Source organism: Bubalus kerabau, chromosome 21, assembly GCF_029407905.1.
Source record: "Bubalus kerabau isolate K-KA32 ecotype Philippines breed swamp buffalo chromosome 21, PCC_UOA_SB_1v2, whole genome shotgun sequence".
In the NCBI taxonomy this organism is placed as follows: Eukaryota; Metazoa; Chordata; class Mammalia; order Artiodactyla; family Bovidae; genus Bubalus; species Bubalus kerabau.
Genome location: NC_073644.1, coordinates 7,930,502 through 8,074,680, shown reverse-complemented (window position 1 = coordinate 8,074,680; position 144,179 = coordinate 7,930,502). Strand labels below are relative to the sequence as shown.

The 144,179-nt window shown below is 38.8% G+C and overlaps 1 protein-coding gene across 1 annotated transcript; it reads right to left on the bottom strand.

The window, feature by feature from the left end:
- Nucleotides 1-33,296: 33,296 nt before the first annotated feature.
- LOC129635728 (uncharacterized) lies at nt 33,297-115,119 on the bottom strand. The gene is made up of 2 exons (XM_055558865.1): nt 115,044-115,119; nt 33,297-33,803 (listed from the first exon to the last, which is right to left on the bottom strand). The coding sequence occupies exons 1-2, from the start codon at nt 115,117-115,119 to the stop codon at nt 33,487-33,489; spliced, it is 393 nt and encodes a 130-aa protein (XP_055414840.1). The 3' UTR covers nt 33,297-33,486.
- Nucleotides 115,120-144,179: the final 29,060 nt, after the last annotated feature.

Here is a 144,179-nt window from a genome sequence, read left to right as displayed (position 1 = left end):
GCTTTGTTCGTAGTGATGCTTCCTAAGGCCCACTTGACTTCACATTTCAGGATGTCTGGCTCTAGGTCAGTGATCACACCATCGCGATTATTTGGATCTGAAGATCTTTTTTGTACAGTTCTTCTGTGTATTCTTGCCACCTCTTCTTAATATGTTCTGCTTCTCTTAAGTCCATACCATTTCTGTCCTTTATTAAAATACTAAAATGTCCTAGAGGAGGGCAAGGCAACCCACTCCAGCATTCTATCTTGAAAAATCCCATGGGCAAAGAAGCCTGGCAGGCTACAGTCCATAGCATTCCACAGAGTTGGCCATGATTGAAGCAACTTAGCACACACACATGTATTAAAATATAACTTCTGTTCTGTGTATCACCCAACATACTTACAGGGAATACCTGCAGGAAAAAATATATAATATTTGGCCAACACCACCTTATGAATCCAAGAGTCTCAGAAAAATTATCATTCATTTTGTAAAATAGGCAATTCACGTGTGTTTTTTCCTCAAATATAAGCAATCATCCTAATTTTTCAAGTAATTAAATTTGCTAATTTTAAGAATCTCCCAGGTTTGCTAGAAAGCTTTATACATATCAGCCATGTGAGAGTTGTTATGATTATGAATATAATATATGAATGAGAATTCAACAGACAAAATATTTATATGACTTATTGTTGGAAGTTTCTATGTTGAAATTGTGAGCCTTGAAAGAAACAGTCAAAGCAGGTGAGCTGAGCAGGTAGGGAAGCCACTTACTCTGCAGGAAAGACAGACTCAGGAGCTGAGCCCTGGGTCCTCCACGCATTGACAAGGCAATGTGGACCCAGGTTAGAAAGCTACTTTAACTTCTCCTGGGGCAACTAGTGCAAGAAAGAGGAGGCAGAATTAGAGATGAGTAAAAACACAAAAGGGCTTCCAAGGTGGCACTAGTGGTAAAGAACCCACCTGCCAATGTAGGAGACATAAGAGATGGGGGTTCAATCCCTGGGTCAGGAAGATCCCCTGGAGGAGGCAACGGCAACCCACTAGTGATAAAGAACCCACCTGCCAATGTAGGAGACATAAGAGATGGGGGTTCAATCCCTGGGTCAGGAAGATCCCCTGGAGGAGGCAACGGCAACCCACTAGTATTCTTGCCTGGAGCATCTCATGGACCGAGGAGTCTGGCAGGTTACGGTCCATAGAGTCCCAAAGAGTCAGACACAACTGAAGCAACTTAGCATGCATGCATGCAAAAATGCAAAAACATAAGCCAACAATATGATACAATTCAGTCATCATGAAGACACAGAAAAAATATGAGTATCATATTACCTAAGTTCATATAAAATTATATTAACAATTAAGAGGCAATGAACCACAAATACAGTCCCGGAATAAAAACATGTCCTATTATATCACATTAGGTATCAGGACATATTTGACTGAAATCTGTCAAATGGTAACATGGGGACAGATTATGACTGTCGATGCAAGGGAAGGTTAGAATGGAAAAAGGCTTAATCTCTCCGTTTGAACTGTTATTTGGGTATATTTCAGCTGAATTTTTTTTAGGCCTGAGTTAATTGTGAATCTATTTTAATTCTCAGCTTCAAATGTAAATACATGGAAGGAATCAGTGTGCTGATTAATAGTTTATAACTAATTGAAAGCTGGGCTTCCCTGGTGGCTCAGATGATAAAGAATCTGCCCAACTTGTGGGAGAGCTGGGTTTAGTCTCTGGGTTGGGAAGATCCCCTGGACAAGGGAATGGCAATCCACTCCAATATTCTTTCCTGGAGAATCCTATGGACAGAGGAGCCTGGCAGGCCACAGTCCTTGTGGCCGCAGAAAGTCAGACCCAAGTAAGCCACTAACACACACACACAACTGAATGCTACATCAGCATTATTTTTAAAGCCCATATTTACGTATTAAGGGATGCTTACCCAGTTGTATGTGATGTTATTCTTTGGAGTTTCATCAATTACTATTTATGAAGGATGTGGAAAACCCTTGGATGTGTCCTTGTCATTTTCATTCAGAATAAATCATGTAACTTCTGTCATGAATCATAATCAGGAGAGAAAAAAATACAGATAACATCTTAGCCAAGCTGAAAGATCCTTCCATCTAAGATTTGAAATGAATGCTATTCCAAAATAAAAGTGAAAAATAAAATGCATGTGTAATCATACATGCTTTTATGATGAGATTCCGTGAATTATACAAACATGATCTCATTTTTAAAATGTTTTCTTATGTGCTGTAAATACATCATATTGTGCCAAAAAATTAAAAATAGTCATTCTTTTTTGCCCTTCATTTGGTCAACTTTAAATTGTGTAACTCCTTCTGATCATGGCCCTTTAAAACTATCCATCCATTTTCATAAGTTCTGAATTGGCCCATAAATATATTGCAAAAGCTTTTGGAAAAATAAATCCACATCTCACTTTTATGAAATTGAGGTTCAGATATTCAGATTTCATTATCACATAATTATCAAACATAAAGCCTCAGTCAAATTAATGGTTTTTTTCTCAGTTCAATTCAGTTCAGTCACCCAGCTGTGTCCCATGGACTGCAGCTTACCAGGACTCCCTGTCCATCACCAACTCCCAGAGTTTACTCAAACTCATATCCATCGGTGATGCCATCCAACCATCTCACCCTCTGTGGTCTCCTTCTCCTCCTGCCTTCAGTCTTTTCCAGCATCAAGGTCTTTTCCAATGAGTCAGCTCTTTGCATCAGGTGGCCAAAGGATTGGAGTTTCAGCTTCAGCATCAGTCATTCTAATGAATATTCAGGACTTCTCTAGTGTATCTGTTTTTCCATTGCTATTTTTCCAAATTGTAATTCTAAGAAAACATATCATGATAAGGGTGACATTCCAAGGTATAATTATGTCTATTTAGTAATGATCCAATTATTCTAGCACATAATTTAAATTTTGTGATATAAATTTTATGTATTAACGTTTATTTAGAATAACTCCTGGTTATTCAAGTCTTTATCCATTTTCAAGCCATATTTCTCCACTGATTACCTTTATTCTAACCAATCATCATGCTTTCACAGCAATACCTGGACTCATTGTATTTATAATTTTACTTCATCATCCATGGTTTTGCTTGGTATAAAACTTAGCATATTTGAGTGTTTACTTAGGGATAAATGCACCCCAGGGCTGACAGTTGCATTGATCAAATGTCTCAATTCAGGGCATATTATCATCTTCCAGGTGCAGAAAGCTTGCCAGGCAGAACTGGCTGACGGTTCATGCAACTCATTTCTCTTCTTTAGTTCAGTTCAGTTGCTCAGTCATGTCCAACGCTTTGTTACCCCATGGACTTGAGCATACCAGGCTTCCCTGTCCATCACTAGCTCCAAGAGCTTGTTCAAACTCATGTCCATTGAGTCGGTGATGCCATCCAACCATCTCATCCTCTGTCATCCCCTTCTTCTCCTGCCTTCTATCTTTCCCAGCATCAGGGTTTTTTCCAGTGAGTTAATTCTTTGCATTGGGTGGCCTAAATATTGGAACTTCAGCTTCAGCATCAGTCCTTCCAATGAACAGTCAGGACTGATTTCCTTCAGGATGGACTGGTTTGATCTCTGTTCAGTCCAAGGGACTCTTAAGAGTCTTCTCCAACACCATAGTTCAAAAGCATTAATTCTTTGGCACTCAGCCTTCTTCATGGTCAAACTCTCACATCCATACAAGACTACTGGAAAAACCATAGCTTTGACTAGATGGACCTTTATCTTCTTGTTGATTCACAATTTGATTGGCCATCACTAGCTTTTCTTGCACTATACAGAATGTGGGAGAAACTGGGATCTAAGCTGAAGCGGGTGCCTTCCATACGTGGCCCATGAAAACACCCCACCCTTCCTCTTGTCCCCCGGCTGTGAGTGATTTCATGAGTCATTGACTGTAGGTGGGTGGAATGCCCAAACCACCTGGTGGGCTGCCTGTCTATAAAAATGCTTATTGAACTGTAATGTGAATCGAAAATAAAGCTTTCATGCGTTAAACCACTGAGATTTCCAGGATTTGTCTTTTACAGAAGACGATGTTAACTGAACCAATTACCAGCTTTTTAAAAAGAGAAAATCCCTTTCTAATCTTTAATAATGACTTCCTCGCTCCCCAGATGCAGCCATACTAATGAATTTACTAGCATACGTTCTTCATATGTTAATTTTATTTATTTATTTATTTTTGGCTGTGCTGGGTCTTCGTTGCTGTGCGGGTTTCTCTCGAGCTGTTTGGAGTCGGAGCTCCTCTCTAGTGGCGGCACGAGGGCTTCTCACCGTGGGGGCTTCTCCTGTTTAGGCCCCGGGGGCTCTAGAGCACAGGCTCAGTAGCTGTCGCACACGTGCTTAGCTGCTCCATGGCACGTGGGATCTTCCCGGACCGTAAGATCAAACCCACGTCTCCTGCATTGGCAGGCGGATTCTTTACCACTGAGCTGCTCGGGAAGCCCTTATGTGTTCTTATAAATGCACGTGTTTGAGACTATTTTAATTTCCTTCAGATCATTATATGCACAAAATTGGGTTGCATAATTGTTTTCACTCGGCACTTGTGTGTGTGTGTGTGTGTGTGTGTATGTCAAATCCACTCCTGGAACTGAAGTGCACAGCTAGAGGATCCTTCTGGAGCATTGCTGAGTCCCCAATAACATGCATCTTCCACGTTTGCTAGTCACTCCCCAGCCAGGCTTCCTGCACCACAAACAACACCGGAAAGAGCGTCTTTTCTATGTCCTGCTGAAAGTGTTAGTCACTCACTCATGCCCGACTCTTTGTGACCCCATAGACTGCAGCCCACTCGGCTCCTCTGTCCATGGAATTCTCCAGGCAAGAATACTGGAGTGGGCTGCCATTTCCTACTCCAGGGGACCTTCCTGACTCAGGGATCGAACCTGAGTGTCTTGCACTGCAAGCAGATTCTTTATCATCTGAGCCACCAGGGATGCCCTGCTACAGAACATGTTAGGTCTTCCCTAGGGGGTTTACACCCTGGAGCAGGATTGCTGGTCATATGGTATGCAACTTGAACTTAATCTAACTGTGTGGTATCAAATTGCTCTTGAGCAGGCTGTAACACGAACTTTCTTACCTCTGTGCAGTTTTGTGCATCCCACGTCTCCTATTGTGTGATGTATTAATCAGTGTACTATTACAAAGCAATATCATATTGTTCTTTTAATTTGCATTTTTCTAAATACTAATGAGTTTGAGCATCTTGGCATATGCTTGCTATTCTTCGGGGGGTTCCCTTATATAAATTGCCTGTTTACATCTTCTTTTGACAATTTCCCCAGTGAGGTTTTGTCTTTTTAGTTTAACATTTTCTGGGATTCTCTTACATAAGATATTTGTTCATAACTAATTTTAGACATTGCAAATATCTCTCTCCAAGTTGTTCAATGATTGCGAACAGACTCAATTTGAAAGTAATATACACATCAAAAATTCTCCTGAGTTGGAAACAAACTAAAGTAATTATAATTATGAAAAAAAGTATTGCCTGGATGCACTTTCTTACCCTGAAGATGTGTTTTCTTTTACATAATAGAGATACTTTTTGTTAAGCAAATTCTTGTGATATCTCATGAAATGATATCCTATTATATCATCTTGCCACAACAAAAGTTAAAAAAAATCCTCATGCCACCAAGATTATGCTTAGTAATATTTTATGCATAAAATATATGATATGGTGATAATTCTACTTATATTCTCTGTCATGGTAAATACGGAAATGAAGAGTAATTTGCTACATAAATGTTATTATATACATTAACTGTACAATAACTATATGATGTTAGGAAAGTAGTATCTTGTAGATCCAAAATTTTAAAGTGTTTAGATATTATTTACATTTAGTACACTAGGAAGTTAACCAGTTTCATTTTGCTTTCTAAATTATCAGTTGGATTAATGATTATTAAAAAACCATGGATCTATGTCCTGCTGAAAGTGTAAGTGCAAGTGTTAAAGTTTTTGTGAAAGTGTTAGTAATCCATGGTTTGGGATTAATGATTATTCCATTTCAGGATTGAAATTTGCCATCACCAAAGTGTTGCTTTAAGTTGTGTACTGAACTGTGGTGTTGGAGAAGACTCTTGAGAGTCCCTTGGGCTGCAAGGAGATCCAACCAGTCCATTCTGAAGGAGATCAGCCCTGGGTGTTCTTTGGAAGGAATGATGCTAAAGCTGAAACTCCAGTACTTTGGCCACCTCATGCGAAGAGTTGACTCATTGGAAAAGACTCTGATGCTGGGAGGGATTGGGGGCAGGAGGAGAAGGGGACGCCAGAGGATGAGATGGCTGGATGGCATCACTGACTCAATGGACGTGAGTTTGAGTGAACTCCGGGAGTTGGTGATGGACAGGGAGGCCTGGCGTGCTGCAATTCATGGGGTCTCAAAGAGTCGGACATGACTGAGCGACTGATCTGATCTGATCTGATTGAGACAATATGGGTGGTTCAGTTCAGCAATCACTATTTCCAGAACACAGGATCTTGGCAATGAGCTAATGCACTCAGCACCAGTGCCCTTCAGCTCATGCTTTTCTTTGTTGAAACTCAAGTAATACAAGGGTAAGAACCCCAGGTGCAGATACACTGTGATCTTACCAGCCACAGAGACTTCCTTCTCTTGGTAAATAGGGACAAGAAAGTTTCACATGATATTTATAAGGAACCAATTTTGGGGCTTCCCCATGGCTCAGTGGTAAAGAATCCTCGTGCCAATGCAGGAAACACGGGCTGGATCCCTCTGTCAGGAAGCTCCCCTGGAGAAGGAAATGGCAGCCCACTCCAGTGTTCTTGCTGCAAGAATCTCATGGACAGAGGAGCCTACAGCCCTCTGTGGAGCTACATGGGTGGGCTACAGTCCATGGGTATCAGAGAGTCAGACACCACTGAACAACTGAGCACCAACAATTATGGGATGGATACAATATGCTTAGAGCACGTGTTAACTATTTGTTAATTGACAATATTTCAAACTTTCTCCAAATGGAAGACCTAGAAGTTTCCCACCTTCCTAATGAATTTCTTCTTGATTATTTTAGTTTATAAAGATCTCTCCTTCCTCAAAAAACTTCTTTGCATAGATATGATTCATAAAGAGTTTAGCATTTGGTTATACTCTATACTGTATTCGTTAAAAAATATTTTATGGGCATTAATTCTATCTCATTAAACACATCACAAGTTGCTAAAGATAGAGATGATTTTTGTACTTCGTCTTGTGTGGACAGTGGAGGTGGAAGTAGTGGCAATATCTGACAAGCTAATTGCTCTTTGCAAAGAGCAGCAATTAAGAAATAATTTAAGGGAGTATGTATATGTGTTTTGTAATAATGATTATTTCACGGAAAGTTTTTAAGAGAATAGTTTGCAATCTTTTATAGGTGTGAATATTAAGTCTCATGCTTGTGATCAAGTCAGTATCTCCAAGGCAGCGTTATAATATCTATCTTGACGTTAAAGACAACTAAAAGTGGAGAGTGTATTGATTCTGACCCTCTCTTCAGTCTGTACGACAGTCTTCTGTGAAGCAGGCATATGTTCACATGCAAATTAAAGATTCAATAGAACACTCAAGGCAGATTGCAGCTCTGATGTACTTAAACAAATGTGGTATTGATTTTATTGAGTTTAAGATCAATTCTATGTACTGTCTCTCAACTGTCTGGTGTAGAAGGCTTCAATTGCCTCAACTGCAAATCAACAAAATTTCCTACAAATCTTCTCTCTTTGGAAAAAGGTGTTTCTTTCAACAGAATCCTTGAGATTGAAGGGCAAGCAATATGGAGAGACAAGAAAAGGGGAAAGGATTAATTGGAAGCAGGGATTGATCTTGAAATGACTCAATGATTTCCCATAATGATGCTTCCTGCTTTAAAACCAATTCTTTTCCCACACGGCTTTTCAAATATTCTCTCTAACAAGCAGAACAGACAATTTGAGTCCTTTGATTAAGATTTTTCAAAAGTGCAAAGTACCTGATCTTAATGCAAACTCCTCAGTATAGTGTCCAAGGTCCTTCTTGAACACTCTGCTCATATAAAAGTCAATTTCCTACATCTCTTGATAACTGAAAAACAAAATATAAAAAGTTGATAAAACTCCATACTTTTTTGGCACTAAATCCATTTAAATGAGGACTGACGAGAAAAAGTAATGCAAAGCTATCGATGAATGATGCTGAAGAGGCTACACACAAAAATAATCAAACTTCCTATGAGATTTAAGGATGAATAATCTACAATATTTATATAAAGAACCAGTACCTGCAAAATTTTTTTAAATAAAAGTTTGAAAAAATAAAGTTAAAAACTCCATGCATAATACTGAGAAGTGGTCAATGGTCATTAAAAGTATATCTATGCAATAAAAAGTTAAAAAAAAAAAGTATAACTGTGCATGTAACATAGTTGGGGAAAAAAACATCAGTTCCCAGGAAATGATCCAAAGTGGAAGCAGGATTGCTTGTCTTTGATGACTGAATGGCAGAATAAGCAAGCAACGGCTACAAGTCTAAGATTTACTGAAATCATTTAGAAATGTGAGTTTTAGTTTTTGTTCATTTGATTTTTAATGATGGCCAATGAAATTTTATCATAAATACCTGATATAATTTACTTGATATAATTCTAATGGCTCTGAAATATACAGCAGCAATAGCAGATTTATTCTGACATCCTTTTCCCCAATTGCTACATTTAGTATTATTAGAACTGTAGTGAATTACAGAAACTAAATTACAAACTGCACTTAGGAACCTATGTGTTCAGCAATGAAATTTAGTTATATCCAGATAAGAATGTATTATAGCAGATTAACTTAATGGTCAAAGGGGTCTATTAATAAAACGCCAAAATAAAGACTTCATGTTTAGCCTAACCTGATTTTCAGCATTTTATTTGGAATTTACCTGGGAGCAGGAAGATCTATGTTCTTTCCTAATCATATTCAAAATAAAATAAATATGCAAATTTTGATGCAATAATAGGCTTCATCTCAAATTCATCTCTTGATATTTTTGAAATTAGAGAATATGGCAAATAGCTGACTGAAAGTGTGAATAGTGAACCTACATACATGAATATTAAACATTCTATTTTTGTCTCTAAAGCCAGCCTAAATTAAATTCAACATACGAGAAAAAAAAAATCGTGCCCAATGAAGGCATTATGTTGGCTGAATCATACACACCTGGGTGAAAGGCAGGGCAATTTATTTAGAAAACTGAAGCATAGACAAAAGATTTGTGTATTTCAAGGTCCACTGTCTCTCATTTAACAGAATTGGTCAAGCTATTCGTTTTTGCCCCACGTCTACTCAACGTTTTCAGTGTCCGCTTGGAGGGTTTTCTTACAACCTGCGACAAGCCCCCAGAACCCTGACACTGACCTATGACTCCTGACACTGACCTTTGACTCCCAGCCCTGCCTGTTGCCAACAACTGTGGTCCTGGTGACACAAGCCCCCTCAGCAGTACATTACTGAGTCCATTTTCTCTTTGCATCACAATTCTCTCCAGGTCATCCTCCTCTCCTTCAAATGCCTGCCCCCTCCCCACACTGGGCTAATCTAACAGTCAAACAGAGTATCCTTGTCTTTCTTTTTTTTAATATTTATTTTTTTTTATTGAAGTATAATTGCTTTACAGAATTTTTTTGTTTTCTGTCAAACCTCAACATGAATCAGCCATAGGTGTACATATATCCCCTCCCTCTTGAATCTCCCTCCCATCCCCCTCCCCATCCCACACTCTAGGTTGATACAGAGGCCCTGTTTGAGTTTCCTGAGCCATAGAGCAAATTCCCATTGGCTATCTATTCTACATGTGGTGATGTAAGTTTCCATGTTACTCTTTCCATACATCTCACCCTCTCCTCCTCTCTCCCCATGTCATAAGTCTGTTCTCTATGTCTGTTTCTCCATTGTTGCCCTGTAAATAAATTCTACAGTACCATTTTTCTAGATGTTGTATATATGTGTTAGAATACAGTATTTATCTTTCTCTTTCTGATTCACTTCACTCTCTATAATAGGCTCTACTTCATCAACCTCATTAGAACAGACTCAAATGTGTTCCTTTTTATGGCTGAGTAATATTCCATTGTGTATCTATACCACAGCTTCTTTATCCATTCATCTGTCAATGGACGTCTAAGTTGCTTCCATGTTCTAGCTATTGTAAATAGTGCTGCAACAAACAATGGGATACATGTGTCTCTCAATTTTGGTTTCCTCAAGGTATATGCCTAGGAGTGTAACTGCAGGGTCATATGGTGGTTTTATTCCTAGTTTTTTAAGGAATCTCCATACTGTCTTCCATAGTGGCTGTATCAATTTACATTCCCACCAACAGTGCAAGAGTGTTCCCTTTTCTCCACACCCTTTCAAGCATTTATTGCTTATAGACTTTTTGATGAGGGCCATGCTCACTGGTGTGAGGTGATATCTCACTGTAGTTTTGATTTGCATTTCTCTAATAATGAGCGATATTGAGCATCTTTTCATGTGTTTGTTAGCCATCTGCATGTATTCTTTGGAGAAATGTCTGTTTAGGTCTTTTTCTCACTTTTTGATTTTTTTTTCTTTCTGGTATTGAGTTGTATGAGATGCTTGTATGTTTTGGAAATTAATCCTTTGTCAGTTGTTTCATTTGCTATTATTTTGTCCTCTCATTCTGAGGGTTGTCTTTTCACCTTGCTTATAGTTTCCTTTGCTGTGCAAAAGCTTTTATGTTTAATCAGGTCCCACTTGTTTACTTTTGTTTTTATTTCCATTACTCTAGGAGGTGGGTCATAGAGGATCTTGCTTTGGTTTATGTCATCGAGTGTTCTGTCTATGTTTTCCTCTAAGAGTTTCTGGTCTTACATTTAGGTCTTTAATCCATTTTGAGTTTATCTTTGTGTATGATGTTAGGAAGTGTTCTAATTTCATTCTTTTACATGTAGCTGTCCAGTTTTCCCAGCACCATTTATTGAAGAGGCTGTCTTTGCCCCTTTGTATATTCTTGCCTCCTTTGTCAAAAATAAGGTACCCATAGGTGCATGGGTTTATCTCTGGGCTTTCTATCTTGTTCCATTGGTCTATATTTCTGTTTTTGTGCCAGTACCATACTGTCTTGATGACTGTAGCTTTGTAGTATAACCTGAAGTCAGGAAGCTTGATTCCTCCAGTTCCATTCTTCTTTCTCAAAAATGTTTGGCTATTTGTGGTCTTTTGTGTTTCCATATTAATTGTGAAATTTTTTGTTCTGTGAAAAATGCCATTGGTAATTTGATAGTTATTGCATTGAATATGTAGATTGCATTTGGTAGTATAGTCATTTTCACAATATTGATTCTTCCTACCTAGGAACATGGGATATCTCTCCATCTGTTTATGTCACCTTTGATTTCTTTCATTAGTGTCATATAATTTTCTGTGTACAGTTCTTTCATCTCCTTAGGTAAATTTATTCCTAGATATTTAATTCTTTTTGTTGCAATGGTGAATGGGATTGCTTCATTAATTTCTCTTTCTGATTTTTCATTGTTCAGTTCAGTTCAGTTCAGTTCAGTCACTCACTCGTGTCCGACTCTTTGCTACCCCATGAATTGCAGCACGCCAGGCCTTGCTGTCCATCACCAACTCCTGGAGTTTACTCAAACTCATGTCCATCAAGTCAGTGATGCCATCCAGCCATTTCATCCTCTGTCATACCCTTCTCCTCCTGCCCCCAATCCCTCCCAGCATCAGGGTCTTTTCCAATGAGTCAACTCTTCGCATGAGGTGGCCAAAGTACTGGAGTTTCAGCTTTAGCATCAGTCCTTCCAATGAACGCCCAGGACTGATCTCCTTTAGAATGGACTGGTTGGATCTCCTTGCAGTCCAAGAGACTCTCAAGAGTCTTCTCCAACACCACAGTTCAAAAGCATCAATTCTTCAGCACTCAGCTTTCTTCACAGTCCAATTATCACATCCATACATGACCACTGGAAAAACCATAGCCTTGACTAGATGGACCTGTGTTGGCAATGTAATGTCTCTGCTTTTTAATATGCTGTCTAGGTTGGTCATAACTTTGCTTCCAAGGAGTAAGCATCTTTTAATTTCATGGCTGCAATCACCATCTGCAGTGATTTTGGAGCCCCCCAAAATAAAGTCAGCCACTGTTTCCACTGTTTCCCCATCTATTTCCCATGAAGTGATGGGACCAGATGCCATGACCTTCGTTTTCTGTTGAGCGTTAAGCCAACTTTTTCACTCTCCTTTTTCACTTTCAACAAGAGGCTTTTTAGTTCCTCTTCACTTTCTGCCATAAGTTGGTGTCATCTGCATATCTGAGGTTATTGATATTTCTCCTGGAAATCTTGATTCCAGCTTGTGCTTTTTCATTGTTAGTGCATAAAAATGCAAGTGATTTCGTATCCTGCAGCTTTGCTAAATACACTGATTAGCTCTAGTAATTTTTGGATACTGTCTTTAGGGTTTTCTATGTACAATATCATACCATCTACAAACAGTGAGAGCTTTACTTCTTATTTTCTGATCTGGATTCTTTTTATTTCTTTTTCTTCTCTGATTGCTGTAGCTAGGACTTCCAGAACTATGTTGAATAATAGTGGTGAAAGTGGACACCCTTGTCTTGTTCCTAATCTTAGGGGAAATGCTTTCAGTTTTTCACCATTGAGAAAAAAGTGTGCTTATCATATATGGCCTTTACTATGTTGAGGTAGCTTCTTTCTATGGCCATTTTTTTGAAGAGTTTTAATTATAAATAGGTGCTAAATTTTGTCAAAGGCTTTTTCTGCATCTATTGAGGTAATCATATGGTTTTTATCTTTCAATTTGTTAATATGGTGTATCACATTGATTGATTTCCATATATTGAAGAATCCTTGCATCCCTGGAATAAACCCAACTTTATCATGGTGTTTGAGCTTTTTGATGTGTTGCTAAATTCTGTTTGGTAAAATTTTGTTGAGGATTTTTGCGTCTATGTTCATCAGTGATATTGGCTTGAAGTTTTCTTTTATTGTGTTGTCTTTTTCTGGTTTTGATATCAGGGTGAAGGTGGCCTCATAGAATGAATTTGGAAGTGTTCCTTCCTCTGCAATTTTTTGAAAGAGTTTTAGAAGGATAGGCATTAGCTCTTCTCTAAATGTTTGATAGAATTCTCCTGTGAAGCCATCTGGTCCTGGGTTTTTGTTTTCTGGGAAATTTTTGATCACAGGTTCCATTTCAGTGCTTGTAACTGGATTGTTCATAATTTCTATTTCTTCTTGGTTCAGTCTTGGAAGACTGAACTTTTTTAAGAATCTGTCCATTTCTTCCTGGTTATCATTTTGTCATTCATAATAGTCTCTTATAATCCTTTGTATTTTTGCATTGTCTGTTGTAACCTCTCCTTTTTCATTTCTAATTTTGTTGATTTGATTCTTCTCTCTTTTTCTTGATGAGTCTAGCTAAGGGTTTGCCAATTTTGTTTATCTTTTCAAAGAACCAGCTTTTAGTTTTATTAATCTTTACTATTGTTTCTTTCACTTCTTTTTCATGTATTTCTGCTCGGATCTTTGTGATTTCTTTCCTTCTACTAATTTTGGGTTTTTTTGTTGTTGTTGTTGTTATTGTTCTTCTTCTTCTTCTTCTTCTAACTGCTTTAGCTGTAAAGTTAGGTTGTCTATTCAATGTTTATCTTGTTTCTTGAGGTAAGATTGTATTGCAATAAACTTCCCTCTTAGAACTGTTTTGCTGCCTCCCATAGGTTTTGAGTTGTCATGTTCTCATTGTCATTTGTTTCTAGAAATTTTTTTATTTCCCTTTTAATTTCTTCAGTAACCTGTTGATTATTTAGAAATAACTTAGAAACCTGTTGTGATGTTTAATCTCCCTGTGTTTGTGCTTCTTACAGTGTTTTTTTTTTTTTCTTGTAATTGATGTCTAGTCTCATAGCATTGTGGCCAGAGAAGATACTTGATCTGATTTCAATTTTCTTAAGTTTACTAAGGTTTGATTTGTTACCCAAGATGTGGTCTATCCTGGAGAATGTTCCATATTTACTTGAGAAGAAGGTGTATTCTTCTGCATTTGGATGGAATGTCCTGAAGATATCAGTGAGATCCATCTCCTCTAATGAATCATTTAAGACTTGTGTTCCCTTATTAATTTTCTGTTTTGATGATCTGTCCATTGCTGTGAGTAGAGTGCTAAAGTCTCCTATTATTATTGTGTTACTGTCAATTTCTCCTTTTATGTCTGTTGGCATTTGTCTTATGTTTTGAGGTGCTCCTATGTTGGATGCATGGATATTTACAATTGTTATGTCTTCTTCTTGGATAGATCCCTTGATCATTATGTAGTGTCCTTCCTTATCTCTTGTAATCTTCTTTATGGTCTATTTTGTCTGATATGAGGATTGCTACTCCAGCTTTCTTTTGTTTCCCATTTGCATGGAATACATTTTTCCATCCTCTCACTTTCAGTCTATATGTGTCTTGAGATCTGAAGTGGGTTTCTTGTAGACAGCATATCTGTGGGTCTTGTTTTTGTATCCATTTAGCCAGTCTGTGTCATTTGGTTGGAGCATTTAATCCATTATATATCAATAATTACTTTAAATATAAATGGATTAAATGCTCCAACCAAAGAAGACATTTTTGACTTTTTCAGTTTTGTGATGCTTCTTTTCGGCTCTAAGATTTCAGTTTCTTCTGATTGGTACATCCTTGCCTGGTTGACTCCTGTGTCATCTGAAATCTTGAAATGTTGAATCAGGGTCATGCGCTCTTTTATTTTCTAATTGTAGCAACATTTCTGATACATAATAAATTCTTAATGTTTCTTTTATTAAGTAAGTGAATGAGGTCCACCTTGAGATCCATTATTCAGGGAAACATACAGCAGCTAGATGAAAACTGGTGAAACCACATCTAAGTGACCTCTTTGCATCTCCAGGATTTTGTGGATGGTGATATATAATTGCTACCCATCACATATTCTCTGAGGCATGATAGAACTGTTTGGAGAAAGAGCAAAGGAAGTCTTAAAGGAAGGGACTATGGAAAGGAGAATGTAAGGAAAAAGAAGATGACATTAGAAGCACTAACACTAATAAAAAGAAAGATAAAGATACTTTTCAGGCAAGTAAAAGTTAAGAGAATTCAGTACCACCCAACCAGCTTTACAACAAATGTTAAATGGACTTCTATAGTCAAGAAATACAACAAAAGAAAAAAGATCTACAAAATCAACCCCAAACAATTAGAAAATGTTTTATATGATAGGAGTTAGTCTAAAAGGGAGAATTGCTGGATGTGAAGCGATTCAGTTTTTTAGTGGAATCTCATGTTGCTGCATGTCTGTGCTTACAGGATACCTTTTTTTCCATATTATCTTTTCAGAGATGCTTGTACAGCAAAGGCCTTGGAAGACAGAGGCAGTGTCTCCCATTGGAGTGAAAGGTAGCTATGTTTACTCTTTAGTATAAAAGGTAAGCGTTCTTGACAAGGAGAGACAGATGCAGCCAACTCACATGGGACTTGAGAAATGCATAAAAGATGTTGCAATTTATTTTAGGATTGGGAAAGCTTCAATATATTTTAATGAAGCATCATAAAACGGTATGTCTTTTAAAGAACATTTTGGTTGAGCAAGTATTGAGAGGAGTTGGGAAAAAGGGAAGTTTGGAGTATTTGTGATCTCCAGGTAGAAAACTGAGTGGGCAGGTGAATGAAAGACTATCAAGCTGATGAGGCTTAAGGAGATTTTAGGAGATACAGATTGAGGGGATTCCCAGGTAAAGAATCCTTGTGGTAAAGAATCTGCCTGCCAATGCAGGAGATGCAAGACACTTGGGTTCATTTCCTGGGTATGAAAGATTCCCCGGAGGAGGAAATGGCAACCCCCTCCAATAATGTTGCTTGGCTATGAATATTTTCTAATAATAAAAAACAAAGATACTGCCTACCTTTATAGATAACATGACTTAAAATAGAAGCCTGGCACCAATCAGGTAATTATATCAATAATAATGTTTCATTTACAGTTAGTGCTAAATAAGAAAGACTCAAATGAAAACAGAGGACATAAGTCAGTATGGGAAGAATAAGCAAGGCCTCCCAGAGAAATTTGTCTCTGAGTTGATAGCTGAAACTTGAGGCAAAGTTAACAGATGCAGAAATGAATGACAGGAGGTTGGCCTAAGGGTGGAGGGAGCACATTCTAAAGAGAGAAAAACATAGACAAAGGCCCTGAAGCATGATGGAGCAAAGACACAAATATTCTCAACCTGAATATTATTGCACCTCTACAAACAGAGTGTTTTTAACTTATGAAAATTGTAGAACAAAATATGTTTGCTCTAAAATGATACATTGGTCTTTAACATGACTGCTTCTTCTCTTTTTTCAGCTATGGCTTGTGATTTGTTGGCTTCCCTGGTGGTTCCGTGTTAAAGAATCCCCCTGTCAATGCAGGAGATGCAGGTTTGATCCCTGGGTTGGGAAGATTCCCTGGAGAAGGAAATGGCAACCCACTCCGGTATTCTTCCTTGAGAAATTCTGTGGGCAGAAGAGCCTGGTGTGCTTTAGTCCATGAGTAGGGCATAATTTACTGACTAAACAACAATTAACAATGCAGCTTGTGGAATCTTTGTTCCCCACCTAGATATTGAACCTGAGCCCTTGGCAGTGAGAACTTGGAGTCCTAACCACTGGGCAACTAGTCAGTTCCCTATATGTTTACTTCTTTAGTTCAAGTTTTCTGCAACCAGTCATCCAGCTAAAATGATGATTCTTATTTACCATATTTCTCAAACACATAAAGCTCTCTGCCCCCTCTATCAAAAATTTTAAAGAAAGAAAGCAGCCTGTTGTGGATAATTGTATTTATAAGATACTACAGCTATTAACATTATACATCTCAATGTTAAGGCCAGAATATTCCTAAGACCCAATTCTGTACCACATGAGCAGCAAAAATGGCATTGGGAAGCCCCTTGTAATTAGTCAACATTGTATTAGGGGCTGGGTCTTCCCAGGTGGTACTAGTGGTAAAGAATTCACCTGCCAGTGCAGGAGACATGAGACATGGGTTGGATTCTTGGGTCGGAAAGATCCCCCGGAGGAGGGCATGGCAACACACTCAAGAATTCTTGCCTAGGAAATTCCATGGGCAGAGGAGCCTGGGGGGCTACAGTCCATGGGGCTACAAAGAGTGGGACAAGACTGAGTGACTGAGCACACATCAGGAGCTAGGTAGCGGTTATTTAGAGTTCTTCAGTTGGAAGTACCATTTAATTCTAATTGTTAATGGCAAAATAGGGGAAAAGACTTGATAGATTTGCCTTTAATGTTAAATAGCAATTGAGAGTTAAACTATTGAATTTTAGAAAGGGTTTTGTCATATCTTTGTATACATTCTAGCAATTACCTTTTTAATGAGACCAGATGTCCTGAACTTTCTTACACAATTGAGTTATCGCGTAAGAGTCAAAGTCAAGTATATTTGTTTTCAGCACAAAATATTATGACCTGTACTAAGGAAAATACTATTTTCTTCTGCCCTTTTATCCTCTCTGCCTACAGGAGATACATGGTTATGATCATATTACATTTACACTGAATATCAACTCCTCTTTCTTTCACTGACTTGTAATCTGTTGACTACAGCATATTTTGAAAGGATATAAGGCTGCACCACCACCATCTGGCTATTTGAATTTTCCAGCAAAGATATTTTGGGCAATGAATTATTTTACTGTTGAGATTCTCCTGGTTCATGAATAAATATCATCAAGGATTTCTGTCTGCAGGGAAGAATGACCTCTATCTATTCTATGAACACAGTGAGAGTGTTTGACCTTCTTAAATCCTTGACACAAAAATACAATATGGATGCAAATGAGTTCTGGATTTCCAAAATAAGTTCCCTCCATGACACCCTCTATTACATTTTACAAATCCAGCCAAAGAGAGACAGTTCAAAGCATTCCATAAAGTGAATTGAATTCCATTCTGTTTCCAGGTGCTCACAAATGCAGAGGCTAAATAGAATCTTTTAGAAAGCACAGGTCAGAGAGAAAGAAAAAGAGAGAAACTGTAATGTAATTGAGGAATGAAACATATAGAGGTGGGCAAAAACATGAAGTGAGATAGTTAACACCATCCATAAAACAATGTGTTTTTTCTATTGCACTGAGAAACCCAAATTCTATGAGGTAGTCTCAGCAATTGGAAATGAAAATCTAGACTGAAGCCTTCATTGACTTCTCTAAGGCCTTTATGTGGACCACAACAAACAGTGGAAAATTCTTGAAGAGATGGATATACCAGACCACCTTACCTGCCTCCTGAGAAACCTGTATGCAGTTCAATAAGCAACAGTTATAACCGGACAGAGAACAATGGATTGGTTCAAAATTGGAAAAGGACTAAGTAAAGGCTGTATATTGACTCCCTGTTCATTAAACCTCTATGTAGAGTGAAAATGAAAGTTGCTCAGTCATGTCCGACTCTTTGCAACCCCATGGACTCTACAGTCCAGGGAATTCTCCAGGCGAGAATACTGGAGTGGGTAGCCTTTCCCTTCTCCAGGGGATCTTCCCAACCCAGGGATCAAACCCAGGTCTCCCGCATTGCTGGCAGATTCTTTACCAGCTGAGTCATAAGGGGAGCCTCATTTCATTAATAGGAAGTGCAAAATTTTATGTAAATCTCATCAACTCAAAATCCATACCTAAATCAGGTACAGGTGTAGATGAGACTCCTGTGCATAATCCATTCATCGCAGCTTCTGGAGGTTGCTTCCTCACCAACTGTGGGATGGTGAGACTAAAAAGACAAATTACCTGCTCCCAAAATCCAGCTGTGGAACAACCAGAGGAGAAACACTACAGACATTCCTGTTCTAAAGGGGGAATGAAAGAAGTAAATGGGGCCTTTCTCTTCTCCTTCCTCCCCTGGAAAAACACTAAGAAAATCATTCTATGTGATCATTTTTGTTATCAATTTTTTTGTTGCAAAAATATTCTGCATTAAATCCATCAAAGTTAAAACTACATGATTATTTAAAATCAAAGTCCTGTGTGTTCCATAAATTTGATAACATGTATTAAAACCTTAAATTAGGAAACTGGCTTTTTAACTTTGTCCCCATCATTCCTTCCCTGGTGTATTAAGTCCAGAAACTCATCCTTCAGTACTGTTTCAGTGAGAGAAGTATCCAGGATTAAAAAAAAGAGTTAGCAAGAATCAAATACACTTCAAAGCTGATCAACCAATGCTTGATCAACCAATTTTATATTCTATTATCTCTACTTCTGGATTTCTGCTAGATTGATTTTCCTAATTATCATTTTGCTTTTCTTTGCTCTTGGGAGCCTTTCTTATTTTTAATTTGCCTAAGGGTTTTGTGACATCTGTTACATTGATTAGTGTGGCAAAATATAAAATTCATTTTAATGTAGTTATCTGATATGAAAATATTACTTAATAGCTATAGAAATTGCATTTCTTCCCAAATTGTATTGCTTTGAACATCTCTGGTGCTGTACAGAACACTCTAAATAGTCTTTGTTTGCATATTTATATGTATATGTTAATTTTAATATTAATAATTTATTAATTTGTTTTTGTTCTCTGTATATAAATATATACACTTATGCATAGTTTATTCTGTAATTCATTAAATTAACCTATATTTTGCATCCTACTTTCAACTAGCACTGTTATATTCTTGATTTACCACAAATTCATTTCTGAATTAAACATCTGATATAAATTCTTACTTAATTATTTTTAACCATGCTAGGCCCTTAGAGCATTTTATTTTCAGTTACTCTATGTTATTATTTTTAAATGCTTTTGTCAATATCCCAAAGATATTATTAATTGCATGTTTAGGTGATTCACTTTTAAGTTGTTTGAAGTAAGACTGAGTAATTACAAATTTCTTACACATGACATTTAACAACAAGCTGCACAATAAAAATGATTAAAGTGTTACAAAACTTTTCTGAAATCATTTTAGGTATAACATTATGCTCAACATTAATCATACAAATATCAATGCAGCTTTTCAACTTTGTGAAGGAAATGCATCTATTTTTCCATTCTTAGGGAACAGATATGCATATAAACACAAAACCCCACTCTCAGAAAACCCAGCTATGTTTTTTAGCAACAAAATTCTAAAAATTCAATATAAATTGGAATATAAATTTCTTCACTTCTTTTAGAAGTCTTACTGATTTTTCTATTCTGATTGCTTTATTTCACTTAAATCTATATAATTTTTTTTGGATTCATGTAACAAAAATCCTAATCTCAATACCATGTTTTATAAAATCTGAAGTACTCAAAAACATCTACATGGAAGTTGATTTTATCTTCAGCAGTACAGTACACTGCAGATTTTATTTCCAGAGTTCTCTTCCAATATTCTTAATAGAACAGTAGATTAATTTGATTATCCAGTGATCTTGGGTCAATTTACCCATTCTCCCTAAAGTTGGTATATTTAGGGAGATGAAATAAAACGGAGCAGGGTAAAAAATACTTTTTAGTATATTCTTCTGACTTCTGTCTTCATCTACTTTCTTTCTGCTCCTGGATAGAAAAATTTTGAATGATGACAAAGTATTTTTTCTTTTTATAAGGACTTCTAATATACATTATAGCTCAAAATCTATACAACAGGTGAAGACAATAAGCAAGAAAATAGTTTCTGTGCTTATACGTTATTCTTTAAAAAGTGTTTATTCTTTAGATTTTCTCATTTCTCCAAAAATAGTTGGAGACTTCCTGTCAACTTCATAGACTAAATAGATCAAGGTGTATATATATATATATATATATATATATATATATAGCTATAGATAACCATAAATTCTGAAAATTATTTACAAGTTTTTACTAAATAAGTTAATATAAGTGTTTCCCTGGTGGCTCAGTGTCAATGCAGGAGACACGGGTTTGATCCCTGTTCAATGGCACCCCACTCCAGTCCTCTTGCCTGGAAAATCCCATGGATGGAGAAGCCTGGTGGGCTGCAGTCCATGGGGTCACTAAGAGTCAGACACGACTGAGTGACTTCACTTTCACTTTCCACTTTCCTGCACTGGAGAAGGCAATGGCAACCCACTCCAGTGTTCTTGCCTGGAGAATCCCAGGGACGGGGGAGCCTGGTGGGCTGCCGTCTATGGGGTCGCACAGAGTCAGACATGACTAAAGCAACTTAGCAGCAGCAGCAGCAGCCAGGAAGATCCCACATGCAGCAGCTAAGCCCGTGTGCTACAGCTGTTGGGCCTGTGCTCAGAGCTCGTGCTTGGCAGCAACAGAAGCAACCACAAGGAGAAGTGTGTGCACCTCAGCTATGGCGTGGCACTCACTTGCTGCAACCTGACAAAAGCCCGTGCAGCAGTGAAGACCCAGCACAGCCAAAAAAGATAAAAATTAATGTTAAGGAAAAATTAACCCGAGAAGCAAATTTCAAAATATTTTTAAAGATCTGTTTCTTTATTTTGGCTGTGCAGGGTCTTAGTTGAGGCACTCCAGATCTTAAGTTGTGGCATGTGGGATCTAGTTCCCTGACTAGGGATTGAACCCCGGCCCCAGCATCGGGAGGTTGGAGTCTTTGCCACTGGACCACCAGGGAAGTCCTCAAAATATTTTTATATTCCTTAACTCCTTCTTGACTTACTGTCTGAAACCAGTATCCCAAAGGGTAGAATTTATTTACCTTTAACTGTAGTTAATACCTTTAACTATAGTATTTACCTTTAAAGTATTTCTCCTTCACTGTATATTAAGATTGGTGTTGAGAAGCATGGCAGTGGGTGCAAAGTGAAGGGCTGATATTTCACAGAGAAACAAAGAAACTCTTCAAGGCCACAGAAGATGACAGTGATCCCAGCTCAGTAGTTTCTAATTTCTATTTTTCACTAGACCGCATGTTAAATGGAAACATGTGGTCACAGAAAAGCCTCTCTAAAGAAAGTTCTCTCCAGAAATTTAAGAGAACATGGCAACGTCAGAAATGGCTTTTCTCCAGGCCGTCACTGTGGAACCCAGCAATCGGAAGTGATGACAAAAGCTCTGAAACGTGTCGTCCTGCTGAGATGTGGTTCGAGCAAGTGTCAGTTGCTCTCAGCATCAGCAATTATTCTGGTCTGGGAGACAGGCTCAAATTCAAACATTTATTTTTATTAAGAAATTTCCAAGCTGCCCTTTAAATTGTGTAAGCTAGTGATATTCAAATTGCTTGTTTAAGGTTCTTTCAGGTTCTCAGGTCTAACATTCTATTTTCATGTGCCTTATTATCCTGATTTCACCTGTAACAAGAATAAGAGTTGAATAAACAATCTAAAAAAACATCAGGGATCAGTTGGGGGGCGGGGGGTGGGAATCAAACACATCACTTTTCCTGCCTGCTTTTGTAGTCCAAGCTCTTTTCAACCAAGTGCATATTTCTCAAGACAGTCCTGCTTCTATCCTCTTTAACTCTATCTTTAAATTGCCTCTTGGATGGTATTGCTGATTTGAACAGAGACTTTTAAGTATTTGAACCAGAAGACTCCTCTTCCTCCAGGATCAATATCCCAGGAGCATGTCTTTGGGCTGAGTTTCCCCTTGGGAGATTTTATTGTGGATGTCTTTATTCTCAGCCCACGCTCTTTCATTCCTGGTGCTGAATCTCAGCACTGCCTGCAGATGGTCCAGGAGTTTCTCCATCTGCCTTGTTTGTGGATGCTGTGGTCCTTCAGGATGTGGCTGTGAACATCTCCCAGGAGTGGGCTTTGCTGGATCCTAATCAAAGTCATCTCTACTGGGATGTAATTTTTGAAAATTCTAGGAACCTGGCACCAAAACCATGTAAGACTCAACTTATAACCAATGAACTGGTTACTCAGCACCATATTCATGGACAAAAAATTCCAAAGAACAGAAAATAGGAAAAAATCACAAATAATAATTCCTAGCCCTCCACTGAAGAGAAACTTGGAATAATATGGCACTGAAGTTCTTCACATGAACAAAAAGGCATCGGAGAGGTCATTTGATGGGTGGCCTCTATGAAAGTAAAGGTCTTCAATGCAGGGCAACTTTCATTCAGATTTTAAATCTTATTATGCTGCAGCCATGAAATTAAAAGACGCTTACTCCTTGGAAGGAAAGTTATGACCAACCTAGATAGCATATTCAAAAGCAGAGACATTACTTTGCCAGCAAAGGTCCATCTAGTCAAGGCTATGGTTTTTCCAGTGGTCAGGTATGGATATGAGAGTTGGACTGTGAAGAAAGCTAGAGTGCCGAAGAATTGATGTGTTGGGGGCCAGAGTGAGGCACTCTGCCCGTGGCAAAGGTCATGAGGAAGGAGGCTTGACATACGCAAAGGCGGGATCGAGCCTCAGGAGTCCCCCTGGAAATCCTCGAGCGTCTACCCCCATAACCAGAGCCTGCCTGCTTTACTACTTTGTGCTCCCACCTACACCTCTGACTTTACGGGGGGCTGTCCCCCACTACCTCTTTTGGAGAAGGAGTTAACCTAGAGCTCCAGTTAATAAAAACTCCTGGGCATGACAAGAGTGTTTTAACCTACAAACTCCTCTGAAGGTTCTCTAGCCTGCCTGACAGGCTTGTCCCGCCACATGTGATTGCTCACAGCCTCCCAACCGTGAGAGGCACAAGATGCTTTAAACCTTCTAAAAACAGGTTCCTTAGAAAAGTTAGAAAACTATTAGAATAAGTATAATGGGCTGATTAGAAATTGTATTGGTGAAGGGTTTTTCATTTGTTGAGCCAATGCTTATTGCTAAGTCTCCATATCCCCTGCCCTTACACACATTAATGAATATATAGAAGAAATAAGTATTAACCTTTGATATTAATCACGTTAGACCTTAGGCTAAGTAAATTCTTTCCTTAACTAAAATCCACTACACCCTCACCCTATAGGAATGTAACTTTATTTGGGTGGCATCTGTTTTAAGAATAATCACCCCTGGAGAAATAAGTGTCCTGGTTGACTGACCGCTGTCACAAGGAGAGGGTCATAAATTGTCAGCAGGCCCTCTGGCCAGAAGATGATGCAACACCCCTAAGACCTCTGTATACATTTGTATGAAGCACCTGACTTTGATAAAAGTCAGGACTGCTGACCCCATGTTACTTTTGCATAACATCTCAGTGTATAAAAGTAGACCATGGAAAATAAAGAATTGGGATCAGTTTCTCGAAATACTGGTCTCCCCATGTCGCTCTCTCTCTCACTCTGGCTGAGTCTCCATCTGGAGCGTGGAACCTGCCATGCTTACTAATTATGCCTGGGCTTCTAAGATCTGACCGGGGAGGCCTCAATGTCTCCTCTCCTTCGGGAGAACGGAAGGACGCCTGCGGCCTCCGTAAGTGGTGCAAACTTCTTGTCTTGAAGTTTTATTGGTCTCCCACGTAAACCAAGCTACTCAGCCTCTTTTCTCCACTGAATTTTCCTACTGAGCTATCCTCATTCTATTACTCTTTATATCTTTGATGAATAAATAATTAAATAGGTCGTCGACGCCGTCCCCGCTTCGAATACCCTGGATCAGCCGGGGCTGGACCCCGGCGTTGATGCTTTTGAACTGTGGTGTTGGAGAAGACTCTTGAGAGTCCCTTGGACTGCAAGGAGATCCAATCAGTCCATTCTGAAGGAGATCAGCCCTGGGATTTCTTTGGAAGGAATGATGCTAAAGCTGAAACTCCAGTACTTTGGCCACCTCATGTGAAGAGTTGACTCATTGGAAAAGACTCTGATGCTGGGACGGATTGGGGGAAGGAGGAGAAGGGGACGACAGAGGGTGAGATGGCTGGATGGCATCACTGACTCGATGGACGTGAGTCTGAGTGAGCTCCGGGAGTTGGTGATGGACAGGGAGGCCTGGCGTGCTGCAATTCATTGGGGTTGCAAAGAGTCAGACATGACTGAGCGACTGAACTGAACTGATGCTGAAAGAAAGTCCTACAGGGATAAAACCATATGAATGTTGTGAAAAATACTCTCATGGATCCTTCATCTCATAGAGATGAAGGTGAGATTGTAGCAGATCCCACCTGGACACAATTTCTTTTGGTATAAGGAATGAGGACAAGCCTACAAGTATCACTCATATTTGAGGACTTTGAGAACCTGGGCTTCCCTGGTAGCTCAGATGGTAAGGAAGCTACCTGCAATGCAGGAAACCTGGGTTCAATCCCTGGGTCAGGAAGATCCCCTGGGAAGTGAATGGCTACACACTCTGATATTCTCACCTGGAGGATTCCATGGACGGAAGAGCCTGACATGCTACCGTCCATGGGGTCACAAAGAGTCAGACATGACTAAATGACTAACACAATCATATCTTGAGAATCCAAGATGGAGATGACCTTACAAATGGGAATAAATGGAGACAACCTTATAAATTGTGGAATATGGTTGTCCATCATCCTTAGGGCACATGTCAGAGGTCACACTGTAAAAGTTCAATATATGTGTTAAAAATATAATGAATGTGTTCATTCCTCATCCATTACCAAACCTGTGGAAACTCCCAGTGGAGAGAAGCCTTATGAAAGTGTGGAAAGTGGGAATGGCTGTTCCTACAGACTTAGAGTGCCCATAAGAACACATACTGGAGAGAAGGCTTACGAAAGCAGGAGCTCTGGGGAAAGTTCTAAATGAACTATCAAACTTGCTATGTGTGTAACAAGAGAGAAACATGATATAAATAAGGTGTGTAAGAAAGTCCTGGCCCACGTTCTTTTGAAAATACGTGAGAAATTCACAACAAAAGAAAACATACAAAGATAAGTTATGTAGAAAAGCTTTCACTAATTATTCAAATTTCACTGTGTGTGTGTCTCACATTAGAGAGGTACCTGAAAAGTATAAGAAATGTGGGAACATCTACACATCTTTAAATTTTACTTTAAAATTCAACTAAGATTACTTGAGCTCACATCCAGCATAATACAGGAATTCAAGGATCATTCTTACATACAACAGCTCTGCCTATTCCCAAGGGGTTTATGTTTTCCTGGGAACCTATTAACCCTTATTTCTTTCTTCCAGGGAACCACCACCTTCTTCATTTTTTGTCTGCCATGGATGTCATTTTCTCTCTGTACTACTTTGAATCATGCTAATCACTGCCTCCCTTCCTGTATTCCACAAAACCAAAACTAACAGATAATAAGGAACAGATGTTTACTGATGGCTAAATTAATAGGGGTATTTTACAGTACAAGCCAGTAGAGAAAAGAAAGTTAAAATAGAAAGCTTCATTGCTGGTGGGTATGCAAAATAGTACCATTTTGGAAGCTACTTTGGAAGGCAGTTTGGCAGTTTCTTTACAAAACTAAACATACTTTTACTATATGATCCAAATAATCATGCTCCTTGGTATTCACCCAAAGGAGCTAAAAATTTATGTTCAAGAAACTGCACACGAATGTTTATAGCAGCTTTATTCATGACAGTCAAAACATGGAAACCATCAAGACGCCCTTCAGTAGGTAAATGGATAAATAAATGGTAGTACATTCAGACAATGGAATATTCAGTTCAGTTCAGTTCAGTCACTCAGTCATGTCCGACTCTTCGCGACCCCATGAATCGCAGCACGCCAGGCCTCCCTGTCCATCACCAACTCCTGGAGCTCACTCAGACTCATGTCCATCAATCAGTGATGCCATCCAGCCATCTCATACTCTGTCATCCCTTTCTCCTCCTGCCCCCAATCCCTCCCAGCATCAGAGTCTTTTCCAGTGAGTCAACTCTTCACATGAGGTGGCCAAAGTACTGGAGTTTCAGCTTTAGCATCATTCCTTCCAAAGAAATCCCAGGGCTGATCTCCTTCAGAATGGACTGGTTGGATCTCAAGAAATAAGTTATCCAGCCATGAAAAGATATGGAGGAACTTTAAATACTTATTACTAAGTAAAAGAAGACAATCTGAAAAGGCTACATTCTGTATGATTCTAACTAGATGACGTTCTGGAAAAAGCAAAACTCTGGTGACAATAAAAATAAGTGTTTTCCAGAAGCTGGAGGGAGAAAATATGAATAGGTATATGACAAAGTAATTTAGGAATAATGAAACTATTCTTAATGTTTCTAATATGGTGGATACATGTCATTATACATTTGCCCAAACCCTTAGAATCTGTAACACCAAGACTGAAATTTAATGAAAACCACAGACTCTGAGTAATAATGATGTGTTGGCATTCAGCAATCATAACAAGTATACATGTCTGGTGGGAGGGGGGGTGCTGATAATGGGGGAGACTGAGGAGAGGGAATATATTGGAAATCTCTGCACTTTCCACTAAATATTTCTGTGGAAAATCTAAAATTTTCCTAAAAAATAAAAATTATGTAAAACAAAGTTGAATGCTACACATCAGATTTACTGAAGTTGCTTGGTCGTGTGACATTCTTTTTACTGCGATCGTCTCCAAGACACCTAGTTGCCACAACTTGATTTGTCTCTCATCTCCTCCTTGTAGCATGATCCCTTAAAATCCAGGTGCACACAGGTAACCTCACATTGTGTAACAGTAAATTATGTCACCAAGCAAAAATCTAACCCGAACCCCAGAAGGGCTTCACCTTCTCAAATTCTGAAAGGTAAGCACTTAGTAAGACATCTTCTTTAGGTAAATTCCCAACTCTATAAGGACTGTGCTCTTGCCTTAGAAAAAATTGCTTCTCTTTTTCTTCAAAACAGCTTTAAGAACTAAATCCCATGACTACCTCTATCAGCAAAGGAATCCAGGTAAGTGCATGCATAAGCCTCCCAATATTTACCTTAAAATGAAGCCAAGCAAGAAAGAAGTCTTAGCTGGCTTTTGTGGGGTCAACCCTTTGGCAAACTTAGTAAAGCATTACATTCAGATTAATGGTTGTTTTTGTTCAGTCAATAAGTCATGTTCAACTTTTTGTGACCCCATGAGTGGGTTATGCTATGTAACCATCTCATCCTCTGCTGCCCCCTTTTATTTTATTTCAATCTTTCCCAGTATCAGGGTCTTTTGCAAATCAACGGGGAACACTGTAAATAATGGAATTTATGCAATTATCTGTTTATAGGCAAAATGTAAGGTTAACGTCACTCATCATGTCATTAAAAAGCATTCCAGATTAATTAAAAGAATCACAGAACAAAAATATGAAGATATAGGTAGTCATACTGAGTGAATAAATCAGGCAGAGAAAGACAAATATCATATGATATCATTTATTTATAGAATCTTAAAAAAAAGGGTACAAATGAATTTATTTACAAAACAGAGTCACAGGTATAGAAAACAAACTTACAGTCACCAGGGAATAAGGGAGGAGGGGGGGATAAATTCAGAGATTGGAGATGATATATACACACTACTACATTTTTATATAAAATAAGTCACTAATAAGGATCTACTGTAAAGCACAGGGAAATACCCAATATGCTGTGATGACCTATATGGGAAAAGGATCTTAAAATAGAGTGTGTATATATATATATGATTCACTTTGCTATACACTTGAAACTAACACAACATTGTTAATCAACTATAGTTGATTATAGTATACTCCAATTAAAATTTTAAAAGATAATAATAATATCACTTAAAATGGGTCAAAATTATTCTATAGGCATATCCATGCTCGCATAACATGTAAATACTATGATCTTCAGTTTTTGTGACAAACAGAAATATTAACAATTATGAGATTAAAAACAAAGGCATCTTTCCAACCGTCTACTTTGTATGATGATTTCTGAAGTATGCTAAAAAGTTTGTTTTTTTTTAAAGGATAAAGGATAAATGTTGCTGAAGCTACTCATTCTCTTCAAATTTTAAGTGAAGTAGAACTGGTTTAACTGAACACAGTTGCACATAATAGTTGGTTACAGTCACTTAAAATATCCACTGGGAATGCCCAGTGCTTATTTTAACACAGAGCGCTTTGGTTAATAGAAGACTGCTGCATCCTTCCCCCTTCATGTTTTTAACCTTTAAGGAAGTGCCATGTGGTTGAGGCTGTTGTGCTGCAGAGCTGGTCCTGTGGTCCCACCTGATGAGCGATCACCGCCATCGTTTGGTGTGGAAAATTCCTCCCACACCGGGACCACATGCCCTCTGTGACTCACAGGATTAAAACACTGCTGCCAAGTAAACTGCCAAAGTCCATATACCAAAATCTATATTATACTGGGTATTATAGCAGTGAACAAAACAGACAAAATTTCACGGAGTGCATATTCCACTGGCGGGGAAGACGATGAAAATGTGTGAGTAAACAACACAAGAACCGTAGACACTGAAAAGGGCTAAGCAGGAAAGTGGAATAGGGGGAATGGTGGTGTTAGTGACTGCATCCCTGTGAGGTCCTGAGAAATGCAGCCAGCCACGCCATAACCTGAGGTAACAATTGGTTGGGTGTTGTTTTCAGAAACTAAGCTAGGGGCTATTTGTCATGCGGAGAAGGCAATGGCACCCCACTCCAATACTCTTGCCTGGAAAATCCCACGGATGGAGGAGCCTGGTGGGCTGCAGTCCATGGGGTCGCTAAGAGTCAGACACGACTGAGCGACTTCACTTTCACTTTTCGCTTTCATGCTTTGGAGAAGGAAATGGCAACCCACTCCAGTGTTCTTGCCTGGAGAATCCCAGGGACGGGGGAGCCTGGTGGGCTGCCGTCTATGGGGTCGCACAGAGTCGGACACGACTGAAGCGACTTAGCGGCAGCAGCAGCAGCTGCTACCTAGTACACACATTCTTTTAGAGGACTTGCATATTCCAACTCCATTTTCCAGTTGAAATGCAGCATGGTTTCCCTTTTTCTTCAACCTGTTTCTCCAAATGACTATGCTTTAGTAAGATGGGAGCACAAGAAACAACAGATTTTCTTAAATGCATAGTTTCATCTATGTGAGGAGACGATAGAGAGATAGATCTCTATATTGTTGTTGTTCACTCAGCTGTGTCCGGCTCTTTGAGACCAACTTTTGTCTGACTCTCTGCTTGGACTGCAGCATGCCAGGCTTCCCTGTCCTTCACTATCTCCCAGAGCTTGTTCAAACTCATGTCCATTGACTTGATGATGCCATCCAACCATCTCATCCTCTGTTGCACCCTTCTCCTGCCTTCAATCTTTCCAGCATCACGGTCTTTTTCAATGAGTCTGAATACATGTATGTTTTTTATTCTCCAGATTTTCTCTTCTAAATGAAAAATTATATGAATTGAATATGGGCTTCTTTCAATAGCCTTGCTTATTTCTCCCCAAAGTTAGTTCACTTGAATTTTACAGCATTTTATCTCCTCCATGCACAATCCCAAATCTACTAGTGTTTTCTGTGCATCAGGCTGAAAATACACTCTTTCCTCGTTGAAGCAGTAGACCAAATCTGGTGAACATGTGTTCCTTTCTTCTGGAATGGTCTGAACACCATCTCATTTGGTACTTATCACATTACATCTTCATTGTGTTTACTGCCCTTATTTCTTTTTCCCCTTCTCAAATTTTACACACTTAAAAAATATTGTCATGACTTGTTGACTGCCTTTATCATGGGAGCCTCACTTTTATTTGGTGATGATGTAACACAACCAGCTATCTTGCATTTCCCAGAAAGTTGGCTCTACTATCCTTTACCATGAACCCTAAAATGCATTGTCTCTTTTTCTAATGTTGCAAGTAACACAAAATTCCAAGAAAGGCTAAATTAAAAAGGCATATGTCCCCTTCTTGTCTTTCGTTTGTTTTGGCTGCACGGCCCGGCATGTGAGATAGTACTCTCTGACTAGGAATCAAACCCACACCCCAACAGTGGGAGCATGGAGTGTTAACTGCTGGACCACCAGGGAAGCCCTAGAAGTGTATATTTTTAATCTATTCTATTTTGTATTGACCAGATCAAACCACAGTGAAATCTCTATTGTTGTTTAGTCGTTAAGTCATGTCAGACTCTTTTGTGACCCCATGGACTATAGTCCACCAGGCCCTTCTGTCCATGGGATTTCTCAGGAAAGAATACTGGTTGCCTTTTCCTCCTCCAGGGGATCTTTCTCACCCAGGGATGGAATCTGCATCTCCTACATTACAGGCCTATTCTTTACCACTGAGCCACCTGGGAAGCCCCTAAATCTTTATGCTGGTGTTGCTGCTAAGTCACTTCAGTCGTGTCTGACTCTGTGTGACCCCATAGATGGCAGCCCACCAGGCTCCCCTGTCCCTGGGATTCTCCAGGCAAGAACACTGGAGTGGGTTGCCATTTCCTTTTCCAATGCATGAAAGTGAAAAGTGAAAGGGAAGTCACTCAGTCGTGTCCGACTCCTCACGACCCCATGGACTGCAGCCCACCAGGCTCCTCTGTCCACGGGATCTTCCATAACAAGGTTGAATATTTCAATATGAGATGAGACTCATCACTGCCAGTTGTCTCAGAATCATTTCACCATCATTAGTCTTTAAGTCCTTAACAATTTTTCCTTTAATATTGATGCTTCTTCTAGATTTGTTGCTTCCACCTAGACTTTTTCTATTTTCTTTTCATGAAGAGTTATTTAAAAGGAAGTCTTATGATGGCATTAATATCATAGACATCAAAAACAATGTCCAGAATTTATTGCCCTGTTTTGTGGTTTGAAGCGCACTGAATGATAACAACTAGAAATAGTGTCTTTTAACTGGCTTTACATTTTGTATTCAAGTATCTCTCAATACCTCTGTCCTCCTGGAGTCCCCACTTTGAAAGCTAGTTTCTTGCACCACCCCTGCCTACTGAGACTGAAGGTGACATTTAAGACAGAGAAAGCCTCCAAGGCCCACACGAGCATAACTAAAGGAAACTGGCTTTCAGGCCCTGAGAGAAGTTGTGCTGAGGGAACTGAAAGCAGGGTGCCTGAACTCTATGAATAATGAGTGCAGCTCTGAGTCTGCTCAGTCAAACCTCCCTGTACCATAAGCCGACTGTGGGAATGAGCAGGTTCATTAACATCTCTGACGTTCAGTTGCTTCATCTACAAGTAAATCTGTGATGTGTATACGTCATTATTATAGATTCAAAACAATTCTTTGAACATTTATTGATTCCCTGACAACTTCCAAAACTTTACATTTGCTTAAAAGAAGCATACAAAACTGAACAAATAGAAGTAAAAGCCCTGAAATAGAAATACGTAAAATGATGGAAAGGAAGGAGGAAACAGTCTTAGGAAACAAAGAGGACAAAAAAATCAGTTTAATTTTGCTTTTCCAAGAAGATAAAACTGAAACATGATTTTAGGTAGATTTCATTCAAAAAAGAAACATGAAAGCCAGACTGTGTGTGAGTATATACATATATGCAACATACTAAGTAGATACACATGGTATTCAATGTTTAAAAAATATATATATGGTATAAAGCCTTAAGAGACACTAACTACTGTACTGGGTAATGGTCGATCTGCACTTTGCTGAAAATAAGATAATTTTCTCCATGTGGCTATTCCTTAAAATAGTCTTTGATAAGAGACAAGGGCACAGCTGTCCATGGCAGTTCAATTAAGGCATTATTGGTGAGGCACCAAGCCAGTGTAGCCCAGACATGAGGTTTAACTGTATGTAGGAAAAGAGTGGCAACCCACTCCAGTGTTCTTGCCTGGAGAATCCCAGGGACGGCGGAGCCTGGTGGGCTGCCATCTATGGGGTCGCACAGAGTCGGACACGACTGAAGCGACTTAGCAGCAGCAGCAGCAGCAGGAAAAGAGTTTAGAGGACCTATGTTATAGAGTGGGCTTTGCAGGTGATGATAGTGGTAAAGAATCTTCCTGTCAAAGCAGGAGACACAAGAGATGCAAGTTTGATCTCTGGGTCGGAAAGATGCCCTATAAGAGGGAAAGGGCAACCCACTTCAGAATCCTTGCCTGAAAAATTCCAAGGACAAGAAGAGCCTGGTGGATTCTAGTCCATGAGGTCACAGAGTTGGACATGACTGAAAGACTGAATACTCACACACACACACTCACACACACACAGACACACACACACATGCATGTCATGGAGTAACGTCCCATGATGTGTCTGCATCTCTTTGACAACAGAGCTTCTCTTTCTTCTCAGTTTCCATCCCAGTGAGCTGAGCAGAAAGAACAATTTCCTACTCCTGCATCTCTTACCAGTAAATGATTCATTTATACCATTTATTTCCTTCATGACAGTAAAAACCTTATTTTTTTTCATTTTCTTATAAATGTTTAAACAATCAACTACAAGATTATGGAATGCCCATACTTAAGACAAATAGTAAAACTTTGTGACTACAATCCTTGCAGATTTGGGGAATCAATAGTTTATATTAATACACCTGTTAACACCAAAACATGAGCAGCTATGTGATACTGACATATAGGTGGACAGGTGGGTACTAGAGTCTGCTGGTGAGGGAGGGGTTTACAGTTCACACTCAAATGGAAAACAAGTTTATGCCCTCTCCCCGCGGATGCGGCGGGCAAGCTGGATGTCCTTGGGCATGATGGTGACTCGCTTGGCGTGGATGGCGCACAGGTTGGTGTCCTCGAAGAGCCCCACCAGGTAGGCCTCACACGCCTCCTGCAGCGTCATCACGGCCGAGCTCTGGAAACGCAAGTCAGTCTTGTACTGTGCCATCTCGCGCACCAGCCGCTGGAACGGTAGCTTGCAGATCAGCAGCTCTGTAGACTTCTGGTAGCAGCGGATCTCGCGCAGGGCCACGGTGTATATGTAAGCACTTTCTGGACCTAACAGTCTCACAGTTCCTGCTGCAAATACCTAGAAAGTTCATGTGTTAGTGACCTTCTTCCCCTGATGCCCCATGCCAAAGGGAACCCCTTTTCATACCATAATACAGAGGCAATTTCTTGATCCCCACCCCAGAATTTTGGAGAAGTAGAAAGAATTTAGGACTTCCCAGGTGGCTCAGTGGTAAAGAATCCACTTTCGAATGCAGGAGATGTGGAGACGTGGGTTTGATCCCTGAGTGGGGAAGATCCCCTGAAAGAGGAAATGGCAACCCACTCTAGTCTTCTTGCCTGAAAAATCCCATGGACAGAGCATGGGCCACAGTCCATGGGGTCACAAAGAGTTGGACACGAATGAGTGAGTGAGCATGCAGAGAGAATTAAAGGAAGAAAGAAAAGTAAGCCCTTTCTTTCCATAGGAAATGAAGATGTCTTTCTTTCAATCCCTGATAGGCTTAATGAAGGCACATTTGAATTGTATACCCACTTAACTAACTTACTCTATGTATATAGAAGTCATCTGAACATATTTCCTTGGAGGCTGCTTGACAGCTTGTTCAAATGGTGACATTTTTCTGACCTTGGCTTTTATTTTTTCCATTTCGGAATCACTGGGGAGACACCATGAGACATTTTAATTTGGGCTATAAGTGTTCTCATTCTGTCACACCCCCGACACACAGCAGATGCACCGCTGAATGACCTAGCTTTTGGTTCAATCTTTTCAAGAAGAAAAAGTAAAAACTCTTACATTCACAGCTAATCTGTCAATAACAGAGAAGTCACATTATATTTTTTAAAGGATATTTTCAAGCAAGAAAGCCAACTTTTTTTTTTCATACACCTGAAATATTTTCTCAGAGAGAGATAGCTCTTTTTAAACTAGTTTAATATATGGTATATTAAAAATGTCATGAAGATATTATTAAGGTTAAAATCAAACAAGGCTTGGATTTCAAAATACTATTTATCTTTTGGAAATTTTTATTTAATAGCTATCATAAAAATTTTCCTCTGTATAATTTAAATTTTTTAAATTATTATGGATGGTGCTAACTACTGAATTCATGAGATTGGGTAAAATTGCTGAGCAGTTGAATCTAGTTTTTAGAGTTATTGCAATATGATAGAATAGTACCTTGACAGCCTTAGCATTTTCTCAATACAAGTAAATTTGGAGAAAGTATTCATGTGGTTTGGGAGCTCGATCTGGGTGGTTTTGAAATGGACCTTACAGGTTGGGTTATTGCTTGGAAATGGGAAGAATTTATTATGTGCTAGCAAGGCACAGAATGGTGTCCTGAAGGGTATCTTGATGATACCCTCTTAGCCTCCAATGTTTTAATATACTTCATACGTGTGTGTTTAGACCTTGTTGTTGTTCAGTTGCTCAGTCGTGTCTGACTCTTTGTGACCCCATGGATTGTAGCATGTTGGAAATTTACTATAGAAATATTAGATAAACCTCGTACCATTTTGGATGTTCAGTTCAGTTCAGTTCAGTTGCTCAGTCGTGTCTGACTCTTTGCAACCCCATGAACTGCAGCACACCAAGCCTCCGTATCCATCACCAACTCCCGGAGTTTACCCAAACTCATGTCCATTGAGTCGATGATGCCATCCAACCATTTCATCCTCTGTCATCCCCTACTCTTCCTGCCCTCAACCTTTCCCAGCATCAGAGTCTTTTCCAGTGAGTTGGCTCTTTGCATCAGGTGGCCGAAGTATTGGAGTTTCAGCTTCAGCATCAGCATCAGTCCTTCCAGTGAATATTCAGGACTGATTTCCTTTAGGATGGACTGGTTGGATCTCGTTGCAGTCCAAGGGACTCTCAACAGTCTTCTCCAGCACCACACTTCAAAAGTATCAATTCTTTGGCACTCAGCCTTCTTTATGGTCTAACTCTCACATCTGTACATGTCTACTGGAGGAACCATAGCTTTGATTATAGTTAAATTATAGCTAATATTTTGAGCTAAAGTTCCAAGTAAAATTCTCATCTAGTAGATTTTTTTATATTATACTTGGGTAGGTTTTTAGACTTTGCATGTTAAATATGAGTGAGGGTCACTGATCTTACTACTTTAACAAATGGTAACAGTTTTTTACCAACCATATTGATTTTCTTGTATACACATTCATAGCATGTAACTGCTATATCTAATATTGTTTTCACCATTAATTTTTTTTTCACCAACTTTAACCAAAGTATGCAACTTTTGTTTATATGGCCACAGAACAAAACTAGAAGGCAAGAAGCAGAAATTGTCTAGCTAATTGCTTTTTTATGAGCATATGTTTTCTATCACTTTAACTAATTTCAAGGCTACAGATAAACATATGTACACATCTCTGTGTGTGAGAAATGGGCTCTTTCCCCAAGCATAAGAGTGTTGACGCTAGTTCATCAGATGATCAAAAGTTTCCTTTGAGAAAAGGAATCTACTAAAAAGAAATGATACAAATGAACCTATTTATAAAAGAGAAACAGACCCACAGAGAACTAACTTATCATTGCCAGAGGGGAAGAATTGGGAGAAGGGTTAGTTAGGGAGATGGGATGGACATGTACACATTGCTATATTTAAAAATGGATGACCACCAAGGACCTACTCTAGAGCACTGGGAACTCCGCTCAATGTTATGTGACAGCCTGGATTGGAGGGGAGTTTGGGGGAGAATGGCTACATGTATATGTATGGCTGAGTCCCTTCACTGTTCACCCGAAACTATCACAATGTTATTAATCAGATATACTCCAATACAGAATAAAAAAAAATTTTTTTAAGACTAAATGAAAGCACTAATGAGGAAACAGGCAGATTTCCTTTGAGCATGTAAATTACAGGCTACTTTCTACCTGTTTAGATTACCCATTTGACCACATATCTTAACAGAAGGCATTCAGTATGCCCAAAGATAGGTGTCAATATGAGCGGAAGTGTAGTTGGCTACAGATACAGAAAGGGAAAAAGAGGCAAAAAGGAGATGCAGGAATATTGTCAAAGCAAACGTTGCACAGAGTAGATTTGAAGAGGCAAGGAAGACTTTATTCATGGTTACTGAAATAGAGAAGAGAGAACTCAGTCTGAGCTCAAATTTACTGCAAAAGGAAAGGGCTGGAGAATTTTTAAGAGCTAGGATTGGGAAGTGGGAATCTTAGGCCATCTGTGTTTCCTGATCAAAGGAGAAGCAAACTTTCCCGTCACCATCACAGAAGATAGGTTTACAAGTTGGCAAGTGAGGCCCATTAGAGGGAGAAGGCAATGGCACCCCACTCCAGTATTCTTGCCTGGAGAATCCCATGGGCAGAGGAGCCTGGTGGGCTGTAGTCCATGGGGTCGCTAAGAGTCGGACAGAACTGAGGGACTTCACTTTCACTTTTCACTTTCATGCATTGGAGAAGGAAATGGCAACCCACTCCAGTGTTCTTGCTTGGAGAATCCCAGGGACAGTGGAGTCTGGTGGGCTGCCATCTATGGGGTCCCACAGAGTCGGACATGACTGAAGCGACTTAGCAGCAGCAGCAGCCCATTAGAGGCCAATGTTCCCCATCCCACAGAGACTGAGATGGAGGTGGGGTCTTCTTTCCTAAGGATCACACCTCCTGGAGTGGATCCCAGGACACTGAGAAAGGCATTCCCTGGGTCTTGAAACTGCCAAAAGATTTTCTTTAATAGATTTATATCTCAAAGAGGCAGAGAAAATTTAAAAGTTATCTGAAGTAAACGCTCTCAGAAAAGGGAGGTCTGGATCTTAGAATAAAGAAAGTGACAGTGAAAATGTGAGTCACTCAGTCGTGTCTGACTCTTTCTGACCCCATGGACTGTAGCCCACCAGGCTCTTTGGACTGTGGCATGTTCCAGGTAAGAATACTGGAGTGGGTTGTCATTTCCTTCTCCAGAAGAAACTTACCTAGTGAAGCTGAAAAAAACATGGAGGCTTGGATGTTGATGGGGAGATGGGAAGTTAAGTATGGGTGTGTTGGCGGGGAGGGGTCAGGAAACTGTGTATATACTTGTTCCAGGACAAACTGAGGATCACATCAACCTACTTCTCAAATTTTGTCCCTGTTGTCAATGATGTTGGAAATAGTCCAGGTTATTAGAATAATTGATGCAAAAGCATTGATGACAGTTATTTCCTTATTTTCATATTTTTCCTTAATTGGTAGTCACACTCCTTGAATTTGTCTTCAAGGACTATCCTGTAATATCTTGTCCAGAGGTAATGTAGTTAAAGATTTTATTTCTTGGCATTAATGGACAAAGTTGCATAAAATTTATGAGATAGTGTGTTAGAAATGTCTTTAAAAATCAATTATAGGAAAATAACATTATAAATTATCTAACAAATATATACAAAACAAATTATTTCATGGATAATAAGACATTATTTTGATTTAAGCTATGATCTCACCAGTTCTAACATCCTAAATGGTTCGAGGTTTATCTAATATTTCCATAGTAAATTTCCAAAGAAAACCCTGGATTCAAGATTCAGGTGGTATTATTGGTTTGTTTACAAATCAAACACACATAAAGAAGCCATGACTTGCTTTCATTTGAAAATATAGGACCTTGTAAAAATTATTCATAGTCTAATTACAATCCCTATCAAACAAGTATGTGAAAAAATACAATATAATTACTACAGGTACTACTGAGATTGTAAAACCAATGTCTAAGCATAGAGAGTGGGGGCATGCACCAGACATGTATAATTTTGTCTAATCTTCATCAAAAATTGCAATAGGTTACTTTTAAGTGCCATGTCATAGCATGAAATAATGATACATGTTAGTCAGTGAGAAAATATAAGTTGTAAACTCATGCCACATAAACAGTGATGCCAGTGGGGTAATTACAGTCATTTATATCACTTTCAGGAAAATGAGTCATTCATATAAACACATGTTTACAAATGTAATTCATCTAATGAACACACAGATTGTGTTATCTCCTCACGCTGTTTTCAGAGACAAAGTATGATTAATTAACAGGAGCCTAAGACGCTATGAAGTCCCTCCATACAGAACAAAAATATGCATCCTTTATATCAATAAATACTTTAATATGATCTTATTGATTTGTCTCTTTTCAATGAAATTGATACAAAGCCAGGTTATCCCATTTGAAAATTATGAAATTAAAAACACTAATGGATGACAGTAAGCTGATGCATTTAGTTAGAATATACAAAGCATTTTTTACTGTAAATTGAACAGCGAAACAACTGCATTGTACCTGATAAATTCTATAACAAGATCTTTAAGAAAATTATAAATAGCAAATGTATTGTTTCTTCAAGTTTCTATGATACATATTAGTTTATACAATCCCACTTAACTGTGGAAATAGCCTTAATAAATTGTAGTTGAAATGTGATTCTACTCCTCTTGTGAAATGACTGAAACCAAATGAAAATTAAAACAAAAAGTTAGCAACTCACAGCTTGCCCAGGTCAGTTAGGAAATGAAAAACAATCTTTCCAAACGAAGGTTAAAAGAAAGATTTGTTTAGTTTTATTTTATTGTATTTTTAAAGTGGAACAGCTTCTATATTATAGCTAAAATATAGAAAAATAAAGTAGATATGGAAATGTATTTAATGATCAAAGTTACACAATAAAAATGAAAACTTGAAGGATGACATAACATTAGAATAATAATCTGGTGAAAATGTTATCAATTTTCTTAGCTTTAAAGGTAATAGCAGTTTGAAATAATTAATTAACTAAATTAATATAAGTAAAAGGGCAAAAATAATGACCATCATATTAAAAGTCAATAATTATTATCCATTATTCTTAACATCATCATTATATTTTTTAACAGTTATAACCTAAACTGAGTATTGTTCATAGAGTTGAATAAATGATAAAAAAAAAAGTCACTTATCAGAATCTGCTGCTGCTGCTGCTAAGTTACTTCAGTCGTGTCCAACTCTGTGCAACCCCACAGACGGCAGCCCACCAGTCTCCCCCGTCCCTGGGATTCTCCAGGCAAGAGTACTGGAGTGGGTTGCCATTGCCTTCTCCAATGCAGGAAAGTGAAAAGTAAAAGTGAAGTTGCTCAGTCGTGTCCGACTCTTAGCGACCCCGTGGACTGCAGCCTACCAGGCTCCTCCATCCATGGGATTTTCCAGGCAAGAGTACTGGAGTGGGGTGCCATCGCCTTCTCCGTATCAGAGTCTACGTACTCTTGCCTGGAAAATCCCATGCTTGGAGGAGCCTGGTAGGCTGCAATCCATGGGGTTGCCAAGAGTCGGACACAACTGAGCAACTTCACTTTGACTTTCCACTTTCATGCATTGGAGAAGGAAATGGCAACCCACTCCAGTGTTCTTGCCTAGAGAATCCCAGGGACGGGGGAGCCTGGTGGGCTGCCGTCTATGGGGTCGCACAGAGTCAGACACGACTGAAGCAACTTAGCAGCAGCAGCAGCAGCTCTAAAATACAGGGAGTAATTAATTTACTTAAATACTTATGTGTTATTGCACCCCAGCCCTGGACATGAGCTCCACTAGGTGACCTGAAAAAGGAACAAACAACAAAAAAATCATCTAAGCAAAACATAAAGTCAACCACACTACTGTGTCACATTAAGATAAATCTTTCTGTGGCAACAAATTTTCCATTTGGATGAGAAAGTTGCAAAATTATAACACTTTTTGTCCTGCTTTCCAATAACTTCTAAACTGCAATCCACACTTAAAAGTCCTACCTTGAGTGTCCACCCCAGCAAACATCCTCTCACAATGATCTAAATCCCTGTAAATGTGTCTCCCACCGGTGCAGGTTTGAAGCACTGTTCCTTGACAACAGTACTATGACTATCCCCTCAACTAAATCACATGTTCCTAAAAAGGCACAGATGACTGTGTTTCTTTATATCCCACATAACACCTGTATTCACATGTTTGATATTTTAATACAGATACAAATTATTTGGAGCTTCCCAGATGGTAATAGTGGCAAAGAATCCATTTGCAAATGCAGGAGACACAAGAGAGAAGGGTTCAATCCCTGGGTGGGGAAGATCCCCTGGAGAAGGAAATGGCACTCCACTCCAGTATCTTGCTTGGAAAACTCCATGAACAGAGGAGCCTGGTAGGCTACAGTCCATGGGGCTGCAAACACATGAGCCAGACACAAACACAGAGCCAGACACAATTAAGTGACTGAGCACACACATACAAATTAATTAATAAAAGTAAATCAATAGTTAAAGAGCAACAGTTATAGATACATTAAATTTTCTTCCAATTTATGCTCTATTTTTATAAGAAGGGGAGGAGGAATATGATATTTGGATGCTAGAGCCTATCAGTAGGTTAAGTTGATATCAATTCTAGGTAAGAAAAGGACGTACGTACACAAAAGAATTCAATGCAGGTGAAGGTGCACAGAGAAGCAGAGATAAAGGCTGTACATCAACAGTGCGCTTAACAGAAAGCTCCCCTCCAAACCCTGACTTCTGAATTCAGTGGATTTTAAGTAGCAGGTATATGTGAATCTTAGTTCTGTGGCTGAGAAAGGAACAAAGATATTTTAAAATAAAAACATCCCAAAAGACAGGCACAAGTAAAATGAGTCATCAATAGGGTATTTTTCCCCCACTAAGTGTATAAAAGACAAGATGCTGTTATGTCACACTTCTGGATCAGGAATGAAGTCACTCTTCACCACCCATGCCACAGCATCATCATTTTGCTTCCTCCAAAACCATTTTGGAAACTCCCTCTCTCCCATTCTGAATCATTGTTTAGATGGGTCTGTTCTCACTCCCAAAGCCCCAAGGCTGAGCTCAGTCACTCCAGTAATTGGATCAGCAGTTGGTGGGTGACACCTTGTAGATCAAAGACAATTTTATAAGGGAATTTTGCAACTGATGTTTAGAAAAAGATGCTTTCTTGATTCTCTATTGCTTAATAAGAAGGCAGTAAGATGAGAACTGCCAGTGGCCGTTTTTCCATCACTCTGAAGGAACCTGTCTGAGAATAAAATGAAGTTCTTATGAGAGTGACAGAGGGAAGGAGGAAGGAGAGGGGAGAAGAGGGAGGAGGGAAGAGGAGGAAGGGGAGGAAGGAGAGGAGGAGGGGAGGAGGAGGGAAGAGGAGGATGGGAGGGAGAAGGAAGGAGAGAGAGAGTGTGTGGGAGAGTGGGTGAGTAGCAGAGAGAGAAGACAGTAGAGAGATGCATGGATGGATGGATAGGTGATGGGTGATACACAGATGATAGAAGATAGATAATAGATGACAGATGTGTGTGTGCATGTGTGCTCGGACATGTCCAACTCTTTGTGACCCACCCCATGGACTGTAGCCCACCAGGCTCCTCTCTCCACGGGGTTTTCTAGGCAAGAATAGCGGCTGCTGCTGCTGCTAAGTCGCTTCAGCCGTGTCTGACTCTGTGGAGCGGGCTGCTTTTCCTACTCCAGGAGATCTTCCTGATCCAGGGATCCAACCCAAGTCTCTTGGGTCCCTTGCATTGGCAGGCAGATTCATTACCACTAGTCCTACCTGGGAAGCCCAGAGTATAGATAGATAGAAAATAGATAATAGACAGATAGATAGATAGGTGACAGGTGGATAAATAGTAAATTTTTATAACATTGTACATTGTTTGCACTGCCTTGTTCAGGTCTTATTGAGTCAACCTTATCTTTGTATTTCTTGGTTTCATGAGTCAGTCGATCCTATTTGAGCAAGACTGGCCATCATTTGCAATTGAAAAGTTTTGGCTTTTATAGCAAGGCTCTATTTATATATGTGTGTATTTATATATATGTGTGCTGGTCTTTTTATTAATGTACAAAGGGGTCAAAATTAATCTCACAAGAAGGGCACAATTTGAAAAGTTTAAATGGGACATCATTTATTTTAATTCTTCTCAGATTATTGGAAATGTTCTCTGCCTTAGAGGTTAAATACACTTGAATCATGCTATCTGCCCTTTACAAGATTGATATCTACAAAATAATGCCTTCAAAAATACGTTGCATTGATCCATTTAATGAGAAATCTTGGTCAAGGGGCTACTGTGTTAAGGCTTCACTAATACAAGTACACTGATAGTCAAATGTTGATAAGTCTTTTACCCTTACAGATTTTATAGTTTGGTAGATGGAATAAAATCATGTAAAGTAGATGAATAAAATCATGATATGTATTAATGAAAACTACAACTATGTTTAGGATATTAGGATTTAATCTAATCAAGAATCTTAGGAAAACTTGACTTTTCCTGACAGGTACATTTAAGCAAAGTGAAGTCCCTCAGTCATGTAGGACTCTCTGTGGTCCCATGGACTGTAGACTGCCAGGCTCCTCTGTTCATGGGATTTTCCAGGCAAGAACACTGGAGTGGGTTGCCATTTCCTTCTCCAAGGATCTTCCTGACCCAGGAATCGAATCCAGGTCTCCCACACTGCAGGCAGACTTTTAACCATCTAAGCCACCAGGGAAGCTCGGGATATGAGGATTTAATCTAATCATGAAAATCAGGAAAACTTGACTTTTCCTGATGGGTATATTTAAGACATAATTATAACTGATCTAAAGAAAGAAACAGTGCAACATTCTCTCCGAGGACATAAAACTGTCAAAATATAAATATTCAATGCAGCAACTAAAGCATTAAGGATATAAAATTAAAACACTTCACTTAGCCATTGGTAAATACGCTCTACAGCAAAATCTATATGCTTGCAAGGCATCTGTGTTTATTTTCTTTACTTTTCTCAGCCTCATTGACCATGGTCAATATAAATAACTGAACTTATTTACATTAAAGCATTTTCACTAAGAAATCAAAACCTTTCTTAACAATGTTTCAGAAAGCATGTGTTGAGATAATTTGTTCAAAAATATGTTCTAGATTCAGAAGGAAAGCAAACTAAGATTCCCTATTAATTCCCCAACTCTTAGAATCTATAGATTAGATACACACATATGCACATGCTTTTAAACACATTACTTACACCTAGAATATATTGTATGAATCTTATCAACCAGGAGTATGCATAAAAGAGGAAAGAATGAAGTTTATGGATTTCAAACTTGAGCAAGAAATAAGTTCTCATTATAAAGGTTCAGATTTTATAAATCACAATATAACCAAACCTATCATAGTATCATGTACCTATGGCTGAAATAATCCTCGTTTGGGTGTCAAAAGTCTAGGCAAATTTGGAATTCATGGAATTAAATATAAGTGGAAAATATGAAAATAAATTAATTGAAAATTGCAAGTATTTTGAAGCTTTAAATAGAGAGCAGTTCGGGGACCTCCCTGGTGGCCAGTGGTTAAGATTCGGCCCTCCAAGGCAGGGAGTGTGGTCTCCATCCCTGGTCAGGGGCCAAGATCACACATGCCCTGGGGCCAAAACAGCCAACACATAAAACAGGAACAACACCGTCACAAATTCAATGCAGACTTTAAAAATGGTCCACATAAAAAAAAAAAAAAACAACAAAAAAAAAACCAATTCTTTTTAAAGTAGAGTGTACCTCCCAGAGTGAATGTTTGCACAATGTGGAGAACATGAGGTTGGAAGAAAGAGACTAAGAAAGCTGATAAGAGACAGGAAATTTGAGTAAAAACCATCTGGATTTCTGTCCTGCTAAGAATTATGTGTCAGAGGGATAGCCAGATGATTTTCTCTAGCAGTTTAGACTTTAAAAGGGTAAGACATTTATCTCACAATGTGGATTTTCTAAACACCTGCAAAGGGATCATCATTAAAGAAGGGATATTAGTCACTCAGTCCTGTCATGGACTGTAGCCCACCAGGTTCCTCTGTTCATGAGATTCTCCAGACAAGAATACTGGAGTGGGCAACCTTGCCTTCTTTGGGGGATCTTCCCAATCCAAGGATCAAAAAATGGGTGTCCTGCATTTAAGGCAGACTCTTTACCATCTGAGTCACCAGGGAAATCCTGAAGAAGGGTTGGAGGGAGGTATAACAGTGAGAGGGAGTATTTAAGAGGAGAGAACTCAGAAAATGGCAGGGAGGAGTCAGTGAGGCAGCAGGTGTGACCTCAGTGCATATCCATGGTCAGTCAGGTTGCAAGTGATATGAGTATGACTGAACAAGCAGCAAGCAAGTCAGTGCAATCAGGGGGACTGAACCCTGACAGTTAGACACGGAAGCTTTGCCCGATCCATCAGCTATCTTCAGGAAACCTCCAAACTGAAGCCCATGCTTCTGATGAAGGAAAACAGCACTCCAGATGAAGCACAAGCACTAAATGCTTTAGGGGGAGGAGGAAAATTAGGTGATCGATGTGCAATTTTCAAGGATGCGGCTACTCTATTTTAACATGGGAGGGAGCTGTAACTGAACATCAACATACTTTTCAGGACAGAAACCGCCCACTCTAGAGTAGCCAATAATCCTTGAAGAAATTGTGGGGATGACAATTCCATCATGTAAAGAATTACAGCCAGGCCATCCTTTTAGAAGCTGTATTCACCTGTGCGTCTAGATCAATCTCACAAGGCAATTGCCTGTCTGGAGATATTTCTTATACAATAGCATGGTGATGCAGTAATCAATCAAAAATGCATAACTGCTGGCAGCCCAACACCTGTGTTTTTAAGGTCTGCATTCAAAATCATGGCACACGGCACAATAAAGATATCTTGAGTGGATTGCTCTTAACTCTTGAATTACTTTACATATATCTATGTTACTAGTCACAGAGTATGGCGTATGGAAATGCTTGCAAGCTATGGCATGGGGAATAAAAATGGAAGTCATCAAACATTCAACTCTATGTCATTTTATGCTTTGAATCTTATATAAATATAGTTTGAGATTTACTTGAAACTCATCATGAATTTTTCAGAACTGAGTAACTTACATAGACTTGTGCCATGGAAATATTTTAATAATATAAGATGACAATTAAAAGAAAGTTCAATTGTGCATGTCTAAGCCTCCTCTTAACAGTTAAAAATCAAGTCCAATTCTTTGTTACAGAAAAAGGATTGAGACTGTCAAAACACAGAAGCAACATTAGAATGAAATAAAACAACTTCCACTAGACATAATCAGGGAAAAAAAAGACAATATAAATGTGATAATTAGAATATGACTTTTCATGGGTGACAGCATTTCTAAATTGCAGCCAAATCTAATTTTGTGCACTTTAAAATCTCTGCTCTAGATTGTCTGTATGAAGCAGACAAAAATATTGGTGATTTGATAGAATTAAATATGAGCTAACCTGGTTTCTGAGAGTGTCAGAATTTACACACTCTATGAAATGACAAATACCTCTGAACATTGGTAATGTTGACTTAGATCTTCCCATTATAGCAAGCAATCATTGTGCTTAAGTAAAACATTTTTGTAAACATACATCTCCCCATCAGTAACAGGGAGCCTGACCCCTTATATTCAGTGAAAGAGTAATTGTGAGAGAGAGAGATACAGAGAAAGAGAAATTCCAAGTGGAACCTAGAGTCTACAGAGTCCAGCTACAGAGAACCTGTAACAGTCAAGGGTTCACATATTTGGACTTCCCCAAGCTTGTTGACTCTGCCTGGGTCTGACTACCCCTGAAGCTAGGAAGAAAGAAGGAAGATGAATTTAGGCTTTTTAGGACAGAATGATGTCAACCACCAGTAATTATTCCAAAACATTGTCTTCAGTGCTAAATAATCAAGTAAGAATTTTAAATCATGCTTTATTGGAAGACAACCAGGATGGGTAATAGAGGCATCTATTAGTAAAAAAAAAATGAGCCAAAATGTCCTTTCTCCCTATAGTAAATATTATTATTCCATTTACTAGACGAGGAATCCAAGGCTCGAATTGTTGATGCAGCATTCTGAAAATCAAAGAATAAACAACAGAATTGCATTCAGACGAAGACCTTTTTAACTCCTGCCTTTTCTGTGATTATGATGATAGATAGATAGAAATCATTAGATAGATATGCTCCTCACACACACACATGCCTGTGGGTGATAAAATTAAACCTGAAATGAACTGTCTTTGGACCAAATAACCGATTTCTTTTCATTCTTTCTGTTAACAGAATTAGCACTTGGAATCAGGAAAAAGATCTAATGAAACCAGGAAAAGAACTAGTGATAAGCAAGGCACCATAGAAGCTTTGCCAATATGAATTTTGTGTTTCCTTTCAGTTCAAAAAGAGAAAAAAATGTAAAAAGAAGAAACCTATTCTTTCTGCCCTCTCTTATTTCTACCAGTAAAGACTGACCCCATTCTTTAAGAAGAGAAATTCAATTTTGCATTTAAAAAATGTCTCAGAAAGGCTGTCACTGAAGGATGAGTGCTGCTACTGCTAAGTCACTTCAGTCGTGTCCGACTCTGTGCAACCCCACAGACAGCAGCCCACCAGGCTCCCCTGTCCCTGAAACTTATCTACAAGTGTCATGTCAGGCTCGCTGGCTTCAGGCCCCTGGTGGCTCAGAATCTGCCTGCAATTCAAGAGAGCAGAGTTCAATCCCTGGGTTGGGAAGATCCCCTGGAGAAGGAAATGGCAACCCACTCTGGTATTCTTGCCTGGGAAATCTGATGGACAGAGGAGCCTGGCCGGCTACAGTCCATGGGGTCTCAAAGAGTCAGACACGATTAAACAACAAACAACAATGACATGAGAAACCACACACAAGCGAGGAGGCGGGGCAGAGCGCTGGTGGATGGAAGGTCCACCCTGTCTAATACCACCTGGCAGGAGGCTTCGCACATTTTGTGAGCAGCTGTTTCGATGGACCAAGAAGAGCTCTGTGGGCAGCTGATGGGTTGGCCCAGGAGTCCACCACACTTGTCCTGGCATCCTGGATCTTGGCAGGCTCCTTCTGTCCCTCCCTGGAGTTTCAGAGCCACTGAAAGCATCACTCCGTCTCACTGTTATTGTAGAGGTTGAGATCCTTGTGGTTGAAGTCCTTGCTAGCAGGACTTCTAGCGAGTCCTGCTGAATGGAATAATCTTCCTGCCTTGCATTACTGCCAAGAGGTTAAGATAGTAATGAGAATAAAAATATTATTGTGGGATAGGAACAGATAATTTTTTAAAAAAATTTTTGGCTGCACCACACAGCATATGCGATCTTAGTTACCCAACCAGAAATGGAACCTGAGTCCCTTGCATTGGAAGCACAGAGTTTTAACCACTAGACCACAAGGAAAGTCCTGATAATTATAATTTTTTAAAATAAAATAGCAACTTATTGGCTTTTATGTCTTCACTGAAGAACTGAAAACCCTAGAGAGCATCAAGTAAAATCTTGAAAATGGAAAGTGAATGTAATGAGGTAATTAGTAATAAAATTAATATGCAAAAATCAATAGTAAAAATGAAACAACCTTTAAAATAGAATTGAATTAAAAATCCCACTTACAACAGTAAAAAAAACACATTGTAAATCAAGATTGTCTTACAAAACGAAAAAATAAAAAACCCACAAAACTACCACATTAGCTAAATTTACTGAGCACTCATTGCCAGGAAATAGTCTATATAGAAACAACTTACACAAATAAAATTTTAAAACCTTTTGTTTGAATCAAAATAAAGATGTAAATAAATTTTAAAACATAGCTTGCTCTTGGAGCTGATGAAATGAAACTAACAATTATCTCCTAATTGTGCTTAACATTTAATAGGATAACAATTTAGCTAAACAGGGTTTGTTTGTTTTGTTGTTGTTCTTTTTTTTCTTGAGGGTATTAAATTAATTTGCTTTTCTGGAAGAAAGAACAAATGAGAAGAGACAGAAAAAGTTCAAGAAATTTTCAGTAACAGAGAAACTTTTTTTCTACCATGTTTTATTTTTAAAAGGTAGAGTAACTTTAAAAAGGGCTTCCTTGTTGGCTCAGCAGTAAAGAATTTGCCTGCAAGGCAGGTTCAATCCCTGGGTGGGGAAAATCCCTGGAGAAGGAAATGGTAACCCACCCCAGTATTCTTGCCTAGGAAATCCCATGGACAGAGGAGCTGGCTGGGGCTACAGTCAGTGGAATCTCAAAAGAGTTGGACAGGACTAAACAACAGCATTTAAAAGCTGATAAGTGTGGAGGGATAAAAGAATAGTGCATTATAGCAGCATAGATAAAATGGGAGCTAAGTGGGAATTATCCTATTTATTTATTGCTGTAAGACACTTCACCTCAAAAGTTCCAGCAACAAATTTGCAATTGGGGCAGGGCTCCAAGGGGCAGCTGCCTTCTCTCTGCTCCTTCTGGTATCCTGGGGATGTTACTAGCCTGGTGGCTGCAGCCACCTAATGGTGTTCCTGCTCAGTGTCTGGCCTCGCACTGGGGAGACTCAGACTGCTGGGGCTGGAACACCTGAGTGCCCTCACACATTTCTCTCTCTTTGTCTATGATCTCACCACTTATCTTCTCCACTGATGGCTGTAGGATGCTTGGGCTGACTTTGGAGTGCGTGACTCCCAGGGTACATTAGCCCAGGAAGAAGCTCTATTGCATATTGCGACTGAACTGCAGAAGCCACTCAGTGCCACTCCTGCCATCTTCTACCAGCCATGCTGGATACACGGGTGTTCCCAGTTTGAAGGGGAGGATACACAGACCCATCTCTCAATGGAGGAGAGTCACTGCCATGTAGAAAGAAGACGTTAGAGAGTGGGATTATATTGGTGTGGTTACCATTGAAACATAAAATCTGTCATGGACATGTGTGAGCAATTTGATCATTTCAGATCAGTGAAGAAAGGTATACAATAACTAGTGTGTCTAGCTACAGAAAAAAAAAAAAAGGAAGAAGAAGCTCCTTGTTCATAAATAAGTGTAAAGACTCACAGCAAAATAATGTTCACATCAAATAGCTAAAATTAAATAAAAGGAAATCTTCAACATACAAGAAGTAATTTAGATACATTTATTTCTAGTTCTGAAGTGCCCATGACTTTTCTAAGAAGACATGAAATCCATAAAAAGACTAAATTGCCTCCATATCAATTAAATCTTATATAAAGAAAGTTAAAATAGCTAAAACAAAATGAAACAAGACACTGAGAGAGGTTTTTAAAAAAGTAAGACAAAGGATTTATATCCTTACTTTACAAAAAAGTTTACAAAAAGATTTTTTTTAAATGTACAAAGTAAAAAGTTTTGTAAGGGATACAAGCAATAGATGGAAAAAAATTGGATGGAAAAAAATTGGAAAATAGATAGGTTTTTATAAATCGCCAGAAAATACAGAGAAAGTACGGAAACCACTCATAATCTAAGAAATGCATATCAAAATCAAAGACTGCATTTTGCTACAAAGACGTTCTCAAGTGTATCCACGTATTTTTTAAAGAGCAGAAGTAATTTCAGGGTGGTTGTATAGTATTTGTTCATCTATTTATAAGACCAAACCTTTGCTTTCTTGCTCTTTTGCCCAGGTGAAATATTATTTCACACTGAAAGGACACTGAATATTGCCACATTTGACATGTGAATTGAAGGCTATTTAGATACTAGGGGAGGAAGTCATGAATATTTACATGGAAAATTCTAGTTTGAATAATCTGAGAATAAAATCTGGGTGCTATAGAAAATGTTCAGGCAGACAGAAAATTCAGGCAGTTTCAAATCTCGAGACTTCAAAGTTTTAGTTCCTGGAACAATCAATGGAAAGCACAGAGAAGAATAAAGCTGAGTTTGTTCGTGAGACTAAAATGCTGTGATAGTAAATGTAGATTACCAATAAGAGAAGCTGAGGTTGAAAACATCTGTTTCATTGTTAACTCTGAGCAGCTGGTATTGAAGAGCTTCTTTTGTTATTCATTTCTGTAGTGTGCACATCCTTAGATTTAAATAACAAAAATAGATTATTATGATGATGCTGCTAAGTCACTTCAGTCGTGTCCGACTCTGTGCGACCCCATAGATGGCAGCCCACCAGGCTCCCCCGTCCCTGGGATTCTCCAGGCAAGAACACTGGAGTGGGTTGCCATTTCCTTCTCCAATGCATGAAAGTGAAAAGTGAAAGTGAAGTCGCTCAGTCGTGTCCGACTCTTAGCGACCCCATGGACTGCAGCCCACCAGGCTCCTCCATCCATGGGATTTTCCAGGCAAGAGTACTGGAGTGGGGTGCCATTGCCTTCTCCGATTATGATGATAGATAGATAAATATGCCCCTCCCATATGCATGCCTGTGGGTGATAAAATTAAACCAGAAATGAACTATCTTTGGATCAAATAATCAATTCCTTTTCATTCTTTCTGTTAACAGAATTAGCACTTGGAATCAGGTAAAGATCTAATGAAACCAGGAAAAGATTTAGTGATAAACAAGGCACCACAGAAGCTTTTGTGTTTTGAATTTTGTGTTTCCTTTCAGTTCAAAAGGAGAAAAAAAAATGTAAAAAGAAGAAACCCATTCTTTCTGCCCTCTCTTATTTCTGCCAGTAAAGACTGACCCAATTCTTTAAGAAGAGAAATTCAATTTTGCATTTTAAAAATATCTTAGAAAGCCTGCCATTGAAGGATGATTAAACTTATCTAAAAGTGTCATACCAGGCTCACTGGCTTCAGCTCCCAGGTGACTCAGATGGTAAAGAATCTGCCTGAGCTGCGGGAGAGCAGGGTTCAATTCCTGAGTTAGGAAGATCCCCTAGAGAAGGAAATGGCTAACCACTCCAGTATTCTTGCCTGGAGAATCCCATGGACAGAGGAGCCTGATGGACTAAAATCCATGGGGTCACAAAGAGTCAGACATGAGTTAGCAACTAATGTTTCCTTGTAAAAGTAAAACTGTCTACTTATAGGGCATTTTTACTTGCATAGGGTCATCTCTTGAACATCTCTATTATATCTTGATTTCTAATGCATTTCTTTTTTGTCATTTACTTCATTTCCTATGAGCATATTCTGTATCTTTTGCATCTTTCCCTGACTTCTTCATTTGGATGTTTGCATAATAATTTTTAAACTTGAGTGATTATTTATTTAACTTATACACCTAAAACTCTAAATTTCCACAGTATCTTAAACTACATCTCTGAAGTTTTGATTGGTAGCATTTTTGTTACCTTTCAGTGCTATCTTGTGGAAGAAAGGTTTGAGCTCCTCGTCTTGTAAGTAAGCAGAAAAATGTTAGCCATGTGGCTCTTATTCAGCCCAATTCAGTGAAAACACAGAAATCCAGCTCTTAGATAATGCTCATCTATTAAGATGCCTTAATGTAATTCCAGAGGAAATGCCTTCTGTCAGATGCTGACTCCCCAGAAGCCTTCAAAAACATGTTAATCAAGAAAAACTGAGCTTATTAGATTTGTTGCAGTAAGGGAGAACACTACTTGACAGAATCTAAATAGTGTCTCATACTGAGGAAATTAAGGAAGAAAATTTGCAAGGATTCAGGATCTAGGCTGGACAATTCTTTACAGACACATCTAGTTGGGTTTGGGCAGAGTTTATAACACCCTGTAACTTCAATGTTATTTCTTACTTATTTTGTGAGACAGTCTGAAGTTTGGTTTTCTTTTGGAGTTCAAGTGTAACCTTAACTTTCAGTTATTGATTTCTGGCCAATTGCACTCTAATCAAAGAAGCTAACTTCTTGTGTGACGCTTATTTTATAAAAACAGCTTAAGATTTGTGGCCTATTGGGTAGGCAATTTCTGTCATTTGATGCTTGGGGAAAATTTACATCCTCTAACTTGGCAATATACAATCAAGTTGCATGTTGTTTAAACAGTCTTTAACCTTAAGTACTTTTTGCCAGTTTAAAAAATTATCTGCAATAATGGTGAATTTGTCAGTCTCTCCTTATGGAGATGATAGCCCTCTGTATTTTGATACAATGATACCTCTATGTATTTTTGTCATTATTTTTTATTTTGTCTTTATTTTCATTAGTTCCTCAATTTCTCATTTTTTCCTCATAATGTTTTATATACTTTTTTATGTTTCCCAACAATGCTTGTAACTTATAAATTCTACCTTGATTATTAATGGACTTAATCTTGAAATTTTGCTATGCATGCTTAAATTATTGAGGACTAAAATGATTCATTATTTCTACTCTCCTTTTTTAAATTTATTTTTTAATTGGAGGAAAATAATTTTACAATATTGTGTTGGTTTCTGCCATATAACACAAATCTGTCATAATTATATATATACATATCCTCTCTCTGTGTATGTATATATATATATATATATACATATAGATAGATAGATAGATAGATATAGATATAGATCCTTTCCTCTTTACTCTCCTTTTAAATAAATCAAGAATATTTAAGTTATCTTACTCTAAATTTCTCATTCCAGTTTACCTACCTTAAAATTAGGATGCTGTTGTTCAGTCGCTAAGTCATGTCCAACTCTTTGCAAACCCATGGACTGCAGCATGCCAGGCTTCCCTGCCCTTCACTATCTCCCAGAATTTGCTCAAACTCATGTTCATTGAGTCAGTGATGCCATCCAATTGTCTCATCCTCTGTCATCCCCTTCTCCTCTTGTCCTCAGTCTTTCCCAGCATCAGGGTCTTTCCAATAAGTGGGCTCTTTGCATCACGTGGTCAAAGCACCAGAACTTCAGCTTCAGCATCAATCCTTCTGATGAATATTCAAGGTTGATTTCCTTTGGGATTGACTGATTTGATCTCCTTGCTGTATGAGGGACTCTTAAGAGTCTTCTCCAGCATCTAAAAAAAATGGGATGAAGTCTTTATAAATTCTATGTCTTATTATTAATGTAATGTTTGATATTATAATGTATTTCCTTCCTTTCATTTTTTTTTTAACATGTATTATAGGAGCCAATTGGGAGAAACCTCATTTGGGAATGTCAACCAGTTCTCATCTTGAAATAAATCACTAATTTAAAATCTTTCTCCTTGTCTCCAACGATGCAGCATCATAAGTGTCTATGTCCCTTGGCGTATCGTAGGTGTGATGTGGTAGGAATTGATACCAAGTCCAGATAAGAACAGGACTTGTTGTCTTTAAGACCTCAAATCTGTATAGCCACATTTTTTCATTTGAGTTTACAATTTTAAAGAGTGTGAAATGTGAGGTGTAATGATTTCTACTTTGTACAAATTATATACAATCTTTGAATATTTTCTAACTTGAAATTTATTTTTCTAGTTTAATTTTGAGTTGCTGTCTTTAAAACAAATTAATGACTCAAAACATAAACATTAATGGACCAATCTATTAGCTGTCAAACGTATAACTTTTGCCAATATTTTGCTTTTAGTATTTGTCTGTTGTTTTTGTCACTAGGTCGTGTCTGACTCTTGGCCACCCCGTGGACTGTAGCCCACCAGGCTTCTCTGTCCACGGGATTTCCCAGGCAAGAATACTGGAGTGGGTTGCCGTTTTCTTCTTCATGGGACCTTCCTGACCCAGGGATCAAACCTGTGTCTCTTATATTTCAGGCAGATTCTTTACCACTGAGCCACCAGGGAAGCTCAAAGACTGGTAACCTGTCCTTTTATTCCTTGATAAAGTAACCCATTCCTATCCAAATGTAAATATTTTGGTTGTTATTTCAGTATGTGCAGTAACCAGAGTTTAATAAAATATAATGTCAAGGCATGAGTTATTCTTCATCAAATATGTACCTCCCCTTCAATCCCTCTGGCTTCATGGGAAACCATAAGGAGTTCAAAAAACAAAACAGACAAGTAGATCAAGGAATAAAAGCCAAGAAAATATGAGGACAGACTGTCATTCAGTCAAGATTCAAGGACAGAACTCAAGTCTAAATAGAAAAGCGATGTTGCCTCAAGAATCAAGGAGTTAGTTGCCATTTAAGTATGTAATCCAATGTAATAGCTCCAAGAAACCAAAGAATCAAAGTTCAAAAGTCTAGGCAGATATAGAACTGTTGGTTAAAAAGGGCATACTTCTTATCCTGCAGGAATTTGGAGAAACTTGCAGTTATCTCAGTGAAAGCAGCCACTAGCTTCTGATTATTCTGAATTCAATAAGAATTTCATGTGAGAGGCCCTTGTCAACATGGAAAATATTGATCTAGTGGAATTTAATTAATTAATAGGGCAAAAGTGGGGATAATTGAAGCGACACCTGTAGCTCTTTGAAATACATGAAAACATTTTATGATCATTACCTAAATAAGTTTGTCATACAGAGCAGAAGATATTCAAAGTAACCTGTTCTTGATGTCAACAGGCTAAGTTTGCTTTTGCTGGGCTTCAAAATAAGACATCTAGTGATTTTATTTTTCCCAAGCATGATTAGCTTCACAAATGTCAGCTGTTAGGAATTATAGAGTTATCTGATATCCAGTTGTAACCTGGCAACACATTCTAGAAATTAACAAAAATTTTCACTTAGATTAAAAAGAAACTTTTGGAACAATGTTTGAAGGCCCAAAGGTTTTAATACAACAGATGGACTGAGAATATGTTTCTGTGTTAGAAGATTATTTACTCATTGTGTGTTGACCTTTTCATTAATTAGTGGTTTAAATGGTTTTACTTCATGAAGTAAATAAACTCAAAGGTGAGTGTTATTTTGTTACAGTAAAGTCTTAAAAATATGTTAACTGTTGGAACTAGTGTTTGAGAATTGAGTATTTCGGACACGACTGAGCGACTTCACTTTACATGCATTGGAGAGGAAATGGCAACCCACTCCAGTGTTCTTGCCTGGAGAATCCCAGGGATGGGGGAGCCTGGTGGGCTGCCGTCTATGGGGTCGCACAGAATCAGACACGACTGAAGCAACTTAGCAGCAGCAGCAGCAATAAGACACGTAACATATTTTTCTCTTAAAATTATCACAATACTAATGAGATAATTTTACTCAGACTGAGCACAGTACTTACATTCATGTTAATGTAAAGCAAAATGCAGATGCTTTATATTTCATCATGGAAATTAATCCATTTTTAACAAATGCTTTAAAAGTCTCCAGAAAATGTGTAGCTACATAACACCTTTGATGTTCTTTGGTCGCTAAGTTGTGTCCGACTCTTCTGCAACCCCACTGACTGGAGCCTGTCAAGCTCCCCTGACTCCGTGGGATTTCCCAGGCAAGAATACTGGAGTGGGTTGTCATTTCCTTCTTCAGGGGATCTTCCCAACCCAAGGAAGGAACCTGAGTCTCCCACACTGGCAGGTAGATTCTTTACCACTGAGCCACCAGGAAAGCCCACAGAACACCTTTAGGTCTTCTCTGCTTGTCATATATAAACACCTGCTGCTGCTCCTGCTGCTACTGCTAAGTCGCTTCAGTCGTGTCCAACTCTGTGTGACCCCATAGACGGAAGCCCACCAGGCTCCCCTGTTCCTGGGATTCTCCAGGCAGGAACACTGGGGTGGGTTTCCATTTCCTTCTCCAGTGCATGAAAGTGAAAAGTGAAAGTGAAGCCACTCAGTCCTGTCCGACTCTTAGCGACCCCATAGACTGCAGCCTACTAGGCTCCTCCATCCATGGGATTTTCCAGGCAAGAGTACTGGAGTGGGGTGCCATTGCCTTCTCCATATAAACACCTACTATTAATGAATTAGGGCTTCCCTGGTGGTTCAGAAGGCAAAGAATCTGCCTACAATGTGGAAGACTTGGGTTTGATCACTGGGTTGGGAAGATTCCCTGGAGGAGGGCAGGGCAACCCATTCCAGTATTCTTGCCTGGAGAATCCCATGGGTGGAGGAGCTTGGTGGGCGGCAGTCCCTGGGGTTGCAGAGAGTCGGACATGACTGAGCAACTAAGCACACAAGCACAATGTATCATATGTGCAGAACACTGAGCCCAGGGCTCAGCACAGTACTCCGTTCATAATTTAGCTGACACAATTATAATTACAGTCAAGACTCTGCCTTCCAGAAAGGATAAAATAAATGTGCCTCATATTATAATACAAATCAGCTTTTAAAAATTTTACAGTAAAGAATTTCAATGATGCAGTCTCTAGAGATCACCATCCTGGGATATAGACTAAGGCACAGAAGGTTAGCTCAATCGAGTTCAGTGCAGTTGCTCGGTCGTGTCTGAGTCTTTGCAACTCCATGGACTGCAGCACACCAGGCTTCCCTGTCGATCACCAACTCCCGGAGTTTACCCAAACTCATGTCCATTGCATCCATGATGCCATCCAACCATCTCATCTTCTGTCATCCCCTTCTCCCAACTTCAGTCTTTCCCAACATCAGGGTCTTTTCCAATGAGTCGATTCTTCACATCAGGTGGCCAAAGTATTGGAGTTTTCAGCTTTTGCATCAGTCCTTCCAATGAATATTCAGGACTGATTTCCTTTAGGATGGACTGGTTGGATCTCCTTGCAGTCTAAGGGACTCTCAAGAGTCTTCTTCAACACCACAGTTCAAAAGCATCGATTCTTTGGCGCTGAGATTTCTTTATATTCCAACTCTCACATGCATATGTGACTACAGGAAAAACCATAGCTTTGACTAGATGGACCTTTGTTGGTAAAGTAATGTCTCTGCTTTTTAAGATGTCTCTCTCTCTTTTTTTTTTAATAGGCAGCTCCCCTGGTGGATCAGATGGTAAACTGTCTGCCTGCAATGCGGGAGACCTGGGTTCAATCCCTAGGTCTGGAAGATCCCCTGGAGAAGGAAATGGCAAGCCATTCCAATATTCTTGCCTGGAAAATTCCATGGACTGAGGAGCCTGGTAGGCTACTATCCATGGGGATGCAAAGAGTCGGACACGACTGAGCAAGTTCACTTTCTGCTTTTTAATATGCTGTCTAGGTTGGTCATACCTTTTCTTCCAAGGATCAAGTGTCTTTTAATTTCATGGCTGCAATCACCATCTGCAGTGATTTTGGAGGTTAAGAAAGCCATAAAGAAATATGAGAAAGCTGAGTGCCAAAGAATTGATGCTTTTGAACTAGGGTGTTGGAGAAGACTCTTGAGAGTCCCTTGGACTGCAAGGAGATTCAACTAGTCCATCCTAAAGGAAATCAGTCCTGAATATTCATTGGAAGAACTGATGCTAAAGCCGAAAAACCAGTACTTTGGCCACCTGATGTGAAGAACTGACTCATTGGAAAATACCCTGATGCTGAGAAAGATTAAAGCAGAAGAAGAGGATGAGAGAGGATAAGATGGTTGGATGGCATCACCAACTTGATTCACATGAGTTTGAGTCTATGAAGGGCAGGGAAGCCTGGTGTGCAGCAGTCCATGGGGTCACAAGAGTCAGACATGACTGAGTGACTGAACTGAACTGAACATTGACTTGATCTAAGATATAATCAATGTTTGTATGCTGAATTTGGTTTTTATGTTTGGCTATTTAGTGAGTCTTAACTACAAAATTCACCCAATGTTTTCCCTGACAATATATTTTGAAAGGCAAGGTTATTCTAAATTGTTAATTTTATTCTAGTGTTCTGGGTGTGTTTGTCTCTCACGACTGGGTTTCAGACCAACAAGAATTCCTCAACAATACTGGGTAATTGTTTGCTGTTTTTAAGTAGTACATAAAGAAGTCTATCATCTGGAAAATGTTGGCCATGCGAAGTTTGCTCACTTGGTTACCATGGTGGTCACAGGCTCTCCCCAAATACAGGTAAATGTTTCCCTTTGTTATTAATGACTAAAACCTTGTAGGTAATTGGGTCCCACTTGAATAACTTTTTCAACCATCTCTCTTCCTGTCTTTTACTATCTGTTGATGGTTTTCACCAGAATCAGTTTTTGTATTGGTGGCCCTGTGATGATTTTTCTAATCTATCTTTACTTCTACATTAAATAGATGAAATTATTTTTATGGATCTGAAATTATTTATATATTTTAAATTATATTTTAAAGGAGAAAAGGAAAGATATACCCATTTGAATGCAGAGTTCCAAAGAATAGCAAGGAGAGATAAGAAAGCCTTCCTCAGTGATCAATGCAAAGAAACAGAGGAAAACAATAGAATGAGAAAGACTAGAGATCTCTTCAAGAAAATTAGAGATACCAAGGGAATATTTCATGCAAAGATGGGCTCAATAAAGGACAGAAATGGTATGGACTTAACAGAAGCAGAAGATATTAAGAAGAGGTGGCAAGAATTCACAGACTAACTGTACAAAGAAGATTTTCATGACCCAGATAATCACAATGGTGTGATCACTCACCTAGAGCCAGACATCCTGGAATGTGAAGTCAAGTGGGCCTTAGAAAGCATCACTATGAACAAAGCTAGTGGAGGTGATGGAATTCCAGTTGAGCTATTTGAAATCCTGAAAGATGATGCTGTGAAAGTGCTGCATTCAATATGCCAGCAAATTTGGAAAACTCAGCAGTGGCCACAGGACTGGAAAAGGTCAGTTTTCATTCCAATCCCAAAGAAAGGCAATGCCAAAGAATGCTCAAACTACTGCACAATTGCACTCATCTCACATACTAGTAATGCTTAAAATTCCCCAAGCCAGGCTTCAGCAATATGTGAACCGTGAACTTCCAGATGTTCAAGCTGGTTTTAGAAAAGGCAGAGGAACCAGAGATCAAATTGCCAACATCTGCTGGATCATGGAAAAAGCAAGAGAGTTCCAGAAAAGCATCTATTTCTGCTTTATTGACTATGCCAAAGCCTTTGACTGTGTGAATCACAACAAACTGTGGAAAATTCTGAAAGAGAGGGGAATACCAGACCACCTGATCTGCCTCTTGAGAAACCTGTATGCCTGTCAGGAAGCAACAGAACTGGACATGGAACAACAGACTGGTTCCAAATAGGAAAATGAATACGTTAAGGCTGTAAATTGTCAGCCTGCTTTTTTAACTTATATGCAGAGTACATCATGAGAAACCCTGGGCTGGAAGAAGCACAAGCTGGAATCAAGATTGCCAGGAGAAATATCAATAACCTCAGATATGCAGATGACACCACCTTTATGGCAAAAAGTGAAGAAGAACTAAAGAGCCTCTTGATGAAAGTGAAAGAGGAGAGTGTTAAAGTTGGCTTAAAGCTCAACATCTGGTCCCATCACTTCATGGCAGATAAATGGTGACACAGTGGAAACAGTGGCTGACTATTTTTTGGGGCTCCAAAATCACTGCAGATGACAATTGCAGCAATGAAATTAAAAGACGTTTACTCCTTGGAGGGAAAGCTATGGCCAACCTAGATAGCATATTGAAAAGCAGAGACATTACTTTGCCAACAAAGGTCTGTCTAGTCAAGGCTGTGGTTTTTCCACTGGTCATGTATGGATGTGAGAGTTGGACTATAAAGAAAGCTGAGCACTGAAGAACTGATGCTTTTGAACTGTGGTGTTGGAGAAGACTCTCAAGAATCCCTCGAACTGCAAGGAAATCCAACCAGTCCATCCTAAAGGAGATCAGTCCTGGGTGTTCATTGGAAGGACTGATGTTGAGGCTGAAACTCCAATACTTTGGCCACCTGATGTGAAGAGCTGACTCATTGGAAAAGAGCCTGATGCTGGGAAAATTGAGGGCAGGAGGAGAACGGGACATCAGAGGATGAGATGGTTGGATGGCATCATTGACTCAATGGACATGGGTTTGGGTGTACTCCGGGAGTTGATGATGGACAGGGATGCCTGGCGTGCTGCGGTTCATGGGGTTGCAAAGAGTTGGACACAACTGAGGGACTGAACTGAACTGAATTTTTATAGAGAATTGTTTTCCTTTTCTCGTCTTCTCTTTTTTTTGTGTGGCATTAATTTCATGAATAATCTAAATTGCATGCTGCTCTGAATAAACATGCTTTTTATTGTTCCAGAACAAAGAGTAAGGTTTTTCAGTACTTAAGTGATTTTACTTGAAATTTCCCCACTGAAGTGACCATGAAGTACTTGACAGTGTGACTCAGGGGAACCAGCTTTTTAAAAAAAAAAATCACAAATTACTGGTTGTGTATAGTAATTTAAGGGAAATTTTTAAACAGACTTACTCAGACAAACAGATCCTTTTAAAGGATTGTGAATCATGAGCTGCTAAAATTCAGACAAACATTACTTAAACTATTCAAAATGTTCAGTTTATTTCTTGTTGTGTTTACATATATTTATAGGGACATCTCACCCACTGAGTTACCTCAGTTGTTTTCAACAATCAACTTCCTGAATTTGAGTTTTCCAAATTAATGGTACAAAGTCCTGATAGTTTCTGAAAGCTTCAAATAGAAAAAGTTGTGAACACTGAAGTGATGTCTATACATTTAGCCACAAAATTGATAGAATAAAAGTACATGAAAACTCTTTATTTCACTGTTTAATTTGTATTTTTGCTCTTGCAATAATTTTAAAATAAATTTTAATTATTTTGATAAAAATAATACATTCTAGTGGCACAAAATTAGATAGGAAATCTCCTTCTCACCTCCTTCCACAGACATTTGACCATTCAGTTATCTTTCCCAGGACCTTGGATATCTTGAGTATTGACTATGTACACAAATCTAAATGTATTTGTATGAATATGTATAAATACATGGACACACATGCTCCTGTTATTTTTCACAAATTATAGCAAACAACTGAGTGACTAACACTGACGCTGATAGCAAACTGTACATAATTATCTGTGTCTCACTTGTTTAGTTATCAGTATATTTTAGAAATTCTATGAGAGAATATGCATGAAGCTGAGAATTTTTAGCAGCTGCATGGCATTTTATCAAAGCATCATAATTCACTTAAGCAGTTTTTATGAGATATTTTGATATTTATAGCACTCCTAATCTTTAATATTTTAAAGAACACTTCAACAAACATTCAAAAAATAAATTCTTAGAAATGGCATTTCTGAGTGAAAGAATTTACATTTAATTGTGCTGAGTCTCTTCAAATTCCCTTCCCATGGAAGCTCTGTCATGTCATCCTTTCACCATTAGCCATGAATCTCCTTGCTAATAGTTTTTATATGTTACACTTCTCTCCTTCAAACAGCTATTAAATTACGATCTGTGTTAACTCATTGTTGTTGCTTAGTCACTCAGTCATGTCCAACTCTTTTGCGACCCCATGGACAGTATCCTGCCAGGCTCCTCTGTCCCTAGTATTTCCCAGGGAAGAATATTGGAGTGAGTTGCCATTTCCTTTTCCAAGGGATCTTCCCAATCCAGGGACCAAACATACATCTCCTGCATTGGCAAGCAGATTTTTTTACCTCTCAGCCATGAGGGAAGCCCTATGCTTACTAAAAGCATACATTAAAGGTTATTCAAATTTTACCAAATATCATTTGACTATTACCTGGTGCCTGGCATTGAGGAAGGTGCTCACAACACTGTTAATTTCCTCCATTAATCAGACACATGTTGGTGTTATGAGAACCCAAAGACCGTGTTAATGTTATGATTGACCCCGTCCGTTTCTATGTCAGAGTGACAGCTGTGAAACTGGGCAACAGTAGTGGGTGGACACGAAAGGGCCTCACTGACAAGCAACTCTAATAGAAGCGCTTGTTGCCATGAGTGCAATGGACACTGCTCAAATCCCCCTATATTAATTTTGTTCCTTTCCAGCCAGAATAGAAGAGCTATGTTTGTGTTCCCCATTATTCTCTGACCCCCGGAGACATCTCTTGGGAAATCATACAAAATTTCATGAAAGGTTTAATGAATCTCTGTCACTACCAAGCAATTTTCCTGTACAAACAAAAACTCTTTGCTCCCTAGAGCCAACCCCACTATTTCGTAGTAAGTTTGCAATATCTCAGTTTTCATTTCTTTGGCAGAATGTCTGCCAGCTGATCTTACAACTGGGCTTACAAGATTTTAAATTCCTCAATGTATGTAATGTTCCCTGATAGCTTGATAATTAGCAAATACTATTTTTTGAATTATTGAACACCATCTCTGAAATAATGTATAATATTAAATACTGCTGTGCTTGCATATAATCTGTAGTGATTGCTAATAAGAAATAATTGTGGAAGATAACAAATTGGTTCAGTTGTAGACTACTGGGAAAAATTCCAAGCATCACACAGTGCATACTATATTCTTTATTTATGTATGATGACCTGAAAAATGGGGGGAAATAACTAAGCAATTAAAAACAAACACATATCCTGTGCTAATCAGTAAATTTTCTTCCACAGAACAGAATGTAAAGTTTATAAGGTCTGTAACAACATCTAAGTACACACGTATCTCCAAATAAAACAAAAATAAAATACATATACATATTTTGAAATTAACTTTTCTGCTTGACCTCAACTCACTTCTTATACTGACAAAAAGAAAAAAATGATACCCATAATTGAGTGGTTTTTTGTTTTTTTTTTTGGTCATTTGAGCTCAAGTCTTTGAAAGTTTCGAAAACTTAAAACTGAATAATAATGCCATGGTTTCTAGAAATTATCGTTTCCTTATTCTGTTTCAGTTTGACTCAGCTCTCAAGTGATGATGGAAAAATATAGACTCAAGTTTGGACCGTTTTATGACCAAAATATTTATCTATTTCTCAAATTTTCAATGTATTGTAAGTCAATTCTGTGCCATGACCACTCTCTCAGGAAGAAGTTAGAAATGCATACAAAAGCTGTGGATTCAAAAGTGCTATTTTAAAGTGGGAATTCTGTGACTGCAATTCAACAGTAGGATAACAGTATGAATGCTTAAGATAACAGAAGATAAAAAATTAAAGTCAATTAGTTCTTTGAAGAATATTTGGAAAGCCAAAGAAAACACACAGAAAATGCATCTGTCTGGACATTTGACTAACAGACTCTGAAATTCAAGGCTGATAGAGATAATCCCCACCTCCCCCGCAAAAAACAACAAGAGAATGCTATCCATTATAACATTCTCCCATCAATAGTTGTCACATTGGTTATATGATTTTTTCACATTGTCTCCCCTCTTAAAGTAAAATACAGAATGGAGACCATACTTGAGAATTCCCTGAGCAGACAAAACCATTCAAGCTATGTAAGCAAAAGTCAATCTAGCTTGATTCATGAACTTAACATTATTTCTTAAATGCCTCTGATCATCAGAAAAGAAATGTAAGTCCTCTTCATAAAATGGTATAAAATAACCACTTTTAACCAATCCCATTCCAGCTGAAAGCCCCCACTGGAATAACCAGTCATGGTAGATATTAAACAGCCTCCTCATTTTCACTTTATAATTCATCTTGTGACATTCTTCCCTTGTGGGCTTCCCTTGTGGCTCAGCTGGTAAAGAATCTGCCCAAAATGTGGGAAACCTGGATTCAATTCCTAGGTTGGGAAGATCCCCTGGAGAAGGGAAAGGCTACCCACTCCAGTATTCTGGCCTGGAGAATTCCATGGACTCTATAGTCCATGGGATCACAAAGAGTCAGACACCAACTTGAGCAACTTTCACTTTCATGACATTCTGCCTCTGAACTTCATAGCAGGTTGGGTTCTAGAGCTCTCAATTCTTTAAACTGTTCTTTTATGCCCAGTACAACAAACCCACTTTTACTGCTCTGGTGATATTAATTTTGCTACTTCTAGATTTTTGGCACACCTATGCAGGCCAATAGTTACGAAGCAGTTTATGGTCAGTTAAACTTTTATATAAAGACACATTTGTGCTTCAAACCTATGAAAATACAGTTATTGTCATTATTCATGGATTCAGTGATTATTTACCAATCTGCCTGTCGACAAAATGCATTTTAGCCTCAAATAATGTATGTGCCACTTTTCAGATCATTTGCAGACATGTGCAGAGGGGTAAGAGATTTGAATAGTCCCACATGATCTTTCCCACTTCACGTTTCAGCTCATACTGTACATGTCCTTTTCTTGGTATCTTTTGTGCCAGTGTTTTTTTTTTTCCCATTTTTGCGGTTTCTGTTGGGGATTCATGATTTTAAATGGCCCATGAGTGTCCTGATGAAGTGTTGTGTGGGATTCCTAACCACAAGAAAAATACGATGAACCTTAGGGAGAAAACACTTGGATTTGGATTAGTTAAGCTCCCTCTGGGCATGAGTTACTGTTCTGCTGTCTGAGAATTCAGTGTTCATGAATCAACAATAAGTACTAAATAAGGTGTCTTTAAACAGAAGCACACATAAAGCAAGGTTATGTATTGAATTGATTTGTTGTCAAAAAATATTGTGATCAGAGGCTGAAGGAAACCTGATTCCTTCTCCTTGAGGAGCAATAGTTCAATATTCACGAATTCAGTGTTTAAGGTGACTTCATAGACCAGAAGAATAGTGGATAACAAGAATCATTATATTTAGATATAGTCAGATTATTTTTCAGGTTTTATACAGAAAGTCCTTACACTCTTTATTCTTTTAAATTTGTTTTCCATCTGAATTTCTCTAGGATTTTAAGCTTTGTCTAGAGGATATTGAAGTCTTTTTTCTCTCCTTTCTCATGTCTACCTTAGTGTCTGACCTGTAGGGCTATGGGCTGAATGATGAATGTCTTAAAAGCACAAAGCTTTAAAAATATTAGCAGCATGCCCACAAAACATACACAGATACCAATAAGGTTGGCTATTTTCACTTGCAATCAATGTAATTCTTAGTTTGAATCAAGGGACAAAGTTGAATCTTATGTAAAATTATGACATACACAAAATGTATACTTCCATCTCAATAAATTGATATGTGTCCCACCTTACTCTTAGAATGTTAATCATTTTGAAAATCCTACTTGAGCTAAAATACTCATGATGAGTACCTCTTTCAAGGTCACATATTTATGATTTAATCATAAGCTCAAATTTTAAAGAAATCATATAGGAATATTTAGTTCAGGAGTTGAAGGCAACTTTGGATATCAACTAGAACCTAGGGCCAAAAGTATTTCTTCATCAGGTATTTCCCAGAAAAGGATGTATAAAGGGCCAGTGATTATAGAACTCTAGGCTCTCTACCAATGGAAGAAATGTCAATAAAATAAAATCATTGGCTATGTTTTATTGATTAATCTGACTGTTTAGAGTATTTTAAAAATAAACATCAGTAAGTACATTAAATACTCTTTTGAATATATGAAATATTTCATAATTAAAACATTAAAGAAATTCAGGAAGAGAAACCATTCTTTAGAAAAAACAACTTCTGTAGGAAGCTTAATTGTTTTGTAACTCCATATTTCACATAAATGAATAGCTATGTGATTTTCCTCCTAATATTCCAAGAAGCTGGAGAATAGAGATGGAAAATCTAATTTTAGTATATAAGTCACACAACTGTATGACAAGAGAGGAAGTGGAAATCGGAGCCTGCTATTTCTAAAAGAAATTAGAAATAAAGCCTAAACATCTCAAGACAATATTTTCTAAACTTCTTACTTGTGCCTTTTTCTTTTCTTTTCTTTGAATGATTCACACCCTATCTCTGTGAATGATAGAGATCTATTATAGATACTTCTTAAATTAAATTAAAATTGCAGAGTGGCATACAGTGACTTACCTGCTGAAGATTACTTAATTTTGTCAATAACATTTAAGAAAGAAAAAAGAAAAGGAAGAGGGTAGAAAGGAAGGAAGCAGGGGAGGAATGAGGGGAGAAAAGGAAAGATGACAGAAGGGGTGGCCATGCCCAGCGAAGGATCGGGCATCTCTCCAGTGAAGGGTTTCCAGTAATAATCCATCAGTGACTCTACTATGAACCATGGACAATAATAGGCAAAGACAAAGGCACTTAGTGGTTCTTGGCCTTGACTAGGCGTTAGCATCTCCTCAGGAGCTTTGAACCTATCTCCACTCAGTTAAATCAGTCTTTGGATGTCAGGCTGAGGAACCAGTGTTTTGGTTACAGCCCTCATTGTGCTAAGTTGCTTCAGTCATGTGTGACTCTTTGAGACCCCATGGACTGTAGCCTAAGAGGCTCCCCTGTCCATGGAATTCTCCAGGCAAGAATACTGGAATGGGTTCCATCTTCCCAACCCAGGGATGGAATTCGCATCTCCTGCATTGCTGGTGGTTTTTTTTTTGTTTTTTTTTTTACCACTAGTACCCCATGGGAAGACCATAAAGCCCTAAAATTGATGCTAATTTGCTAAAAGGCTTGAGAAATGCTTTAGAAGAATAGCTGAAAGAATACACACAATTAAAAATAAAATTAGGGCAGTCCTAAGATGGTGGAGGAATAGGATGGGGAGACCACTTTCTCCCCCAAAAATTCATCAAAAGAACATTTAAACACTGAGTAAATTCCACAAAACAACTTATGAATGCTGGCAGAGGACATCAGGCATCCAGAAAAGCAGCCCAGTGTCTTCGAAAGGAGGTAGGAAAAAATATAAAAGACAAAGGCGAGACAAAAGAGGTAGGGATGGAGCTCCATCCAGGGAAGGGAGTCTTAAAAAGAGAGAAGTTTCCAAACACCAGGAAACACTCTCACTGCTGAGTCTGTGGTGAGCCTTGGAACTACAGGGGGCAACATAACTGGGAGGAAAAATAAATAAATAATTAAAACCCACAGATTACATGCCCAATGGTAACTCTCCTAGCGGAGAAGCAGTGCAGACGCCTGCACCCGCCACTAGCAAGTGGGGGCTGGGCAGGGAGGCTCGGGCTGCATTGCTAAGAGTAAGGACCAGGCCTGAATGCCCCAAGGGCAATCTGAGGGAACTAACTTGGGCTAGCAAACCAGATTGTGAGATAACTACCACACAAAAAGCCCTAACTGAAGACACCGCCAGGCCCGCTCACAGAACAAATGACTGAACAGAGCTAGCCTGAGGCAGACCATCCCCCTCTGGTGACAGGCAGCCAGAGCCGGAAGTGGGCAATTGCAGCCCCAGAGAGACATTATCTACCAAAACGCAAGCAGGCTTCTTTCCTAACTAAGACTTCTTGGGGTTCTGGACGGTCAACATCCGCCTGAGAAGGTGCACTGGTTGTATACCCAGAAAACCGAGAGGCAGGAATGAGGGAGGTGCATGCAGCCCAGGGCCAGCCTTGGACGGTTCCCGGAGCAACCTAGAGCCTGAGCTGTGTGGGCAGGGAGGGTACATGTGTGGTGAGTGGGGGCAGTCCCAGTGTGGCTGAGACATTGCGAGCACACGCCAGTGTTATTTGTTTGCAGCATCCCTGCCTCCCTACAGTGCGACTGAACAAGTGAGCCTAAAAAAGTATCCACCACCGCCCCCTTGTGTCAGGGTAGAAATCAGACACTGAAGAGACCAACAAACAGAAGAAGCTAAAACAGAGGGAACCACCTTGGAAGTGACAGGTGCAACAGATTAAAACCGTGTAGTTAGTACTGACTACATAGGAAGGGGCCTATAGATCCTGAGAAATATAACCCAGACCAAGGAACTATCCAAAAATGAACTGACCCCACACTGCCCACAACAATACCAGAGAAAGTCCTAGATATATTTTTACTATTTTCACTATCATTCTTATTTTTCAATTAAAAAAAATTTTAAGTCCTCTATTACTCCTTTAATTTTCATTTTTAAAACCTACTATTACTTTGCAAAAAAAAAGAGACCCTATTTTTTAAAGCAAACTTCATATATATATATATACACACACACACACACACACATATTTTTTAATAATTTTTGTGACCTTTTTTTCTTTTCTTTAATATTGTAGTTTTGAAAGTCCAACCTCTACTCTAGATTTTTAATCTTTGCTTTTTCGTATTTGTTATCAATTTTGTACCTTTAAGAACCCAATCTTCAGTACCCATTTTTACTTGGGAGTAAGATCACTGGCCTGATTGCTCTCTCCCCCTTTGGACTCTCCTTTTTCTCCACCAGGTCGCCTCTATCTCCTCCCTCCCCCTTCTCTTCTCTACCCAACTCTGTGAATCTCTTTGTGTGTTCCAGAAGGTGGAGAACACTTAAGGAACTGATTACTGGCTGGTTCTGTCTCTCTCCTTTTGACTCCCCCCTTTATCCTCCTGGCCACCTCTGTCCCCTTCCTCCCTCTTCTCTTCTCTGTGTAACTCTGTGAATATCTCTAAGTGGTCCAGACTGTGGAGCACACATAAGGAAGTGATTACTGGCTACCTTGCTCTCTCCTCTTTTGATTCCACCTCATCTCATTCAGGTCACCTCTAACTCCCTCTTCCCTCTTCTCTTCTCCATGTAACTCTGTGAACCTCTCTGGGTGTCCCTCACTGTGGAGAAACTTTTCATCTTTAACCTAGATGTTTTATCAATGGTTGCTGTATAGATGGAGAAGTCTTGAGACTACTGTAAAAATAAGACTGAAAACCAGAAGCAGGAGGCTTAAGTCCAAATCCTGAGAACACCATAGAACTCCTGACTCCAGGGAACTCCTGAGCTCCAGGGAGCTCATCAAACACCTCCATACCTACACTGAAACCAAGCATCACCCAAGGGCCAACAAGTTCCAGAGCAAGACATACCACACAATTTCTCCAGCAACAGAGGAACACGGCCCTGAGCTTCAATATACAGGCTGCCCAAAGTCACTCCAAACCCATTGACATCTCATAACTCATTACTTGACACTTCATTGCAATCCAGAGAGAAGAAATCCAGCTCCACACACAAAAACACCAACACAAACTTCCCTAACCAGGAAACGTTGACAAGCCACCCGTACAACCCCACCCACAGTGAGGAAACTCCACAATAAAGAGAACTCCTCAAACTGCCAGAATACAGAAAGGACACCCCAAATCCAGCAATATAAACAAGATAAAGAGACAGAGGAATACCCAGCAGATAAAGGAACAGGATAAATGCCCACCAAACCAAACAAAAGAGGAAGAGATAGGGAATCTACCTGATAAAGAATTCCGAATAATGATAGTGAAAATGATCCAAAATCTTGAAATCAAAATGGAATCACAGATAATAGCCTGGAGACAAGGATTGAGAAGATGCAAGAAAGGTTTAACAAGGACCTAGAAGAAATAAAAAAGAGTCAATATATAATGAATAATGCAATAAACGAGATCAAAAACACTCTGGAGGCAACAAATAGTAGAATAATGGAGGCAGAAAATAGGATTAATGAAATAGAAGATAGAATGGTAGAAATAAATGAATCAGAGAGGAAAAAAGAAAAACGAATTAAATGAAATGAGGACAATCTCAGAGAACTCCAGGACAATGTTAAATGCCCCAACATTCAAATCATAGGAGTCCCAGAAAAAGAAGACAGAAAGACCATGAGAAAATACTTGAGGAGATAATAGTTGAAAACTTCCCTAAAATGGGGAAGGAAATAATCACCCAAGTTCAAGAAACCCAGAGAATCCCAAACAGGATAAACCCAAGGCGAAACACCCCAAGACACATATTTAATCAAATTAACAAAGATCAAACACAAAGAACAAATATTAAAAGCAGCAAGGGAAAAACAACAAATAACACACAAAGGGATTCCCATAAGGATAACAGCTGATCTTTCAATAGGAACTCTTCAGGCCAGGAGGGAATGGCAGGACATACTTAAAGTGGTGAAAGAAAATAACCTACAGCCCAGATTACTGTACCCAGCAAGGATCTCATTCAAATATGAAGGAGAAATCAAAAGCTTTACAGACAAGCAAAAGCTGAAAGAATTCAGCACCACCAAATCAGGTCTCCAACAAATGCTAAAGGAGACAGGAAACATAAAAAGGGTGTATAAACTCGAAGCCAAAACAATAAAGTAAATGGCAATGGGATCATACTTATCAATAATTACCTTGAATGTAAATGGGTTGAATGCCCCAACCAAAAGACAAAGACTGGCTGAATGGATACAAAAACAAGACCCCTACATATGCTGTCTACAAGAGACCCACCTCAAAACAGGGGACACATACAGAATGAAAGTGAAGGGCTGAAGAAAGATATTCCATGCAAATAGAGACCAAAAGAAAGCAGGAGTAGCAATACTCATATCAGATAAAATAGACTTTAAAACAAAGGCTGTGAAAAGAGACAAAGAAGGACACTACATAATGATCAAAGGATCAGTCCAAGAAGAAGATATAACAATTATATATGCACCCAACATAGGGGCACCACAATATATAAGACAAATGCTAACAAGTATGAAAGGAGAAATTAACAATAACACAATAATAGTGGGAGACTTTAATACCCCACTCACACCTATGGATAGATCAACTAAACAGAAAATTAACAAGGAAACACAAACTTTAAATGATACAATAGACAGTTAGACCTAATTGATATCTATAGGACATTTCACCCAAAAACAATGAATTTCACCTTTTTCTCAAGCGCACACATAACCTTCTCTAGGATAGATCACATCCTGGGCCATAAATCTAGCCTTGGTAAATTCAAAAAAATTGAAATCATTCCAAGCATCTTTTCTGACCACAATGCAGTAAGATTAGATCTCAATTACAGGAGGAAAACTATTAAAAATTCCAACATATGGAGGCTGAACAACACATTGCTGAATAACCAACAAATCACAGAAGAAATCAAAAAAGAAATGAAAATATGCATAGAAATGAATGAAAATGAAAACACAACATCCCCAAACCTGTGGGATACTGTAAAAGCAGTGCTAAGTGGAAAGTTCATAGCAATACAGGCATACCTCAAGAAACAAGAAAAAAGTCAAATAAATAACCTAACTCTATACCTAAAGCAACTAGAAAAGGGATAAATGAAGAACCTCAGGGTTAGTAGAAGGAAAGAAATCTTAAAAATTAGGTTAGAAATAAATGCAAAAGAAAAAAAAGAGACCATCGCAAAAATCAACAAAGCCAAAAGCTGGTTCTTTGAAAGGATAAATAAAATTGACAAACGATTAGCCAGACTCATCAAGAAACTAAGGGAGAAAAATAAATAAAATGAAAATCAATAAAATCAATAAAATTAGAAATGAAAATGGAGAGATCACAACAGACAACACAGAAATACAAAGGATCATAAGAAGACTATTATCAGCAATTATATGGCAATAAAATGGACAATGTGGAAGAAATGGAAAAATTCTTAGAAAAGTACAACTTTCCAAAACTGAACCAGGAAGAAACAGAAAATCTTAACAGACCCATCACAAGTGCTGAAATTGAAACTGTAATCAGAAATCTTTCAGCAAACAAAAGCCCAGGACCAGACAGCTTCACAGCTGAATTCTACCAAAAATTTAGAGAAGAGCTAACACCTATCCTACCCAAAATCTTCCAGAAAATTGCAGAGGAAGGTAAGTTTCCAAACTGATTCTATGAGGCCACCATCACCCTAATACCAAAACCTGACAAAGATCCCACAAAAAAAAGAGAACTACAGGCCAATATCACTGATGAACATAGAGGCAAAAAATCCTTAACAAAATTCTAGCAATCAGAATCCAACAACACATTAAAAATATCATACACCATGACCAAGTGGGCTTTATCCCAGGGATGCAAGGATTCTTCAATATCCACAAATCAATCAACGTAATACATCACATTAACAAATTGAAAAATAAAAGCCATATGATTATCTCAATAGACGTAGAGAAAGCCTTTGACAAAATTCAACATCCATTTATGATTAAAAACTCTCCAGAAAGCAGGACTAGAAGGAACATACCTCAACATAATAAAAGCTATATATGACAAACCTACAGCAAACATTATCCTCAATGGTGAAAAATAGAAAGCATTTCCCCTAAAGTCAAGAACAAGACAATGGTGCCCACTTTCACCACTACTATTCAACATAGTTTTGGAAGTTTTGGCCACAGCAATCAGAACAGAAAAAGAAATAAAAGGAATCCAAATTGGAAAAGAAGAAGTAAAACTCTCACTGTTTGCAGATGACATGATCCTCTACATAGAAAACCATAAAGACTCCACCAGAAAATTACTAGAGCTAATCAATGAATATAAAGTTGCAGGATATAAAATCAACACACAGAAATCACTTGCATTCCTATACACTAATAATGAGAAAACAGAAAGATAAATTAAGGAAACAATTCCATTCACCATTGCAACGGAAAGAATAAAATACTTAGGAATATATCTACCCAAAGAAACAAAGACCTATATATAGAAAACTATAAAACACTGGTGAAAGAAATCAAAGAGGACACTAATAGATGGAGAAATATACCATGTTCATGGATTGGAAGAATCAGTATAGTGAAAATGAGTATACTACCCAAAGCAATCTATAGATTCAATGCAATCCCTATCAAGCTACCAACGATATTTTTCACAGAGCTAGAACAAATAATTTCACAATTTGTATGGAAATACAAAAAACCTCGAATAGCCAAAGCTATCTTGAGAAAGAAGAATGGAACTGGAGGAATCAATCTGCCTGACTTCAGGCTCTACTACAAAGCCACAGTCATCAAGGCAGTATGGTACTGGCACAAAGACAGAAATATAGATCAATGGAACAAAATAGAAAGCCCAGAGATAAATCCAAGCACCTATGGACACCTTATCTTTGACAAAGGAGGCAAGAATATACAATGGAGAAAAGACAATCTCTTTAACAAGTGGTGCTGGGAAAACTGGTCAACCACTTGTAAAAGAATGAAACTAGAACACTTTCTAACACCATACACAAAAATAAACTCAAAATGGATTAAAGATCTAAATGTAGGACCAGAAACTATAAAACTCGTGGAGGAGAACATAGGCAAAACACTCTCTGACATAAATCACAGCAGGATCCTCTATGACCCACTTCCCAGAATATTGGAAATAAAAGCAAAAATAAACAAATGGGACCTAATTAAAATTAAAAGCTTTCGCACAACAAAGGAAACTATACGCAAGGTGAAAAGACAGCCTTCAGAATGGGAGAAAATAATAGCAAATGAAGCAACTGACAAACAACTAATCTCAAAAATATACAAGCAACTCCTGCTGCTCAATTCCAGAAAAATAAATGACCCAATCAAAAAATGGGCCAAAAACTAAACAGACATTTCTCCAAAGAAGACATACAGATGGCTAACAAACACATGAAAAGATGCTCAACATCACTCATTATCAGAGAACTGCAAATCAAAACCACTATGAGGTACCATTTCATGCCAGTAAGAATGGCTGCTATCCAAAAGTCTACAAGCAATAAATGCTGGAGAGGGTGCGGAGAAAAGGGAACCCTCTTACACTGTTGGTGGGAATGCAAACTAGTACAGCCACTATGGAGGACAGTGTGGAGATTCCTTAAAAAACTGAAAATTGAACTGCCTTATGACCCAGCAATCCCACTACTGGGCATACACACAGAGGAAACCAGAAGTGAAAGAGAAACGTGTACCCCAATGTTCATCGCAGCACTGTTTATAATAGACAGGACATGGAAGCAACCTAGATGTCCATCAGCAGATGAATGGATAAGAAAGCTGTGATACATATACACAATGGAGTATTAGTCAGCCATTAAAAAGAATACATTTGAATCAGTTCTAATGAGGTGGATGAAACTGGAGCCTATTATACAGAGTGAAGTAAGCCAGAAAGAAAAACACCAATACAGTATACCAATGCATATTATGGAATTTAGAAAGATGGTAACAATAACCCTGTATGTGAGACAGCAAAAGAGACACAGTCTTTTGGACTCTGTGAGAGATGGAGAGGGTGGGACGATTTGGGGGAATGACACTGAAACGTGTGTAATATCATATAAGAAATGAATTACCAGTCCAGGTTCGATACAGGATGCTTGGGGCTGGTGCACTGGGATGACTTGGAGGGATGGTACAGGGAGGGAGGTGGGAGGGGGGTTCAGGATGGGGAACATGTATACTCCTGTGGCAAATTCATGTTGATGTGTGGCAGAACCAATACAATATTGTAAAGTAATTAGCCTCCAATTAAAATAAATAAATTTAAATTAAAAAAATTAAATTAAAATGATACAACACCTAACTGGAAGAAATTAAAGAGAGATTGACATACTTTCAACCTCACATTTCAAATTTGCATTTTTCTGACCTAATTTAGTCTTGATATATTAGTAGGGTTTTGATATTAACTTGGGTAGAGACAGAAGAGGGATTTGGGGGTAATTTGATCAGATATGGTGTTCTTTGGTCCCAGGGAATGTGGCTGAATGTATTTTGAGAAATTTTAGTTAAATCGTTCTCCTGCTTTTTTTTTTCTCCTGGCAGAAAGAAAATCTGAATATAGAAGTTAAAAGCAGAGGAGAAATGCAATTTTCCACTCACCTTGCAGTAGTATGTTTTATGGGATTTAGAATGACTAATTCTACATCCCAGGTTTTATCAACATGTGGTATAATTTTCCTCATGATTATAGTGATTTTTTCTAAATCAGTAAGCTTTTTACTTGAATAATTCTATAGCTTAAGTGTTGCCCACATAACCATGGGTCTACTGAAAACAAAACAAAACAAAACAAAAAAACTTGGTCATTCTAAGTAAAATCACCCTGGTTTTGGACATCACATTTACATCCAAGGCTGTCACAGCACAGGGACAGAAAAGAAAAGCTTGTGATTAACAAAGAAAGTGAGCTTCTGCTGCTGTCTGCCATTTGTAAGCAATTTACTGGTTGAATTGTGCTCAGACGATCATGACTCTATTGTACATGTTCCAGCCAGCAAAGGGGAGATAAACTGTATTGCTGGGACACGGAGGTACCACAGGTTCCTGGGTTCATGGATAAGCTCATTTTCTATTACAGTGATGGGCTGTTATTAATTAAAAATCAGGGGCGTATTAATATTTTGTTTTCAAACCTAAAAAAAATAGGCAGACTTTTTAATCAAAAATTAGTATGTGTAATAAGATTTGTAATTTAAAACAAAATATATTATTTTGCATAGAATCCAGTGGATATTTGTGAACCTCTTAGTTATGTCATTTTTTCCCTTTGAATGATTCACACCCTCTGTCTATGAATATGTGTCTATTATAGAAACTTCTTTGAAATAAATGAAAATTTCAGAGTGTGGCATCAGTGTACAAGTGACCTAACTGCTGAATATTAATGTAGTTTCCTCAATAACAATGAAGAGAAGAAACAGAAGTAAGAAAAGTTGAGAAAGAGGGAGAAAAAAAGGGGTAGGAATTTTTGCACAGATCTTTTAAAAACTCAGGGTAAAAAAAAGGACATAATTTCTGTGGCTCTAGTAAACAGTTAAAGAAAATTCCTGTTTTCTCTGCTTCTTAGAGAGTTAAGGGGAGTCACTGGGTAGTTATTCATCCAAGATCAAACTCACAAGATCAAACTTCACACATGCTCGAAATGCCTAAGAGTCAAATATGTTCAAATAGACAATGACCTAGACACATATGATAAGAACAAGCTACTGAATGAGCTGACATCCAGTTAAATTACTGGAAGCTGAAGCTGATAACTTATCTGTGAATCAGAAACAATTGATTATAGTTTAGAAATAAAAGATTTTCATGAGTGATTTACACAAATCCTTAAGGGCATGATTGTACTGTTACTTCTATAAATGCTACAAGGAGAGTTGAAAGTGATCTGCATCACTGCAGGCATACTATAATGTGAGACCGGTTTTATTCATTTTTATTTTGTTATTCAGTTGCTCAGTCATGTCTGACTCTTTGCGACCCCATGGACTGCAGCATGCCAGGCTTCCCCGTCCTTCACTATCTCCTGGAGTCTGAAAAACTCATGTCCATTGAGTTGGTGATGCTTTCCAATCATCACCTCTGTTGCACCCTTCTCCTCCTGACTTCAATCTTTCCTAGCATCAGGGGCTTTTTGAATGAGCTGACTCTTCACATCAGGCACCCAAAGTATTGGTGTTTCTCTTCAGCATCATTCCTTTTCAATGAATATTCAAGGTTGATTTCCTTTAGGATTGACTGGTTGGATCTCCTTGCAGTCCAAGAGACTCTCAAGAGTCTTCTCCAGCACCTCAATTCAGAAGAATCAATTCTTTGGTGCTCAGCCTTCTTTTGGTCCAACTCTCATATCTGTATATGACTATTGGAAAAACCCTAGCTTTGACTATATGGACCTTTGTCAGCAAAGTGATATCTCTGCTTTTTAAGAAATGTTAATATTATGATGTGTTCATTGGAAGAACTGATGCTAAAGCTGAAACTCCAATACTTTGGCCACCTCATGCGATGAGTTGACTCATTGGAAAAGACCCTGATGCTGGGAGGTAATGGGGGCAGGAGGAGAAGGGGATGACAGAGGATGAGATGGCTGGATGGCATCACTGACTCGATGGACATGAGTTTGAGTAAACTCCGGGAGTTGGTGATGGACAGGGAGGCCTGGTGTGCTGCGATTCATGGGGTCACAAAGAGTCGGACACGACTGAGCTGAACTGAACTGAATATATTATGATGAGCTAAGTTATAGAAAAACATGCCCAGTGATCACAACATCCAACTTCCTTCCTCAGGGAATCATGTTATTTATGCAAAACTGGAAACCTGCATTCAAAATGACTTCTGAAGATTTCCATTTTTTAGTCCAAACATATGGTAAAATAGACCCTTTCCTCAAAAGATGTGGCCGAAGGTACCTGGGACTGCAACTGCCATTTGCTGTACTGGTTGGCATTTCAGGAGAGCACAGGAGTAGAAACCAGACACCAAAGAGATTTTAGAGGAATCACGGTATACAACTGTCACTGTGACACTTGGTGACAAGGAGCTGTGAGGGATGGAAGCTGTGCCCTTACATTCCTGCATTGGCAGGCGGCTCTTTAACATTAGTGCCACCTGGGAAGCCTCAAACATTACGGAAACTCATAAAAGGACATGGTTAATTATTGACCCTAGGTAACCACCAAGGTCAAATGCAAGCTAAAACCTAGCACTAATTATCCTCCTAAGTATCAAAAATTAGCATATTCATTGCATACAAATGTGTTCATTTAGTTGTGAGACAGACTACAGAGTTTTGATTCTGGCTGTACCATGGGACTCTGCCACGTGACTGTGTGGATCACAATAAACTGTGGAAAATTCTTCAAGAGCTGGGAATACCAGACCACCTGACCTGCCTCCTGAGAAATCTGTATGCAGGTCAAGAAGCAAAGTTGGGACAGCAGACTGGTTCCAAATCGGGAAAGGAGTATGTCAAGGCCATATATTATCACCCTGCTTATTTAACTTATTTGCAGAGTACATCATGAGAAACCCTGGGCTGGAAGAAGCACAAGCTGGAATCAAGATTGCAGAGAGAAATATCAATAACCTCAGATATGCAGATGGCACCACCCTTATGGCAGAAAGCAAAGAAAAACTAAAGAGCCTCTCGATGAAATGAAAGAGGAGAGTAAAAAAGTTGGCTTCAAACTCAACATTCAGAAAACTAAAATCATGGCATCTGGTCCCATCTCTTCATGGCAAATAGATAGGGAAATAATAGCAGTAGCTATAGACTTTATTTTCTTGGTCTGCAAAATCACTGCAGATGGTGACTGCAAGCCATGAAATTAAAAGACTCATGCTCCTTGGAGGAAAAGCTATGAACATCCTAGACAGCATATTAAAAAGCAGCAACATTACTTTGCCAACAAAGGTCCGTCTAGTCAAAGCTATGGTTTTTCCAGTAGTCATGTATGGATGTGAGAGTTGGACTATAAAGAAAGCTGAGCACCAAAGAACTGATGCTTTTGAGCTGTGGTGTTGGAAAAGACTCTTGAGAGTCCCTTGGACAGCAAGATCAAACCAGTCCATCCTAAAGGAAATCAGTTCTGAATATTCATTGGAAGAACTGATGCTGAAGCTGAATCTCCATACTTTGGCCACCTGATGTGAAGAACTGTCTCATTGAAAAAGACCCCGATGATAGGAAAGATTGAAGATGGGAGAAGGGGATGACAGAGGATGAGATGGTTGGATTGCATCACAGACTTGATGGACATGAGTCTGAGCACACTCCGGGAGTTGGTGATGGACAGTGAAGCCTGGTGTGCTGCAGTCCATGGGGTCGCAAAGAGTCGGACACAACTGAGCAACTGAACTGAACTGTGCCACCTGACCTTTGAGCAAGTTGCCAGACCTGTTAAAGGATTAAAGTCTAATTCCCTTGTTGCTGTTGTTGTTGTTGTTGCTGTTGTTCAGTTGCTCAGTCATGTCTGACTCTTTGCGACCCCATGGACTGCAGCACACCAGACTTTCCTCAAGAGTCTTCCTCAGCACCATAGTAATGACACTTTCAGAAGATTAAATAAGACCAAGGCATATAAATCACCTAGCACTAATATGCTCATAGTAAGCACTCACAATATTATAGTGTAGTTTACCTGCTTAACCATATATCTGATTTCATTACTGATACCAGGCTTGCTACATTCCCAGCACCACTGTAAGACATGAAGACCTCATTGATCAACCAGATAGTGACCCCCATCATCACGGAGTTTAAAATGAGGTTGGGAAGACAGCCAACAAGGTGTTATAATTCAGAACGCTAAGTACCATAACCCAGTAGTGTGTGCTGTGCTGTGCTTAGCTGCTCAGTTGTGTCCAACTCTGTGCCCCTATGGACTGTAGCCTGCCAGACTCAACACAGACATATAGGATGATATAAAATTTTACAGCAGAGGCATCAAACTTAACCTAAATGTGTCAAAAAAAACAACAGTAGCAGGTGAAGTTAACAAGAATAACTGAAGGACCAGAGAAGGGTAAAAATTTCCTAATGCAAAAGGAATGTGTGCTCCTAGAGAAAAGAACTGCCTCAGGAGAGGAGAATTCTTATTCAAGGAATTTTAGAAGTTCAGAAAAACAGGGACATACTGTATAGTTAGAGAAATGGCATTGGTCATGTCTTGGTGCTGAATTTTATTAATAATATTGCACCTACTGCAGCGAATAGGGAGAAGGAAATGGCAACCCACTCCGGTATTCTTGCCTGGAGAATCCCAGGGACAGGGGAGCCTAGTGGGCTGCTGTCTATGGGGTCACACAGAGTCAGACACAACTGAAGCGACTTAGCAGCAGTAGCAGTGAATAGAGTCAGTGTAGTACATAGATTAAGAAATGACAACTTAAAATTATAATTAAAAATATAAAGAGCATTCATGCTTAAAAAGATATCAATAATATCATTATTATTTTGATAATATAAGCAATATTGAGTTGATGGACAAATAGAATGTCTATTATCGTTTAATAGCCACTTTGCATTATAAAATGTTAAATTCTATTTCTCGCTTTCACGACTTTCCTAAGAGTGGTGATTTTGTTAATTATCTTTAAATTTCCAGAAACTATGTGGAGGCATTTATTTCATATTTTAGTTATTAAATAAGTAAATGGATGATGACTTTTAATTAATCTGCATGTAGTAATCATAATAGCGTTCTGTAAGGCTATATGTGTTTAAGTTTGATTATTGAATGTGTTATGAACACTGGAAATCATTTCAATAGAGAATATGTAATGAGTGGTTACAAAATGGTTTCCATTTCCACCTTTCAATTTTAACACAAAATCCTCCGAACGAGACACAAGTGTCATTCACCCAATATAAGAACTAACCGTAATAGGATCATGCATGAAATTGACAAGGCTGGCCAAATATTTAAACATGTAAGTGGTCACAGTTCAGAGGTAGCCAAAATATAATGCAAGAATTTCCAATTATTTATATTTTTAAGGACAGGATTTTGAAAAGTCAGGTAAAAGGAATCTTATTTTCTACCTCCCTTGAAGCTGTCTGTGATCAAGAGAAAGACTGTTTATTCTCCCCTAACGCTGTTCTGACGGAAACAACCCAACCTGGGAGCCAGCCAAAAGAAACACAAATGCTAAAGGACGCAGAGTCTACAGACACTATTGCAAATTGAGTAAATAAATGATTTACCAGAGAGGAAAAACTTCATGTCAGACATGTGATTTATTAATGAATGCTTAATGATATAAAGCAGAAAATTGTTTATCATTGTAATACAAGTAGTTTGACTTCCTAGGGCATCTTAAGGAACTGAACTCTGTTAGAAATAATATCTATCATCCTTAAAAATTAATTTTAAAGTATTTGAATATGTCTAGTTTGGGGATCATTCAATAATTTCACAATTTATTTAAAGCAGAAGGCCTAGTTGTAAAGCCAGTTAATTTCCAACAAGCAGCTTAGAGTAGAAACGCATACAATAATAAAACATATGTGAAAGTAATTAGGAGATTGTGTCTCAGGGTAAAGAATCTGCCTACCTACTGAGGAGACATAAGAGATGCAGGTTCAACCCCTCAGTCAGGAAGATCCCCTGGAGAAGGAAATGGCAACCCAATCCAGTATTCTTGCCTCGGAAATCACATGGACAGAGGAGACTGGTGAGCTACAGTCCATGGGGTCACAAAGAGTAGGACACAACTGAGAGACTAGCATTTTGATCATAAATTCTATACTTTTACTCAATCATATATTACTTTGATAAAGAAATCAACTAATTTAAAAAAACAAAGCATACTGTCCTCTACAAATTTTTCTCCATATTTTTGGTCTGACAATATCTATTGCTTACCAACTTTAAAAGATAAACATTTCATAAAAAGCATAAGCAATTAAAAATTTTTAAAGCATTTTAACCTATTTGTGTCAGAACACAAATTCAGCTTTTTAGATTGATGCTCTTTGTTGAGCGATCTTCTTGAATCCAAATAATCTTTGCCCTCATTTCATTGCATAATGTCCTTTGCATTGTCTTTTTTATATTCCTCTCCTAGCAAAATACAGAAGAAGAGGCCGAGGTAATTAAAATAAACAGAAATGGAGAAACAAACAAAGCAGCAGCTGAGACTGTGGTGCCCTCAGGGGTTGGAAGGATTTTTATGCCAAGGCTGGACTAGGACCAGTGCCTGCATTCAGACCTCAAAGACTGGTAGATTTGCACACATAATGTGAATAATCAAAGAAATAATCTGAGCCAATCAGCCTCAAAGCATGGTTTGGTTTAGAACTTGTTTCTGCTTTGTTGATTTTTTTTATTATTATTACATTGAAAATGACTTTGGAAAAAAAGAGAACAATCCGAAGATGCATTCAGCAAACATTCATTTAAGATGACTATGTGGTCAGGCATTCTTCCATGCACTGGGGATACTTCAGTGAACACAACAGGTTAAGATCCTGACTTTGTAATTAATCAGAAAGAATGAAGACAGTCCTCTGATTATTTGAAGAGAAGGGTCAAATTTTTACACTTAAATCGTTTTGTTTTTATTGGATTTATCACAGATATGTGTTCATGAACTATGCAGATATAATGTGAAAGAAAGAACTAACAGCGCTTAAAAAGGATAAGCCACAATTGATAAAACCTGAATGTAAAGGTAGCATACAACTGTCAAAAGATTAAGAATGAAATACGATCTGTTGTAAATAGGAGCCAAAACAGCTGCTTCCTATAAACTGAGGTAAGAACAGAATGAGAAATACATATATATAGAGAGAGATAGATATAGATATAGATGTTCTATCAAAATAGGAAATGGCTCAACCTCCTAGGTATTAAGGAAACACAGGCTTCCCCAGTAGCTCAGCGGTAAAGAATCACCTGCAGTGCAGGAGATGGGGGTTCGATCCCTGGATCGGGAAGCTCCCCTGGAGGAGGAAATGGCAACCTTGCCTGGAGAACCCCATGGACAGAGGAGCCTCGAGCTACCATCCACGGGGTCGCAAAGAGTCGGACACGACTGAATCGACTAAGCACAGGAGCACACATATTTGAAAGGTAATTAGACGGCAAAATTTCACATTTACAGTTTTACAATTTCTTTAACAAACAGATCTCTCAGGCGATGCAGGTACAATGTAGGTCCTTCATCAATATTACTGCATTAATCCTCATAACATTCTGAGGATGAGACACTATTAGTGTCCCCGGGTTACACATGAGAGAGTTTAGACCCAGAGCTTAGAAAACTTAACCGAAGCACACATCGAGTGAGCGCAGGAGCTGACATTTGAACCCAGGTAGTTTAGTCCCAGCCTGTTCTAGGTTCTACCCTGTGTTAGGAAGAAAACTAGACAGATGCTTGTTAGGAGAATAAAATGCTACACTTTCAGAAAGGAACCTCACTGTATATATTGACATTTCAAATGCACAGATCTTTTGGTCTTGAAATGTTCTTAGATACAGGAGTTTATTTTGACAGAAATTATAGCCCATTGATAACGGTATTTATGCAACATTGACTGTAGTGGCAAAAGTATCAAGAAAAAAAAAGCTATGGGGCTTTCCTCCTGGCTCAGTCCATAAAGAGTCCACCTGCAATGCAGGAGACGTGGGTTCGATCCCTGGATCAGGAAGATCCCTTGAAGAAGGGAATGGCAACTCATCCAGGAGTCTTGCCTGGAGAATTCCATGGACTGGTGGGCTACAGTCCAAGGGGTTGCAAGAGTTGGACAGGCCTTAGCAAAGAAACCACCACCACCTCCTTCCCTTCTTCCCCTTCCCCTTCTCCCTCCCCTTCCCTATCATTCCTTTTTTCACCCTCCTTCCCCACCCCCCTCCTCCTCTCCTTCTTCCTTAATTTCCCCCTCAGCCCATCACCTTCACCATCCCAATCTTTCTGAAGACTCACTCACCAAGGAGGAAATCCTTCTTTCAGAGTCCCCTACTCCTGCAAGTGACTTGGCTGCCATCTCTTCTACTTGGATCCTAAGATAAAACAAAACATAGAAAGTTCAGAAATAGACACAGAAAGTTGATAACAAAGGCCCAGGGAACCTGAGCTCTCATGGAGGGGCTCAAGCTGGAGGAAGCAGTCTGTCCTTTCTTTTCCAATGCTTCAGTTTCCCAAACTGCAAACCTTAAAGTCAGGCTGCCCTTCTCAATTTAGTTTTAGAGCACAAGAAATAATGGCCCAGATTTGTTTATTTTTCACTTGGGAAACAGGACCATCTAGGACATTGCTTGTGGGAAAGATTCTGTCTTTTCTTGAATTTTGAGTAACAGAAGACAGTTCTCGCTTCTAAGGAGAGAAAAGAGAAAAATATCAGGCTTGGGCAGGCCCACTGCAGAGTATTTTTATTTCTAAAGGGGTCATACCTTAGATGAGCCTCATGCTTAAATAGAACAGAAGTAGCAAGACAAAAGATAGCCTAGAAAACCAAACAGAAAAATGGGACCTTCTTTACAAAATCATAAAGTGAGAGCCTGCGCAATACTGAGTGATATATATATGTATATAATTAAATTCTAGCTTTGTAGCAAAGCTAGAATTAAAACCTATTAAATTCTACATTAGCACTAAAGTCTGCATACTTCTGTTATAGAAATGTTCTTCAGACTAAGCATCTATTAAATAAGATGTAAATCAGTGCATCCATAGTCTGTATTGATATTTTTATGTACATATGTGTATACCTCTGTGTATGTGCCTATTATAAAAATAGATCTTCTTTCACCAGAGTGGACTCCATGGAAAATTTGAAACAGGTTAAATGATTTTTCTTTGTTTGAAATTTTCATTGTAGTTGAATATCATTAATTTTACAGCATTTCATATTTTTGGAATAAGATACTAATCCAAGATTAATTTGCTTTTATATTTAATCATTTAACTTATACATCATATAATAACTAAGATGTTTAAAATAAGAGCTAATAATAATGATATCATATAGTTGGTCATTTGTCTATATTTACAGCATGGGACATCCTGGACATCCTGGAATGCGAAGACAAGTGGGCCTTAGGAAGCCTCACTATGAACAAAGCTAGTGGCAGTGATGGAATTTCAGCTGAGCCACTTCAAATCCTAAAAGATGATGCTGTGAAAGTGCTGCACTCAATATGTCAGCAAATCTGGAAAACTCAACAGTGGTCACAGGGCTGGAAAAGATCAGTTTTCATTCCAATCCCAAAGAAAGGCAATGCCAAAGAATGCTCACACTACCACACAATTGCACTCATCTCACACACTAGCAAAGTAATGCTCAAAATTCTCCAAGCCAGGCTTCAACAGTATGTGAGCCATGAACTTCCAGATGTTCAAGCTGGATTTAGAAAAGGCAGAGGAACCAGAGATCAAATTGCCAACATCCACTGGATCATTGAAAAAAGCAAGAGAGTTCCAGAGAAACATCTACTCCTGCTTTATTGACTACGCCAAAGACTGACTGTGTAGGTTACAATAAACTGTGGAAAATTCTTCAAGAATGGGAATGCCAGACCACCTGACCTGCCTCCTGAGAAATCTGTATGCAGGTCAAGAAGCAACAGTTAGAACTGGACATGGAACAACAGACTGGTTCCAAATTGGGAAAGGAGTACGTCAAGGCTGTATATCGTCACCCTGCTTATTTAACTTATATGCAGAGTACATCATGAGAAATGCCAGGCTGGATGAAGCACAAGCTGGAATCAAGATTTCTGGGAGAAATATCAATAACCTCAGATATGCAGATGGTACCACCCTTATGGCAGAACGCAAAGAAGAACTAAAGAGCCTCTTGATGAAGTGAAAGAGAAGAGTGAAAAAGTTGGCTTCAAACTCAACATTCAGAAAACTAAGATCATGGCATCTGGTCCCATCACTTCGTGGCAAATAGATGGGGAAACAATGGAAACAGTGACAGACTTTATTTTCTTGGACTCAAAAATCACTGCAGATGGTGACTGCAAGCCATGAAATTAAAAGACACTTGCTCCTTGGAAGAAAACCTATGACCAACTCAGACAGCATCTTGAAAAGCAGAGACATTACTTTGATGACAAAGGTCCGTCTAGTCAAAGCTATGGTTTTTCTAGTAGTCATGTATGGATGTGAGAGTTGGACTATAAAGAAAGCTGAGTGCCAAAGAATTGATGCTTTTGAACTGTGGTGTTGGAGAAGACTCTTGAGAGTCCCTTGGACTCCAAGGAGATCCAACCAGTCCTTCCTAAAGGAAATCAGTCCTGAATATTCATTGGAAGGATTGATGCTGAAGCTGAAACTCCAATACTTTGGCACCTGATGTGACGAGCTGACTCATTTGAAAAGACCCTGATGCTGGGAAAGACTGAAGGTGGGAGGAGAAGGGGGCAACAGAGGATGAGATGGTTGGATGGTGTCACTGACTCAATGGACGTGAATTTGAGTAAGCTCCAGGAGTTGGTGATGGACAGAGAAGCCTGACATGCTGCAGTCCATGCGGTAACAAAGAGTCAGACATGACTGAGCAATTGAACTGAACTGAACTGAACTGAACTGACAACATGGGAATTGAGTAGATTGGGACGTTGACTTTTTAAATTTTATTATTATTGGGAAATAATTGCTTTACAGTGTTGTTAGTTTCTGCTGTATAACCATGTGAATTAGCTATATCTATACATATATCCACTCCATCTTGTGCCTCCCTCTCACCCTCTGAATCCCCAATCTAGGTCATCACAGAGCACTGAGCTGAGCTCCCTGCAGGATACAGTGGCTTCCCACTAGCTGCCTATTAAACACGTAGTAGTGTATGTCACTTTTCACTTTCATGCATTGGAGAAGGAAATGGCAACCCACTCCAGTGTTCTTGCCTGGAGAATCCCAGGGACAAGGGAGCCTGGTGGGCTGCCGTCTATGGGGTCGCACAGAGTCGGACACGACTGACGCGACTTGGCAGCAGGAGCAGCAGCAGCAGCGGTGTATGTCAGTGCTGCTCTCCATTCATCCCACCCTCTCCTTTCCACCTGGCCCACATGTTTGTGCTCTACTTTGGCGTCTCATTCCTGACTGGAAAATAGGTTTGATTAATGCATCCCTGATAGCTCAGTTGATAAAGAATCCACAGGCATTTCAGGAGATGCCAATTTGATTCCTGGCTTGGGAAGATCCCCTGTAGAAGGGAAAGGTTACCCACTCTAGTATCCTGGGCTGGAGAATTCCATGAACTGCATAGTCCATGGGGTCTCAAAGAGTCAGACATAACTGAGCAATACTCAAAAAAAAGAGAAATCAAGAATTAATCAGCTCTGTGCAGAAATACAACAAAATTATCTGCTTTATTTTGGCTAGTAATTCTTTTTTTTTTTTAATCCTCCATTTCTTTCTTTCAAAATACTCTACCTTTTCATTTCCATTAGGAACGCCCCCACAAGTGACGATCTATTTAATAGGCTCTCACAGACTATTTATGGAGGATCATCAGCAACTAACAAGTTTTCCTAAAACAATCACAATTTAGCATGAACATTTTTTTAAATAGAAAACTTATGAGGAAAAGCGTAAATTTATAAACCCTTAAATAACTTTTTCCTTTTTTGCCAAAAAGAGAAATTCCACTGTGAATAATCACTAAGGTGGTTAAGACTATAACCCTATTCGAGTAAGATGGAAAGTGTTTTTCTAAATGCAAAATATTCACTCAAAACAAATGCTGATTTTATACAAAACTGGATAATTTCTTCTTCCAAGACGTTGCATATACAATTATTCCCAAATGAAATGTATGTTCTTTTCATTCAGTTTAGGTTTCTTTGTTTGTAACTTTACTCAAACAACCCATTAAAAAAGAAAAAAAGCTGCCCATCGCTCACTCTGAATTTTATTACTCTTTTGCTCACCTTCCCCTCAACGTTATTAATGTCCTCTTTTTGGCGTTTTACATTAGTACTAACATGGAATTTTGGTGTTCAATAAATACTTTCTGAAAGAATGAAGGAAAGGACATAGGATGTTTTGTGCATGTGTAACTATGTTCTGCCTCATTTTTCAAATCAAGAGGGTAACTAACTGTCTTACACTGTTACTTTCTAAGCTGACTGATGAATTTATAAGCCACATGGCTTTGTTTGGCACCAAATGGTGTAGCTACCTTCATTTCTCCTACCAGCTGCCTCCTGGAGTCACTGCCCTGTTAACAGGCTCTACAGGAATCAAATCTGTTATGCGATGAAGCCCAGGACAACTATCTTAATTTGCTACACCCATGAGAGCTGAGAGATTTTAGCACAAATAAAGTGAATTTAACTTAGAGCTTCAAATTATATGCCCACATAATGAAAGCACTTTAGTCAAGATTTTGTAATTACACTGAAATCTCTTTAATGGAGGTATTCAAGATTGAATAATTCTTAGGCATTTTGTATTTAATTTCTTCCAACCTTCAAATATGACTTCTGAAACTTTTCAGAACATCTTAGTGTGATTCTAATATTGTGTATGCTACCGCAGGCCTTTATTAATTTTCTTTGTGAAAACTGAAGTTAATCCTGAAGCTTGTTCTTTAAATGTCTTACAAAATGGCACTTTCCATACAAAATTAAAATTAAGTGATCAAGATGCCGGCAACAAACCATTTATACAGTCTTTACTTTCATTCTTTATTTCTCATAATCTTTCCTAATTTAAACTGGCAGTAATTCTGCTTCTCTTGAGCATAATCTTTTAACTCCTGCTTATAACATTTCCCAATAGACATGTTCTTGCAGAAATACCAATGACTAATAACTCTGAAGGTTATGTTGCTAGGATAGATTTGATCAAGATACCAATTCTGAATGTTGTAGTAAGCAGCAGTAATTTTTTCTAATTCTGACAAATGAAAAAGAAAGTAAAAGAGGGATTAACTGTGCCAAATTCATTGATTTCTGTTTCAAAACTGACCACAAATATGAGCATTTCTGGGCTGATTAAACAGCCTTTCTGTGATAGCAGAATGAGATTCTCCTCAGGACAAGAGCTCTTATATTTTAGTTCCATATTATCTGCTTAAATACAAAACCTTGAGGAAACGTATAATTTAGTACTAAAAGAAGCTTAACCACAAATGTTGAATAAATTATAGATATGAACTTGATTGTTGAAAAACTAGGATAATAAATCATTAAAGCAGAGTTCACACTTTCGGCCTTTACATTCTTTCTCTTGGATGCCCTATATGCTCTGCAAGGTGCATGCCAGCTCAGTTGTGTCTGACTCTTTTTGACCCTATGGACTGTAGCCTACCAGGCTCTCTGTCCATGGGATTCTCTAGGAAAGAATTCTTTACCATCTGAGACACCAGAGTAACACCTAAAATGAAAGTCTATAGCAGCCTACAGTGCTTAATTAAATCCACGAAATATTGTGTTTTCTAGGTTCTAGCTTTCTCTTCCACTTCCCCCTACATGACTTATGCATGTGTTACCAAACATCCAAATGGCCAGAGTTGCTTTCCTTGCCTCTAGCCTCCTGCTAAGGCTGATCTCTCCTCTCATGACAAATTCTGTGCCCTTGCTGGTCTTGTTCATCATCATCATAGTAATAACTTAATAATAAGAATTAGTGTCAAATCATACCAAAAATTCATTTGTGCAACCCTTCCTTCCTGGCCCCTTTCTTAACTACCCCCCAAAAGGTATCTAGAAAAGGAAATGGCAACCCATTCCAGTATTCTTGCCAGGAGAACCCCATGGACAGAGGAGCCTGGCGGGCTACAGTCTGTGGGCTTGCAAAGAGTCTTACACAACTTAACAACTGAACAATAACAAAAAGTATCATGCAGTTCTTGTCTGAGCTCACATAAATATATTGGCTAAACATTTTAGGACTCTGTTATTTTTACTCACTTATGTTACGCATTAGACTCTAAAATCTGAGACTTTGGCTTACCCATTTTAAGCAATGTCTTTCATGCATCCAATGTAGGTCACCATATATAACATCTGTTGTTACGTTACTAAATACATATTGAATGCTTTGAATTGATATCTAATCAATAGTCCATGCCAAAGTCTGCTCTTGTATTTTCTTAAAGAACTGTTTTCTAGATTTTTGGTACTGTGTTTAGGATTCCTTTAAGATTTAGTTTAAGTGACCTCTAAGAAAAAGAATTAAAAAGAAAACAAGAGGCAAAGATAATGCCAGCATGTGATTTTTAAACAGATTTATTACATAACAAGTTTAATGGTACACATGCATGCACACAATACACTGTATAAATGATGTTATATATATGTGCATGTATGCATGCGTGTGTATGTATGAATGTACACATCTATACCTGTATTTTTAGAGAGTAAAAAAATCAATCTAATTGCCTTAGATTTGCTGGGTAATCATAAATGATTGAAATGAGCAGATAATTGTTTCATCAAACACTGAAAGCCCTGCAGCACTTTATCAGCTAAATTATGTTATGCTTGTGGAATGCAGAAGCAGCTCTTTTGTGAACACTAATTTCATCCTATCATTGGAAATACCCCAGGATGATCAATGCTGAAATGTGCACTGTCCACTCTTGATCGCACTACCTAAGTAGATTTAACTCAGGTTAGAAGAGGAGTGGACTTTCTCAAATTCAAATTATAGCAGGTAGTTTGCAGATAAGCATGGAAGGATTTGTTTATCAGAATCTTGCAGTATACTTATGAAAAGAGGAAGGAATGGGCTATATTTATGTTGTAAGGGTCATTAGTCATTCTGAGAAGTCACACAGACCCTTCTGATGCTTCTCAGACACATTTGAGAATTTTTCCTCCATAAACTTTCAGATGCTCTATTTTTCAGTCATTTTCAGCAGGATGTTATATAGCTGAGAAAACAAGAACGGGAAGGAGAAAGTGGGAAAAGGGAGGCATTGACAGATGAGAAGAGTGCTGCAAGTATAATTTAGTAAGAATCTCTGTCTTCAGGAGACCTGCTGAATTCTCAGTAACAGGTTTTTTATGACTAACAGGGGGAATGAAATATCTCTATCATCACCACTATCTCACTCACCAGCCCAAATATATAAAACCCCTTAGCCCAGCCTTACTAAACTTCAGATAGAGACGGCAGAGCAGATTACCTGCAGCACAATGATCAGGTGATTGCATCATATTGGCAGCAAACCGCTTTTCTCTTACTGACAGAAGAAATAAACAAATACCTAAATAACAGGAGAGCTAGGCCATTTCTATGGAAAGGAAGACCCAATATTTGTTAGGAAATTTACTCTAACCACTTAATCTATGGACTTATCACCCTCCCAGGAAAAAAAAAAATCTCAAAAAGTTTCTTTTTGTAAACATTAATGAGCTGATTTTAAAATATACTCTCAAGGCAAATGAACAAGAAAAATCAAAATAATACTAAAAAAGAACAAATTTGGCACCCTCACAATACATAATTTCAAGACATACTATATAAAAGGGCAGAAAGGTATTGAGAATAGTTGCATGTAAATAAATGGAAAAGAATATAAATCTCAGAAATAGACCTCTAAAGCATTTTCAACTAATACTGACATGTGCACAAAGGTAACTTATTACAAAAAGGACAATCCTTCAACAAATGACACTTGAAAAATTATACATCCATTTGCAAAAATAAAAATAAAACAGACACATACCTCAGACCTGCTGCCACAAAATCTAAATTTAAATGGATTATAAACCAGAATATAAAACATAAACATAAACTATAAAACTTCTGGTAATAAGAAAATCTGTTGGGTTTGGTAATGCATTTTTATATATAAAACTAAAATCAAGAAATCAAGAACCATAAAAAAGCAGACTGATAAATAGGGTTGCCCCAAATGCAAAACTTTGCTTTAAAAAAAAAACAAAGACCTACTGGTAAGAGTTTAGAAATAGAAGCCTTCTACTGCACGAAAAATCTTTGAAAACCACATATCTGATGAAAGACTTGAATCCAGATGCATAAAGAAATCTAAAAAGTCAATAATATGAAAGAAAAACCCCAATCAATGAATAAGCCAAGAATATGAAACAACCTTTCTTCAAAGAAGATATGTAAATGGTGAATGAGTATAGAAAAAAAAATGCTTCACATTATTTGTTTTTATGGAAACTATACATTCTTAATAGTACCTCTTGAGCCTACAGCCTTCAGCAAGAATTTTTTATACTGGTTTTCATTTAAATTCATATTTATTTTTGGTCACTTTATCTATAATAGCTAACAAAAAACCCAAGTGAGGCGCATGTGTCCTTCAAAACCAGATAACCACCTAAGGCATTGCACATCTTTCTTATTGGTAGGATTTAGCAAAGACAAACATTTATCCTGTGCTGTCTGTGGAATGTCTCTTGGCTCTTTAACTCAAGTTACATCCAAGAATTTAACTGATTAGGCTGACCCTATACATTATCTGACCAAATAAACCAACCCCACCTAGTAATACGTCCTAGAGCAGTTCTCACAAATTCTTTGGCTTTGCTATGATATCACCAATGTAATAAATTAAATTGCTTGAATGATGAATCATAACTAAATCTTATGTCACCGGGTGACAGCGGTACACTAGAGAATTTAAATATTCTCAAGAGAGACATTGAACCTTTTCCTGTAGTCTTGCCTGTCTTCCTTCCATATTTACAATAGCAGAGAAAGAATTATCCAAATCTCTCAAAGCTCACAAGTCACTGTTAGCCAACTGGATTTTTTGTGCAGTGAAAGCTTCATGTCTTAGCAGAGCCATCAATGAAACCACTTTATTTGTACAGATGTACCCTGATGCTGGGAAAGGTTGAGGGCAGGAGGAAAAGCGGTCAACAGAGGATGAGATGGTTGGATGGCATTACTGACTCAATAGACATGAGGTTTGAGCAAACTGCGGGAGATCGCGAAGGACAGGGAAGCCTGGCATGCTGCAGTCCATGGAGTCACAAAGAGTCAGGCACAACTTGGCAACTGAACAATGAAAACATATTTTTTAAGATATTCTTTAAAGCATTATGTTAAATAATAATCTGAAAACTGAATATTTGTCATTGCTGCTGCTACTGTTGCTAAGTCGCTTCAGTGGTGTCTGACTCTGTGCGACCCCATAGATGGCAGCCCCCCAGGCTCCCCCGTCCCTGGGATTCTCCAGGCAAGAACACTGGAGTGGGTTGCCATTTCCTTCTCCAATGCATGAAAGGAAAAGTGAAAGTGAAGTCATTCAGTTGTGTCCGACCCTCAGCGACCCCATGGACTGCAGCCTACCAGGCTCCTCTGTCCATGGGATTTTCCAGGCAAGAGTACCGGAGTGGGGTGCCATCACCTTCTCCCATTTGTCATTGAGCAAAGGCTAAATATATTGTAGTATATCATGCTATGGGCTTCTCTGGTGGCTCAGATGGTAAAGAATCCTCCCACAGTGTGGGAGACCTGGATTCAATCCCTGGGTTGGGAAGAGCCCCTGGAGTGGGGCATGGCAACCCACTCCAGTATTCTTGCCTGGAGAATCCCATGGACAGAGGAGCCTGGTGGGCTACAGTCCATGGGGTCACAAAGAGTCAGACACAGCTGAACGACTAAGAACACATATCATGTTAAAAATACAAAGTAGCTATAAAATGAATAGGTTAAAATATATTAATGAATATATATATATATATGGAAACTCTCTAACTGCTAAAAGAAAACACAACAGCATATTTAATCCCACTCATAAAAGATGATATAAAAATATGTGTACATATGCATATATGAATATAAAAGCACTAAAGGATTTTTTAAGTTTATTTTTAATTGGAGGATAATTGTTTTATAACAATGTGTTGGTTTCTGCTGTACAATAGTGTGAATCAGCCATAAGTGTACATATATCCCCTTCCTCTTGAGCCTCCCACTCCCCCACCATCCCATCCCTCTAGGTCATCACAGAGCACCAGGCTGAACTTGCTGTGTTATGCAGCAGGTCCCCACTGCTGCTGCTGCCACCGCTAAGTCACTTCAGTCGTGTCTGACTCTGTGCGACCCCATAGATGGCAGCCCCCCAGGCTCCCCTGTCCCTGGGATTCTCCAGGCAAGAACACTGGAGTGGGTTGCCATTTCCTTCTCCAATGCATGAAAGTGAAAAGTGAAAGTGAAGTCGCTCAGTCGTGTTCGACCCTCAGCGACCCCATGGACTGCAGCCTACTAGGCTCCTCCATCCATGGGATTTTCCAGGCAGGAGTACTGGAGTGGGGTGCCATTGCCTTCTCTGCAGGTCCCCACTAGTTGGCTATTTACACACGTTAGTGTATATATGTTAATGCTATTCTCTCTGTTCCTCCCACCCTCCCCTTTCCCCTGTGTCCACAGTCTGTTCTCTATGCCTGCAGAGTCAATAGTAGCACTGAGGATTTGAAATTAGGCACACTTCACTCTTGACAGAGGGCAGCCAGAAGACAAGACTGGGATCCTGGGCATGGGAAGAATAGGTAAGAGCAATTTCTACCTTTGTATTGTGTTCTTTTACAGTTGGATTTCATTAAAATGTATTAAATTCAATTTTAATGAATGTGTTTAATAAAATGCAATCAAACCTTTTCCTACTATTATTTGAGTAAAATTTTACTTGAGTATATATGTTTGTGGTATTTCAAAATGTTAACAGAAAAAAAAATGTTAACAGAAGCACCATTTTTTCTACCATCTTTTAGAACATTATATTAATTGGTGTAAGGCATTGCCCTGTAGGATGTTCTATATTCATATGCTCTTTGTAAATGATGAGGTGAAGAAACTAGCTACTTATTTCTGAATCACACATTTCACCTATATCTAGATAATCTTTATATGTATTCAAAATTCAAGAAAACTGAATATTATCATTCAGACTTCTATCTCAGGTGTTATGATTGTTTCACCTACAGTGAATGAATTTAAGTATTACATCTGAAGGAATGGCTTACAGTATAAACTGTATTTCTCTACAAAATTACAAAATAATGCTCTTACTACTGGGAAAGCTACATCTTAAACACTCCATTTTTTAGGAGACAACCTTTGTTGTTAACCACAAACGGATGATACCTGCCATAGATCTGTTTGTATTTATATTGTATTCAGTTAATCTGCAGACATCTGAGCATCTACTATGCCATGCACTCTTCAATTTGAGCTCCAAGCTTACAACTCTGAAGAGGAAAATACATCCTGGGTGCAGTGTCTATACTTCTGTAGGGGTGGGAGAGATAACAAAAAATAATAACACTGGAAATTTGTATTTTCTGTGATGTGTGAGGCCTTCCCTGGCAGTTCAGTGGTAAAGCATCCACCTGGCAATGCAGGAGAGGTGGGTTTGATCCCTGTGTTGGGAAGATCCCTTGGAGGAGTAAATTGCAACCCACTCCAGGATTCTTGCCTGGGAAATACCATGGACAGAGGAACCTGGCAGGCTACCATTGTGGGGTTGCATAGAGTTGGACACGACTGATCTAGCACATAATGCAAAACAAAAACATGAATATATATGGAAACAGCAATTAAACAAGCCATTCTGAATTGTATGAAGAATAGCAAGTAAAATTTTAAATTAATTACACATCATAGATTTGTCAGGCATGATAATTACAGCATTGTCATTAGCCTTTCCAGTTCCTTCTGTCCTGAATAAGTAGCTTCAGGCTTCCCCAGAATGAAGTGGATTTTTATGGAAATAAATGGATTCCAGTGGGGAGGTTATTAATCAAAATTCTCCAGAAAAACAGAACCAGTAGGATAATATGAGTGTGTGTGTGTGTGTGTGTGTGTGTGTGTGTGTGCATGCGTATAATCACTCAATTGTGTCTGACTCTTTGAGACCCCCGGGACTGTAGCCCACCAAACTCCTCTGTTTGAGGGATTTTTCAGGCAAGAATACTGGAGCAGATTGCCATTTCCTACTCCAGGGAGTCTTCCCGATCCTGGGATCAAACCCACATTCCTGTGACTCTCGCATTAGCAGGCAGACACTTTACCACTGAGCCACTGGTACATATCATAATAGGATACATTGTATCAAGATATTTTGTCTGGAGGATTTTACATGAGGATCATATTGTTTTGACACCTACCAAGCTATGCTCTGGCATTTTTCTGTCAGTTCAAAAAAAGGAAGATTCTAAGAAAAAAATTCTAGGGCACACATTACTTTTCTTCAAGTAAGGATAAAAGTTATTATTGATGATGTTATTTACAGATCACTAAGATTCCTCTTGATGTGAACTCTTGGGAGCATTTTCTTTTGGATTTCAGTGACAGAAATAGGTGTGCTTCTCCTGGCCAGTCTTCTCTTATGGTAGCTCAGATCTTGCAATGAATTAGGCAGCTGGATTATTTAATGCCTTCACTGGCTTCTAAGAAACTAAGTAAATTTCTACAGGCCATTTGGATGCTAAACTTACAAATGGTTTTATCCTATTTTTTTAACCTTAATATTTTCTTTCCCAAGCTTGCTCATCTGCTTATTTTAAACTTGTTCTATTATATACAAAGTCCCTTGGACTACAAGGAGTCAAACCAGTCAGTTCTAAAGCAATCAATTCTGAATACTCATTGGAAGGACTCATGCTGAAGCTGCAGCTCCAATATTTTGACCACTTGATGTGAAGAGCCGACTCACTGGAAAAGACCCTGATGTTGGGGAAGATTGAGGGCAGGAGGAGAAGGGGGCGACAGAGGATGAGATGGTTGGATATCGTCACTGACTCAATGGACATGAATTTGAGCAATCTCTAAGGGGTAGTGAAGGACAAGGGAGCCTGGAGTCCTGCAGTCCATGGGGTTGCAGAGTCAGACATGACTTAGTGACTGAACAACAACAAATTATATACAGAAATATACACTTCCAAAGACCCCTTTGAAACAGGGCTGTTTGGCCAGTTATAATAATTAGCCTGAAAGAATAATTACTGTGGTCATGTTTTAGTTATTGAATAAAGGAGGAAAGGAAATTCCCACATCACTAGTCAGTATGCACGAACAGCACACTCGACATTCAGGGTGTGGTCGCCACATCATATGCAGCAGCTGTGATGGGTGATTTGGTCCTAGGATGGAAAATGCTTCATGTCCTGGAGGGCTGTCCACCACACAGTGAAAAATATAAGCTTTTCATAATTTTAATTTACTTGTGAAAGTTGGGATTTTATCATTTGTAACAAATGCTTCTTGAAAAAGTGGCAGGCTCACTTGGTTCATTTTTGAGAAAATGTCTGCCAAGCACTCAAGGCTAAAAAAAACATAGTCTGCCAGTCATTCCTTCAGATGAAAATGGTGTCCAGGAAACAAGTGGCTGCCTAAAACTCAAAGAACCACATAGATGCTCTTCCAAAGGCAATGGTGGAATTGCCTTTCGAGGCAGGTGTTCTTTGGGACACTGCCCATTTCATGTGCTATGAAGACACCAGGCTCAAGGTTTGTTCACACAGCACACACTGCCTCACCAAGTGTGTTCTTATGTAAAAATTGGCCTTTTTCCTTCCCCTGTGAGTGGCGCTGTGGAGAAATAAAATGACAGACGTATAGTTCGTCACCACTCACTTGTTCAGGCTAATGTTCCAATGATTCACTCACCATGGCTTTTGCAATATCAGTGTTTAACTGTCAACACAGTGAAAAGGGTAAATATTCTCATAATTGTTCTGAAAATAGTTTCAACCTCACGGACATCCTGAAAGTCTCTTGAGAACCCAAAGGGATCAGCAGACCACCCCTTGGTAATGTTTGTGTACAAAATGATACCCCAGTATGCAAATTTCCTTCTCAGTTATCTGTAAGTATCTTTTACTTGATAAGGTTTTTATCTAAATTTTTTAGTTGCAAATTTTAATGAACTTAAATGGATAAACTTTTTCTCTTACTTATTTTTGTGTTCTGTTTTACAGACTATTGTCTACCCAAATTCACAGAGATATCAATTCATGTCCTCTTATAAGAGCACTGTAATTTGAGCTTGCACATTTATGATTATGATCTACCTCAAATTAGTGTGGGCTTTGAGATATCTAATATGGATATACATTAGTTTCAGCATAATTTATTGAATAGGATGTATTTCTTCCCCCTGAATTACATAGCACCAGGTTTTGTAAATCAGATAACCATGTATGTATGCACAGGTGTATCTCTGGATTGTCATCTGGTCCATTTGTCTTTCAAAATGCCGTTAGTTCATGGTCTTAATTATTGTCACTCGATTGTTGTTGTTGTTTAGTTACTAAGTTGTGTCTGACTCTTTTGTGACCCCGTGGACTGTAGCCCTACCAGGTTCCTCTGTCCATGGGATTCTCCAGGCAAGAATACTGGAGTGGGTTGCCTTTTACTTCTCCAGAGGATCTTCCTGACCCAGGGATCAAACCCTCATCTCCTGCACTGGCAGGAGGATTCTTTACCACTGAGCCACCTGGGAAGCCCTGTCACTCCACAGCATTCCTTAATATCAATTAGAGGATATCTTTCATCTTTATTCTTCAAGATGGTTTTGCTGTTTATGGCCCCTTAAATTACCAAGTTGCAGAAAATAATTTTCCATACATCCCATGCCTCCCATGCATATGAATTCCCAAGTTCATATGAATCTTTTTGAGGCAACAGATATGGTATAGTAAGAAAGATTGTGAGTTAAGAGGGCAAAATTTCTGGCAGAATGTTAAATAGATAATATCTGAATTTCATTCATTTAATTTTCTTCTATAAGTCACAATTTTAAAATATACATGCATTAAACTTGAAATAAGGAAAAAGTAGTGAAAAAGGAGCCATATTTCCCTTTCTAAAAACATCCCTCGTGGAGACATAATCCTTGATTTCTAAACAGCTGTGGATAAAGCTCCATTATGCCTTTTTCATTCCTGGCACTAAGTTCCTAGAAGTGATTAGCTCTATGATATGGCATACAGAAATAAATTGTAAATGACTCTGCAGTTGAGATCATGTATCCAAACATGCATTGTGCTTTTTGGCAAGGAAACCATAAATGTTAATCATCACATGGAGTGTGCCAAGCAAATAGATCAAAATAGCAAGAATATAATCACATATTTGTGAGCTAGATAACACCATCACCGTCCTCTCTAGGTTGGTGGAGGTGAGTGTATCCAACCCGTGCTCATCCTTGCCAATGTTTACTTAATCGTTGATTGATTCTCTGGCAGTCAGCAGGTAATTGGCATATAATCAGGAAAAAAGATAAATATTCCAAAACCCAACCCTCTTGCCTGCCTAGTGAAGTTAAAACACCTGATAAACAAAAACAATCTGAGAAAAGTAAGAGGAAAAACCAACTGGCTGTGTTCCATATGTTCCATGAAAGAAATACTTGCCATGGACACCAGGTGCCAGGTTGCCTACCTGTTCATCATACTCCTTGGTTCTTATTGCCTGGCTGTCTTGGCACCCACGACAGCCTCAACTTCCCATGAAGCAAGAATGCCCTCATCTGTCTGGTCAAGCCCATCCGGAAATGGAGTCAATAACAGGATACTTAGGTAATCCTAGTTGTTGGTGAGTGTGGCTGATGGATGTCTGGACACCTACATGGTGACTGAAATAGCTGTGAAAGCAAAGGAGAATTCACAATATGTGCAATGAGAAAGGGAAGAAAAGATGGCCACCTCTTGCAAGTCCTAGTGGCTCAGATGGTAAAAAAAAAAAAAAAAAAAAAAAATCACCTGCAATGCGGGAGACCCAGGTTCAATCCCTGGATTGGGAAGATTTCCTGGAGGAGGGAATGGCTACCCACTCCAGTATTCTTCCCTGGAGAATTCCATGGAGACAGGAGTCCGACGGCTGAGTTCGCAAAGAGTCAGACCCGAGGACGTGATGGAGTGACTAACATTTTCACTTTGCAAGCCCAACCCTTTGACAGGGCTCACCTCTGTCAGAAGCTGTGTGAATAGTGAAAGCAAATTGTGGCATTTAATCATTGCACATGTCCTCTCACGAAAAAACAAAACAAATCGCCTTTGTTGGAGCCAGAAGGACATTATGCAACCAGTAGGTGTCGGAAATCCTAAATGCAACCTGGGAGATATCTAAATGCCAGCTTTATAGTAACTGCATTTTATCTAACACAGTGTCACACTTGTAAACTGAAGACTCTGGGGAAAGATTACAATAGTCCTCTCTACCTATGTCAAAAGACTCTGAGGTTTGGACTCGATGGAAAATCAGTCTGAATGAAACTGAAATAAAACTAGGTCCTCTCTTTCTCTATTAGATCTGTCTTTCTAAGTCAGTTTGAATTGTCAAACAGATAAACTGATGCAGAAAGATAAGTATGAAAAGGAACACTTAAACCTGTTTTTGATATTCTGCTTTGGTGTACAGCAAACTCCAAATAAATAAATAAATAAAACACACACCTTCTTGAAGTAATATGCAATATAATATATGCTATTTGGTTGAATAGGAGGCTTCCCTGATGGCTCAGCAGGTAAAGAATCCATTTGCAATGCAGGAGACACAGGAGACGGAGGTTCGATCCCTCGATAAGGAGGATTCCCTGCCTGAAAGAGGAAATGGCAACCCTCTCCAGTACTCCTGCCTGGAGAATCCCATGGACAGAGGAACCTGGTGGGCTACAGTCCACGGGGTCCCACAAAGTCAGACAGGACTGAGTGAGCATGATACCTCTCCCTCTCTCTCTCTAAAAATATTACTTACATCCCACACTTGAAAATCATACAGGCCTCTGTTAAAGAATAAAATATATACTTCAAATATCCTAGAGGGCTTACAGGGGTCATGCTTCATTCCCTAGTTTGAGAAACACTGACCCAAAAATCTAAAATATTATTTGAAAAAATAAATTCCCATAGGAAATTGTTATTAAAAATAAAACATAAAATATCTTTTTTTAATTAAAACCAACTTATAAAATATTCTAAAAGACTTTAAGATCCATCTCTGAATCTCCATGAAACTAAGCTTAAGAAAATGGGTTTGTCTGATTTTCCATTTGACTTTCTTCAGCAAACAGCATGAGGTAACCAATCTCTTTTTAGGGACCTAGGATAGCAAGGACTACAGACACTAATCCAGACAAGTCAGACCTACTTTCCATCTACTGCACAGGTGAGTATTTCAACCTATAACTGCTTCATCATAAATTAAAGGATATATTTTTGGTATCAAATGAAAGGCTCAATTTTAATTCACCTAATAGTCTCCTTTAATGATATCTAATTAGGACATCTGTTCAGGGTTCACAATGTTACATCCTTCATTTGGCTTTTCCCATTAAGTTAGCATTATGGTGATTTAACTTTTCTATTAAAAGTTCATTATTAATGGAAATATATAGATAAATGAATATGTAGTTCACATATATATATATGTATATATGTAACTTACAATACTAGAATTTGCTTCCTAAGTAGGTTGAATGAACTCATTCTTTTTTTAGCTAATAACTGGATTAATCTTATTAAGGATTTAGAATCCCCTTTTACCCCTTCTCAGAAAATCTCTAAATTCAAGTCCCTCCATAGAAGTTCTAGCATTAACTACATGTATCAGTCGACAATGACTGGAAGATTAAAATGATGATGTAGTGAAGACACAAGTATCTGATGCTTTTCTTTTAAGATTCTGTTCTGCAGCAGTGCACTTTGAAATATCTTCTTAAATGAAAACAAAAATGGAAATAATTTTTATCTCCAACTTATAAAGTTTATAGGGTCTAAAGTCTTGTTATTAACTACACAAGTTGGATCTTTGAAAACATCGATGGAAAAATATTCTTTTAGGTAATATATTTTCAGTTCTTATAGTGATTTTTTTAGTCTTACAGATCATTACCAAATGAAAAGATTCAAATTAAAGTTCTGATTTTTCTTCACATGAAACTGCCACAAAGTATTTTCACTTCTAAAGATATATCTAACTTCAATGTATATCTGATTTTACTATGGAACATTGGTTATAAATTCAGCATTAATCCATTCTACATTTCTATTTAATTCTCCCCATTAGTTTTATAGACATTCTGAATTATTATATTCTATTAATTATACTCTAGTATTTAAGTTCATTGGGCAACTGTTTAACTCATCCTGGTCACTTATCGTGTTCTTGGGTTTAATATCATTATTCATAGGTCACATAATCTTATATTATCAGTTTCTATATGTCTATAGAAACAAAACAGAATCTCAAAGAAAATGATGCTAGAAATGGAATTTTTGAGACATCTGTGGCATATCATTTTTGTATATAAAACATGACAATTAAACCTGGAAAATAAATTATCATATTTCAGAGAATCCAAACACAGAGACCACTCATAGATTACTCAGGAAATATGTTGATTACATCTAAATTACTGATAATATAAACTACTCAAAATAATCAGGAAGGAATTATTACACTTTCTAAAATAATGGCTTCAAGCCGATTCAAGTAATAATGGTGTTCCTGTTGGTATGCATTTAGAGAAAGTGTTTTAAAATGAGAAACTGCAAAAGTGTACATTCATTTTCATTAATAGTATTAGCAATAATGCTGATTTTTTATGGAAGTACAACCACTCTGACTTTAAATTTTAACTCAAAGCTTTAATTTTTTAAATCATAAGTATAAATGGTGGATGCTTTATGAAAATACTTCAGACTTGTGGCTGGGAATGATGGCTGCAATTTCTTTGACACTCCTCCTATTGAAAAGCGGAATCTATTTCCACTCTCCCTGAAACTGGGTTAGTCTGTGACTTCTTTGATGTAAGAAGTACAGTGGAAGAGGTGATACAGCATTTATGGAAATATTAATAGCTTTTACAAGGAGCACCAGCTCCCCCCTTGCCCTCTCGTGTCCAGTGGTGACAGGTCAGAAGTATGACTGCTCTATCAGAAAATCCTCATGAAGTGGCCCGGGACCACATGGAAGGGACACAGGAGCCCATTAAGCCCCTCCTTTCACATGCCCCCCACCAAGGTACCAGTCATCTTAGACAACCTGGCCCAGCTGCACAGCTATCAGCTAAAACCCTTCAACATCAGATGAACCAGAGACTTTCCCAGACCTGCCTGAAAGTCAAACCCACGATATCATGAGATTTAATACATTGGTCATTATTTTTAACCTCTAAACTCAGGATAGTCTGATAAGTGGTAAGAGATAACTGGAACAAAAGCTTTCTTTAAAGGTAGGATTTTCTTTTTAATGAAATGATGCCCGCTGTTAGTTTCCATTCAAATTGTTAATTATGACAAATCTGCTACAGAAAATAATTAGCAAGAATTTTCATGCAGGTGATCTTTGAGCCACATAAATAGCTCAGTGGGTAAAGGATCAGCCTGCAATGCAGGAGACACGGGAGATGCGGGTTTGATCCCTGGATCAGGAAGATCCCTTGGAGAAGAAAATGGCAACCACCCCAGTACTCTTGCCTGGGAAATCCCATGGACATTGGAGCCTAGAGGGCTACAGCTCATGCGGTTGCAGAGTTGGATACAGGTGAGTGAACACACACGCACACTTTCAGAAGAACTGCTAGTGCTAGATTGTTCTCAAGGGGATAGAGTTATTGAGAACCAGACCTAACAAACCAAGATCCAATATACAGTAGACTTTAATTATTCATTATTGTTTAAAACATCTATGTCAGTGATCTGTGCTATTTCTTATCAATTTTTCTTGGCAAAGGATTTTTTTTCCTATTGAAGATTACAGCTATCAAAACATTTCTGAGAAGTATAAAGATTCACTCCACTAGAAATTTATCATAAAAATATGGTGAGGGCTCTAAAGAAACTAATTATAAAGGAATACATCTTCTACAGCAGGCAGAATACCAAGCAGAGTAATAAATATTTTGCAACCATAGAATATAATCTCTTGTACCTAAGATTTCATAAGATTCCAAGATAAATGAAACATTTCAAAAAATCAATGAACTTGACGAATTTTGAAGACTTTCCAAGAAACAATATTTTTCACATTGACAGACTGTTTTCTTACAAAGTGGGGAAATTAGCAAATTTCTAGCCATATGCATGTCTCCTGTATGAGTCCTGAGAAATATATGTAAATAATGATTCTTAAGGGAGCAATTATTTTAATTCTCTTTATGCTCTGAATGTTGATGTAATACAGAAAGCTCCAACTCAGAGTATTCATATTAATTTTCTTTATGAAACTGAGAACTACATTTTTACAAAAGAAGCTAAAACAAGAAAAGCTGATCAGTGATATTAGGCAGTGATATCGTGTTAGAAAGACAAAAATTAGTCTCCTCAGGCATTTAGCACTGAGAATCCAGGTGCCAGAGTTGGTAAGTACTCTGCTTCTGCTTTTCCCTCAATGTATTTATGAATTCCTAGAGCCTAAGAAGCTGAGAAGTCTAGCACAAAAGCAGCAGGTAAGAGCTAGAGAAGATATCCAGAATTTTCAGTCTGCTCATGATGTACAGAAAGGAAAAAAAAAAAAGTTCAATATATTTGAAAAAGAGTAAATGATGTAGCATAGAGAAGAAAGAAAAAGACAGAGAGATAATGTGGAACAGAGTGTAAATTTGGAGTTCAGTAAAGGAAGATGGAACATAAATATTATCTGAAGAGATCTTAATCAATAATTTTCTAAAATTCATGCACGTCATGCTTCCGATTCAAGAAGTGCCACAAACTTAAAGCAGAGCCAGAAAATCTATAGGAATGAAAGGTTGCTGGCTGCTTGGAATTGGGGACAAGATTCTCTATTTTTTTTTTTTGGCCCTGCCTCAGGGCATGTGGGATCTTAGCTCCCTCTGCAGGGGAAGCAAGGGTCTTAACCATGGGGCCCCTCAACCACGGGACCCTTAACCGCGGGGCCCTTAAGCGAGGGACCACCAAGGGAATCCCAGAGATTTCTCTGACGTGATGACAAAGTTCTAAAACCAAACAGTGCTAATGGTTGCCCAACTCCATGAGTTTACTAAATAGCATTGAATTGTACAGAAAAATCAGTGAATCGTGTCATATAAATTATACATCAGAAAACCTGGTAAAATAACCAAAAGCAAGATTTGATATGAAGAAAACTACACCTAGAAATAAGAGGGGGTGTGCAAAAGAACAGTGAAAAAGAGTAGGTATCAAAAGCACTCAGATAAAAGACATAATACCTTTGACTTTTTAAAAGTAACATTTGGTCTCCTGGTGCATAGAGCATATTTTCAGTATTCTGTAACAAAATATTTTAAAATAAATAGAGAAATCTGGAATGTCATTCATCCGGTTGTTAACAGTGATTATTTTTTTAAGGGTAAGATTAAGATTAGAACCAGACATCCTGGAACGTGAAGTCAAGTGGGCCTTAGGAAGCATCACTACGAACAAAGCTAGTGGAGGTGATGGAATTCCAGTTGAGCTACTTCAAATTCTAAAAGATGATGTTGTGAAAGTGCTGCACTCAATATGCCAGTGGCCACAGGACTGGAAAAGGTCAGTTTTCATTCCAATCCCAAAGAAAGCAATGTCAAAGAATGCTCAAACTACCGCACAACGGCACTCTTCTCACACTCAGCAAAGTAATGCTCAAAATTCTCCAAGCCAGGCTTCAACAGTATGTGAACCATGAACTTCCTGATGTTCAGGTTGGATTTAGAAAAGCCAGAGGAACCAGAGATTAAATTGCCAACATCCTCTGGATCATAGAAAAAGCAAGAGAGTTCCAGAAAAATACCTACTTTTGCTTTACTGACTACACCAAAACCTTTGACTGTGTGGATCACAACAAACTGTGGAGAATTCTTCAAGAGTTGGGAATACCAGACCATCTGACCTGTGTCCTGAGAAATCTGTATGCAGGTCAAGAAGCAACAGTTAGATCTGGACATGGAATAACATACTGGTTCCAAATCAGGAAAGGAGTATGTCAAGGCTATATATTGCCACCCTGCTTATTTAACTTATATGCAGAGTACATCATGTGAAATGCCAGGCTTGATAAAGCACAAGCTGGAATCAAGATTGCCAGGAGAAATATCAATAACCTCAGATATGTAGATGACACCACTCTTATGGCAAAAAGTGAATAAGAACTAAAGAACTGAAGAGCCACTTTAAAGAGCCTTTAAAGTGAAAGAAGAGAGTGAAAAAGTTGGCTTAAGACTCGATATTCAGAAAACTAAGATCATGGTCCATTTCCATCACTTCACGGCAAATAGAACAATGGAAATAGTGAGAGACTTTATTTTGGGGGGGGGCTCCAAAAATCACTGCAGATGGTGACTGAAGCCATGAAATTAAAAGAAGCTTGTTCCTTGGAAGAAAAGCTATGACCGACCTGGAAAGCGTGTTAAAAAGCAGAGACATTACTTTGCCAACAAAGGTCCATCTAGTCAAAGCTATGGTTTTTCCAGTAGTCACGTATGGGTGTGAGAGTTGGACTATAAAGAAAGCTAAGCACAGAAGAATTGATGCTTTTGAACTGTGGTGTTGGAGAAGGCTCTTGAGAGTCCCTTGGACTGCAAGGAGATCCAATCAGCCCATCCTAAAGGAAAGCAGTCTTGAGTATTCACTGGAAGGGCTGATGCTGTAGCTGAAACTCTCATACTTTGTCCACCTGATGCGAAGAACTGACTCATTGGACAAGACCCTGATGCTGGGCAAGATTGAAGGCGGAAGGAGGAGGGGACAACAGAGGATGATATGGTTGGAAGGCATCACTGACTCAATGGACATGAGTTTGAATAAGCCCTGGGAGTTGGTGATGGATAGGGAAGCCTGGCGTGCTCCAATCCATGGGGTTGCAAAGAGTCAGACACAACTGAGTGACTGACCTGAACTGAAGATTAAGAGTGATGATAACATTTATCTCACAATTAGTAGCTGAATATTTCACAATGATAGCTATTGGAAAAAAATGTCTTAAAATATATTAGAAAAATATAGTGAAGTGGAATTTATTCAATAAATACATAGTAAAATAGAATCTGTGCCACAAAACTACTTTTTAAGTATCAAAATAATTTGAAATGCCAAGGATATTTTGTATATAGCAAATTCTTAGAGATGGCATGAATTGCATTTTAGGAATGATGTATTTGATCCAATTTATATGCACTTGTTAGATAACCCTGAGTCCTTTTTTCCAATCTGTAAAATAGCATCGTATTTGAAGCCACTGGCAGGATTACAGTTAAAGTCTCTGTATAATGAAGTGCTTGAGAATTGAGAAGTCTGTCTGAGAGCATTCTATTATTCTTAAAGGATCTATCGTATCACGAGTGTTCCCATCCTCTAATACAAGAGACTGTGTCTCACTGAGGTCTACAGTGATTGAGCCTGCATATCAGAACCTGGATAGATTCTGTAGCAAAATTAGAAATGAACTGCCCAAACCTAATTCCATGCTGGCTCAGTGGTAAAGCACCCGACTGCCAATGCAGGAGACATGGGTTGGGGCCTTGAGTCAGAAAGATTTCCTGGAGAAGGGAATGGCAGCCCACTCCAGTATTCTTGTCTGGAAAATTCCATGAACAGAAGAGACTGGCAGGCTACAGTCAATGAGCTTACCAAAGAAGTGAACACAACTTAACAACTGAACAATAGCAACAAAAGAATCCAAGAAGCAAAATGTTTGATCAAGACCTTGGCCAGAAATGAAGCTTAAATAATTTCAAGGGGAACCCAGGACTCAAAGGATATTTTCATATTGGTACTGGTAGGAAAGGGAATCCCATTTGCTGCATAATACCAGAAAACAACCCTGTAAAGACCAGGTGAGATGGAGTTTCATGGCAACAGTAAGGCCTAGAAAAGTAGTCAAGAATTTATAATTATACAAGGGTGCTGTGTGTTCAGTTGCTCAGTCGTGTCTAACTTTTTGTGACCCATGGACGGTAGCCCACCAGGCTTCACTGTCCATGGGATTTTCCAGGCAAGAAAGCTGTAGTGGGTTACCATTTCCTCCTCCAGGGGATCATTCCAACCCAGGGATTGGATCCACGTCTCCTACATTGGCATGTGGATTCTTCACCATGGGAAGCCCCATAATTACATGATCTCTGGAAAATCAATGAAGCCTATCCAAGTTACAAAAATCAGCTTTTCTGACTCTTTTTGTTCATCAATTCACAAATAAATTTCAAAGTTATACTGACTTTCGCATCTGACACCCAACTTCAGGTAACTTTGGTATTTGTTTTCTCTATAACATTGCAATGAGTCACAAATAACACACCTTGCCCTGCATGATTGCCGATGGTTAAAATGGAAGACAAACCATCTAACTTTGCAAAATAAAAAGAAAAATTAGGAACGGGTACAAAAGTCCTAGTGCTTTGCTTCCACCATGATGGTACTGCCTCAGTTTCTCATGGGAGGATAAGGTAAGGTTTCTCTGAATCACGCTCCTCAAATAGCAAAACCTGAATTCTTTTCATTAATGTCAGTGGACAGAAAAGTCACCCTTGTCTGAACCTATTGTGTTAATGTAAGAAACTCAAACATAAAATTTTTCAAATTAAGCAGATTTTTTTAAACTATAAGGCAATTAAATGCCTTATTTTAAATACATTTGTCAATGAAATTACCTATGATTTTAAAAAGTAATGGACATAAGTTTGCGCAAACTCCAGGAGATAATGAAGGACAGGGAAGCCTGGTGTGCTGCAGTCCATGGGGTCACAAAGATTTGGACACAACTTAGCAACTGAACAACATCAACAACAGCAAAGTATCTCAAGCTAACTCAGACAAAAATAAAGCCTCACATTAAATTTTAATAAAATGAGTATCAACCTTGAGCTATTTGGAAATTTTGACTAAGCTATACATTGCTTAAAAACATAAGTTAACATGGAATTGTGTTGATTGAATATTGCTGGCTGCCCATAATTTATCCCACAAATAGTGAGTCAAGCCAGAGACTTAGGCAGTAAAGATTTGTTCCAGTTTATGCTCACAAATGTTGGAGACTATAAAATTCAAGGCACAGTGTTAAGTATTTGGCCACTGGCCATGTCAACAATATGTTATATAAACTGCTTTTAACGTCCAGTGAGAAAGTAAACTATTGGGCAGATAGCAAGACAGGATTCAAATCGCCATGCTACAGTAAACCTGTAACTCTATGAATTTCTATGAAGATGTACAAAACCTTCTAGAACTAACACCCCCAAAAGATGTCCTCTTCATTATAGGGGACTGGACTGCAAAAGTAGGAAGTCAAGAGATAACAGGCAAATTTGGCCTTGGAGTACAAAACGAAGCAGGTGAAAGGCTAACAGAGTTTTGCCAAGAGAACACACTGGCCATAGCAACACCCTCTTCTGACAACACTCTACACATGGACGTCACCAGATGGTCAATACTGAAATCAGATTGATCATATTCTTTGCAGCCAAAGATGGAGAAGTTCTATGCAGTCGGCAAAAACAAGACTGGGAGCTGACTGTGGCTCACATCATGAAGTCCTTATTGCCAAATTCAGACTGAAATTGAAGAAAGTAGGGAAAACCACTAGACCATCCAGGTATGACCTAAATCAAATCCCTTTCAATTATACAGTGGAAATGAGAAATGGATTTAAGATTAGATCTGATGGACAGAGTGCCTGAAGAACTATGAATGGAGGTTCATGACATTGTACAGAAGCCAGTGATCATGACCATCCTCGTGGAAAAGAAATGCAAAAAGGCAAAATGATTGTCTGACAAGGCTTTACAAACAGCTGAGAAAAAAGAGAAGTGAAAGTCAAAGGAGAAAAGGAAAGATATAAGCATCTGAATGCAGAGTTCCAAAGAATAGCAAGGAGAGACAAGAACGCCTTCCTCAGCGATCAATGCAAAGAAACAGAGGAAAAAAACAGAATGAGAAAGACTAGAGATCTCTTCAAGAAAATTAGAGATACCAAGGGAACATTTCATGCAAAGATGGGCTCGATAAAGGACAGAAATGGTATGGACCTAACAGAAGCAGAAGATATTAAGAAGAGGTGGCAAGAATACACAGAAGAACTGCACAAAAAAGATCTTCACGAGTCAGATAATCACGATGGTGTGGTCACTGACCTAGAGCCAGACATCTTGGAATGTGAAGTCAAGTGGGCCTTAGAAAGCATCACTACGAACAAAGCTAGTGGAGGTGATGGAATTCCAGTTGAGTTATTTCAAATCCTGAAAGATGATGCTGTGAAAGTGCTGCACTCAATATGCCAGCAAATTTGGAAAAGTCAGCAGTGGCCACAGGACTGGAAAAGGTCAGTTTTCATTCCAATTCCTAGGAAAGGCAATGCCAAAGAATGCTCAAACTACCGCACAATTGCACTCAACTCACACGCTAGTAATGTAATGCTCAAAATTCTCCAAGCCAGGCTTCAGCAATATGTGAACCGTGAACTTCCTGATGTTCAAGCTGGTTTTAGAAAAGGCAGAGGAACCAGAGATCAAATTGCCAACATCCTCTGGATCATAGAAAAAGCAAGAGAGTTCCAGAAAAACACCTACTTTTGTTTTATTGACAACGCCAAAGCCTTTGACTGTGTGGATCACAATAAACTGTGGAAAATTCTTCAAGAGTTGGGAATACCAGACTACCTGACCTGCATCCTGAGAAATATGTATGCAGGTCAAGAAGCAACAGTTAGAACTTTACATGGAAACACAGACTGGTTCCAAATCAGGAAAGGAGTACTTCAAGGCTGTATATTGTCACCCTGCTTATTTAACTTATATGCAAAGTACATCATGTGAAATGCCAGGCTGGATAAAGCACAAGCTGGAATCAAAATTTCCAGGAGAAATATCAATAACCTCAGATATGAAGATGACACCACCCTTATGGCAGGAAGCAAAGAAGAACTAAAGAGCCTCTTGATGAAAGTGAAAGAGGAGAGTGAAAAAAGTTGGCTTCAAACTCAACATTCAGAAAATAAAGATCATGGCATCCAGTTCCATCACTTCATGGCAAATAGATGGGGGAACAATGGAAACAGTGACAAACTTTATTTTTGGGGGGCTCCAAAGTCACCGCAGATAGAGACTGAAGCTGTGAAATTAAAAGACACCTGCTCCTTGGAAGAAAAGCTATGACCAACCTAAACAGCCATATTAAAAAGCAAAGACATTACTTTACCAACAAAGGTCCGTCTAGTCAAAGCTATGGTTTTTCCAGTAGTCATGTATGGATGTGAGAGTTGGACTATAAAGAAAGCTGAGCACTGAAGAATTGATGCTTTTGAACTGTGGTGTTGAAGAAGACTCGTGTGAGTCCCTTGGACAGCAAGGAGATCAAACCAGTCCATCCTAAAGGAAATCAGTCCTGAATATTCATTGGAAGGACTGATGCTGAAGCTGAATCTCTAGTACTTTGGCCACCTAATGCAAAGAACTGACTCATTGGAAAAGACCCTGATGCTGGGAAAGATTGAAGGCAAGAGGAGAAGGGGATGACAGAGGATGAGATGTTTGGATGACATCATCGATGCAATGGACATGAGTTTGAGTAGACTCCGGTTCTTGGTGTTGGAGAGGGAAGCCTGGTGTGCTGCAGTCCATGAGGTTGCAAAGAGTCAAACAGGACCGCGCGAATGAACTGAACTGAACCATGTATTTCAGGAGTGTACTTTTAGCTAAAGTCTTGTTAGAAGAAAAAAGAATGAACTACTTTTCAGAACAACAACAAAAGAAACATGCTTTTGCAGTTGGAAAAAAAAAATATCTGTCTGTTTGTTTGTCAACATTGTTTCATTATATGGGACTACAGGTGGCATGTTTATATGCTAAAAGGAATATACCAGTGAGGAAGAGAAAATTATTGATGTAGAAAAAAGAATATATAAAACTAGAACATTATTTTGTAATTTTTATTGTGGTAATTTGAAGCATAATAGAGAGAATATTATTTCATAAACCTCCACATATTTAGCAACCAGCTTATGGACATATTGTCAGTCTTGTATATTGGTCACCACCCTTGTATTTTTCTTGTGTAGTATTTGTTCAGGATTTATTTATTTTAATTAATCTTTGCTGGAGTGTTTAAAGCAAATCCTACACATCATATCATTTCTACACTGAAACTTCTGTATGCATTTTAATTGAAAAAATATTAAATTTTACACCACAACATGCCATTAATCTACCTAACAAATTTGACCTTAAATCACTTAGTATTATTTGAATCTTATTTAATATTTTGTGCATGTTCAGATGTTTCCAGTTGATGCACCAATTGTTTTTATTAGTATAGATATTTAATTCTGAATTTAAATAAGGCCTATGTGTTTCATTTTGATTACTGTATCTCCTAAATCTAATTTATGCTCCAGCATTTCTCTTTTCTCTTTCTCTTTTACCATTAGCAGTTTAGAAATCAGTTTAAGGTGGTCTGGACCCAAACTCACAGTGTCTCTGAGGTCTGCCTGTAACAGCAATTCAGACACAGATTGACATTTCTAGTTGCCCATGTATATCCCCCGGAGAAGGCAATGGCACCCCACTCCAGTACTTCTGCCTAGAAAATCCCACGGACGGAGGAGCCTGGGGGGCTGCAGTCCATGGGGTCGCTAGAGTCGGACAGGACTGAGCAACTTCACTTTCACTTTTCACTTTCATGCATTGGAGAAGGAAATGCAACCCACTCCAGTGTTCTTGCCTGGAGAATCCCAGGGACGGGGAGCTGGTGGGCTGCCGTCTATGGGGTCACACAGAGTCGGACACGACTAAAGCGACGCAGCAGCAGCAGCAGCATGTATATCCCCAGCTTATTCTGGACAAAGATAAGCATGCTGGTGGTTTAGTTGCTCAGTCAAGTCTGACTCTGCAGCACCATGAACTGTATGTAGCCTGCCAGGCTCCTCTGTCCATGGAATTATGGACAAGAATACTGGAGTCGGTTGCCATTTCCTTCTCCATGATTAAGCATAATTGCATTCCAATTCTGCCTTGTTTCTTTTTTTAATTATTATTAGCTTCAAACTCTTCATTCCCATGGATTTCAAATCACTGTGTCTTACATGCCTGCTACCTACAAAATGGGAAGCATCTGCTTAGCTTAAAACTATCCTAAGCCATTTGTTTCTAACCTTATATGTTTCCCTTTGTCACAGAGAAGCATAAACTAAACTCTCTAAGTCCTGAACGAGATAGATTCAAATATCACAGAATGTAAGTCTCGACTATAAACAACATGATCAGAAAATATGACCATATATCACACAAGTATCTTAAGCTTGTCGCTATTTCCTTTTCACAACAAAATATGTGAGTTTATTTTTATACTATCTTTAAAGCTACATGGATAATTAATACAGAAAATGTCTGATGCATTTTATACATATGGAAAATGAGTTATAAATGAACATGTTGCTAGATAATGTGGGCAATTTCCATGCCTATTTCCACAGGAGTTTAAAAACTACATTCGTTTGGGACTTTCCTGGCATTCCAGTGGTTAGGACTCCCCTCCCACTCTCCAGTGCAGGGGACATGAGTTCAGTCCCTCATTTGGGAACTAAGATCTCATAGGCTGCACTATGCAACAAAAAAAAAAAACCCTCAACCCCTCCCCCCAAAAATTATGATTTATGTTTGGTTGAAAGAGGCTAGCTTATTAGAGAAGGCAATGGCACCCCACTCCAGTACTCTTGCCTGGAAAATCCCATGGATGGAGGAGCCTAGAGGGCTGCAGTCATGGGGTCACTGAGGGTCGGACACGACTGAGCGACTTCACTTTCACTTTTCACTTTCATGCATTGGAAAGGAAATGGCAACCCACTCCACTGTTCTTGCCTGGAGAATCCCAGGGACGGGGAGCCTGGTGGGCTGCCGTCTCTGGGGTCGCACAGAGTCGGACATGACTGAAGTGACTTAGCAGCAGCAGCAGCTTATCACTTGAATCACACTCTAAATTTTCCATGGAAGAGCCTCAGTTTAGAGTTTTAAAACTTGTCTTCTGAAATTCTATATTCAGGATGGTTGGGGTCTCACATTTCTGGAATGACAAGATATATGCAGATAGCACATGAAGCATCTGGTCTTTTTTCCTAATTCTTAATTCATTCCGTATTCTCAAGCAGAGCCATAAAAGTTGCAAATTAGTGCCAAAAACGTACCTCCTGAAATAACCATTTTGCTTCCAGAATATATTAAATACCTGTAAGAATTTGACTTTACAGTTCCTCAGATGGCTAAAGTTGACATTATAAATATGGTAGGTATTTAGAGGGTATATCAAACTTCTAAATTTCATTTAAAAATTTTAAAGAACAGTGATTTATAACTATCATCCCAGTCAGTTGCCACCGTGATTGGTTCAAGGACGGGCAGGAATCTGAGGTCTCCCCCTCACCTCTCATCCATGGAAAAATTGTCTTCCACAAAACTGGTCCCTGGTGCCAAAAATGTAGGGGACCGCTGTCTTAGATCCCTGACCAATCCTTTGATGGGCCTGGAAATCCCACAAAGAAATGTTTTGGAGTTGCCCAGTCTGATCTGAAACACAAAAAGTTTATTCACTGTCCACCCACCTCCATCCCAGGCCAGACTATCCTGGGGAGGGAGGAAAAAACCAAGAACAGACAAATAAGACATAGGTAATGTCCATACCATATCATCAATGACCTACTTATGGCTTTGCTGCCCAAAGAGAGCTTTGTAGGCAACTGCTGGTTAATCTAAAGGCCTCAGTTCCTGTCAGGAATAGTTTACATGTTAGAGGAACCTGGACATTTTTGAGGCTGAATTCTTGGGGAAACAGGAATTTGGGGGTCATCAGCATGTCCATGTGGGGGGTGGGAGGTGCCAGAGGACCAACAAACCATGACGTGATTTCCAGGCATTCAGGGCTGAACATTTGAAAGCATCCCAACTTTGAACACATCCCAGATTGGTGGTAGTGGAGGGGGAGCAGAGAATTAGTGGGAAATGATAGTTTAGATGTTGGTTAAATAAACCCTAGATTGTCCAGTGGAATCTCCAAATATAAAATATCTCTTAGGCAACTTACATGAAATATTGTAATATCACAATATTGATATTAGAGTATCAGGGCTTCCCTGGTGGCTTAGCTGATAAAGAACCCACCTGCCAATGCAGGAGACTCAAGAGACACAGTTCAATCCCTGGGTCAGGGAGATCCTCTGGAGAAAGATATGGCAACCTGCTCCAGTATTCTTGACTGAAAAATCCCATGAACAGAGCAGTGGGCTACAGTCCATGGGGTTGCTACAGTCCTTGGACACAACTGAGCATGTGTGCTGAATAAAGGAGTATCAATAGTGAAGTGGAAACCTGAGGACCCAGTAGAATCAGAGACATGGAAGGTGACATGACCACTGCTTAATTAACAGTGTACATTAGAATAGTCCAGGGGACCTAGGGAACTCTGGCTTGTGGAGTTCCAAATAGCTGTGGAACCTGGAGATTTCAGTCTGGTAGGGGGCATGGGAACACAATTGTCCATTAGCAATAAGACTGACATCAAAGAAGTGAGGGAGCACGCTGCTCAGCTAGGTTGCCGTGGAGATGCCAGAGGCCTCATTTAGTTATGCTCTCAGAACAATATGATTAATTCCAGAGAAGGAGAAACTTGAAGTGTAACAAAGCTTGGTGAACTGGGAGAAGCTGAATGAGCCACCAAGGTAAACAGAACCTGTAGCCTGAAGGAAACCAGTTATGGTGACAACTTTCTATAACCAATTGACAGACAAAATATATCAAACCAATAATAAATTATGGGCAAATGCATATACTACCTCAAAGTACATAGCTATGAGTTTACGTGAATTGTCCCCCCACTTGAAGCTAGCGTTCCCTGGGAAATCGCCCTTGAGGGTTTGCCTATTTGGAATGCACAAGCTTTATTTTAAGCTTCCTGGTCCACTGAAAGGCCTCAATGACGAGAGTAATTACACTGCATGTCCATTTGTTGAAAGGATTGTCAAGCGAAACCTCAATACAACTGTGATTACATTCCTTACCTCCAAAAATCTCAAGCTTGTTGATCAGATTAATAATGAAAGGCGGCAGCTTCACCAAAGAAATCTCCTGACTCATGGGCACGAAATAAATCACCATCCAGAGCAGTTCAGATTCTCGAGACAATAAAGGAAGGGAAGAGACGGTTTTTTTAAGCTATGTGAACACACTTTTACTCCTCCTTTTCTATGTCCTCCATAGTTTTGAACTTTCTTTTGTTGTCTGAAAATATGGGGGGAAACATGTTTCTCCTTTGTTGTTGCTGTTGCATTAATAGTTAAGTCGTGTCCGACTCTTTTGTGACCCCATGGTCTATAACCCGCCAGGTTCGTCTGTCCAGGAAAGAATACTGGAATGGGGTGCCATTTCCTTCCCCAGGGGGTCTTCCCACCCCAGGGATCTAACTAAATCTCCCACATCTCCTGCATTGGCAGGTGGATTCTTTACCACTGAGCCATCTGGAAAACCATCCAAAGCAACGGAGATTCTCAGGAGAACAATAAAGGAAGGTAGAAGATGATTTTTAAGCTGTTTGAGTATACTTTTACTCTTTTTTCACATTCTCCATAATTTTGAATTTTCTTTGTGTGTGTGTGTGTGTGTGTTGGAATATCTTAGACACTTTTTATTTTATTTTTTGTTGTTGTCTAAAAATAGGGGGGGAAACATTTTTATCCTTTAGATTTTTTTAAAAACAATTTATCTCTTTAATGTTGATTTAAAAGACATTTATCAAGAATGTTCTCTGTGCCAGGCCTGTCTTAGATATATTTACCAGGAAAATCTGAACCAAATTAGGAATCATTTCTGAGCCATCTGGGATCATCTGCCCCCCTCACTTGGGGTGTGAGGGATAAACCTCAGTCAAGGGCTGAGTACACCCAAGAATGAACCTCAGTCAAGGTACACCCAAGAATGAGCAAAATTGCAATTACACAGGAGAAATCACAGACTATGAATTCAGATTAACAAAAGGTCACAGAGGTCACCAAGAACAAGGACAACGGAAATTGAACTGTGAAAGGGCCTCTTTGGAAGTGACACAATGGGGTGACATTGGAGCCTGTCAATACAAATGTTTTCAGACATCAGCCTCAGATACTTCAAAATCCCCCCTGGATGTTCTCTGCACATGTTAGGGTTTCTCTGATTCTGTTCATGCTCACCTCCAGAGGCAGGTGTCCAGTGACCCAGTCCAAAGAACACTGGGGGAGTAAAAGGAAAAATAGCTGCTCAGAAGAAGGTAGCTAACTACGAGTTGTGACTGACCGATCTACAACTGCCCCAATTTGCTGAAATATTTCTGCAAGCCAAAGAGAGGCCCATTTTCTCAGTTTTGATATTCATTCTTTGGTTGAATGTCACAATCATCTTGAGAGATTTTTAACAAATAGGCAGCTGAACCTCACCCCAGAACTGCTAGAATAAACTAGAACTGATATCAGAGAAATATGCTGAAAAGCAAGAGATAATGTCTGTTATCAGAGAGCCAAGGTAGTAAACTGTCTAGTTGTTCTGTAATTTCCATTGTTGCCACTGCTGCTGCTAAGTCACTTCAGTCGTGTCCGACTCTGTGTGACCCCATAGAAGGCAGCCCACCAGGCTCCCCCATCCCTGGGATTCTCCAGGCAAGAACACTGGAGTGGGTTGCCATTTCCTTCTCCAATGCATGAAAGTGAAAAGTGAAAGTGAAGTCTCTCAGTCGTGTCTGACTCTTAGTGACTCCATGGACTGCAGCCTACCAGGCTCCTCCATCCATGGAATTTTCCAGGCAAGAGTACTGGAGTGGGTTGATTGGATCCATATAGCCCAGTGTTTTGCTGCTTCCTGATGCAACAACCACATTATTCACCTCTGGATTTGCCATGATCCTGATCTTTAGCAAACAGAAGATGTACGTGGAATAATTAACAACAAAGATGGGAAAACTAAGTAAAATCTTCATTGACCAATACATTCCCCCACCAATAACTATTAGGAGTAGCCAATTAACACCAGTAATTAAACTACATTAGTCTTTATCAAATGCTTTTAATAGCCTTCTCAATGAGCACAAGCATTCATACAGTTCAGTTTGGAAAGTCTAGTTACACAGTTAGTGAGGTTATTCATTTTTGTCAGATCAATGACTTGGGCCCCTTATTTGCTTAAAAGGGATTGAACAATCTATTAACTCCAAAAACATTTCTAACAAGGAAATGTGCAATTGAAATCTAGCTTCGTTTATATATAGTGTCTCAACAGGCAGAAATCTATAGTGAATAAAGTTGAGGAGCAGCAAAGCACAAACTTAATTGGAAGGAGAAACAAAATTGCCAAGAAAGTGAAATGTCCATTAATCAAGAGTGGTTCTAGATGCTGAATGGTCTTGATTTCTAGATTGATTTTGAGGTAGAGAAGACTTGGCTTCATGCTAAGGCATCCATCCATGAAGGCTTCTTCTTCTGAAAATGATGTAATTAGAGCTGTGGTTTGGAAACTCTAGTCTGGTTTGGTCAAAGAATAAAGAAGAAAAAAGGAGACAAGGGATTGGTTAAGAAATTATTGCAGAAATGCAGTCACACTTAAAAATGTTAGAATAACAGGAAAAAGGATGATGAACTGCATACCCTGTATAAAGCCATTCTTGGGGATCTTTTTATGGTAATGATAAGAGAAACAGATTGCTCAATCTTTAAATTAATTTAATTTAAGTAAATTTAAATTAAGTAAATTTCTTTTTGAGGTAATCTTATTGATAAAGAAATTAAGGGAGAAAACCATGAGATGTCTGATCCATGTTTGATTTTTTTTATGTTTCTGAAAATCATATTTCTTCTCCTATATAGGAATCATAAACATATTTTAAAAATAAATGTCCTCCTTATTATTTGTGTAATGGCTTATCTCAAAAAATTAACTACTGTTTGCTATTAACTACTTTTGTAACCTTTGTTACAATTTTTATTTATTACACTAATCATGTAATGCAAATGAAAGATAGTACATACATACAAGTTTTACAAAAAGACTAAATAATTAATCCTCAGGAATCCTGAGATGTGCTGTGTGATCTTCATTTCATTTATTCATTGTGCCGTCGATACTAAAGCCTTTGAAGTAAAATTTAAAGATATATCCTTAAATTTTATTAATTGCTTGATAAAATACATGTCCATATAAAATTTTTCTATAAAAACTAAATATATAACTAAAATATAACAAGGTTTTGTTTATTCTTTATATTCTAATAAAGGCTCTTTCAGAATGCAGTCAAAAGGGGGAAGTTAGTTTCTTCTGTAAAGAAGTGATAAACTTAACTAAGAGACAGTGTGATCCATGAGAAACTTACCTGTCTTTCTGCCTTTGTCAAAGCTACTGAAAAGTAGGAGTAAGTGACTTCATTCAATAGAGGAGACTTTTAAAGTGTACTTTCTGGTAAAATGATCTCTGTTGATTCCCCAACTTTTCTTACTTTGAGGGAACCCTTCATCTACTTTCTAATTTTAATGGCAGCTGCCCTATTGCCTGTGTATTCTAAATGTGTGATGACTTGCTTATTTGAAAGAGTCAGGAACAGGCAGGAATGAGAGGAGAGGGGGGGTTTCGATGTCAGACATTCCAAATATAAAGAGTATTGTGATCTTTAGGGCAGGAGAGAGATGAAATTCTGAAAAATGAAAATTCTGAAAAATAAAACTTTGAACTATATTGCTGGAAGTAGCAAAACTATAAAGTATGAATATATGGAATTTGAATAATACATCAAGTGAATAAACTCCTTTGGGAGGGTTACATAGGTTACAAAGGGTTTCACTTTCACTTTCACTTCGTTGCACCTTCTCTATTCCACACAGTGTAAGGCACTTTACAAGTTCAATGTCTTGTTAAGTAACTGAAGGAAACATTAGCACATGCCTTTGTATTAAGTTAAATTTATTTAGGACCATCCACTTCCAGTAATATCAAAACATATATTCTGTTATGTCTGTTAACATTTTCTTTTCACTGTCCAAGAAAGAAGGTTTATATTGATTAGGTTTCATAAATATCCTGTTAACTCTAATTTCAAAGCATGCAAACTATATGAACTGGAAGTATTAATCTTATTACTTACAAATTCCTATGTCTTGCATTATCAATTCAATTCTTATTCTTGAGGGCTCCAAAAAATTTAGAACAATGGTGTTGTTTAATATTATAACTTCTTACCTTTCTTTGAATAAAAAGAATGACACACAGATGCTAATTTTTTTTTCTCTTATTAAAAGCTAATTAAGAAATCCCTACTGAAAGTTTTATATTTAAATGCCTAGTTCTTTGGAGAGGCATATGAGTCACCCAGAAATAAGAAATGAAGAACAGCATCGATAGCCCTAAGACCTAGGCAAATGTTCCTAAATCTGTGATTACTAGAAAATATAATAATTCTCTAAGGAGAAGAAATCATTCAAAACCAATGTTTAATTCCCTAAGTGTGCTACTCAAGAAAGACTCAATGAGCCATGTGGAATACTTAATTATTTTATCATAAAGTACACAGTTTATGATACATTCTGAGATAATTCAGAAGAGACTCTTACCTTTCAGAAGGAATAAAATTTCCATTCATTTATCCTCTAGCTGTGTGAACAGCATTATTAAGTCAATTTATCAAGTGATTAAATAGTATCATGTGTGATGGTGTGATAAATGGAGAAATTAAATATAAAGAGTAAAAGTATGCCTTAAACCTTAAACATATTATTCCCTTTGGGCTGGTGTAATTAAAGTCTATGGCCAAAAATAAATAAATAAATAAATTCTGGTAAAAGCCTGATAGAAGCTAAGTTCAGAAGTCATGTTTCCAATCATTTTTGCCCTTATTTTTAAAGGGAGGATCTACTTTATTTACATAGAGTAGCTGTATCATAAAATATCCCTTCTCTAATAGAGGCTTATTAAAAGAGCTAATGATCTCTGCAGTGCATTTGTGAAAAAAGTTAAGTTAAGTGGCGTGTTCAGTGTAGACGCACAACTAGCACTCAGCCGGCAGCCACTGGTCTAACAGTAATGCTTGTCCAAGCCTCCAATCTGCTCTTGCTTAGTTGCACACTCTATGAAACATTTTGATTATTATCCTTGTGTACTAGCATTTTGAGATAAGTATCTTCTCCAAAGCACTTTTATAGCATGAAATGGTTCACACAAAAACATTTTCTCCCAAAGACTTTATTTACACAACTGCTCTAAGTTCAAAAATCAAAAAATGGGCCAAAGAACTAAATAGACATTTCTCCAAAGAAGACATACAGATAGCTAACAAACACATGAAAAAATGCTCAACATCACTCATTATCAGAGAAATGCAAATCAAAACCACTATGAGGTACCATTTCACACCAGTCAGAATGGCTGCGATCCAAAAGTCTACAAGTAATAAATGCTGGAGAGGGCGTGGAGAAAAGAGAACCCTTTTACACTGTTGGTGGGAATGCAAACTAGTACAGCCACTATGGAGAACAGTGTGGAGATTCCTTAAAAAACTGGAAATAGAACTGCCTTATGATCCAGCAATCCCACTGCTGGGCATACACACTGAGGAAACCAGAAGGGAAAGAGACACGTGTACCCCAGTGTTCATCGCAGCACTGTTTATAATAGCCAGGACATGGAAGCAACCTAGATGTCCATCAGCAGATGAATGGATAAGAAAGCTGTGGTACATATACACAATGGAGTATTACTCAGCCATTAAAAAGAATACATTTGAATCAGTTCTAATGAGGTGGATGAAACTGGAGCCTATTATACAGAGTGAAGTAAGCCAGAAACAAAAACACCAATACAGTATACTAACGCATATATATGGAATTTAGAAAGATGGTAATAATAACCCTGTGTACGAGACAGCAAAAGAGACAGATGTATAGAACAGTCTTATGGACTCTGTGGGAGAGGGAGAGGGTGAGAAGATTTGGGAGAATGGCATTGAAACATGTAAAATATCATGTATGAAACGAATCGCCAGTCCAGGTTCGATGAATGATACTGGATGCTTGGGGCTGGTGCACTGGGATGACCCAGAGGGACGGTATGGGGAGGGAGGAGGCAGGAGGGTTCAGGATGGGGAACACATGTATACCTGTGGCGGATTCATTTTCATGTTTGGCAAAACTAATACAATTATGTAAAGTTTAAAAATAAAAATTAAAAAATCAATAAATCTTTACTGAAATATCTGTGTGAACGATCCACTAGATACAGGTAATAAAGGCAAATAAGACATCTGCTCTGCCATAAAAAATGACTTTATAATCTAGTACAGAGTTTCTCAAAGCAGCACTACTGACATTCTTTGTCATAGAGGTCTGCCCTATTTTGTGTAGGATGTCTAGCATCTAGAGGAGGAAATGATAATCACTCCAGTATTCTTGCCTGGAAAATCCCATGGACAGAGGAGCCTAGCAGGCTATAGTCCATGGTGTTGCAGAGTTGGACATGACCGAGTGATTGAGAATGGGCATATATCTGGCAGCATCCATGGCCTCTACCCAACCCATGCCAGGAATATACCTCATCTCCAACTCAGATCAGATCAGATCAGATCAGTCGCTCAGTCGTGTTCGACTCTGCGACCCCATGAATCGCAGCACGCCAGGCCTCCCTGTCCATCACCAACTCCCGGAGTTCACTGAGACTCACGTCCATTGAGTCAGCCATGCCATCCAGCCATCTCATCCTCTGTCGTCCCCTTCTCCTCCTGCCCCCAATCCCTCCCAGCATCAGAGTCTTTTCCAATGAGTCAGCTCTTCGCATGAGGTGGCCAAAGTACTGGAGTTTCAGCCTCAACATCATTCCTTCCAAAGAAATCCCAGGGCTCATCTCCTTCAGAATGGACTGGTTGGATCTCTTTGCAGTCCAAGGGACTCTCAAGAGTCTTCTCCAACACCACAGTTCAAAAGCATCAATTCTTTGGCACTCAGCCTTCTTCACAGTCCAACTCTCACATCCATACATGACCACTAGAAAAACCATAGCCTTGACTAGATGGACCTTTGTTGGCAAAGTAATGTCTCTGCTTTTGAATATGCTATCTAGGTTGGTCATAACTTTCCTTCCAAGGAGTAAGCGTCTTTTAATTTCATGGCTGCAGTCACCATCTGCAGTGATTTTGGAGCCCAGAAAAATAAAGTCTGACACTGTTTCCACTGTTTCCCCATCTATTTCCCATGAAGTGATGGGACCGGATGCCATGATCTTTGTTTTCTGAATGTTGAGCTTTAAGCCAACTTTTTCACTCTCCACTTTCACTTTCATCAAGAGGCTTTTGCGTTCCTCTTCATTTTCTGCCATAAGGGTGGTGTCATCTGCATACCTGAGGTTATTGATATTTCTCCCTGAAATCTTGATTCCAGCTTGTGTTTCTTCCAGTCCAGCGTTTCTCATGATGTACTCTGCATAGAAGTTAAATAAACAGGGTGACAATATACAGCCTTGACGTACTCCTTTTCCTATTTGGAACCAGTCTGTTGTTCCATGTCCAGTTCTAACTGTTGCTTCCTGACCTGCATACAAATTTCTCAAGAGGCAGATCAGGTGGTCTGGTATTCCCATCTCTTTCAGAATTCTCCACAGTTTATTGTGATCCACACAGTCAAAGGCTTTGGCATAGTCAATAAAGCAGAAAGAGATGTTTTTCTGGAACTCTCTTGCTTTTTCCATGATCCAGCGGATGTTGGCTATTTGATCTCTGGTTCCTCTGCCTTTTCTAAAACCAGCTTGAACATCTGGAAGTTCACGGTTCACATATTGCTGAAGCCTGGCTTGGAGAATTTTGAGCATTACTTGACTAGTGTGTGAGATGAGTGCAATTGTACGGTAGTTTGAGCATTCTTTGGCATTGCCTTTCTTAGGAATTGGAATGAAAACTGACCTTTTCCAGTCCTGTGGCCACTGCTGAGTTTTCCAAATTTGCTGGCATATTGAGTGCAGCACTTTCACAGCATCATCTTTCAGGATTTGAAATAGCTCAACTGGAATTCCATCACCTCCACTAGCTTTGTTCGTAGTGATGCTTTCTAAGGCCCACTTGACTTCACATTCCAAGATGTCTGGCTCTAGGTCAGTGACCACACCATCGTGATTATCTGACTCATGAAGATCTTTTTTGTGCAGTTCTTCTGTGTATTCTTGCCACCTCTTCTTAATATCTTCTGCTTCTGTTAGGTCCATACCATTTCTGTCCTTTATCGAGCCCATCTTTGCATGAAATGTTCCCTTGGTATCTCTAATTTTCTTGAAGAGATCCCTAGTCTTTCCCATTCTGTTATTTTCCTCTATTTCTTTGCATTGATTGCTGAGGAAGGCTTTCTTATCTCTTCTTGCTATTTTTTGGAACTGTGCGTTCAGATGCTTATATCTTTCCTTTTCTCCTTTGCTTTTCGCTTCTCTTCTTTTCACAGCTATTTGTAAGGCCTCCCCAGACAGCCATTTTGCTTTTTTGCATTTCTTTTCCACGGGGATGGTCTTGATCCCTGTCTCCTGTACAATGTCACAAACCTCATTCCATAGTTCATCAGGCACTCTATCAGATCTAGGCCCTTAAATCTATTTCTCACTTCCACTGTATAATCATAAGGGATTTGATTTAGGTCATACCTGAATGGTCTAGTGGTTTTCCCTACTTTCTTAAATTCCAGTCTGAATTTGGCAATAAGGAGTTCATGGTCTGAGCCACAGTCAGCTCCAGGTCTTGTTTTTACTGACTGATTAGAGCTTCTCCATCTTTGGCTGCAAAGAATATAATCAATCTGATTTCGGTGTTGACCATCTGGTGATGTCCATGTGTAGAGTCTTCTCTTGTGTTGTTGGAAGAGGGTGTTTGCTATGACCAGTGCATTTTCTTGGCAAAACTCTATTAGTCTTTGCCCTGCTTCATTCCGTATTCCAAGGCCAAATTTGCCTGTTACTTCAGGTGTTTCTTGACTTCCTACTTTTGCATTCCAGTCCCCTATAATGAAAAGGACATCTTTTTTGGGTGTTAGTTCTAAAAGGTCTTGTAGGTCTTTATAGAACCGTTCAACTTCAGCTTCTTCAGCGTTACTGGTTGGGGCATAGACTTGGATCACTGTGATATTGAATGGTTTGCCTTGGAAATGAACAGAGATCATTCTGTCGTTTTTGAGATTGCATCCAAGTACTGCATTTCGGACTCTTTTGTTGACCATGATGGCCACTCCATTTCTTCTGAGGGATTCCTGCCCACAGTAGTAGATATAATGGTCATCTGAGTTAAATTCACCCATTTCAGTCCATTTGAGTTCGCTGATTCCTAGAATGTCGACATTCACTCTTGCCATCTCTTGTTTGACCACTTCCAATTTGCCTTGATTCATGGAGCTGACATTCCAGTTTCCTATGCAATATTGCTCTTTACAGCATCGGACCTTGCTTCTATCACCAGTCACATCCACAACTGGGTATTCTTTTTGCTTTGGCTCCATCCCTTCATTCTTTCTGGAGTTATTTCTCCACTGATCTCTAGTAGCATATTGGGCACCTACTGACCTGGGGAGTTTCTCTTTCAGTATCCTATCATTTTGCCATTTCATACTATTCATGGGGTTCTCAAGGCAAGAATACTGAAGTGGTTTGCCATTCCCTTCTCCAGTGGACCACATTCTGTCAGATCCCTCCACCATGACCCGCCCGTCTTGGGTTGCCCCACGGGCATGGTTTAGTTTCATTGAGTTAGACAAAGCTGTGGTCCTAGTGTGATTAGATTGACTAGTTTTCTGTGAGTATGGTTTTAGTGTGTTTGCCCTCTGATGCCCTCTTGCAACACCTACCGTCTTACTTGGGTTTCTCTTACCTTGGACGTGGGGAATCTCTTCACGGCTGCTCCAGCATAGTGCAGCCATTGCTCCTTACCTTGGACGAAGGGTATCTCCTCACTGCCACCGTTCCTGACCTTCAACGTGGGATAGCTCCTCTAGGCCCTCCTGCGCCCGCGCAGCCACGGGTCCTTGGACATGGGGTTGCTCCTCCCGGCCGCCGCCCTTGGCCTCGGGCTTGGGCCGTGGGGTATCTCCTCCCAGCCGCCGCCCCTGACCTCAGACGCAGGGTAACTCCTCTCGTCGCGGCCCCTGACCTCGGACGCTGGGTATCTCCTCCCGGCCGCTGCCCCTGACCTCGGACGCAGGGTAACTCCTCTAGTCGTCTCCCCTGACCTCGGGACGCTGGGTATCTCCTCTCGGCCGCCCCCCCTGACCTCGGACGTAGGGTAGCTCCTCTCATTGCCACCCCTGACCTCGGACGCTGGGTATCTCCTCTCGGCCCTCCCCCTGACCTAGGACGCGGGGTAGTTCCTCTCATCGCCACCCCTGACCTCGGACGCTGGGTATCTCCTCTGGGCCCTCCCCCCGACCTCGGACGGGGGGTAGCTCCGCTCGGCTGTTCCTGTGCCCTCACAGTCTGGTACTCTCGGCCGCTGCCCCTGACCTCTGACGTTGGGTAACTCCTCTTGGCCGCGCCCTTCGGGCATCTCCAACTATGATAACCAACTATGATAACCCCAAACATCTTATCAATGTTCCCTGAGAGTCATTATAGCCTACACTTGTGAACCTGTAGTCTATCACATGAGACAAGGAAGAAATAAACTATTAAAATTCAAAAACTGTAAATGTTCAAAAGAGAAATTCTAAGTGCTGCTGGAAGAAAGGTGTGGGTACAGAGAGGAAGTGTTCTGTTCAGTTACTGAGAACCACAAAGTGGACTGAAAAAATGGTTGGAATTTTTACAGGTAGAGAGGGGGTACCTAGGGCATCAAAGTTGCTTTAAAACTTCCAGTGAGGAAGTCATTCAGTCTAAGTCCATCTTTGTCACAGAGAGTCTTAAAGTACAATTCAGAAAGGACCCCGATGCTGGGAAAGATTGAAGGCAGGCGGAGAAGGGGATGACATGGTTGGATGTCATCACTGACAAAATGCACATGAGTTTGATAGTGAAGGTCAGGGAAGCCTGGCCTGCTGCAGTCCATGGAGTCACAAACAGTTGGACAGGACTGAGCAACTGCACAACAAACAGCAACAACAATTTAAAGGTTTTATCCTACATTTTACTTCACTATGCCGTCAGTTCTGTCTTACCTTTTATAACCATCATAGGAGCATTTCTTAAACTTAAATTTGTGCTTCCCAATCCAACTCTAGTCCTGTATCCCGCATTGTAGGCAGACACTTTATCATCTGAGCCACCAGGGAAGATCCAGTCCTGTATTTAGCATTGCTATTTATCATGTAATAGCAATATTAACTGTGCATCTATCATAGTTTTAAGTATTCTATGTGATATAATACTTATAATAACTGTATGTGTAAAGTATTCATATTATCTTCATTTTACCAATAAGGAAAATGAATTACCAAATGTCTCATTCAAATTGCCCACTTAGGTAACAAACCCTGAGTTGGGATTTGAACCCAGGCCACATGGCTCCATCACATATCTTTAATCACTTTGATACCCAAGTAAATAAATATTCCTACTTTCTTCGGTGTCATCACTGATCAAGGCACAGCTCAATCCAGCCTCAAAATCACCCCCTAGAGTGGCTTACAATGTGTGACTTGAATATCCTATGAAATCAATGTGTGAAGACAAATGCATTTCAAACAATATTATTTAAAGTCATTAAGACTAACTTACTAGCCTAAAATCACCTGTATAATATTGTATTAACCTTGGTAATAATTTTGTGCCTCGGGACATGACAAGCACCACTGACCTCATTTTGCATGCTGTCAACCTAGAGAAATGGGAATGTGAGTGATTGTCTGAATTTTCAGACACCAGGTGTGAAAGGAGGATTAGGACACAAATTTTCTAAAATTTCTGTGATCAGCTTAACACTGCACTGCCTCCTACACTTACCCAACAGAATTCTGTGGTTTCAAGACTTTAGCACCCAAGGTAAACTTTATTTATCTATCTTTTCTCATTGTCATCTTTTCCTCTTTCACTGCAATTTTCTTTAGTCACTCAACTTTGTTTCAGAGCCTTATAAATTCCTTCCTCAGCAAAAAGCCTCCTTTCAGCACATTTTAACTTCCCAACCAGGCTTTCCTTTCCCGATTTTCCTGTGGTTTCTTTGAAGGACACTATCTTTAAAGACCTACCCCACTATTTGTGCATGTGTGTGTGTGTGCACATGCTAAGTTGCTTCAGTTGTGTCCCACTCTGTAAGATCCTGTGGGCTGTAGCCCACCAGACTCCTCTGTCCATAGGATTCTCCATACAAGAATACTGGAGTGGATTGCCATGCCCTCCTCCAGGGGATCTTCCTGACCTAGGGGCTGAACCTGAGTCTCTTATGTCACCTGGATTGGCAGGCAAGTTCTTTACCACTGGCACCACCTGGGAAGCCCCCATACCTTTGGAGAAACCTTATATACCAAACGTTTTAAAGAGCTATAGATTTTATTTCTATTTTTGTTGACAATATATTATGTAATCACCATACTTAAAGTGGTAAAAATGCCAGCAATGCTGAACTTGCTTAAGTAATACTTGAAGTTCCATTTTTCACATTCCTGATTTTATTTTTTCGCTTATAGAAACCTGAGGTAGAGGAACAAGTCTCCTTAAATTTTTCCACAATTTTGCCCCAAAATCCAAGAATTATTTTCACTGATGTGGTGTGAAAACACACATCTGCTGTTACTATAAGTATTTGTGTCTAAATGTATGTAATATTACATTTTATTTACAATGAAATTATTTTCATAAATATATATATTTCCTGGAGAAAGAAATGGCAACCCACTCCAGTATTCTTGCCTGGAAAATCCCATGGACAGAGGAGCCTGGTGGGCTATAGTCCATGGGGTCACAAAGAGTCAGACACTACTGAGTGAGTAATACTTATTTTCATAAAACTGTTTAAAGTTAACTTGTGTGCTTTAAACTATTTTTTAATTTATCAATAAAATTGCTATTTGTGAGGAGTTTATGTCTATCAATACGGCAGGCAAGATAATTTTCACTTCACTTCACCTTGTGGAGAAGTCTCATCTTTATAATATAGGTTTCTCCCATCACAAACATGGTTCTATCTCTCCTTTCATTCACATTTTATTTTATATTTTTGAGCTATTTTTCCATGAATAATTTGCACATATATTTGTTGGTTTATTCATACCTCAGTCGTGTCCAACTCTTTGCAACCCTATGGATTGTAGCCTGCCAGCCTCCTCTGTCCATACGATTCTCCAGGCAAGAATACTGGAGTAGGTTGCCATGTCCTCCTCCAGGGGATTTTCCTTACCCAGGGATGGAACCCGCATCTCTATGTCTCCTTCATTAGCAGGTGGGTTCATGGCAGCCCACCCTGGTACTCTTGCCTGGAGAATCGTATGGACAGAGGAGGCTGGCAGGCTACAATCCATAGGGTGGCAGAGTCGAATAATGAGCGACTTCACTTTCACTTTTTTTTCTTTACACTAGCACCACCTGGGAAACTCCTTATTCATACAAAAGAACCTTATAGTTTGAGTAGCTCCTAGAGATATGAATATGATTTATCCTGATTTCCTATTTGGCCATTGCTGTGGTTGAAAATCCTAGTTATTTGATGAATTTTCTATTCACCAAAAATTAGCAAATTATTTTCGATTTTTCCATTGTTTTCATATGAAAAAAGTGAAAGTGAAAGTTGCTCAGTCGTGTCTGATTCTTTGTGACCCCATGGACTATACAGTCCATGGGATTCTCCAGGCCAGAATACTGGAGTGGATACCCTTTCCCTTCTCCAGGGGATCTTCCCAACCCAGGTCTCCCGCATTACAGGTGGATTCTTTAGCAACTGAGCCACAAGGGAAGTCCAAGAACACTGGAGTGGGTAGCCTATCCCTTCTCCATCAGATCTTCCCAACCCAGGAATTGAACTGGGGTCTCCTGCATTGCAGATGGATTCTTTACCAGCTGAACTACCAGGGAAGCCCCAATATGACATGATAAAATTAATTTTAAATTCTCCCTTCTCATCTTCATTTCTTGATGATTTCTGTATGCCTTGCAAAGGGCCCTGCTGGGGACCCCAGACCTCTGAAACCAGCTGCATCTCCCCCTGCTCCTCTCCCTCAGTCAGCATGGATAGAGCATCACTGAAGAGTAAGATCAGGACACGTCCCCTCCACCACATCCTCTATTTATGAACCAAGGGGTGTGGCAGGTGACACCATGTGATCTTATATATTCATCTTGAATGTACAGATGTGTTCTTTTTCATTAAGCACAACCACAAGTTACCTGAAATCTGGCAGATCAACCAATCTGAGACCTGCTTTGTAATCTGAGTGATGGCTCTTGAATAGAAGTGAAGACATGGAGTCACATCCTTACCCAGCCCTTTTCTTGGTGTTAGAAGTGTGGGGAGCAGAGAATCAAGGCTTGCAGAGGACAGAGGATAACCATGGTTACCTCAGTCAGTTCAGTTCAGTTGCTCAGTCATGTCCGACTCTTTGCGACCCCATGGACTTCAGCACACCAGCCCATGGTTACATGAAGTGTCCCAAATCAAAGCATGTATGGAAACATAAAAGTGGGATGAAAGGAAGAATTTAAAAACCACCACAATGTTGTAAAGTAATTAGCCACCAATTAAAATAAATAAATAAAATGTAAAAAATAATAAATAAATACAATGTCAAAACAGATATGTTAATAACAAAACCTGATATGAGGGGAATGGAAGAAAAACAGAAGTATGGGCAAGTGGACCAGAGCGTTGTGAAATACATGATAGACTAATTCCCTTAGAGCAAAACAGAGTAGTAATTTTGTTTAATTAATTCTGGTGACCATGATTAATTTGTGTTTGTATTGAAAGTCACCTCCAGTCTGTTTAGAAGTAGATTATTATATGTCATGAAAAAATAAAAGGCCATCATTAACAATAAAGTCCTCCTTGATGGTGTTTTTTAACAACCAATTTTTGACAAGTTTAACCGCCCCACCAAAAGGGCCCTGACACATTACAGAAAATTGCAGGCACAGTATGTAATATAAATCTTTTCTTTAAATAGTAAACAGAGACCTTGTGCTTGGAGGGTCAGCAAAATCAGGAAGTGCATGATCCATTGTATCCTTGGATCAGTCAAGATTAACCAGTCTCCACTCAGGCAGCTCAAGGTTTTCTGGAACACAGCTCAAAGATTTCACAAAGGGGAAAAGATGCTGCATAAGAAAAGGTCAGTGCAAATTAGAATGAATATTCACCCTTATAAAATTTCCATGGACCAGATGACAAGTCCAATATTTATTGCTCATATAACTTTTGAAAAACTGTTCGGTGGCATTTGTTACATTCACCATATGGTGTAAACACCACTCTATTTAGTTTCACAGTGTTCTTGTCAGCCTCAAAGAAAACCACAAGCCAACTAAGCAATCATTCCCTTCCCCCTCTTTCAGCCCCTGGCAGCCACCAGTCTACTTTCTCCTCTGAATTTGCCTGTTTGAAGAGTTTCATAAAAATGAGATCATATAGCACCTGACCTTCTGTATCTGACTTCTATCATGTAGCATAGTATTTTAAACATCCTTCCACATTGCAGAATGTATGGGCCCTCCCACCATCTTTACGGCTGACTAGTATTCTATTGCCTGTTTCTTAATTCTTAATGTATGCTCAGTGGTATCCAACTCCTTGTGACCCCATGGAGTGTAGTCCATCAGGCTACTCTGCCCATGGGATTTCCCAGGCAAGAATAGTGGAGTAGATTGCCATTTCCTACTTCATCTATCTATGTGTATTTTGTTTATCCATTAATCCATTGATGGATATTAAAATATTTCCACATTTTGGCTACTAGAAATGTGCTACTATAAACAAATGTGTATAAATATTTGTTTGAGTATCTGTTTTCAATTCTTCAGGATATATACCTAAAAGTAGAGCTGTGCTAATTCTGTTTAACATTTTGAGGTAACACCAATGTATTTTCCAGAGCTATATCATTTTACAATCCAAGAATTTATGAGAGTTTCATTTTGTCCACATCCTTACACAATTTGTTTTAATAATAATAATAGCTATCCAGTGGGGGTAAGGGGGCTTCCCTGGTGGCTCAGACAGTAAAGAATCTGCCTGCAATGCAGGAGACCTGAGTCTGATCCCGGGGTCGGGACGATCCCCTGGAGAAGGGAATGGCAACCCACTCTATTATTCTTGCTTGGCAAATTCCAGGAAAAGAGGGGACTGGTGGACTATAGTCCACAGGATTGGAAAGATTTAGACATGACTGAGTGGCTAACACTAATAAGCGTGAAATTGAAACAGAAGAGAATCCTTTTGTCCTTGTCCCCCCATCCCCTGCCTGCCTTTTGTCTGTAGAAAAACATTAGCCAAAGAATAAGTTTAATCAGAGAAATGAGAAAATGCAGAAACAAAAGAAAACAGCCTAAGAAGACTAAATAATAATAGTTTAGTCATTAAGTAAACATTTAGTGCCTCTTCATGGGACATAGATAATATTCTGAGTCATATCCTGTGAGCAGGATCCTTATGGATCCTTTAGTATCCTTATGGATACTAAAACCTCTCCCCAACAAGTGGAAGAAGCTAACTATATGTTGACCACACTGTAGCCATGACATAACCTGCTACAACTCTGAGAATTGACCCAAAGAAACGGGAACAAACTGATCCAACCCTGGAACTGAAACTGTACTAAAACAATCAAGAGGATGCTTTTCAGACCACTGATGACCAATTTCAAGATGACCTTCAGAGCTGACTGTGCTGTTTCTGCATGGAAGCCCCTCCCTCCATCTATAAAAGCTCTTGCCCACGGATTGTCATTGGCAGGTCGGCGGGTCAGGGGGAGAGGGACTCTATCCTTGGACAGCAGTCCACCCCACTGCCCCAGTTGTCAGCCTCCAACATAAAAAGCAAACTTTCCTTTTGACCAACTTGTCTCTTTTTTGGCTTTTGAGGAGTGAGCAGCTGGACCCCTACTTTTGACAACAAAGACTCTGATGCTGGGAGGGATTGGGGGCAGGAGGAGAAGGGGACGAGAGAGGATGAGATGGCTGGATGGCATCATGACTGACTCGATGGATGTGAGTCTGAGTGAACTCCGGGAGTTGGTGATGGACAGGGAGGCCTGGCGTGCTGTGATTCATGGGGTCGCAAAGAGTCGGACACAACTGAGCGACTGAACTGAACTGAACTTTCTAATTTTAATGAAGATGAGCACCTTTTCATACACTGAACAACTGTATTTTTTTTTTAAGAGTTGTCTATTTCACTTACATATAAATGAATTACTGATAAGGAAGAACTTATCAATGTTTCTTCCACTTCACTATTTGTTTTCTATATATCTTATGCCCCTCATGGTTTCCATTTCCTCCAGTACTTCCTTCTTTTGTGTCTAATTGTTTTGTTGTGTGTGTGTATGTATTGCACCATTTTGATTCCCTTTTCATATTCTTTTCTGAATTATCTTCAGATATTTTTCTAGAGTTTCTCATGGAGTTTCCTTTAATATCCTAAATTTACAACAATCTAGTCTTAATTGATACCAAGTTAGCTTCAACAATATGTAAAAATCTGTTCCTATACAAATCTGGTTTCCCATTACGTTGTTATTGCCACAAACTATATCTTTATATATTGCACACCCATTAACATAGACATACAATTATTATTTGATGCACTTGTTTCTTTAAATCATATAGATAACAGAATGAGGAATTAGAAGCCAAAAAATCAACAGTGTTGGTTTTATATTTTGCAGTTATCTGTATAGCAGAGCTCTTTATTTTTTCATATAGCTTTGAGTTACTGTTTTTGTCATAGTTCACTTCAAGGTGATGGACTGACTCCTTTTAGCATTACTCATAGGGTAAGTCTACTAATGATGAACTCCCTCAGCTTTTATTTATCTGAAACTGTCTCTTTTTTTTCCTTCATTTTTAAAGAATTTTGATGGATATAAAATCTTTGGTTAACAGGTTTGTTTGTTTGTTTTTCCTTTAAGCACTTCAAAAATGTCATGCCACTTTCTTCAAGCCTCAGTGGTTTCTGATGAGAAATTGCCTGTTGATCCTATTGGAAATCTCTTGTATATGAGTTATTTCTCTCTTGATGCTTTCAAAATTCTCTTTGTCTTTTGACAAGTTGATCATATGTCTCAGTAAGTGTCTCTTTGTGTTCATCCTTATTAGAATTCATTGAGATTTTTTGATGTGTAATTTCATGCATTTGTAAAATTTGGGAGGTTTCAGCCTTTAGTTCTTCAAAGATTCTTATTGCCCAATTCTCTCTTTCCTCTCCTTCTAGGACTCCAATTATGAATACATTCATATTCTTGTTGGTGTTTCATAGACTCGGTTCATTTTCTCATTCTTTTCTTTCAGTTCCTCGTACTGGATCATCCAATTGATCTATCTCAGGTTCATGGATTCTTTCTTCTGCCTGCTCAAATATTTAGTCAAAAATCTCTATTGATGTTTTCTCTCTTTTTTTTAGTTATTGTAATTTGGGGTCTTCTTGGATGGTGCTAGTGGTAAAGAACCTGTCTGCCAAGTCAGGAAACACAAGATACATGGGTGTGATCCCTGGGTGGGGAAGATGCCCTGGAGAAAGAAATGACAACCCACTTCAGTATTCTTTCCTGGGAAATCCCATAGAGAGAGGAGCCTGGTGGGCTATAGTCCATGGGGCTGCAAAGAGTCAGATATGACTGACTGACTAAGCACATTGTATTAATAAATTTCAGCTCCAGAATTTCTATTTTGTTCTTTTTTAATAATTTCTATCTCTACTGATATTTTCTATTTGATCATTTATTTTTGTCCTTATTTTTTCTCTTGTCTCTGAGGATATTTAAAGTAACTGATTTAAAGTTTTTGCTTAGTAAGTCCAACATCTGTATTTATTCAGGAACAGATTCTATTATTGCTTTGTAATTGGATCATATCTTCTTGTTCTTTTACCTGCTACCTGATTTTGATGGAAAACTGGACATTTTGAATATTATGGTAACTCTGAAAATCACATTCTTCTCTTTCCTAAGGGTTTGGAAGCTTTGTTGTTGTTGTTTCACTTCAGTTCTTTGCTTTCTGTGGGCTGTATGCTTGTTTAGTGAATTTGCCAAACTAATTTTGTAAAGTCTGTATTCTTTGTCATATGTGATCTGTGAAGTCTCTATTCCTTTACTTATGTCTAGCTAGTGTTTTGACAGAAATTTCATTGCGTACTAGGAAAAGAAAGAAGCAGGGAAGGATAGAAAGAAGGAAGGGAGGGAGGGAGGAGGAGGAAATAAAGAAGAAATAAATAAAAAGAAAAAGGAAAAATCCTCCAGTCTTTGTGAGTTGGCTTTGTTTGGGGCACTCCATCAGCCAGCACCTGGCCAGGCTTTTTACAGTTCTGCTTCTGTCTTCACATTCTGCTTGCATCATGCCTAGTGATGAACTGCAGGTGGAAGCTTAGAGTCTTTGAAGGTCTTATCTGAGCCTGCACCCTCTGTACAGACATGAACATGCTCTCCAAACTCCCCAGTGTACACGGACATTTTTCAGGGCCTTAATTCACCAAAGAATGCTTTCCCCAGATTTTTCTCACAGATTTTCAGTTAATCTATTGTTCATTTCAACTATAATCTTTCACTCCAGGAATCTGCGTGTTTTTCATTCATTGTATAATGTTCTCAAAGAATGCCCACGAGTTTTACATCCTAAGTTGCTGGTTAGCTGAAACAATGGTTAGTGGCTTGCATCTTTTCTTCAGATAACCCCGGACAGACTAGAACAGACAAACAAACTCCATGGGTGAGGTTTGTTCTGCTCTCCCTGGACCCAGGAATCAGGATCCCACACTGGGAAGGAGGGATGCCATCTTTAAGAATGACCCCACACCAGGAAAGGGTTGAGTTAAGCACAAACAAAACAGCCATGGGACTTTCCTACCATTTGCAAGTTGCTTTTTTTTTTTATTCAGCACTTGCTTTGTTCCTATAATCCCTTGGTTATTTCCCAGAGTTCTGAAAACTGATGCTGTCAAATTTTCCCCCAATATTTTGGTGCTCTGTACCAGGCTAAGCCCTGGGAAGATTCCTCTGCTCTTTTCACTTGGCGTAACTGGCTTCTCTGACTTAAGCCTACAGTCAAGAGTCTGGAGTCAACACTCCCTATATAGTAAGATGACCCAGTACACTGCATTATTTGAAGAAAAAAATATTGTTCAATGGACATCATTTCTGATATCTCAATAAAATAGATGTCACACTATTTCAAAGACCCTTTGATTATACTATATGAGGATTTAAAGGACTAAGTAGAGAAATCTTCCCCACAGAGCCTTTGTGAAGACACAGCATGCCTCCTGCAGAGAAGTCTTCATCCACAGTTACTAATGGAACACGGAAAACTAAGAATTAGTGAACTTATTCTAATAAATAAAAGCTGTGTTCAAGGCATGCAAAGACCAAGACAGAGACCAGAGCAACTCTCAATGAGATATTTTCAGGTAAGCAGTGAAATTGATGACAAAAAAATCTGATATTATTCCATCTCTACTCTGCTTTTCTCCAATGCACACAGTTGTTGATAATTTTTACATGAGCAACTTAATTAGGTGGCCACAGAGTAAACTGAGGTTCAAAGAGGTTGATGACTCCTCAGTAAGACAAAGACCATTGATGTAATCCCAGGTCAAATGACTCTAAAGCCTATTTCTATTACATTTTGATGATCCTTCATATCTATGAAATTACCTTTTCCCTTAAGAAACAAAATTTATGAAGACTTCAGGTATTTCCTTGCACTAGGTGCTTTCAAGCCAACTACATCCTTGCAGGAGACTGCACCACTCCCCTGCTGACTCATGTTCTTTGGTGACTGCAGTCTCATTGTGATTCATGCCCTTTGGCTGTATCCCAGCCCAGGACCAGCCCCACCCTCCCTGCCCCTGTGGGGTGAAGGTCCCGGCAGAGTTTGACCTTGACTCAGCTCATGTACCATCGATCATGGATGATGTTGCCTAGTTGCTAGAACAGTCATCACTCACTGACAAATGGTCTAAGTCATGTGTCTTTGGTTCAGAATTTCTATTGTCACTGGAAATTTCCAATGATTCATTGAAAATCATGTTCTTCTGAATGCCAAGAATGGTATCATGTTTCAGTTAAATCTCATCATTGGGATTGGTAAGAAATGACCTCTCAGAAATATTTCAGAAACTTTTGGATGACTTCAAAAATTTAAATAACGAAGTAAAAAAGAAAGAAGGAAATATAGATCAAGAAGTCTTCAGTGTTCACATTTTTTTAACAAGCCATTCAAATTTTATTAAGAGCATATTACACATCAAGATTTGTATATTTGAATTATATGATGGCATTTTGAAATAGTTACCACTTGAATGATTGGAATAGTTCTCCTTACTCATGGAATACTATATTTGACTTTTTCATGAGGAATTAGCTACATGATCTAAATTCATTTCTTCATCATATATAATCAGCAGTCAGTAGATATTTCAAATGAATTAACATATAGTTGGAGGAACTACTAACTTCGCAGAAATGACTTTCAACATATCGTTTTCAACTTTCTTAAAATAACATGAAATGCTATCACCCCTTTACAGAGTGACAAAGTAAGGATGAGAGTGACAACAAGTGAGAGAGAGAGAATCTGATAGAAATACTGATTATATCTTCTAAAATAAGAGGATTCGTAGACTGTAAGTCTCCTCTGTTTCCTGCAGGTCTTAAAAGGCCAAGACCACCAAGTTGAGGTTGACTAGGCCAATCAGGTTTCTAGCTACCTTCTGCTAGAATAAACTAATGAACTTTTGGTAGATGCATGTTTATTTGAAATTCAGGAATCCCAGAAACAGTGTATGTGCTGCCTCTATGCAGGAGACCTGGGTTCCATCCCTGGGTTGGGAAGAGCCCCTGGAGAAAGGAAATACTACTCACTCCAGTATTCTGGCCTGGAGAATTCCATGAACTATATAGTCCATGGGGTCACAAAGAGTTGGACATGAATGAGCGACTTTCACTTTCACTTTGATAGATATGTGTTTATTTGAAATTCAGGAATCCCACAAAAAGTGACTGTGCTGCCTCTATCCTTATACAGAACTAAAATTATATATTAAAATGTAAATATATGTGTACTAAAATTTTAAAACAAAACAAATAATCCAATAAAAATTAGACAAGATATTTCACCAGAGCATTCACAAAATATATAAATGGCCATTAGCACATGGAAAGAGCATAATTCATCAGGGAAATGAAAACTAAATCTGTAATGAGCTATAAATACATACACTAGTATGGCAAAAAGCATTGACAAGGAAGTTGAGGGGTATCATGGCTTTATAAGATTTTTTTTTAAGTCCATGGTGAACTATTTAATCATACTCATAAGTGACAATATATTTCTTTATATTCTCTGATAAAATTATAAATTAATTCTGTCTTTGAATCTGTGCTCTTATGTAAATTAAATATTTAAATTCAACTGTTTTCATCAAAAGAAAGGTGATCAGAAACTGCAAACAGACATTTGTGGTTTTTTGCATAATGATTACATATTGAATCAAAATATTATACAAGGTTCTTTGGGTACTTAACAGTAATGGAGAAAGAAAGGAGAATTCAGAAATCTGCCATAAATCAGTGATACACCTCCGTACATTTTCTACAAAAGAATATGGTAAGACTATTATAAAAGCATTGGTTTGATATTAAATGCAATTTGAGGGCAAAGGGATATAAAATTGTCTGTAACTTTGAGAACCATGTTAAGATTCAAAAATGTCTGCATCTATCACTGCTGAGTTTTTATTATATGTTCAGTTATATACTTCACTGTAAAAACTATCTAAGCTCACTTTAGTCTTTGAAAATTTGACATTTATTATCAGAAAAGGAAGAACAAGGAAATGGAAGGAATAGAAAAAGTTTTCTCCAAAAAAGACTTTTAGTTGAAAATAAGAAAAAATATGTTCTTTTTCTCCCTTAGGAGAGTTAAACAGCAGAAAGTGAGGAGATGGTTGATAATTAAATATCTTTCTGTTATACTTCATCCTTTGGGCTGTTTAATTCTGAAAATGACAATCCAATTTTAAGCTGATATCAATGAGTTTTTGCTTAGAATGGTAAAGATGTGAAAAAATTATTTCTTCCATCTTGCATGTAAAATTTTAATTTACATGACATTTGTGTATGCCAAATGATAAGCCAGATATGAATTATTGTGCAACATAGCCAGAGAGGAGGACAGTAAATCAGTAGCAGCTCCAGAAATTTCTATGATAGTGGGAATATTCTAAACCATTCACCATCCAATAAGAGAGTTATTCACATTTGGTTACTGAGCATCAGAAAAAGTTGCTAGTGCAAATGAAAAGCTGAAGTTTTAGTTTAATTTTAACTTAAATAGCTATGTGTGGCTAACATATGCCTTATTGATTGAGTAGACAACTGAAGTGCAATACTTTCATTTTAGATACAAAGACGTTGAAAAGCAGAGATATCTTGCTCAAAAATACAACAAAGTTGGCAGAAACAATAGCAGACATGCCATCATATTATTGGCTCCCTAATTGGATCAACTGATAAAGAATCTGCCTGCCATTGCAGGAGATGCAGACAGGAGACATGGGTTCAATCCCTGGATTGAGAAGATCCCCTGAAGGAGGAAATGGCAACCCACTCCAGTACTCTTGCCTGGGAAATTCCATGGACAGAGGAGCCTGGTGGGTTACATTTCAAAGCTGCAAAGAGTTAGACATGACTGAGCAGGCACATAAGTAATGAGAAGTAAACACAGGCACTAAGCAAGGGTGAACAAGCATGTCAAACTGTTCTAGATGCAAACAAGGGTGTGTGTGTGTGTGTGTGTGTGTGTGTGTGTATGCATGTGCACTCAGTCATATCCGATTCTTTGTGATGCCATAGACTGTAGCCCAGCAGTTTCTTCAGTCCATGGGATTTTCCAGGCAAGAATACTGGAGTGGGTTGCCATTTCCTTTTCTAGGGGGTCTTCCTGACCCAAGGATTGAACCCAAGTCTCTCGTGTCCCCTGCGTTGGCAGGCAGATTCTTCATCATTGCTGCCACCTAGAAAGCCCATAGCAAGGATACAAGCACTGTAACTCAGTACCTGCCTACTCTACAAGGTGACGTCACCACAGGTCTAGTTACCATCTATCACCCTGTCATTGATCCCCTTCACCCATTTTGCCCACCCGAAACACCCTTCCCCCTGGTAATCACTGATCTGATCTCTGAATCCCTGAGTTTTTAACAAGACTACTTAGATATCACTCACTCTGATTCCTTTTACAAAACTTTGAAGTTCTGATGTCTCATATTCAGAGACAATTAATTCAGAAAGCACTTTAGAAGAGAGAAAAGGGAGATGGGGAGAAAGATATTAAATGTTCTTCTTGGAGAATTAGGTTTGAGGTTATTTTACTAAGGGCAAAAGCATATTTAATAGGTAATAATAGCCCACATGAGGTTATGATATTATGATTGAGTTTGCTCTATAATTAAATGCTTAAATCATTATCATTGTGTGATAAGATTTCCCAAAATGCCCAAATACCTAACCTTAGCTCAACAAACATTTGTGTGAAGACCTGATTGATACGACTCTGAGACGTTTACAGAACAGTAATCTGAAAAGCCACAAGCTACAGCACAGATACTGTGTGACCAAGAAACAGAGAATGCAAGTCGGCAGAGACAGAAACTGAGACTTCTGTGCAGAGACTACAGGAGAAATGTAAGAGGTGGTGCAAGATACACCCTGGGTCTTGAAATACATTCTAGTTCTCTAACTCAGAAAATCCCTGGGGCATTTGAATTTGATGAGACATTGCTACTTTGCATAAGCATAATAAAAAATAAGGAATTTATTTTCTTATTCATTTAAGTGAAATGTATTTGTTTAGTTTACACAAATTTATTTTCAATTAAATACTCCTAATTAATTCATGACAATAATGCCCTTTCTCATTTCCTCAGGCAATGAAAACCCTCAGTGTCCTCCATTACTTTTCTGACCCCATTTCTTCTATGATGCTTTCCGCAATACTAGGTTCTCATGCATATCTTGTTCCTCTGCACATCAGAAGAGTTACTGGCTTCATTACTGATTTTGACACTGAATTTCTTCCCTTTTAATAGAGTATGTTTTAATTCTGTATCAGGCTAAGCTTTGGTCTCTTCAGTTGGATAACAGTAAAAATAGTGGTATTTCTACCAATAACAGTAGCAGAGCTATTAGAAAAATGTTGCTGCTCCTTAAACAGGAACATGTAATAGTCCCCCAGAGGATTACTGAATACACATCTTACGAAAAGTAGAATGTAAAACCCTGAACTTGGAATTTATCAGATTATCCTAGCACACATGAATGTTAAAATTATTTGTAGCACAACTGGGTACCTAATGCAACCACCTAGATCTGAATCCCTTTATATATCTTCCAAAAAAACATGTTAGAGAATACAATAACAAGTAAATCATGTCTTCAGGTCAACAGGAACACAGAGGACACTATTAAAAAACTGTGAGTAGAAAAATACACCTTAATTTTCACTAGCATCCTCTCTCAATCTTTCAAAACAGTCTTTGCAAAGGATTAGGTCAGTCATCTAGCAAATTTGCATGGAGAGAATTAAACAGCCTAAGTGTGGGTTAAAATGACCTGCCAGAAAATGTGAAGTTTTGTGTAGATAAGATCACCAACTAAAGAGAAGGAACTGGAAGCCTGCTCAAAAATCCTGTAAAGTGAAAATTATGGGAGAGAAAGGAGTTATTAATGAAAGGACAGAAGAGGCCTCCTTTGAATGCTTTAATATACAGGAGGGAGAATAGAAAGAGAGGAACTTCCTTAGTGATCCAGTGGCTAAGAACCCACCTGGCAATGCAGGTGACAAGTGTTTGATACCTGACTGGGGCACTAGATAGCCCATGCTTGTAGGGGGACTAAGCCCACACATCTCAACTAGAGAGTCTGTGTGCCCTGATGAAAGACCCCACAGACGAAGGTGGGAAGGTGAGGCAATGAAGATGTAGCCAAATGAATATTTTAAAAAGAGAGAGAAAGGGTAATGTTAGCCAAATGCAGAGTAAGCAGCTGACAGTATCTATTGAAGCTACATGTGAATCACTCAGCAATTTTTCTTCCAAAAGTTTATACTGAAGATACGTATACATACAACACACTAGCATTCAGCTGTAGAAAAAATTTTCTATGAACTGAAAGAGTAATTTCTAGGGTATATTGTTCAATGGAAAGAAACAAAGTGCAAAATCATATCTACATTGCAAAAGAAAAAAAAAGAGGAAGAGAATATGAATGTGCTTTGAGAAAGGGAAAGAGAGACGGGAAGGTGATCCAGAAACTAATGACACCAATTACCTGGAAAAAGTGGATGGACCTTGGGGGAAGGGAGGGGGTGAAAGGTTGTTGTTGAACCACGCCAAGACACTGGGATCCTTGGCCTCTGGAGGAGAAGAATTCAATCGGGGGCCAGAGGCGAGGCTTGGTCGCTCAGAGCTTTTGTGTAATAAAATTTTATTAAAGTGTGAAGGAGATAGAGAAAGCTTCGGATGTAGACATCAGAAGCGAGTAGAAAGAGTACCCGCTTGCTTAGTGTTAGCAATGGAGTTATATACTCTCCAAAGAATGTCTGGAGGTTGTAGAGACCTCAACAGACCTACTCCCATAATTTACATTTTAAGATAACAGGACTAGCCAGAAGGTTTAATCCAGAGACTGTCCTCAGTCAGGATACATTGTTATATAATCCTAAGGAATGTAGAGGAAAAAAAAGTTTGTCCTTTCTTCCTCCATGAGAATTCCAGACCCCTCTCTCCTTGGGTACCCCTAGACCTGCCTAGGAAATGACTCTCTCAGGGGGCAGGTGGGTGATATTTTCCTGAGAATTAATTTTCCCAAAGTTTTGACATTTGGAACATTGCTCACATTGTACATACACAAAAATAATAAAATAAAAGAGGATAGGGATAAAATCTGAAATGGAGTTCAAGCAGAAATATATAAGTCTAATTGATTTTCTAAAAAATAACAAAACTAAATTTAAGGGGAAAGCACTAAAACAAAACCAAAAACGTAACTCAAATAACTTTTGAATGTAGTATATTAACTTTATGCCCTCAAGGTAAATACTAAAATAACTTTCAAAATGCTGAACCTTGGTGCATCATTTTTCCACAGAAGTATGAGGCAAGAATTCTAAAACTACATACTGTGCTTTCTAGGATTAAACAAGCAAGTATATGTGAAGGATAATTGGAAATCGGAGTTTTATTGGGGGGCTTGTTTTGTGTTTTTACTATTTTAGAAATAAGTTTACAAAGAAAATCCACTGGACAGAGGAGCCTGGCAGGCTATAGTCCATGGGGTTGCAAAGAGAGTCAGTCTCAACTCAAACAACAACAAATATCGAAAGGGAAGATTAGAATAAACCTGGTGGTTTGAATTGGAATTTTATGAATTAGAGTAAATCCTTGTTTTGTAAAGTTGTAGCTTAATAGAGTGCTATTAATAAATGAATTCTTTTTTCCAATTTTTGCATGTTGAGATTTTTTTACCTTTCCCAGAAATAAACTTTTATTATTACCAGATTTTTACTGTTGAATCTCCTCACTTATCAACTTTCAGCATGATTAATTGTATAGTTGCAGCTGAGAAACCAAGATTAAAATGAAAATTCAGCCCCCACGTTGGTAAGTAGTCTAAATGTTCAAGTTTTTTCCCTTTATATCTATATATTTAACATGTCTAGGTGTTTAAAACTTACTCTAGTGCACATTATATGACTGTATATGCAAATATATGATTCCATTGAAACAACTAAAGTGTTTTCACATTTTTTGATTTTTCATTTGTCTTATTGTAGGGGAAGAAAATCTCCCTCTCTCTTTTTGAGTTATTAGCTGAGATCCCTGTAATAAAAACCAGGCTAACAAGAGAAAAACAAGCACGTTTGTTAGCATGTCCGCCTTGTGTTCCTATGGGAGATACACAGAGCAGAATGAGTGACTCCCCAGGCCGCCAAGCATTCAGGGTCAAACACTATCTTAGTAAGGATATAGACCTCTTTGTGGTTGTCTAGTTGCTAAGTTGTGTCCAACTCTTTGCGACTCCATGAACTGTAGCCCACCAGGTTCCTCTTTCCATGGAATTTTCTAGGCAAGAATACTGGAGTGGGCTGCTGTTTCCTTCTTCAGGGGATCTTCCCAACCCTTGGATTGAACCCAGGTGTCCTGCATTGGCAGGCAGATTCTTTACTGATGAATCACCTAGGAAGCCCTTTTTGGTTGTTGTTCAGTCGCTAAATCAAGTCCAACTCTTTGCAACCCCATGAACTACAGCAGGCCCTATAGTTTCAAATTCACTATCTCCCTGAGTTTGCTCAAACTTATGGCTACTGAGTCCGTGATGCCATCCAATCATCTCATCCCTTGTTGCCCCATTCTCCTCTTTCCTTCAGTTTTTCTCAGCATCAGAATCTTTTCAAATAAGTGGGCTCTTTGCATTAGGTGCCCAAAGTATTGGAGCATCAGCTTCAGCATCAGATATTCCAGTGAATATTCAGGATTGATTTCCTTTAGGATTGACTGATTTGATCTCTTGCAGTCCAAGGGAATCTCAAGAGTCTCCAGAACCACAGTTCGGAAGCATCAATTCTTTGGTGCTCAGCTTTCCTTATAGTCCAGCTCTCACATATGTACATGACTACTGAAAAAACCATAGCTTTGACTATATGGACCTTTGTTGGCAAAGTGATGTCTCTGATTTTTTTTTTTTTTTTGGCAAAGTGATGTCACACTGTCTAGGTTTGTCATAGCTATTCTTTCAAGGAGCAAGCATCTTTTGACTTCAAGTGACTACAGTCACTGTCTCCATTGATTTTGGAGCCTAAGAAAATGAAATCTGACACTGTTTCCACATTTCCCCCATCTATTTGCCATGAAGTGATAGGACCAGATGCCATGATTTTGGTTTTTTGAATGCTGAGTTTTAGGCCAGCTTTTTCACTCTCCTCTTTCACCTTCATCAAGAGGCACTTTAGTTCTTCTTTGCTTTCTGCCATTAAAGTGGTACCATCTG

What these genes read in the sequence shown, in the direction of transcription:
- LOC129635728 (XM_055558865.1), bottom strand. Translation starts at nt 115,119, where the DNA reads ATGAGTCAGGAGATTTCTTTGGTGAAGCTGCCGCCTTTCATTATTAAT. An exon ending in CAAGCTTGAGATTTTTGGAG is followed by an intron (nt 33,804 to 115,043) that starts GTAAGGAATGTA and finishes AGGTATTTGCAG; the next exon opens with CAGGAACTGTGAGACTGTTA.